General features: G+C 42.7%; 1 protein-coding gene across 1 annotated transcript; it reads right to left on the minus strand.

Annotated features, from left to right (window-relative positions):
• Positions 1–7479: 7479 nt before the first annotated feature.
• tspan13a (tetraspanin 13a) lies at positions 7480–69410 on the minus strand. Its single transcript, XM_068003817.1, has 6 exons — positions 69154–69410; positions 37490–37657; positions 31368–31448; positions 19948–20061; positions 11103–11210; positions 7480–9011 (listed from the first exon to the last, which is right to left on the minus strand). The coding sequence occupies exons 1-6, from the start codon at positions 69214–69216 to the stop codon at positions 8937–8939; spliced, it is 609 nt and encodes a 202-aa protein (XP_067859918.1). The 5' UTR covers positions 69217–69410; the 3' UTR covers positions 7480–8936.
• Positions 69411–101674: the final 32264 nt, after the last annotated feature.

Below are 101674 nucleotides of genomic sequence, written 5' to 3' on the forward strand. Positions count from 1 at the left end.
CGGCTCAGTGATTTCTTTGCAGGCCAACATATTGAGATGAGCAAGTCCTTTTATGCCGGGCTGTGTGACATGAAGTCCACAGAGAGAAGGGTCTCCCAGTCCTTCCTGTCCTCTATCACAGAGGTCTTAGAGGACAGCGAGCAGGAGAGCATGGATCGGCCACTGACTTTGGACAAGCTGATAAAGGCCGTCCGGTCCTTCAAGAAGAGTAGAACTCCCGGAAGCGATGGCTTGCCAGTCGAGCTATACTCGGCTCTGTGGGACTGGATAGGCTCAAACCTACTGGAAGTGTATGGGGGTATGCTTCTGGCAGGCAGCATGTTAGGGTCCATGAAGTCCATCATCATCCTCATCTACAAGCGGAAGGGGGAGAGAGAAGATATCATAAATTGGCAACCAATTTCCTTGCTAAATGTTGACAAGATTCCGTCTAAGGCCATCGCCAACTGGATCAAGTCTTCTCTGGTGTTGGTGATACACCCGGATCAGACCTTGCGCTGTTCAGGGATACGAACGCCTACGTACAGAAGACGGGGTGAACACCAATGTTTCATCTAATTTTTTTCGGCCATGTGCGGAACGAACTTGGGTTTGTGCACTAATATAAAGGCTGTGTGCGCCACCGTAAAAAAAAAATCACAACCTTGCATAGAACATCTTTTTTGAAAAACATTATTCAGAGTATTATAGAAAACTGAACAAATGTACAAAATAATGAATAATTTTAACAATTTAATGTTATATTGGCTGATAAATTTATATAATTTATGAAATGGGTTTCTTAAGTTGCAGTGGGATTGAGCAGATCAGTCTCATTATATTTTATTAAAGATGATCTGATGGGAATGATTCTAATCAGCTTTTTGTTGAATCAGCTTAATGACTCTGATTCAAACATAAATAAATCGTGTGCAATCAGAATTTTTAAATTGAGTCAAATACAAAACAGCTGTCAAATCAGTCAGTGTGAATTTGGGAATAGGGAACAGTTTAATTAAAGCTCTCCACCCCCTCCCCCCTCCAGTGAATCCTCAACAGGGTTTAAAAAATTGCATTACAATTGTACATCTTGCAGGTCTCATTAGTTTTGCTGCCTCTATGTAAGGCAGGGTGCAGTTTGGTCATGCACACTGTTTCCCCATTTGTTTCCAAAGTTTGAAGTTATATACTTAAGGAAAGGAAATGTAAGGACTTGTATTTATACAATGCCTTTCATGACCTCTAGACGTGCCAAAGCGCTTTACAGCCTATTAAGTACTTTTGAAATGTGGTCACTGTTGTGTTGTAGGAAATGCGGCAGCCAATTTGCGCACAACAAGCTCCCACAAACAGCAATGAGATAATGACCAGATAAGCTGTTTCAATGATGTTGGTTGAGGGATAAATATTGGCCAGGACACCAGGGAGAACTCTGCTGCTCTTCAAAAAGCGTCATAGGATTTTTTTTTTCTGTTTATCCGAGAGGATGAAGACGGGCCTTGGTTTAACAACTCATCCGAAAGACGGCACCTCCGACAGTGCAGCACTCTCTCAGTAGGCGGGCAGGGGGTTATGGAAGCTGAACACGAGACTGTTGACCCTGGAGAACAGAGGAATTACACTTTGATTCCACGTGCACTGGTGGGAAGCAATCAAGGCCAACATCAAGAGGTTCTTCATCCTCAAAAGGCGTTCAGAAGGCAAGAGAGACAGAGGGAAGTGTCGCAGCTCCAGAAAAGCATGCAGGATCTGCTCCAGCTGCAGTCGATGGGGGTTGGTGTCGGGGAGGAACTCAGCAAGGGCCAGCAAGCCTCACTCTTCGCCTCCGTGGCCTCGAAGAACATCTTCTGAACTAGAGTCCACTACATGGAGCAGGGCGAGAAGTGCTTGCGCTTCTTCTTCCAGAAGGTGCACAGAGAGACCTCTGTGATCTGCAGCCTGAAGGAGGAAGACGGCTCGGTGACGTCTTCGCAGGCTGACATATTGAGGATCAGCAAGTCGTGAAGCCCACAGAGAGCACGGTCTCCCAGTCCTTCCTGTCCTCTATCACAGAGTCTTAGAGGACAGCGAGCAGGAGAGCATGGATCGGCCGCTGATTTTGGACCGGCTGACAAAGGCCATCCGGTCCTTCGAGAAGCGTTTTAACTCCCTTCCCCCTCATTAGCTCATCTGTGTCCCTAGAAAATCACACATGGTTGTCCACGGTCACCCACCCTATTTGCTGTCATCAATGATATGTTGAATGGCATAAGAGGTGGTATTAGACTGTCCATTCTAGAAATTTCTGAGAGAACGGTTACACTCCTTTTCGCAAACCATTATTGGTAGACTTAGCTGGGGATCTAGTGCACTGTACTCACCATCTTAAGCAGTGAGTTGACCAGTGTGATATGATGAATATCCCTAAGCGCAGTATTATGGCTTTGCCTGGCTCAATGGGGATATCAACGGCACTGATTGGAAAATACAAGAGGCATCTAACCTAGTCACTGATGCATATCAGTAGTTGTTGAATGCCAACTTTAGCCTGGACACAATACTTCAGGACTGTGATGAGTAGGAGCAAAGTGCAACTTTGTGATTTTGTTGCAATTGAAACAGTGAAAAAGACAACCATGGATTAGGCCTGTGATATGTAAGTTATATACCCAAGCAGTTCTGCTTCATTTTTCTGAATGCCTAGGTATGCAATGGAGAGGTTTCCTTCAGCCCAAGTGCAGAATTCTGTATAAAGCTGTGAGCTAGATTAGTAGCAAAAAGAGGAAACAGATAGAGGGATGGTTCCAGGCGACACGTCACTGAGCATGCTGGAGGGAAAATCAGCCTCATGGCAGGCACATCTCTTTTTCAAAGACCCTTAGATGAGGACCTGGATTGAACACTCAGTGACAAGTAAGCCTGATGCATGGTACTGGTCTTGGAACATAAGATAGTTGACATGTCACAAGCTGTCCTGGGTAGATTCTTCCAGAATACTGAAAGTAGATGTCCAACATACAATTAATGAAGGAAACCCCTTACTTAGGACAACAGCTCTGGGAAAGCATTATCTGTAGATCAGAACTGAGAATCGAGATCCAGTTATCTATCCATGGTTTGGAATCTACCGCGATTGGGTTGCAGAGACCAGGAGCTGCTGCTGAACCTCTGCACCTCCAGCTGTTGGAATTTTATCTGTTAGGATATAGCATGTGTCCATACCGTGCTCAAGGAAATGGTGACAAAGCATTCACACATTTTATGGCGAGTTAGGTTGCTACTCGTCATGCCACTTCTGAGGAGTTTCAGGTACCTGGGGCTCGAATTTAGCAGGCCTGCGGGTTCCCAGCGGGTGGTCCTCCGGGAGCGTCGAAAACGCGAACGGCGAAATTAGTGGGTTGCCCACGCGATCGTAGCAGGCAATCCACTAATAGGATCCAATTACCTGCTCCTCCGGGGTCCACGGCGCTGGCCTGCGCGTCGGGCGGGCTGCGCATGCGCAGTACGATCTGTCAGCTGGAGGCTCTCGAGTTAAAGGGGCAGTCCTCCACTGACAGATGCTGCAACCAATGGGACAAATTGCAGCATGGAGCAGCCCAGGGGGAAGGCTGCTCCCAGTTTAATGATGCCTCACCCCAGATATCATCAGATGGGGTGAGGAGGAGGGGGAGGACACAGATCTTCCCCCCGGCGGGCGGGAGGAAGCGGCCTGCCTCTGCCACCAAGAAGGCCTGGCTCGAGGTGGCAGAGGGGGGTCACCTGCACCACCAACATATCGCCCACCTGCATACAGTGCAGGAGGCGCTGCAATGACCGCAGTAGGTCAGCCACAGTGAGAACACGAAGTCTTTCCCCTACACTCCGTCTGCCACAACACTGCCCCCACCCCAAATCTCCTTCAGCACCGCCAACACTATTCTGTCACATCACCCTTCATGCCCACTCACACCCCATCCTCATCTTACCTCCACCTACTCACCTCGCCAGTACTCATCCTGCCACTAACACGCGACCCAATCCTCATACAATCTCATGGCTCCATCCCATACTCACCCTCTCGTGCATCTCTCTCACGGCCAGCCTCACTCAACCTGCCACCACCTGTGCTGCAGCCACAGGGCATGCATCACATATGTGCAGTAGGCAGGGTAAGGCAAACGTCTCGTCAGCATGAAGGGGGTGCACAAGGGTGTCTGAGGGTTTGTCATGGGTGTTACCCATATTGAATTTCAGAGCCACAAACAGCACACATTATATTGACACCACCACTGCCATGTCTCCGCGAATCCTGTCCATTGTGTCCAATAATGCCCGCTCCTGGGTATCACTATGAGGACCCACCACTGATGCCACCCATCGTGTTACTGCAGAGTAGGTGCAGGTGTATTTGCAGGGCTCGTCCGCGCAGACAACTGAGAGACATCGGCGGTGTTGCCGGCTGCACCCTGGAAGGATGCGGAGGAGAAGGTGTGGAGGACAGTGGTGACTTTGCCAGCGACAGGTAAGCAGTTGGTGCTGGGGCCAGCCAGGAGCAGCTCGGCATGAAAGAGGCTGCAGATCTCCACGACTACATGCCGAGCGAATCTGCGCCTCCCTGTGCACTGCTGCTGGGAGAGGTCCGGGGAGCTGCGCCTCGGTCTGTGGACCCTGTGGCGAGGGTAGTGCCCTCTGCGACGCGTCTCTCTCTGCGGTAGCCCTCCCTCCTGCTGTGCAGGTGGGCGTGCAACCACACCGTGTTGGGGGGATCCACGTCTCTGCGGCGGACGGCGTGGACTGCGAGGCTGCTGGTGGTGGTCATGCTCTTCATCCTCCGAGGGTGTCCACACACCACCCAACTGGCAGGTGTTGGTCTGAGGGGTTGTGCAGGGTAGGTGTGTGGGTCCTCGGACTGGGGCTGCGGTTTCGTGTCGGTCTGTCCTCTGGCTTGGCCGGGGGGTGGTGGGGGGCAGGGGTTGCCCTATGTGACGCGGTGGCCTCCTGCGTGGGTGAGGGCGCTCCCCCGTGGAGCGCACCTTGGCACCTGCCACAGGCTGCTGGCTGCAACACGCCTGGTTTGAAGGGTCCTGTTTCCCCCAGTGTGGGAAACTGACTGCTTTGAACGTAAAATCCCACACTTCCTCTTTTGACAGCTGCTTCAGCTCATTAACTGACCACAACGAGCAAGTTAAGTGCTCTCAAGCGGAACCCCGCTGGCTTTAATTGCCTGCGGGATTCCCACCAGCGGGGCTTGCGCGCGCAGCCCCGCACGTCAGCGCGGTACCCGGAAGTGGCCGGGATTTCGTCCGAATCCGGTCACGTGATCGGAGATCGGGATTTTCGGGGCCCCCCCGCTGGAAACCCGCAGGTAACCCGACCCTAAAATCGAGCCCCTGGTGTCCGAGAGGCTCAAGCCTGCACTTAACGGTTGTCTAAAGATTAACCAGTGGCAATTCTCCTTGTGTGGGAAAGTTATTTCTTTTTGGATTGAGTTGGCTTCAAGATGGCATGCCCAACTATGTAAAATTGAAAATGATTCAACCCTCCTTAGCAGACTCTGTAAACAATGTCTAAATAGGGCAGGTCCCAGTAGTTTAGGGCACTGTTAATGAGTGACTAGCCAAACTGGTTCATTAAGGATAAGTCTATCGCCGGAGGCTATGATTCTTCCTGCTCGGCTCTAGATAACATTGTTTACCATTACCCTAAAAGGCACTGAACCTGGCTGTACCAGCTTACCAATGCTGGCAGGCTGTGTGGGTTCAATGGGCTAAATTCCAGCAATATTCTTGTGCATACTTTTGGGACCCATGCAACTCAAGCCATCTTAATTTAGGTAAAAGGGACATGTCCCTACTGAGGAAAAATATGTACTCCATATTTGACAAACAGAAGCTCTATCTGTGTGGATTTCATAGCACCTTGCTTTGGAGATTCTTAGGCACAATAAATGGCTCCATGAGTGTCAGAACCTACTGCACACAGCTTTATTAAATTTTGTAGAGAATATATGAAGTTAATATCCTCACCTATTATTTTGGCTCATAAACTTGCTGTCTGCCCTTCCATCATCTGTAACAATTTCACCCTGGATTGCATTTCATCAATTCATTCATCAACACAGCTTCATTTTGGCAACTGTTCTCCACACTGCCTTCAATTAACTAACTCATCCACCCACACAGCAGTCCAGTACCCTTAGATCGCTAGTCATCAGCACAGTGTATCATCAGCAGGAAATAAAGAAAATAGGATCTTGAGCTGTATAGTCTGAAGAATTGAGAGTTTGTGCAGAGCACTGATTGGTCCACCTGGAATACTTTGTGCAATTCTGATCACTGTAATGAAAAATACATCCAGGCATTGGGAAGGGGGGGGGGGGGATGAGGTCATGTACCTGAGCCATGAGGAGAGAATGCAGAAACTGGAATATTTACACTGGAAAAGAGATGGCTCGGGGTGACCTTGAAGAAGTATTCAAATCCTCAAGGGAATAGAAAAAGGTAAACGTCACAGTCACAGATTCCACAAGAAAGTAATGGTGGTGTATCTAAAGGACTTGCTGTCCCCAAGGTTTTTTTTTTAAAAGTGAGGGGATTTTAAAAATTCACCCAGTGTTCCTGCTCTTGGTTATTATCCAGTGATCCTTGCTGGACAGTGCACATGTGGTTACTGGGTAATTGATAAGATTAGTTTTAACTGTAATGCTTAAATCATTGACTAGCACATCACTGGTTAAGATCAAAAATGAATGGCCACTTCAGTGAGGCACTGAGAGTTAATGGTGTCCATGGAATCTTACCTGAACACAAAGCAGCACCTTGAGGAAAGGATCAAATAAAATGCAAGAATTTCATACACCTAGATCATGGAGTATATAAATGGAAAAATAATAGTCATGGAAAGAAGGTGGTAAAAGATTAATAATAGTACTTTATCTAGGACACTTCAAAGTGCCTCCCCCCCACCCCAATTATCATTGTGATTCTATGTTTAATGTAGAATAATGAAAATGTAAGTCAGTTCCTCTCAGTTTCTCCATTACCAAAATGTTACCTACTAGTTAATAAACTTTAAGATTTGCGAAACACCTATTAAGACGGTCACAGTAAAACCCCAGTTTTCAGTGGGAGGATCAATGGGGAGCTCACTTTTAGACCTACATCAATATACAGGTCATCAGTTATTCTCTAGCAGCAGGACGACAGAAGATATCTAACGGAGCATGATCTCCTTTTGAAGTAGAAAGCCTGACAGAGGTTGAAATGTTTCTTCCTGAGTACTGAATGACCTATGCAGCTTTTAGATGTACATGTATTATCTACCCATCCATTTAAACTATTACATACACTAAATTTCCACTGCTGATTAGTAAAGCAACATTAAAGAAATGTAATTAGCCACATTAAAAAAAAAACAACAAAAAGGTCAAGTGTTCATTATTTTGGTGCAAAAATACCCCAAAAAACCAAACTATAAAAATAAACTGCACCAAAACACCTAAAGAAAACAACAAGAAAAAAAAGAGAACATTCAATTCACCCATCCACATAAGTGAAACTTTAATGGATGGAGTCCACAATTTATCCAGGGTCTCTTAAATTTTACAAATCCCATAAATACAGCAATAACATTCTCCACATTAGCATTTTTCCCATAAGACATTTTAAATCACTTTGTTTCGCTCCAATGTTGTGTAATAAACGATCAATGCTTTGACCTGTACACACAAACATAGAGAGACCAAGCTCTCAAATATACTCGTAATTCTGAATAGTTATGCCATGAGCAAAATTGTACACAATATTAATCTTGCACAATGAGAAATATTTTAAATAACTAAATAAAAAGGAGTTTCACACATCTTATGCAATTTGTTTCCAGATTAGCTACATCTCTAACCAATTTTACTAATGCACTGAAAGCAAAACATAGGTCTTTTTAATCAAAACATCCTTTAAAATCAGCATTAATAGATTAAAGTATTACCACCAAACTTCAGAGGAAAAAAAATCACAAAAGTATATTAAATTTATCAATGATCATTAAGTGCTACAACAGAACTTCACATTAATCACACTAACAGGTGTAAAGGCAGGGTACAAGCATTTCCAAATAAGCTAGGCAAATAGTACAGTGAGAAGTGACCGCTTTATCGAGGAAATTAGCTTTTCATACATGTACGCACACGCAAACACACACAAAATCCTGCAAGTATTTTAGAACTCAAAGATCTTTAAGCAGAGAGAAATGCAATTCTTCAGGCTAGTATTGCTCACAGTGGATCAAGAGATCCATGTCTAAAAACTCCTTAAACTTCTCCATTTCTTTTGTCCAGGACAGAAAACAAATCTGGAAATGTCTCCTGAAAAATCCAAAGTACAGTATGTGAAAATGTTACAATAATGAACTGCTCCACCAAGCTGTTACATAAGAAGAAAGTGTTCCTATTTATTTATATTCTAACTTGTTCAACATTAGCTATGGTTCCCAATCAAACAAAATATCTTTAATCTTAGCTGACAATGCACTTGTGGAAAACTGAAAACCAAAAGCTAGAATTATGTCATTAGACACTGCAATACTCTAAGGGGCTGGGGTGTCAAATAATATTGTAAGTTAATTGCCTCATTTCCTTTGGAGGTAATTTTCAATGTCATCAGCACGGTGCTATTCTAGGAGTGTACAAGCAGACAGTTTTGAAAAACAACTGTCAAAGAAACCTTTTGTGCTGATCAAATGCCTGTGACAAGGATTAGGCTACAGGCAACAGTAATCAACAGTGCGTTCCTTGCAATTTTGAATGCTATTAGGGATCAACCAAGTTCAGTTCTCAGTTTCATTATAACAGAAAGCAACAACTGAAAGAAAACCCTTATCCCAGGTGAAAGACATGTCTTGCAAGCAGGTGGAGTCTTAGATATAGAAAGTCTCAACAAAAAAAAAACAGGAGACTTCAGTAGCGCAGTGTTTCAGTGGTGTGGCATTTCTGAAGTTTTCTCCTACAGGAAAGCACTTGGATTTGCTCGTGGATCTTTCTGGTTCCTGTATCTATGTGTTAACCATACTCCCAGGATCTGAAACAAATAACAACACCTGCAAGTTACAAAAGCAGGGCACGTGCTAGAACAAATTGTTAAATAAAGTTAAAATTAAATTATTCTTTTTAGAACTGAAGTTCTAGTTACAAGAGAAATGTTAAACTTTTTGCTATACAATTACATACATATATACAATCACACGGGGGGCAAATTTAACTTTTGTCAGATGAAAAATGGGTGATAGTGAATCAGTTGCCCATTTTGCACCTCAGCCAATTTTCTTTCCCAGTGGAGGTGTAAAACGGGCAGCCGATCCTCGTTTTTCACCCAGTGATAAAAACTTAAATTAACCCTACGATGTTTAGATAATTTTTACTCTGGACAGAAAAACATTGACTGAATTTGTGTACAAGTTGCACCCATGGGTGTGCACATTTTAAAATATACACCAAGAGTGCCTTTGCATAATGTGCGTATAGGCTCCAGTGCGGCATAATAGCAGCACACCTCACAAAGAGGAAGCAAGATTGAGTCTAGAAGACCTTGTGTAAATTGGCACTCCAGAACTGCAGCAGGCCCAAGAATAACTAACTTTTGCATCTCTTTGTACAGTGCACTTATGCTCTGCATTTTATGGGTTTTAAAAACACACAGAAATATATCTTTTAAGAAATATTAAATTGGTGAAGTAGTGATCAGATCAGTAGCATGTTACATTGCTCGGGTTAGTCAATCCCAAGTTGGTCTAATGTTGGCACATTCTGGTGATTATGGAATGTATGCTGGAGGGATTTCAAACTTTGGATGTTTTGAAAGGTGTGATATATTATGTACATTTATTATACCCTTGGACTGAAACTCTAAGTGGAAGTGGCTGAAGAGTAACCACATTAGAAGGAAAAAAATCCTAGTTCATGTGAGACAGTGGCTGAAGTTATTTCTTTCTTAAATTCATCTAATCATTGAATATAATAAATCCAATACTAATCTTGTTTTTCTGCTATTGCCTCTCAAGCTATATAGCTAAGTGAGCATAGAATAATGCACTTTGTAATATTTATATCAATTGTTTACACAGATATTCCTTAACTACAGTCAATATTTGTACTATATAATTTCAAACAATTTTAAATAAGGAGATTCTCTCTAACTTGGCATTTGAGTTTCGTACATCTGCTGACCGTAGTAAGCTGAAATTTGCTGTGGTGGTTACACTTCAATACACTGAGAAGGGAAAAAAGCATCTTGGATCAAAGGATCCTCAGTGTACAGAGTCTCAATATGGCTCATTCCTGTATAGTGTTGCCAAACATAATCATGGATTAATTAAGTCAAAGAGACTCTTAGAAGTTTTCCCTGTGGTTGTTCCTCTACCGTGGGAAATTAAACGAGCATTAACACAACTGAAAAAATATTCAAACCCTTTCCTTAATGTTTGTATATACATGGAGGAAAATTTTACAATTTAGTGCTTCTGGTGCAGTAGTGGATGAACAATCGGACAGGCTGTGCAGGTGTGTGACTTCCATGGAAGAATTCCCAATATATGCGACTGTCATACAAAGCTCTGTACCATAAGTGATCAATTTAAATTTATCTCATGATGCAACAACTTCTCCGTTACTTAGCATATCTCTGCTCAAAAAAACAAACACTGTGGCCCATAAAAGATGACATCATTAAGGTCCAAGCCACAGCAAATATTACAACTGCTACAATGCAAACTTCCCCTACAGTCAACAGAATAGCAGCAAAACAGAAATGTTGGTAACAACCCATTTCAACAACTGAGCTCATCAAAAAAATTTAAAAAGGGGGCAATAGTAACTTTTTAAATCATTTGCGGAAAGAGTTCATGACATTGCTTATTGTATGTGGTGTACTGGAAGAAGTATTTGATGTTTTTTCTCATACCATACTTAATGGTTTATATCACTTTATGAAATCTTCCTGAATATAGAAACTATATAAAATAGCTTTGTAACAATGGAAATATGAGCTTGGTCATTATTTTGTTAGAAGCGTATTAAAACTGTTTCAATTTTTCAAAACTTGTATGTTAATACCACTGTCCTTGTTGACTGAACTACTTGGTTTTTTTTTAAAGTTATTGAAAGTTTTACTGACCTCAGTGAAGCTGAAGAAAAGACCTATACCACCAACAAACCTCAGTACTTCTCCGGCATAGGTTTTTAGGATCGATCCACATGGCTGACACTTAGTAGCAACACAATGCTGGAACAAGAAAAAAAAACGGCAGAGATTATTTTTCTTTACAATTAACATCTTCAATAGCAAAGTACACATTTTCGTAAAGAACTTTTAGTGAAACTTGAAGGCTGCAACCGTCTAAGGCTTAATAACTCAAAGCAGTCGTGTGCAAATAATAGTGCATAAGGGGTTAATACGATGGATATTTTGCCTGCTTGCTTGCCAACAACTTTCCAAAAGGGGCAATGGTGACTCTTGCAATTATTTGGGAAGAGTTCACAACACTGGAATCATAGAAATTGCTGCACTGGAGATGACCATTTGGCCCATTTTGCCCATGCCAGTGCCAGCTCTCTGTACATACTTATCACAAAGAAAGCATAACAGGATTAATATTATGAGGACCCATGACTCCTACAGGGCCTCACACGTGCAGCTAATGCATATTGAGACATTCTAGGAAATTGAAATCAATGAATATAAAATTATGGGCAGTAGCCTTCGATTTCCAATATGCACTGGCTGCCGGCAAGCACAGCCTTCCAAAATTTATCCTTACATTTGACAAAAAGTCAAATTTGAAGTGGCCAAAATTTCAAACACTCTTGACTTTTTGTGTACATGAAACTTTCCCATTATGCTAACATACATCTACATCATGTATTACCAATAGCTTGTTAGTTCAATTGAATCCATTGGGGGGGCAATTTTAACTCCTACGGATGGTGGGTTGGGGGCGGGTGGGTAGGTAAAAGTTTATAATTCTCAAACCCGACCCCAACCCACCCATTTCCGGTTTTAACGGAGTCAGTCGGGGGGATGGACAATCAACACACTCTCAGGAGGCAGATTGCTCACTAAAATCTTTTAATTTTTATTTTTAATGCATCAAGGCTGGGATTCCCGGGCCCCGGGAATCCTGTCAGGTAAAAGGGGGTGAGAAGGGCCTGTTCCAAGAGGTAGGTGTGTTTATTGCATTGCTTGTGGGCCAGGAGGTGCTGAAGTGCTTCCCCCCAATCAGACCCCCATGAACGACCAAACCCCACCCCCCAACCTATGATGTCGAATTCACGCCAACCGCCCCCCCCCCCCCCCATGATATCCGTATCCCCCCACCCCCGCGATGTCCGATACCCCATTCCGATGTCCCCCTCCAGCCTGTCAATCTGGCTGGCTGTTGGGCAGGAAACCGGTTTAAAAAAATTTTTAAAAGACATCCTGCCCTTAATTTCAGCATTACGTGCAGGAAACCCTTAATTCCAGATTTCCCATCCCAAAATCGCCCCTCCCCCCAAGTAAATACTGGACTCATGTTTTATGTCCACAGACTACTGATGGTTCACAGAATCAAGGGTTTACCCAGTTTTCTGTCAATGAGGGTCATTAAATAACTCAGTAGGATCCAGCAACGGTGCCTCTTTAAAATAAATAAAACTATAAAAGGGAATTATGATAAACCAACATAGTTAGATTTGGTCTTTACTTGTATTGCCTGAACTGATTTTTTTTTAAACTTACAATATATCTGCAATGTTAAATTCAGCTGGTTATCTTAACATTAAGCCAGCAGGGTATGAAACCAGGCTGGCTACCATGGTGATCTGAAGTGTTAATTAGCTTCCCAGAGAGAATGTGCCAATTGAGATATGGCAACATTGGTGTTGTTTGCTTATGCAAGTTTCTGGGATTACGAAGCAATGGAAAGAACACAGGAGACCAGTCAGTTGAAATGGCCAGTTACTAACAAGCATCTTAGGCTATCAACAATGATTATTTTCAATGTTGATAGCTAGCTACTTTGGGCTAATTAAGCAACAAGATATGTTGTTTGCCCACAGTACTAAGGTTAGGCCAAATCTGGAGCCCTTAGAATTGACAGCTTCACAGGCCAAACCTCCATCCACGCAGATTTATGGCAGACAAGAAAGAAGTCACTCTCTTTCAGACAGTATGGGTGAGGACCTTAGCAGGGAATAACAGAATACCCAAGAAAAAAAATACCCAAGAAAAGCTAGCTTTGGAATAGTTTAGCTTGAAATGAGGTCTACATCTAGGGAGTCAGTAAGGTTGTACCTTCATTATTTTTCATACATAGGAAATTGTCTGTTCTCACTGTTAAAACTGTATTCTGTCAGTTCATGAATTTTATGTAAAATAAGCCAGGTTTGCTGGTTTGAAGTAATGCCTCGTCTCGATAAAAGTGCTTTTCTGTCTGCCTTCTGGACAGGGTGCTGTGTGCGCTGTGGAGCAGGAGTTCTATGTTACCATCCTAAAATCACGTTATTGTTTAACTGGATATTGGACAAAAGTACCTTCTAGATCGTTGGGCAAGCGACATCTGTTTATAAGAGTCATCGGGATGCTGAACCCGAGACACTATCTGTCACAAAACCCAAAAATTGTGACAACCAAATTTATGCTGAAGTTTGTAGCAAATTCGCACTGTGGTTTAGCAGAAGTCAGAGACTGTGGCCACCACCGATTTCCAGGCTACCTCCATGTACATTTTCTAACAAAATACAGAATAACCCAATGAATTCTTATAAATATGATCACTATCATTTATAAAACGATTACAAATATAGACATCTCAATTGCAATTCAGGTCAAAGATATCAACTGCCAACGTTTTGCAATTGCTTTTAATGGTCCTTTACCTCTTATCCATATTTCAATGTTGAGTACTTTTATAAATAGTGAAAAATGACCAACATTATTGAGATGCTTTGAATATTTAAAGAGTTAAAAAAAAGTTATTTTTTTTTAAAACACTGCAGCTTTCATATCTGGGCTCGCAAATAAAAATATCAAATCAAATTAGAAGCTGATAATATTTGTTCCATGGGAGCCACATGGAAATGCTCTGGACTGTCATTGGCCAAAGCCAATAGCACTTATGATGTTATTGCAGAATTGAAATAATTAAGTAAAACCGTGGAATTACTGAATAAACAATTTAAATTGACCCAAAATGATTACTCTATCAAAGTACAGAAATACGTAAATTGCCCATCTTCATTTGTCTAAGGTTTTTAAAATCAGTATTAATGAGAGAAACTATTCCGGAGAGTTATTGAGCCAGACCCTAGGGAGGCAACAGTATGTTACTTAAAATTCTTCAGCAAATCTGTAATTTCAATTTTGTTAATTCAGCTCCATCATGCTGCTGAATTCACTCACTTCACCAACCCAATTTCCTCAATTAGGTTATTAGTGTTCATTGATCAAACAAAATAATCAATAATAAGCAGACGGTAAAGACGTTGAATTGCTGTAGTCAGTCACATGAAATTCACAGTTTAATTCAGATTTCACCTGGAAATTCATATTTGTTACAGAACAGTGGTTTAAGAAAATATTGCAAAATAAATTATGTGAACTTGTTACTATGATTGTAGTTCAAAAGTAAAATCCTAGCTCCTTAATAGATTCGGAATAACCTAAATGTGTAGGGCATTGTAAATACGGCCATGAAAGAATGAACAAACCTGGATTTATATAGTACCTCATCATCAATGGGGGCATCACAAAGCACTTACAACCAACAGATTATTTCTGAACTGCAGTCAAATACAGAAGGTAAGAAGGACATCAGGAACTCCCTACTCCACTTCAGATAGTGCCACAGGATCTTTTACTTACAGCTGAAGAGGTAGATGGGACGTCAGTTTATCTGAAAGATGGCACCTGACACGGTAGCACTCCCTCACTGAAGTGTCAGACTATATTATGTACTCAAGTCTATAATGGGGCATAACCTTGGATCTTGAGTTAATAGTGAGAGTGCTTCCACTGAGCCAAGATTTCCTCTGTTCACTATTTCTAGTGAAACTGTAAACACCTTCTGAATTTATGATTTTGAATTTAAAATTCTGAATTGATGATTTTGCATGAAACTGACATCAACACAATTTAAAAAGTGTGTTAACATAACAACTTTAGCAATCATGCGAAGCAATTTCCTCCAAGGAATCATAGAAAGGTTACAGCACGGAAGGAGGCCATTCAGCCCATCGAGTCCACGTCGGCTCTATGCAAGAGCAATCCAGCTAGTCCCATTCCCCCACCCTTTCCCCGTAGCCCTGCATTTTTTTTTTCTTTCAAGTACTTATTCAGTGCCCCTTTGAAGGCCATGATTGAATCTGCTTCCACCACCCCCTCGGACAGTGCATTCCAGATCCTAACCACTCGCAGTGTAAAAAAAGCTTTTCCTCATGCCACCTTTGGTTCTTTTGCCAATCACCTTAAATCTATGTCCTCTGGTCCTTGACCCTTCCGCTAATGGGAACAGTGTCTCTCTATCTACTCTGTCTAGACCCTTCATGATTTTGAATACCTCTATCAAATTTCCTCGCAACTGTCTCAGTTCCAAGGAGAACAACCCCAGCTTCTCCAGTCTATCCACGTAACTGAAGTCCCTCATCCCTGGAATCATTCTAGTAAATCTCTTCTGCACCCTCTCCAAGGCCTTCACATCTTTCCTAAAGTGTGGTGCCCATAACTGGACACAATACTCCAGTTGTGGCTGAACCAGTGTTTTATAAAGGTTCATCATGACTTCCATACTTTTGTACTCTATGCCTCTATTTATAAAGCCCAGGATCCCATATGCTCTTTTAACCATCTTCTCAATCTGCCCTGCCACCTTCAACGATTTATGCACATATACCCCCGGATCTCTCTGTTCCTGTACCTCTTTTAGAGTTGTGTCCTCTAATTTATATTGCTTCTCCTCGTTCTTCCTACCGAAATATATCGCTTCGCATTTTTCTGCATTAAATTTCATCTGCCACGTGTCTGCCGATGCCACCAGCCTGTCTATATCCTCTTGAAGTCTATCACTATCCTCCTCACTGTTTACTGCTCTTCCAAGGTCTGTGTCATCTGCAAATTTTGAAATTGTGCCCTGTACACCCAAGTCCAAGTCCAAGTCCAAGTCATTAATAAATATCAAGAAAAGCAGTGGTCCCAGCGCTGACCCCTGGGAACATCACTGTACACCTCCCTCCAGTCCGAAAAACAACCATTCACCAATACTCTCTGTTTCCTGTTCCTTAGCCAATTCTGTATCCATGTTGCTACTGCCCCCTTTATTCCATGGGCCGCAATCTTGATGATAAACCTACCATGTGGCACTTTATCAAACGCTTTTTGAAAGTCCATATACACCACATCAATTGCATTGCCCTCATCTACTCTCTCTGTTACCTCATCAAAAAAGTTTCAAGTGAGTTAAACACGATTTTCCTTTAACAAATCCGTGCTGGCTTTTTCTAATTAATCCACCCTCTTCCAAGTGACTGTTAATTCCGTCCTGGATTATCGTTTCTAAAAGTTTCCTCACTACTGAGGTTAAACTGACTGGCCTGTAGTTGCTGGGTTTATCCTCACACCTTTTTTTGAACAAGGGTGTAACACTTGCAATTCTCCAGTCCTCTGGCACTATCCCCGTATCTATGGATGTTTGGAAGTTTACGGCCAGTACCTCTGCAATTTCCACCCTTACTTCCCTCAGCAACCTAGGATGCATCCCATCCGGACTGGGTGACTTATCTACTTTAAGTACATCTAGTCTTTCAAGTACCTCGTCTTTAGAGGGACTTGAAAAGGTAAAGTCCCACTCTACTCCATCCGGAATCATATCAGGCCCGAACTCTAGATTTATACTATAACTTTAGTACTGGTGCAAAACAAAATTGATTTGGACTGATGCTGCAGCTGGAGTGTGAATGAAGCCCTAGGTGCTGTTACATACAGGGAACAAATTAATTATTTCTCCTGAAATTCCAGCACACATGCATCCAGCTACTCACTTAATACCAGCCAGGTAACAGAATCAGAAAGCATTTTAAGTGAAAAGAATGCAATTCCTGATTACTAAAAACAAAACTGTAAGGATTTGCGCAGAAGGTTTTGTGAGGTTCGAGAACATCAGAGCCATATTTGCTTGATGACAAAGCAGAGAGTGTACCATGAAGTGAACTGGTAAGGAAGTGAGGTGGGAAGTAAGTGAAAACAGTACTACCATAGCAAGAATTTAGGAGCACAGGAGGAGGGAGGAGCTGAAATTTAAGTAGATGAGAATATAAACTTAATTATAACTTAACTAACATTTATAGTAAGAATGGTAGCACAGGAAGGGTCAGCGATGTACGGTTCCTGCATTATGTTTGGAGTAGCAGATACTAACTTGAACAAACACATCTGTGAGAAGTGTCTCCAACTGACATTACTTGAGCTCAAGATCTCAGAACATGAGGGAGGTTTGTGGAGGTTTTAAAGCTAGCAGTAGTAGAGGAAGGAGGAGTGACTATCTACAAGTTAGGGAAAGTAAGGAGGGACATTCTAAAGTACGATGGCCTAGAGCAAATTACCCCCTCCAAAATGTTTGAAACACTGGATTCCTGTGGAGAAGATGAGGACTCTGGGCAGGACCATCAAATGAATTACAATGGCATCAAAAAACTTGAGATGGTTCAAGGGGAAAGATTAGCAATTCAGTTAGGAATGCAGTAGCAGTAATAGACTCAATAGAGAGGTGGACACTATCTTTTGCAGTCTGGATCAATAGTCCCAGATGCTTTGTTGCTTCCTAAGTGCTCGAGTAAGGGACGTTTCGGAAAGACTGAAACAAATTATGGAAAGGGAGAGAGAGCAGCCACCACCGTGGTCCATGTGCGGGTCAACAATATTGGAAACAAAATGCTTGAAAGTCCTGCAAAAGGAGTGTAGGAGATTAGGAAGTAGATTTAGGAGCAGAACTTCAAGAGTGGTAATCTGTGGATTAAAACACCAGCCAATGGCTATAACAGGGAACGTTAGGTAGATTCGGACGGTTGACGTGTGGGCTAAAGGGGTAGTGTCAGGAAGAGGATTTCCATCTTATGGGGCATTGCCACCAGTTCTGAGGAAGATGGCAGCTAGTCTACAAGGATGGGCTTGTATTAGCTTCCTTCCTGTTCAGGAAGGAAGCTAATAAACTTACAAAACAAATAAAAAGGGAAGTGAAGAGTCATTTATACTAAGAAGAAAGGGTACAGGCGAAATAAAAGTAATCAGAAAGTGCAAGTCAGAGAAGATAGGAATAGATGAGGTAAATATGCAAATAAAGAATTTAGCGAAAAGCATGCAGAAGAAATAAAAGGGAGTAGAGAAGGAAAATCAAACCTCCAGATATAAGCCAGGAAAAGATTAAGGTGTTAGCTTGCACAAAGAAATCAAGGGAAAAGGAATAGCTTTAAATACGAACAAAAAAAAATTCATGTTAAAATGCTCAAAGTGTGGGAAATGAAATTGGGGAATTAGAAGCAATTATGCCACAAGATATATAATTAATAGCACCAACAGAAACTGGTCTGGAGTAGAAAATAAATATTAAGTTATATTATTTTTAGGACAGACTTAATATGCAAGAAAGGAGCAGTGGCAATATTGGTAAAGGAGGGAATACATGTTGTAGAGATGACTGATGTACACAAAAGGGAGGTTCAGAGAGTAAAGATAAACAAAGGGATTGTGGGTCATAAAATGGATCACATAATTGTGGAAGGGAAATGGAGGAGAAAATCTGTAGACAGATCGGGAGTAGGAATAACAAAATTATTGTTGTAGGAGATTTTAATTACCCACACATTAATTCATCCCTGTCCCAATCAAACACAGAAAAAGAAATGGAAGTCCTAAAGTGTGTGCAGGACTCCTTCCTTAACCAGTAAGTTTCTATGCCTACGAGGGGAAAGGCATTGTTTGATCTAGTTATAAGGAATGAGATAAATCGGGTAGATGAGTTAAATATGGGTAAGCACCTCAGGAGTAGTGACCACAATATGATAAGTTCTAAATTCCAAATGTACAGGCAAAAAGATAGTACAAAGATGAGAAGTGAGCTAGCTGAGGTGAGGTAGAAAAAGAAATTGTCACACAGATCTGTAAATCAACAATGGGATATTTTTAAAAAGGAGATTGCAAAATTGCAGATAAATACATACCAAATGAGATTACCAAAATTACAGTTACACTACAGGTACTGGTCTCAGGCTGACATCTATGGATTTCTATGAGCCTTGATTCTACTGACACACTTGATTGACCCCACTAAAGTCAGCAAAATAGGAGTTCTGTGAATGCGTGTTTGAACACACAAGTGCAGAGTTTTGCTCCCTGACTGGTAAGTTTTTTATATTGTAGAGTATGGGTACAAGCACCTGCTTTCTCCAAACATTAAAAAATAAGCTTATAAAGTGCATTTTTAAAATGCAGATTCCCACTGGGCTGGAACTATATTTGCAGCCAGTGTGAAATGGTAAGAAAAAATCTTGGAGGGGTGTCACAACATGGGGCTTTAGTGCTCTTGGTATATATTTATTCTGCAAATCTCCTTTTTAAAAATATCCCATTGTTGATTTACAGATCTGTGAGACAATTTCTTTTTCTACCTCACCTCAGCTAGCTCACTTCTCATCTTTGTACTATCTTTTTGCCTGTACATTTGGAATTTAGAACTTATCATATTGTGGTCACTACTCCTGAGGTGCTTACCCATATTTAACTCAGAGACCCGACTCTGAGTTATGCTGCCATTGATGCTCAGCTGGAACTGCTTCAGATTGGCCGAAGAGTTTGCAGTTTTGTACTGAATTAGTCTAGATTGAAACTGCCAGAAATGAATTTCCTGGATTCAAACACTTTTCTTCAAAAGGAAAGGACAGTTAATAAGATTGTCATCATACTTCCATGATCTAATATTCATTTGTGCACTTACAGCTTTGCAGGTTTCATTTAGGCCCACTTCATTAAATCCACAGCAGTTTAAATATCCCTCCACATCCCCTCTGGTTTCCACAGATTTGTTCCATCCCACTTCCAGAAAATGGTCCTAAAGGAAAACAGTAATGTTATTTTGCATTTCAATGCAGCAATTGGTAAAGAAAAAAGTTTACATTTATATAGTGCTTTATTAATCTTTCAGGACATTCCAAAGAACTTCACAGATTATGATAAAAACAGGCAGACAGTGCCTTAATTTAATGTCTCATCCAAAACCTCCTAAAATGTCAGCTTGTTCCTATCCCTACGTTATGCAGTGAAACATTCTGCTCATAAACAGAGAATAGGGATAAGACAATATGAGAGAGTCCAAAGTTAAAATCTGAGGTTCTGTGGTGGGATAAAGTTGACTTGTAGATAGGGAAGAGTTAGCTTGGACCAATGTCCAGGTTTGCAGTCAGTTGTGGAGAAGAAAATAATTGAGGGCAGAGTATCAGTGGGCGCACTGCTGGCGGTTATCCAGTGGAAAACAGAGGGCCAAGCATGAGAGCAGAGACAATCCAAACGTCCAGCGGAGGTGCGTACTGGCTTCAGGTGTTAGCAGTGTGCAGCAGCGGATCTGTTATAGCAGAAGAGGAGCGAGGAGCGGTGGGAATGAATCCTAAAGGACCAAAAGCAATAAAGTCCAGGAAGCCAGTGAAGGGTGAAAGGTAAATCCATGGGATCAGTATAGATGAGGGAGCTGGTCCAAGGAACAGCTGTAGGGAGCATAGGAACACACCAGATCAGAAGCAGCAGTAGGAGCTTGAAAAACTGGTCCAACTCAGTCTAGCAAAGGGTGGTTGAGGGGTGCTGAAGGATGAGTGAAGTCAGCAGCCATGGGAAGCAAGCGGAAAGCAGAAGTCAGAGATCAATAAGGAAGCAGAACCAAGAGTAGGATAACAACTAGCAGAAACAGATCAGAGCTATCTCAGCGTACAGTGAAAAATTCCCAGTGGTGGATCAGAAAACAGAGTCTGCAGAAACAAATCAGGTACTAGAATAGAGGCAATCCAGCTGAGAATACAGGATTACAGAAAGCAGCTGCGAAGGTTGAGGTCACTGTAATGCCTAGAAGCCAATAGAGAAATGGATTTCAGCCTAGAAACAGGTATCTGTCCAAGACCCAACACAGCAGCAGAGTAAAGCTGAGAAGCCGGCAGTGAACTGAAATACACTCCTGAAAGATGAGGCTTGAGGTGGTGTAGATTGCAGGAGGTGCCAAGCAGGCTGGGGCCAGCAAATGACAGGCAGCAGGCCTTTGTTCAATGCTGGGCCACCATGGCAGTTTGGGAGAGGAGCAGAAAAGTCAACAAGCTAGGAATGGCAAGTAGAAGGCAGCAGGCCCTGGCCTAATTATGGGGCCACAGCTTCATTAGGGAGGGGTGGGTGTGGAGGTGGGTAAGGGGCCAAATAAAAGGCAGTGAGGGAAATTACAACAATTTTTTTTTTAAATTGGGGGGGGGGGGGGGGGGAGGGGAATTAAAAAATTGAAGGTCTGCTTAAATGGTAAAATGCATGCAAAAAGAAAATAAATGGTGCAGACATGGCTACTTTGCATCACAGTGCCACCAGTGGTGGGAGGCTTGCATCTGCACTGTGGCAGGCATCTGTTAACGTAAGAATTTCCATTATAGATAGTTTCATAGTAATTTTACATTGTAAACGTTGACCAAAAGCATTCCTCAAAAATTCGGATAACGAGGAAGGAAAGTTTGTGGACAGGGAGTGCATGCCACGTGCAAGACTTTTAAAATACATATAAATAAATAAATATTAGCTGTCCGATGGGACTAAAATATTTTCTACAATCCATTGGAACCAAATACATTAAAGGAGAACATAGGAACATAGAGACAAGAGTAGGCCATGCAGCCACTCGAGCCTGTTCTGCCATTCAATGAGATCATCGTGGGAGGCCCGAGGAGCAGCGACATAAAAAGTGGCAACAGACAAGAAAAAACAATCAAAAAGTGACGTCACAATACAAGGCGGAGCAGCAGGGGTAAGTCAGTGTAAGTAGTTTATTGGTTAGTGTTTTTAGTGGTAGCTAAACAGTTAAATTGCCTTGAAGCTAGAAAACAGTTTAAATAACTGTTAGATAACATGGCAGGACTGCTGGGGCCCGTCACTCGCACATCCTGTGCCACTGAACACTTTGTGTGTCTTGAAAAACCACATATGCATGAAGTGCCACAAACTGCAAGAACTCAGAGTTTCTGAATTTGAGGGGTGGCCGGCGTCACTACAGCGCATACAGGAAGCTGAGAATTTCGTGGATTGCAGGAGGTGGTCATCCCGCAGCTACAGAGAATTCAGGAGGAGTGGGAATGGTAACTACCAGATAGACTAGGAGGAACAGGCAGGCAGTGCAGGAGTCCCCTGGGAGTGTGGCACTCACAAACACGGTATTTAGTGTTGAGTACCAGTGAGGGTGTTGATATCTCGAGGGAGTGCAGTCAGGAGCAAATCCACAGCACCGTGGGAGATTCGGTTGCACAGGGGGGCACAAGAAAGTGTAGAGAGGCAGTTGTTATAGGGGATTCGATAGTCAAGGGGATAGGCAAGCATTTCTGCAACCACAGACATGAGTCCCGAATGGTGTGTTGCCTCCCTGGTACCAGGGTTAAAGATATCACTGAACGGGTGCAGGACATTCTGCGAGGGGAAGGGCCAGAGGTTGTGGTTCATGTTGGAACCAATGACATAGGTTGGAACAGGGTTGAGATCCTACAGGCAGCGTTTCAGGAGCTAGGAAAAAGATTAAAGAACAGGACCTCGAAGGTGGCAACCTCTGGATTACTCCCTGTGTCACGTGCTAGTGAGTACAGAAACAGGAAGACAGTGCAGGTGAATGTGTGGCTGGAGAAATGGTGCAGGAGGGAGGGCTTCAGATTCCTGGGGCATTGGGACCAATTCTGGGGAAGGAGGGATCTGTACAATCCGGATGGTTTGCACCTGAACAGCACTGGGGCCAATGTCCTTGCAGGGAGGTTAACTAGTGCTGTGGGGGAGGGTTTAAACTAATTTGGCAGGGGGAGGGGAACCAAGAAGTAGCAACAGAGAGGAGAGACAAGGTGCATAGAAAACTAGCAGGGACAAATAGCAACAGAAGAAAGAACAGTGTAGAAAAAGCAGGAGTGAGATGGAGCAAAAAGCATGGTGTTATTTACAAATAAAGTTGATGAGTTGCAGGCACAAGTTGCCACATGGGGCTATGATATAGTAGTTATAACGGAGACCTAGCGTAACCATGGGCCGGAATGGGAACAAAACATTCCTGGCTACAGTGTATTCAGGAGGGATAGGGAAGGAAAAAAGACAGGCCGGAGGGGTGGTGGCAGTATTGATCAAGGATAATATTACAGCTCTACAGAGGGAAGATATACCAGAGGGTTCAAAAACTGAAACTATTTGTAAACAATTTTACAACACCAAGTTATAGTCCAGCAATTTTATTTTATTGCTGGACTATAACTTGGTGTTGTAAAATTGTTTACAATTGTCAACCCCAGTCCATCACCGGCATCTCCACATCATGAAACTATTTGGTTAGAGTTAAGGAACAGAAAAGGAGCTGTTACATTACTGGGTGTTTAATACAGACACCAAAATTGTGAGAAAGAGATAGAGAAGCAAATCTGTGAGCAAATTTAAGAGAAATGTAAAAATAACAGTAGGGGACCTGAATGACCCTAATATAGACAGGGGAAAAAACAGTTTAAAAGGACAAGAAGGGTGAAGAATTCCTAAAATGTGTACAGGAGAACTTTCTTAATCAGGTTGTTTCTAGCCCAACAAGGAAGGAAGCAGCGCTGGATCGAGTTCTGGGGGATGAAGTAGGGCAAATGCAGTGTGTTTCAGTGGGAGAACATCTGGGTAATAGTGATCATAATATAATTAGGTTTAAAGTAGTTATGGAAAGGGACAAAGAAAAATTAACAGTGAAAATACCCAACTGGAAGAGAGCCAATTTCAGTGATTTGAGAAGGGATCTAGCACAGGTGGACTGGAAACAAAGATCGGCCAAGAAAACACTAAATGAGCAATAGCAGGCCTTCAAGGCGGAAGTAGTTCTGGTACAAACCAAGCATATTCCCATAAGGAGGAAAGTTAGGGCATCCAAAGCTAGAGCTCCCTGGATGACAAAGGAAGTAGAGGTTAAAATAAAACAGAAAATGGAGGTTTATGTTAAATATCAGGTACAGAATACAGAAGAAAACCAGGCAGAAGTCAGACAGTGCAGGGGAAAATTGAAAAAGATATAAGAAGGGCAAAGAGAGAGTATGATAAAATATTAGCAGGTATCATAAAAGGAACCCAAAAATCTTTCATCGATGTATAAAAAGTAAAAGGATAGTTAAATGAATGGTGGGGGCGATTAGGGACAAAGAAGGAAATCTTCTTGTGGAGGCAGAGGTCATGGCTAAGGTACTGAATGAGTACTTAGCATCTGTCTTCACAAAAGAGGATGAAGTTAATGTCACAGTAGAGGAGGAGGGGGTAGAGATATTGGATAGAAAGGAGGTGCTAAATAGTTTGGCATCAAAGTTAACAAGTCACCCGTTCCAGATGGGATGCATCCTAGGTTACTGAGGGAAGCAAGAGTGGAGATAGCAGAAGCTCTGACCATAATCTTTGAATCTTCCTTGGATATGGGAGTGGTGCCAAAGGACTGGAGGTTGCAAATGTTACACCCCTATTCAAAAAACAGGAGAGGGATAAACCTGGTAACTACAGGCCATCAGTGGTGGGAAAACTTCGAGAGCATTGTCAAGGACAATATTAATTCTCACTTGGAGAAGCATGGGTTAATAAGGGACAGCCAGTACGAATGTCAGACGAAGAGTCATTGACCTGAAACGTTAACTCTGTTTCTTTCTCCACAGATGCTGCCTGACTTGCTGAGTATTTCCAGCCTATTCTGTTTTTATTTCAGATTTCCAGCATCTGCAGTATTTTGCTCTTGATTTAGCTCTTTCAAAGAGTTGGCAAAGGCATGATGGGCCGAATGGCCTCCTTCTATGAACATGGTTGATCTGTATCTTAATTCCATCCACCTGCTTTGGCTCCATATCCCTGAATACCCTTGGCCAGCAAAATTCTTATTGATCTCAGATTTAAAATTATTAATTGAACTAGCATCTACTGATTTTTGTGGGAGTGTCCACACTTCTACCACCCTTTGTGTGAAGAAGTGTTTCCTAACTTCTCTCCTGAATGGCCTGGCTCTGATTTTAAGGTTATGTCCTCTTGTCCTAGACTCCCCCAGGAGGCAGAAAAGAGTTTCTCTCTATCTACCCTATCAATTCCTTTCAAAATCCTAATAACCTCAATCTATATTCCAAGGAATATAAGTCTAGTTTATTTAATCTCTCTTCATAATTTAACCCTTGAAGCCCTAGTAACATTCTGCTGAATCTGCACTACACTCCTTTCAAGGTCAATATACCCTTTCTAAGGTGCTGTGCCCAGAAACGTACACAGTTCTCCAGGTGTGGTCTAACCAGGGCTTTGTAAAGCTGTATCAAAACTTCCTCCTCTTTATAATCTAGCCCTCTAGATACAAAGGCTAACATTCCATTAGCCTTTTTGATGATTTTTTGTTCCTGATCACTACATTTTAGTGATCTGTGTAAATGGACCCCTAAATCTCTTTGGACACCCTCTGTTCTTAGCTTTTCACCATTTAAAAACTTCTCGGAACTATCCTTTTTTGGTCCAAAATGTATGACCACGCACTTACCTGCGTTGAAGGGTTAATTTTGTGTTGATCAAGATGAAGGATGCTCCCATTGGAGAATGGATCACTTTCCCATTTCCAATCCCCAGTTTTAGCATTAACACTCTCAAATCAGTTACAGCACGGCCAACAGTAAAGCTCCCTCTACTGCGGCATTGTGACATTTCCATTTCCAACCCCAGCCATCCGTGTGGCCTCTGAATGAGACTGGAAATGTAGTGTCCAATTAGGGACAGTTTTGTATTGTGGGCACTTGCCTACCCAGGAGTAAGTAGAGACTGTTCCAACTCATTTCACACAGCAGAGAAAATCGGCATCCATCAGTCAATGTTGGATTTGAATAATTGAAGAGGTGAAAGGACAGCAAATGTAATTTCACCTAGTTGTTTGGAGATAGAAACTGCAAAAATAAGTATCACTAATGGTAGGTGCTTATTTTTTGACCAATCCCAGGCATTTAGATTTTTTATAAATTCAGAAATACAGGCATGAAACACTGGGTTAATTCATCAAGCAAAAATAGAGCAGATGTGAGACTTCATTCTTTCTCTAGAATCTCTCTGGTGACTAACAAATGACACACAATTAATGGAACCACATTGGCCACAAGTACACTACTCTCAGGGAATTCCCTTGGCTTACTTTGTCTGTGTGTATCCCATCCAGACAACCTGATAAGAGGCAAATATGGTTCCACAGGACAACCTAGTAAATGTAACTTTTAAAAAATAACTGATATATAAAATTTATGGCTGATCTGTAGGTTTTCCCTTTCCACACAAGGACTCACTCCACAGTTCAAAGGTTAACTGTCTCTGCCAACACCATGCCAGTCTATTACTGCAATCAAGATACAAGCAAGGAAATCTACCATGCGTGCTTTGGTTTCAGAAAGCTGCATCATCAGGCCTACATCGAGACGTTAGCATTTGATTTACAATTTCAGAAAATTTAGCTAATTCTAGATTTCATTAAACTGATTAATTCAGCATTTCATTCTTCTGCAAAACTCGACAAAATAATCTAAGTAAAAATTATTTTGGTTTGGATTTCCTTTGGCATAACCCCAAAGCATAACAAGAGACAGTGTCTCCAATATTAACACAAAGGCAGGTTCCGATTGGGGGACTGCATGTGCGAAACCCGGAACAAAATGCAGCCAGTCAGAATATCCGATTTTAATTTGATTGCCTAATTAAATTTTTCCTCCCGGCTTTCGCGTCTCCAAGCTGCAACAGTGGGTGTGATGCATGCCCGTATGATGCGATTTCAAATCGACTATTTAAAGGGCCAATGCAAAAATAGAATTTGGAGCAGTTAGGTGGTTTAGGAACGAGACGGTGAGATTTAGTGAACATGGATTCAGGATGAGCAAGGCCAGCAACCAGATTTAACGATGCTTCCCTTGACTTACTGCTGGGTGCAGTCAGGAGCAGGAGGGAGATAATCTTCCCCAGTAATGGCAGGAAGAAACCTGCTGCTCTCACCAAGAAGGTTGGAGGTGGCTGAGGAGGTGAGCAGCAGGAGCATTGTGTCCCGGTCTTGGATGTCGTGCAGGAAGTCAGGAAAAGTGAGTACAGTTGCTGATTCACCTATATCCTGTGGTGTACAACAACCCCCTCTCACTCTGTTTTGACAAGCGTTCTCCATCACATCACTCCTCACACCTACTTATGTTTCAACAGCAGTCAGCCTTCATTTTCTATGCACTTCCTCACTTCCCCATTGATCCATCTACCACTGCCACTCACCCCAATCCTTATGTAATGTGATGCATCTGTCTGATAATTACCCTCACCGAATGCACTGCATCCATCGGGTGAATAAGTGACCTTCAGGTCTGTTTTTTGTCCCTTGTGGAAAAGAGCATAAAATACAAGGGAGAGGGAGAACTGGAGGAGGCCCACTACAAATTGTGCAGCTGACAGAGGGAGGATGGCATAAAGAAAAGCAGCACATCTGCATCCCTGTCAATCGGAAATGGAGAGATTGGGAACTCGCAGTTGCCTGGTGACAGAATTAAAAATATCTCTAAAACACATGCTGACTTTATTTCATCAATGACTGTACTATGAGAAGTCTGGGTATGCTGATTGGCAAGATTGTTACTTTGCCATGACTAATTCACATCCGTTTCCTGTGTCTTCCAGGGCCTTCATGCATAGAGCAACAGTCTGCGGACATGCCTGATGACGAATGCTCAGAGGACCTCATTCCTTCTGACGGTGCACCGTCACAGGATGTACAGTCATGCACCAGCGCAAATGCGTGCACTTCGGTGGGTCCAGTCAAACAGATAGTTGGGTTTTCACTTGGTGATTCACAAGTCACAAGTGAGCACGAACAGACAGCTGTGGAGAATCCGCCTCGGAGGGTGTAGTCCTCTCCAAGCTCTACTCAGCTGGACACAGATGCTGAACCCTGGGACCATCACTGAGAATGAGAATGATTGAGGTACAGCAGTAATTATGCGAGGTACTGGCAGATTTGCCAAGCACACACTCCACAATAGCGGAGAGGATGGAGGAGTCCAGCTCCAATAGTAGTGGACTGGTGTCGCAGATAATTGCGAGAATGTGTGCCAAGGAGCAGCTGTCTCTGTGGAGCTTCAAGCACAGCTCTCAAATGAGTCTATGCAGGCCATGCAGGAGATGTCTGCCACCTGAAACATAGGAACAGGAGTAGGTCATTTAGCTGCTCAAGCCTGTTCCGCCATTCAGTGAGATCATGGCTGATCGGTGACCTAACTCCATATACCTGCCTTAGCCCCATATCCCTTAATACCTAAAATAAACAGAATGACAGATACCTTACAACGAGTCACTGATCTGCACCTAGCTGCTCCCCAGCAGAGTGACAGGAGTGATGTGGCGCTCACCCAGGAGGGGGATGATGGTGAAACGGAACATGGAAGTGGAAACTCCACTCAAAGCATTCACACTTCTCACCTGTTTACCCCCGTCCCCCCACCCCACCCCACCTCCAGCCAGTGCCAGACATGCTGCCTCATCTCCCGATGGCCGAGTCTGCCCCTACACAGGTGAAGCAGTCTTTGACGGGGCCCTGAGGGGCTCCAAAACCCAGAGGTCTTAGGCCAAGAGCATCTCAGCAGTTACAGCAGGGATCAGAGCAGCCTGCCACTACCTCTGCTGAAGCCACAGGGGATGCAACACGTTGAAGCGGTAGCAGTGTAAGACAAAGCAATTGTAATTCACCAAGGATACGAACATGGGTATTTGACAAAATGCTATGTTGTTAAGTTTCCTTTTTTAATGATTTGCACCACTTGCCCATTATTGCATCCCGAGTGCCAACTCGCCCTTTCAGTTGCTTCATGATGAATGTGAACAAACGACAGGACACAATGGGAGATGTGTAATGGGTGTATGCTTGCTTGAAGGACTGTTTTGTGCAAAGGGCATCCCGGGCAGCAAGGTACATGGCTAGTGTAGCGATGGGTGCCCCATTTTCATATTACTCGTCATCCTCGTCCTCCTCTTCTTCAAAGTCCTCATCATCAGAAACTGATTGAAGAGTGCCTTGGTTGTCCTCCACCTCTTATCCTCTCTGCTGCCCAATGTTGTGCAGGATGCAGCACACCATTACGATTCTGGACACCCTTGAGTACTGATGGGTGCCTAACCTGAAGCGCATCTTTAACATGCTGATGGATTGCTCATTGACACACCTGGTGGTCATATGGCTCTTGTTGTAGCACTCTTCCGCCTCTGAGCCAAGGGACTGCCTGCTCATTCCGGCTATTGTCGTCACAGGGAAAGTTGACATTAGTCGACACTTTGGCAAACAACCTATCCAGTTACCTGCCTTATACATTTACGTGCAGCTGAATGGGAGACCCTCAAAATGTCAGAGGCAAAGAAATTGAGAGCAATGGTAACTTTGACAGCGACTGGTAATGCTTGGCCACCAGGTCCAGCAGGGAGCAACTCTTCTTGAAGGAGGCTACAGATGTCTGCGATCACCTGCCGTGTCAACCGGAGCCTGTGGGAGCACTGCTCTTCAGATAGGTCAAGGAAGTTGAGCCTGCCTGTAGACCCATTCACGTGGATAGTGCCTCCTGCGATCTTGGTCACTCTGCTGCTCTCGCAGATCCCACCACAGCACAACCTTGCTGCCGTGGATGGCGATCGTCTTCCTCGTCCGGTGTCCTATCGAAAACATCCATGGCACCCCCCATCTGAAAACCTCCAAACTTCTGAAACATGTCTATGATCACAAGAACTCTCTGCAAAACATCCGCCAGAGGGAACTGAGAAAGCAGCCACAAGCACTGAGCCTTTATTCATATTGGGTAATCAGAACTTTAAACATCCCCATGAAGTGCCGCTCAATCTCGCCTCCGTTTTACTGGTGAGTTTCCTGAGCCCCGGGAAACCCGTGCTGGAGGCGTTAAATTCAGATCCCTGTTGAAAGCTCTTCAAATGCGACTCATTAGCATGTGATAATGATCGACCCGCCTCCGGCAAGGAAGTTACTTGCACGCAGCCAAACACACCACCGTTAAAATAGGCGGGTTGGACATTACTACTATATTTAATATCCATAGAATGCAAATAGGAACATAGTTGACTCATTCAGGTTTACATTTTGTATTTTTCTAAACAGTCATGTGTACCTCCATTGACATCATGTAAATTTATTATCAGCATTTGTCTGCCTATTTGGTGTTGACCACCTTGTTTGCCTTATTCCAACCTTCCAAATTTTGCTCCGTTTCAGTTTTACTTTCTTTTACTTCCTTTCCTCATTAGTTTGCGGGTCTGGACAATTGTTAAGCAGACAAGAGAATCTAATACAAGACATGAGATTCCTTGTTATGGGTGAGGTTTCAGATGAGAAAGATTAGGTTAATTTTTGTAGCTTTGCATTTACTAGGGTCTAAACTATATGCAATTACAATATTTGCTGCCAGTATGTTTAACGAAGTTTTAAAAAAACGGCACGTGGTGCTGAATGTGTTGCAGAACATGAACTGGAGGTCCTGAAAATAAATAGCTGGAGGTTGGAAGACAGAAGTTGAAAGTCAAAAGTGGCATCAGGTTACCTACCATAAGGGACAAATGGATAGTAAGAAAGATAAACAAAATATTAGTAAAATAAAAACGCAACAAGCCATACGAAATACACCACTAATGGTCAGACACCCATGTGTGTGTTCCTTCTTCTAGGATTTTTTTGATTGATCAGCCTTTGACCCTAATGTGATTGGCCAACCCAATGAACATGGCTTCAACACAGAAATGCTATTATGGAAAATTGGTACAATGGGTTTACACCCAAAACATTAAACTATCTTTTTTCTTTTCAAGTAGATGACGGGGTGCTTGGCATTTATGGGGTCTGAAGTCCGAAGAAGAAATACTTAGCTGATCTATTTTAGGGGTCAAGTCTTGGCCAGTACTGAAATTGTAAACCCCTCAATGGATCTGGGATTAATATTCAGAACTGAGAAGCTCAGTAGTCATGCTACTAAAATGCTTGCTGATAAATCCCATGCATACATCAGGTCAGCAGCAAAGAAGAAAAAAAAAAGGTTGGTACATATCAATGCAATGGAGAAATTAAGGAGCATTTCTGAACTTACAAAATAATGAAAAACTAAACTCTCTCACCTGTTGACTCTCATTGAGCGCGAGGCTTGCACAGGAGATTGAGAACTGGACTACAAACACCAAGAACAAAATGATCATATACTAATAGCAGTCAAGGAAAAAAATTAATAGCTTTGATTATTTTGCTGGTCTTATGGCATAGTGTAATATGGAACTAACATACCAGAATATTTTCCTGACATTAATAAAATCAGAAAACTTGTCATCATGTTTCAAGGTTTTTGTGCCATTTTTCCATTAAAAAGTTACTTATAATTTCATGTTTTTTAAGCAACATTTATTGTCAAGTTTAAAAAAGGTGGTTGCTATGCTAAATTCCTATTCCTATGCTGGAAGTGGTATTCAACCAGACTAATAGATAAAGAGGAAGTACTTAAAAGAATGGCACTGCTCAAAGTAGAAAAGTCACCCAGTCCAGATGGGATGCATCCTAGGCTACTGAGGGGTGTAAGGGTGGAAATTGCAGAGGCTCTGGCCACAATCTTCCAATCCTCCTTAGATATAGGGATGGTGCCGGAAGACTGGAGGACTGCAAAAGTTACACCCCTGTACAAAAAAGGGGAGAGAAATAAACCCAACAATTACAGGCCTGTCAGCCTAACATCGGTGGTGGGGAAACTTTGAGACAATAAACCGGAATAAAATTAATTGGCACTTGGGCTAAGAAATGAAAGTCAGCATGGATTTGTTACAGGAAAATGGTGTTTGACTAACTTGATTGAATTCTTTGATGAAGTATCGGAGAGGGTTGATGAGGAAAGTGCGGTTGATGTTGTGTCAATGGACTTTCAAAAGGCATATAAAGTATCATATAGTCAACTTGTTAACAAAATTTTTTGTTAAAAATTCATTCATGGGATGTGGGCGTCACTGGCAAGGCCAGCATTTATTGCCCATCCCTAATTGCCCTCGAGAAGGTGGTGGTGAGCCGCATTCTTGAACCGCTGCAGTCCGTCTGGTGAAGGGTCTCTTACAGTGCTATTAGGAAGGGAGTTCCAGGATTTTGACCCAGCGATGATGAAGGAACTGCAATATATTTCCAAGTCGGAATGGTGTGTGACTTGGAGGGGAACATGCAGGTGGTGTTGTTCCCATGTGCCTGCTGCCCTTGTCCTTCTAGGTGGTAGAGGTCGCGGGTTTGGGAGTTGCTGCAGTGTATCTGTGGATGGTACACACTGCAGCCATGGTGCACCGGTGGTGAAGGGAGTGAATGTTTAGGGTGGTGGATGGGGTGCCAATGAAAGGGCTGCTTTGTCCTGGATGGTGTCGAGCTTCTTGAGTGTTGTCGGAGCTGCACTCATCCAGGCAAGTGGAGAGTATTCCTGACTTGTGCCTTGTAGATGGTGGAAAGGCTTTGGGGAGTCAGGAGGTGAGTCACTTGCCACAGAATACCCAGCCTCTGACCTGCTCTTGTAGCCACAGTATTTATGTGCCTGGTCCATGCTGTTGAATGTTAAGGGGAAGTGGTTAGACTCTCTTATTGGAGATGGTCATTACCTGGCACTCGTCTGGCATGAATGTTACTTGCCACTTATCAGCCCAAGCCTGGATGTTCTCCAGGTCTTGCTACATGCGGGCACGAACTGCTTCATTATCTGAGGAGTTGCGAATGGAACTGAACACTGTGCAATCATCAGCAAACATCCCTCCATCATAAGGTCAGAAATGGGGAAGGTCACTGATGAAGCAGCTGAAGATGGTTGGGATGAGGTCACTGCCCTGAGGAACTCCTACAGCAACGTCCTGGGGCTGAGTTGATTGGCCTCCAACAACCACTACCATCTTCCTTTGTGCTAGGTATGACTCCAGCCACTGGAGAGTTTTCCCCCTGATTCCCATTGATTTCAATTTTACTAGGGCTCCTTGGTGCCACACTCAGTCAAATGTTGCCTTGATGTCAAGGGCAGTCACTCTTGCGGTGAACGGTAGTTCTTCAGACTGGATGGAAGTATACAGTTGTGTTCCCTGGGGTGAGTATTAGGATCACTGCTCTTTTTGATATATATTAATGACCTGGACTTGGATATAGAGGGCATAATTTCAAAGTGTTCAGATAACACGAAACTCGGAAAAGTAGTGAACAACGTGGAGGACAGCAGCAGACTTCGGGAGGACAGAGACAGATTGGTGAAATGGACAGACTCATGGCAGATAAAATTTAACAGAGGAAGTGTGAAGTGATGCATATTGGTAGGAAGAATGAGGAGAGGTAATATAAACTAAATGGTACAATTTTAAAGGGGGTGCAGGAACAGAAAGACCTGGGTGGTGCACATACACAAATCTTTGAAGGTGGCAGGACAAGTTGAGAAGGCTGTTAAAAAGGCATATGGGATAAGAACATAAGAAGTAAGAGCAGGAGTAGGCCCCTCGAGCCTGCTCCGCCATTCAATCAGATCATGGCTGCTCTTCGGCCTCAAGTCCACTTTCGAGCGAGAGAGCGCGCATCCGTCCGTCCATCTATCTCAGCCTTGAATATATTTAATGACTGAACATCCACAGCCCTCTGGGGTAGAGAATTTCAAAGATTCACAACCCTATGAGTTAAAAAATTCCTCATCTCATTCTTAAATGGCCGACCCCTTATCCTGCGACTATGCCCTCTAGTTCTAGACTCTCCAGCAAGGGGAAACGACCTCTCGGTATCTACCCTGTCAAGCTCCCTCAGGATCTTATATGTTTCAATGAGGTCACCTCTCATTCTTCTAAACTCCAGAGAGTACAAGACCATTCCACTGAACCACTCCTCATAGGAAAACCCTCTCATCCCAGGAATTAATCTAGTAAACCTTCGTTGCACCGCCTCGAAGGCAAGTATATCCTTCCTTAGATAATGAGACCAAAACGTACAATTGTAGCAAGACTTCCTTGTACTCCAACCCACGTGCCATAAAGGCCAACATGCCATTTGTTTTCCTAATCGCCTGCTGTACCTGCATGCTAACTTTTTGTGTTTCTTGCACCAGGACACCCAAGTCTCTCTGAACACCAACACTTACTTTTCCACCTAGCTTTGTATCGTCAGCAAATTTGGATACATTACACTCTGTCCCTTCATCTAAGTCATAAATATAGATTGCAAATAGCTGAGGCAAAAGCACCGATCCTTGCTGCACCCCACTAGTCACAGCCTGCCAACCTGAAAATGACCTGTTTATTCCTACTCTGTTTTCTGTCCATTAACCTGGGCTTTATTAATAGAGTATCATAGTGTCATAGAATAGTTATAGCACAGAAGGTGGCCATTCAGCCCGTCAAGCCCATGCTGGCTCTTTCTAAGAGCAATCCAGTTAGTCCCATTCCCCTGCTCCTTCCCTGTAGCCTTGCAAATTTTTTCCCTTCCTTTTTGAAAGCCACAATTGAATCTGCTACCACCACCCTTTCAGGCAGCGCATTCCAGATCAGAATTACTCGCTGCATAAAAAAGAATTTCCTCATGTCACTTTTGGTTCTTTTGCCAATCATCATAAATCTGTGTCCTCTGGCTCTTGACCCTATCGCCAATGGGCAGAGTTTCTTTTTATTTACTTTATCTAAATCCTTCACGATTTTGAACGCTTCTATCAAATCTCCTCTCAACCTTCTCTGCTCTAAGGAGGACAACCCAAGATTCTCCAGTCTATCCATGTAAATGAAGTCCCTCATCCCTGGAACATTCCAGTAAATCTATTATGCATCCTCTCCAAGGCCTTCACATCCTTCCTAAAATGCGGTGCCCAGAATTGGACATAATATGCCAGCTGTGGCCGAACCAATGTTTTATAAAGGTTCAACATGACTTGATTGCTTTTGTACTCCATGCCTCTATTTATAAAGGCCAGGATCCCGTATGCTTTGTTAACCGCTTTCTCAACCTGTCCTGCCACCTTACATAAGAACATAAGAAATAGGAGCAGGAGTAGGCCAATCGGCCCCTCGAGCCTGCTCCGCCATTCAATAAGATCATGGCTGATTTGATCCTAACCTCAAATCTAAATTCATGTCCAATTTCCTGCCTGCTCCCCGTAACCCCTAATTCCCTTTACTTCAAAGATTTGTGCAGATAAACCCCCAGGTCTCTCTGTTCCTGCACCCCCTTTAGAATTATACCATTTAGTTTATATTGCCTTTCCTCATTCTTCCTGCCAAAATGTATAACTTCGCACTTCTCAGTGTTAAATTTCATCTGCCACATGTTTGCCCTTTCCACCAGCCTGTCTATGTTCTCTTGAAGTCTATTACTGTCCTCCTCACTGTTTACTACACTCCCAAGTTTTGTGTCATCTGCAAATTTTGAAATTGTGCCCTGTACACCCAAAGTCAAAGTCATTGCCATATATTGAAAAAAGCAGTGGTCTTAGTACTGGCCCTTAGGGAACACCACTGGATACTTCCCTCCAGTCCGAAAAACAACAATTCACCACAAAATCAAGGAAGTTATGCTAAACCTTTATAAAATACTGGTTAGGCCTCAGCTGGAGTACTGTGTTCAATTCTGGGCACCACACTTTAGGAAAGATGTCAAGGCATTAGAGAAGATGCAGAAGGGATTTATTAGAATGGTGCCAGGGATGAGGGACTTCAGTTATGTGGAGAGACTGGAGAATCTGGGGTTGTTCTCTTTAGAACAGAAAAGGTTAAGGGAAGAATTGATAGAGGTGATCAAAATCATGAATTGTTTTGACAGAGTAAAAAACTGTTTCCAGTGGCAGAAGGGTCGGTAACCAGAGGACACAGATCGTAGGTGATCGGCAAAAGATCCAGAAGCGACACAAGGAAACAATTTTTTTTAAACACAGCAAGCTGTAATGGTCTGGAACGCACTGCCTGAAAGGAGTGGTGGAAGCAGATTCAATAGTAACTTTCAAAAGGGAATTGGATAAACACTTGAAGGGAAAAATTTAAAAGGGCTATGGGAAAAGAGCAGGGGGATGGCTTTCAAAAATTGGATAGCTTTCAAAAAGCTGGCAGAGGCACGATGGGCCAAATGGCCTCCTCTCATGCTGTACCTACTATGATAAGCAGTTTGTTAGTTTGTCTAAGGATTGTTATCTTTTATTATTGTCTAGGAATTGCTATCTTTTATTATTTTCCTTTCAAGGAACTAATGTAACTTCTACTGTAAATATTTTATTTGCTTGTTCATTTTCTTCAATAAATTTGCTTGATAATTTTAACTTAAAGTGAGGTCTGATGCTGTGATACTCATTTTGCACATACAGAAGACAGGAAAAGAATCCTGTGGAGGCACAGATAATTCCAGTAATTAAAATAATGAGAAATATATTTGTTTGTTCTCCTGGGCACATTACAAAGGCTTGCATGGATATCAAGGATAGTGAAGATACTTTCCACGTCACGGCCACCAGATATTTTGCATTTATTTGAAATAATTTTGATGCTTTGATGAGGACATTGCATAAAATGTTGAGTCGCTCTCTGGACTCAAAATAGGGCCTGGCTGCAAAATGCCAGCCTCTGCACTGGGCAAGAAACAGATCCCTGCAGGCATACCATGAGGAATTGGCCCCTATGGACTATGCATCATTTTCAGTGCATCCATAATATCTGCTTTAATATCTACTAGTAGATCTCCAGTGCCATTGCTCATGGCTAGTCCAGGACCTAGGTGACTTTCTTTAAAAATTGTTTACTGCAATTCCAATGTCTCTCAGCCTCAGAAGAGCGTCCATGAATTCAACCAGTATGATATTTTTCCATTTCCACACCAGCCGTTCTGTAGTTTCTGAAGATAGCATACAAGGGGCAGTTTTGTGCTGTGAAACCATTCCCACTAGGAACAGGATTGAAACCATATAAACTTAATATGTGACAGAATTTTACAACCAGTAGACTTTCATCCCATTAGTCTTAGCTGGAGACTTGAACTCAGGTTCCAAAGGTGAAAGTCCAGCATCTAACCCACCCCACAAGTCAATGTAAAGCCCAGTTGGCTCATGGTGTCATTGTCATCTCTTACACACAAGCATAACAAAATAAAAACCGAATTAGGCGTGCACTTCTATTTACATTGCACTATATGATTCTCTTTCATGCATCATTAAAAACCCATTTTTTGAACAATCTATGTCTCAATGATCACATTAAATAATTAGATATTTATTTTTCTGTTCAAAGGATACAAAAAACAGTAACACTTGGTGATGCTTAATGGCTCCCAGCAGTCCAATCAAAGCAATGAGGAAAAGAAAGATTCCCACTCCAATCACTCCCGCAACAACAGAGAAGCTTGTAACGAGTCCAAAGGTTTTACCCCATGCTGCAATTCCAATCAGCAACAGACTCACCAGCTGTGAAAAGAAAGGCATAAATTTAGAATTAGACACCCATCTTATAGTGCCGTAAGCAAGATACTGAAAAAGTTACTGCTCAGAACAATAGAAGTTTACAGGAAAAGGGAAGCCTTTCGGCCCAGTGTGTCTGTGGTGAATCTTTGCTAGAGCAATCCAAAACTAATCCCATTGCCCTGTTCTCTCCCTATTACCTTTTATCTTCCTCTGCTTCAAATATTTATCCAATTTTCCCTCAAAAGATACAATGGTCTCTGATTCAATCACTCCCCATGGCAAAGCATTCCATGTTCTAACAACCTTTTGTGTAAATAAACTTCTCCTAATCTCTCTCCTCACTCTCAGTGATAATTTTAATGATACCTCATCACTGACTCCCCAACCAGAGGAAACAGTCTTTCCCTATTCATTGTATCAAAACTCATTATTTTAAAACCCTCTATTAAATCTTCTCCAGTGGAAATAGTTCCATTATCTCAAGTCACACCTCCTAACTACAGTTTCCCCATCCCTGACACCCTCTTGGTGAATTCATGTTGTATGGTCTCTATGGTTTTATTGCCCTTTCTACAATGTAGTGCCCAAACCTGCACACAGTACTCTAATCTAACCAATATTTTGTATATATGCATCATTACTTCTTTACTCTTGAACTTTACGTCCCTATGTAAAAAAACTTAAAATGCTACTGGCCTTTTTAATGGCTCTATCTCTCTGCATTCACACGGTCACAGAATTATGTATTTGAACCACTAGGTGTCTGTTCATCCACAGCCTACAGAGTCTTCCATTAAGTGTATACTCCTATTTGTCGTTTTTCCTCCCAAAACGTAGGACCTCACACTTATCCACATTAAATTGCATCTTCTACCTGTCTGTCCATTCCACTAACCGGTCTACATCAAACGACTTACTTTTGTGCCATCAGCAAACTAAGATTGTGTCCAATTATCTACACACACACACAGCAAAAGTGGACCCAGCACTGATCCCTGGCTTACAGCATACCTTCTCAAGTCCAAGCAACACAATTTACACTTCATTTCTGCCAACCAACCTTCTATCTATGCAACTACATTTCATCTTACACCACACTCTTGAATTTTTCTAACAAGCCTCTTGAGACATCTTATTGAATGGCTTCAGATGACCCATAGACACACATGTTCTACTGCATTCCCTTTATTTATCCACTCGGTCATTTCTTCAAAAATTAAATGTGTCAAACACAACTTTCCTTTAACAAATCTGTGCTGCCTGTCCTTAATTAATTCAATTATTTCTAAATGCTTACAAATCTTATATCAAATTATGCATTTGAGAAAGTATGTTTTTATTAGCTGTACAATTGCATAATGATAATAAAAGGCTTTTCTTCCCTCCCAGTCATGCATAATACAGTGCTGAGCAGCTGAAGAATATCAAGATGCTGACAAACCTAATACTAAAAGCATATACTAAGAATGCTTCCACTCTGGCCACAGATAGTTTGTCTATAAAAACAAATGTACATATAATTATTGTGCGTCGCTGACACAAGAAAGTTATTAACGCGCTTAATATTCACATCATGTACAAGAATGCAGGATCAGAAAGGTAATATTCATAAGTTACCAGGTCATGTATCAATACTGCTGGGACTTTCCCAGCACTTCAATGCTTAATACATTAGTCCAATGTGCTTCAGCTCCAACACTCAGGACAGCACTCATTATTTCCCCATTGTGGCATTTACATTCCCTACACCAGCTTCTTTATAAGACCAGCAATTCATTCCAATATGTGCCCACTAGGAACTAGGTTTAGACTGTCCAAATTAAACTTCACTTGGGACCCTTGCAGTCAACAGACTGAGAAGACTTATTCAGTGTGAGCTGAATTTCAAGGCCAATGTCCCATGTGTTCACTAACATTAAATATAAATGCATGGTTATGATTTTTAATATAATTTAACTGATATATAGATTTGTTTGCTCCTAATTCTTCTAAAGATTTCAAGAATGGATAACAACTGGCTTTAGATCAGTACTGTTACTTTTAATGGAACAATAAACTACAGAGAAATTTTTCAAAGTCTCCAAGGAGAAGTCATTGATCAAACATTTTATTTGAAAATAATATTAGGAGAAGGAAGCTTAAAATCAAAACAAAACCTCTCAGTGGAAGCTTTCACAGAAAAAATTCCCATAGTTTGGATGCAGAAATAGTCACATTGTTTCCCTCAAAGCATTACTAACACTATTTACAGCAGTCTTGCTTTGACATTGTAAAAAGAGGTCATTGTTATCTTGTTTGCAACACTAGAAGTAGTACAAAAGGTACCAAGCAACACCATGTGATAATTCATCCGTAGACTGAGGGCTCAGATAACAATCTACTGTATTAAGTAAATTGCCAAGAATTCTAATGCATAATTACTGTTTTACATAGTTCTGTTGGTGAAATTTGTCATTATATTTTGTTTATTTAGAAAAAAGCTAGTAAATTCAAAGAAGTGTCTTCTGGTTAGTTTATCACTGCCAAAATGTTAAATGTTGTAATCTGAAATCTAACAATTTGTCAATGTTTGCTGCAAGAAAACTATTTTATTTGGCAATTATCTCTAAAAAAAGATATGGATTAATGCCTAGGTTCACTGGTTCTCCACAAACAATGAAGTTGGTGGGGGGGGGGGGGGGGGGGAAGGAGATTAGGTAGGCAAGTCATTTAGATTCCTTTTGCTCATTACTAGTGTAAGGAATCTTACAACACCAGGTTATAGTCCAACAATTTTATTTTAAAATCACAAGCTTTCGGAGATTATCTCCTTCGTCAGGTGAGTAGTGAATGAGAGCTTCTCAAATCGCATATCTTAAGATATCTAAGATATGCGATTTGAGAAGCTCTCATTCACTACTCACCTGACGAAGGAGATAATCTCCGAAAGCTTGTGATTTTAAAATAAAATTGTTGGACTATAACCTGGTGTTGTAAGATTCCTTACATTTGTCCACCCCAGTCCATCACCGGCATCTCCACATCATGGCCTCATTACTAGTGACCAACTAAAAGACAGCATTGGCAGAGCCCTAGAAACAGGTTGCCTTACCCATCATCTCATTTAACAAATGCACAACAGCGGGTGGACAGAGGGGAAATTAGACAGGAATTGTCTAATTTTTAAAATCAAAAGAGCTTTCAGTAAGAAACTGTCAACTAAGAATGAGAACTTCACCATCCAGCACAATGGTTTTGGTCAGTTTTTTGGAAGACATTAATAAACTTGCAGAATGGGCATGTAATTGCCAAGTGAATTTCAATATAGACAAGTGTGAGGTGGTACATTTTGGTAGGAAGAATAAGGAGGCCACATATTCCTTGGAAAATAAGAGACTAAAAGAGGTAGAGGAGCAGAGGGATCTCGGGACACAGATACACAAATCACAAAGCAGCAACAATGAGGCCATTAAAAAAAAAGGCAAACAAAGCACTGGGGTTCATTTCTAGAGGGATAGAATTGAAAAGCAGAGAAGTTATATTAAATGTCTATAGAAACTTGGTTACACCACACTTGGAATACTATGAACAGTTCTAGTCTCCATATTATAAAAAGCATATAGAGGCACTGGAGAAGGTGCAAAAAAGATTTGCTAGGGTGATATCAGAACAGAGAGGTTATACCTAACAGGAAAGACTGAACAGGCTGGGGCTCTTTTCTCCAGAAAAAAGTCTGATGGGTGACCCAATAGAGGTCTTTATGAAAGGGTTTGATAGGGTAGACGTAAAGAAGATGTTTCCACTAGCGGGGGTGACCAGAACTAAGGGCCATAAATATAAGATATTGACTAATAAATCCAATAGGGAATTGAGGCGAAACATTTTTACCCAGAAAGTGGTTAGAATGTGGAATTTGCTAGCACAAGTAGTTGAGGCAACTAGCATAGATGCATTTAAGGAGAAGCTAGATAAATATATGAGGGAGGAAAGGAATAGAAGGATATGTTGATGGGGTGAGAAGAAGGGTGGGAGGAGGCTCGTGTGGAGCATAAACAATGGCATGGACGAATGGCCTGTTTCTGTGCTGTGCATTCTATGTAATTCTATGTATCACCACAACAACAGCAGCATTTATACGGAAAGTTTAATATAGGGAAAAGTCTCAAGGTGCTTCAAAACAGGGAGGAGCACAGACACCAAGCAGGGATTGGGGAATCGCAGGCATGGTTCAAGAGGTAGGTTTGGAGGAGGCTTTTGAAGATAGGGAAAGATGCAGCACAGCAGAGGGGATTGGAAAGAGAATTCCATGGTACACAGGTGTGATTGCTGAAGGCTTTGCTACCTATGATGGAGCTATAGTAGCAACTATAACATTCATATAAACTCAGTCTAAGAAACAAAGTTTAGGACTTAATATGAACTTGGACACAGCATTGGGATTCTTCCCCCTGCCCCCTTCAGTTTTATGGCAAGAAATAATGCAGCAGCCTAACTTGTGAGGGGTTGCTGACTGTCCAACATACATGTAATAGTGTGTGTATATTATATATCTCACACACGAATTGGCACTACACAATGCCTGGTAATGTAGGTGCTTATCCACTTTCCTTACCAGTAGGGATTATGCATTTATTGGTTGTCGAAGAGAATGCACTTTTAATTGGAGTATGTTGTACTGTAATTCAAGTCACAGCCAAACAGGAATCCACCCTCAAACTACCAGAGATTTTAACTTAAATAAAGTATATTTTAAAATTTGTTTAAACAAACATTTGGGAGTGTATTTCAAACTGCATTTTACACTCTTCTATCATTTGTTTCGATATAACACAAATTAGGCAATGATTTGGTGCAGTGCAACAAACCACAATATATCCCACACATTTCAACACTTATCACACATATTCCAAGTAATGTGAGGAGGCTGAAAAAGAGGGGATATATACACTAAATGGAAAAACCTCCATGCTCTATTAACAAAGCCCAGGATCCCATATGCTTTTTTTTTTAAAAAACAGCTTTCTCAACTTGTCCTGCCACCTTCAAAGGTTTGTGTATGTGCACCCCCAGGTCTCTATGTACCTGCACCCCCTTTAAAATTGTACCATTTAGTTTATATTGCCCCTCCTCATTCTTCCTACCAAAATACATCACTTCACACTTCTCTGCGTTAAATTTTATCTGCCACGTGTCTGCCCATTTCACCAGTCCATGTCCTCCTGAAGTCTGTTACTATCCAAAACATTACTTACTACATTTCAGAGTTTTGTTTCATCTGCAAACTTTGAAATTATACCCTCTACACCCAAAACTAGGTCATTAATATGTATCAAAAAGAGCAGTGGTCCTAATACTGACCCCTGGGAACACCACTGTATATTTCCCACCAGTGTGAAAAACAACCGGTCACCAGTACCAGTGCTTTCTGTCCCCCAGCCAATTTTGTATCCACACTGCCACTGTTCCTCTAATCCCACTGGCTTTAATTTTGCTAACAAGTCGATTATGTGATACTTTATCAAATGTCGTGAAAGTCCATATACACAATATCAACTGCACTACCCTCATCAACCCTCTCCACTACTTCATCAAAGAAGTCAATCAAGTTAGTCAAACACTATTTTCCTTTAACAAATCCGTGCTGACTTTCATTTATTACCCCACACTTTTCCAAGTACCAATTTATTTTGTCCCAGATTATTGTCTCTAAAAGTTTCCCCACCACCGGCATTAAGCTGACTGGCCCATAATTGCCATTTATACCTCTCCCTTTTTTGAACAGGGATGTAACATTTGCAAATCTCCAGTCCTCTGGCACATCCCCATATCTAAGGAGGATTGGAAAATTGTACCCAGAGCATCTGCAATTTCCACCCATACTTCCCTCAGTAACCTAGGACGCATCCCATCTGGACTGGTTAACCTTTCTACTTTGAGTAATGCCTATCTTTTAAGTACCTCCTCTATCTATTTTCATCCTATCCAATATTGCTACTCCCTCCTTCTTTACTGCTTTAATGGCACAATCCTCTTCTCTAGTGAAGACGGATGCAAAGTATTTATTTAGTGCCTCAGCCATGCCGTCTACCCCCACAATCAGATCTCCTTCATTGTCTCTAATCGGTCCCACGCTTCCTTTGACTACACTTTTACTATTTATATGTTTACAAAAGACTTGTGGGTTCCCTTTTATGTTAACCGCTAGTCTATTCTCATATACTCTCTTTGCCCCTGTTAGTACAGAGGAGATCTTAAAAAATGGGACTTTCTGTATTCAGCTTGGTTCTCTACTGCATTATGAACCTTACATTCATCATAAGCCTCCTTTTTCAGTTTCATTTTAATCTCTATATCTTTAGTCATCCAGGGAGCTCTAGCTTTGGATGCCTTTCCTTTCCCACTTGTAGGGATGTTTCTACTCTGTACCCGAACCAACAACTCCTTGAAGGCCTCCCACTGTTCAATTATTGTTTTGCCTACCAATTTATGATTCCAATCTACTTGGGCAAGATCCGTTTTTAGCTCACTGAAGTTAGCCCTCCTGCAGTTAAGTATTTTTATGCTTGATCATTCCTTGTCCTTTTCCGTAACTATGCTAAACCTAATGATATTATGATCACTGTTACCCAAATATTCCCCATCTGAAACATGCTCCACTTGCCCCACTTCATTCCCCAGAACTAGATCTGGCACTGTTTTTCCTGGGTGGGCAGAAAGTTCTCAAACACATTTCAGGAATTCCTCCCCCTCTTCGCCCTTTACACTGTTACTATCCCAGTCTATATTGGGATAATTGAAGTCCCCCATTATCACTACTCTATATTTCTTGCTTCTTTTGGTAATTTGCCTGCAAATTTGCTCCTCTATCTCCTTCTCACTATTTGGTGGCCTATAGTATACACCCAGTACCATAATAGCTCCTCTATTGTTCCTTAATTTGAACCAAATAGTTTCTGTCTTTGGCCCCTCAACTACATCATCCCTTTCCAGTGCTTTAATAGTTTATTTGATCAATACTGCCAACACCCACCACCCCCCCCAACTTATTTCCTTCCCTATCTTTCCTGAATACCTTGCAGACGATCAATCAGGGATATCCGATTTACTCTTGGGTGGCAGAATAAGGAGATGCTAGTGTAAGGGGGCAGTTTCAGCAGGATATAAAAGCAATACTTCACTGAGAAAGTGGTCTGTTTTTGGTATAGTTAACCAAAGGAGGTTTTAGGAATTAGTAGCTTAGCTCTCAAGGTTAATAAAGAGAAACACAAGATACTTCTCTATATCTATGGCTACAACTGCTAGGACAGGACGACAACAAACTAGATCGATGTATGGCCTTTTGCAGCCTCGAGCTTTTCTAGGTTTCTAAACAGATGATGAGAACAACATACAATTTCAGTCAGAAGTGGGTACTGGGATGCAGTGTATTTTTTAATATTTTACAAGGTGAAATAATACATTCCATTTTCTACATTAATAAAAGAAAAAATGTACACAATGCATTTAGGCAACAACATTAAGGGGAAGAATTACTCTAAATACTATTTGTAGTGACATTGTAAATACATGTATAATAAACCATGAATTTTCACACATTATGTAGGAAATTCAAATATACCTATTTCAGACAAAACTGAACATGACCTGTATCAGAAAAGAAACTGAACTGGGTACCAGAGCAACAGGGAGAACAGTTAACTAGCGCCAATTTTGACTCCAAGCTGCACAGTATGCCATGGAAATAAAGATCATGGGTCTTGAGGCCAGCCCGAAATAGGTATTTAAATATGTTAAAACAAATTTAACAAGCCGCTACACAACTGTGGGGCAAGGCATCTGCTAGAAGACAGATTTGTTCTAGTCAAACAGCTATAACAACTTCCTTGATTTAGGCTCTGTTGAGTGACATTGTCATGCCAATAACATACCCTTGACTTTTGTTATTCTGTTAGAGGTATTTCCTATTTTATGAATAGTAAAGAAACAGTTGCAGTAATTTGCACAGTGGCATTGTGTAAAATGAGTTTGAAAAATTTTAGTACAATAGCTGTTCGATTTACTGTGTTTTATGTTGCAGAAAGGAGTTGTTTTTTCCAAAATGGAGCGGTGTGGTACATAAAAATGTCATGTGTGGCAAGTTGTACAGATAGAAGAAGAAAAATAGATGCCATTTGCAACGAATCATTACAGCTGAATTGTTACAGAATGAAGGCTCAGCACATTTAGCTTGTTAACCCTCATTTCCAAATTTGGAAAATTACATAAACTGACTTATCAGTCTTCTTTGAAAGCACGTGCATCATTCTGCTTTTTGGCAAAAGACATATGGCACATATTCAATAACATTCGCATCATGGAAAATTATGGAGCGAAAGGAAAAAGAAAAAAAATATCATGAATACCTGTCAACAGAACGATAAAAGATGTGACAAGTCATCATATACTGTATGTACCTACTATAGGTCATGACAGATATACCAATCACAGAAAGGGAGTTATTGGGTTAAATGACATGCCAGGTACGTAATGGAAAACGGATTTAAATGATCAATGAGATGAGAGGTCCACGCAAAAAGCATGGCAAAATAAGGGAAAATAAAGAGGGGGAAAGAAACTATGTGCAAATGTAGCCAATACGTACTTAAAATAAAACAGGGGCTTTGCTAGTCACAAGAAGCAAAAACAAAAAGGTCCAAACTACAGACACAGAACCCCTCCCGCTCACCCCCCCCCCCATACTGCTGTGCTTCAAACCAAGTGATAGCCCACCTCTCCTCCCAAGACGGTGACAAACGTTTTGTACATCACAAGCACCCACCTGCAGTGAAGAAAATGGAGGGTTTAACTAAAGTCTGAAGTTGCTAATGTTCAAACCAAAGGGTTGCAGAGTGCCAAACAGAAAGATGAGGTAAGGTTCTTGAAGCTTGCATTGAGCTTCAGTGCAACACTGTAGGAGACTAAAGATGGAGAGCTCAGAGTAGAAATAGGAGGGGGAGTTTAAAAAAAGTCACAGGGAAGTCAGAGACACCTCTGTGGATAGAAGTGGGATGTTCTGCGAAGTGGTTATGTAATCTGCATCTGGGCTCCCCAGTGTTGGGGAAACAGCAATATCAACACAAATTTTATCAGCAAGCTTGACTGGCACTTTCCTTGGTGAACATGAGTATCTTGCTTTAGTCATATGCTCTGCTTCCTTACGATGCATCCTATGCCTTTAAATAGATCAGCATACATCTGTCACTTAAGCATTTATTGTTAATGACTGCATTAATTTTTCAGATCAATCTTAACTGTTGGTATACTCAAAATCCAAGAACTGGCTATACTTGCTGCTCTAGAATTTGAAATTCGAGATTTTGGTATTTGTCTTTATATTCATACACCACTATACACACTTCTATCGAATTGATGAGGAGGTCAGAGTACATAAATTGTGCATTAAACTTCCTCAATTTTGTTTCTTGAGAATTGCTTGTTGCATGACATTACATTGGGCTTCCATAGCTAGGTTACGACGAAGAGTGAAGTCATTCATCAGCTGTCCATTTCATAAATGTTATAGCTGTGTTTTGCTGCTCAAATATCAACTGTTTTCTGTAGTTGTAGATTCTTTTCTCTTAGTAATCTGGCTCAGACTTGATCATCTATTAAAATAAATCCAATGCAGGCTTTAATGAGGCTACGTACTAGGGATTTGTATTCACTAGACCTGGCCGCCTACGGCAAATCTAGTTCCTTCCTCAGCCCACGTCTCATTCATGCCTTTATCACCTCCAGACTCAAATACCCCAATGCTCTCCCAGCCAGCCTCCTTTCTTAACCCTCTATAAAAGAATTACCTCATCCAAAACTCATCTGCCATATCCTAACAGACATCAGGAAGAGCATGCCAGGAGCAGCACCAGGTGTACCTAAAAATGAGGTGCCAACCTGGTGAAGCTACAACTCAAGACTACATGCATGCTAAATAACGGAAGCAACATGCTATAGACAGAGCTAAGCGATTCCACAACCAACAGATCAGATCAAAGCTCTGCAGTCCTGCCATATCTAGTCGTGAATGGTGGTGAACAATTAAACAACTAACGGGAGGAGGAAGCTCTGTAAACATCCCCATCCTCAATGATGGCGGAGTCCAGCACATCAGCATTCACAATAAGCTAGATGAATTAACAGCGCAGATAGATATTAACGGTTATGATATAGTTGCGATTACGGAGACATGGCTGCAGGGTGACCAAGGATGGGAACTGAACATCCAGGGGTATTCAATATTTAGGAAGGACAGGCAAAAAGGCAAAAAGGGAAAGGAGGTGGGGTAGCATTGTTAGTAAACGAGAAAATTAATGCAATAGTGAGGAAGGATATTGGCTCAGAAAATCACGATGTGGAATCTGTATGGGTGGAGCTAAGATACACCAAGGGGCAGAAAACGTTGGTGGGGGTTGTCTATAGGCCCCCAAACAGTAGTGGAGATGTAGGGGAGGCATTAAACAGGAAATTAGAGACGCATGCAAGAAGGGTACAACTATAATCGTGGTGACTTTAATCTACATATAGATTGGTCAAACCAAATTAGCAATAATACTGTGGGGGAGGAACTCCTGGAGTGTGTACGTGATGGTTTTCTAGACCAATACGTTGAGGAACCAACTAGAGAACAGGTGATCCTAGACTGGGTATTGTGCAATGAGAAAGGATTAATTAACAATCTTGTTGTGCGACGTCCCTTAGGGAAGAGCGACCATAACATGACAGAATTCCTCATTAAGATGGAGAGTGAACTAGTTGAATCTGAAACTAGGGTCCTGAATCTAAATAAAGGAAATTACGAAAGTATGAGGTGCGAGTTGGCTATGATAGATTGGGAAACTTTATTAAAAGGGATGATGGTGGATAGGCAGTGGCTAATATTTAAAAACGTGTGCAGGAATTACAACAATTATTCATTCCTGTCTGGAGCAAAAATAAAACAGGAAAGGTGGCTCAACCGTGGTTTACAAAAGAAATTAGGGATAGTATTAGATCCAAAGAGGAGACATATAAAATTGCCAGAAAAAGCAGCAAGCCTGAGGAATGGGAGCAGTTCAGAATTCAGCAAAGGAGGACAAAGAGATTGAATAAGAGGGGTAAAATAAAGTATGAGATTAAACTAGCAGGGAACATAAAAACTGACTGTAAAAGCTTCTATAAATATGTCAAGAGAAAAAGATTAGTGAAGACAAATGTAGGTCCCGTAGAGTCAGAAATGGGGGAAATTATAATGGGGAACAAAGAAATGGCAGAACAATGAAACACATACTTTGGTTCTGTCTTCACAAAGGAGGACACAAATAACCTCCCGGAAATGTTAGGGAACCAAGGGTCTCGTGAGAGGGAGGAACTGAAGGAAACCAGTATTAGTAAAAAAAAGTGCTAGGGAAATTAATGGAACTAAAGGCTGATAAATCCCCAGGGCCTGATAATCTCCATCCCAGAGTACTTAAGGAAGTGGCCCTGGAAATAGTGGATGTATTGATGATCATCTTCCAAAATTCAATAGAATCTGGAACAGTTCCTAAAGATTGGAGGGTGGCAAATGTAACCCCACTATTTAAAAAAGGAGGGAGGAAAAAAAACAGGGAATTACAGACCAGTTAGCCCAATATCAGTAGTGGGGAAAATGCTAGAGTCCATTATAAAAGATGTGATATCAGAACACTTGGAGAGCATTAATGGGATTGGACAAAGTCAGCATGGGTTTATGAAAGGGAAATCATGCTTAACAAATCTACTGGAGTTTTTTGAGGATGTAACTAGTAGGATAGGGGAGAACTAGTGGATGTGGTGCACTTGGATTTTCAGAAGGCCTTTGATAAGGTCCCACACAAGAGGTTAGTGTGCAAAATTAAAGCACATGGGATTGGGGGAATATACTGGCATGGATTGAGAACTGGTTAACAGACAGGAAACAGAGAGTAGGAATAAACGGGTCTTTTTCCGGGTGGAAGGCAGTGACTAGTGGGGTACCGCAGGGATCAGTGCTTGGGCCCCAGCTATTCACAATATAGATCAATGATTTGGATGAGGGAACTAAATGTAACATTTCCAAGTTTGCAGACGACACAAAGCTGGGGTGGAATGTGAGCTGTGAGGAGGAAGCAAAGAAGCTCCAATGTGATTTAGACAAGTTGTGTGAATGGGCAAGAACATGGCAGATGCAGTATAATGTGGATAAATGTGAGGTTATCCACTTTGGTTGTAGAAACAGAAAGACAGATTATCATCTGAACGGTGATAGATTGGGAAAAGGGCAGGTGCAATGAGACCTGGGTGTCCTTGTACACCAGTCGCTGAAAGTGAGTATTCAGTTGCAACAAGCAGTTAGGAAGGCCTTCTTTGCAAGAGAATTTGAGTACAGGAGCAGGGATGTCTTACTGCAGTTATACAGGGCCTTGGTGAGACCACATCTAGAGTATTGTGTGCAATTTTGATCTCCTTATCTGAGGAAGGATGTCCTTGCCATGGAGGGAGTGCAACGAAGGTTTACCAGACTGATTCCTGGCTGGCAGGACTGACATATGAGGAGAGATTGGGTTGACTAGGCCTATATTCACTAGAGTTTCGAAGAATGAGAGGTGATCTCATTGAAACATATAAAATTCTAACAGGACTAGACAGACTAGATGCAGGGAGAATGTTCCCAATGGCTGGGGAGTCCAGAACCAGGGGTCACAGTCTCAGGATTCGGGGTATGCCATTTAGAACAAAGATGAGGAGAAATTTCTTCACTCAGAGGGTGGTAAACCTGTGGAATTCTCTACCACAGAAGGCAGAGGAGGCCAAGTCATTAGATGTATTCAAGAAGGAGATAGATATATTTCTTAATGCTAAAGAGATCAAGGGACGTGGGGAAAAAGCAGGAACAGGGTACTGAGTTAGACAATCAGCCATGATCATTTTGAATGGCGCAGCAGGCCCAAAGAGCTGAATGGCCTACTCTTGCTTCTATTTTTTATGTTTCCACATGAGTGCAAAAGACAAGGCTGAATCGTTTGTAACCATCTTCAGCCAGAAGTGCCGAGTGGATGATCCATCTTGGCCTCCTCCCGATATCCCCACCATCACACAAGCCAGTCTTCAGCCATTTCGATTCAGTCTATGTGATATCAAGAAACGGCTGAGTGCACTGGATACAACAAAGGCTATGGGTCCCGACAACATCCCGGCTATAGTGCTGAAGACTTATGTTCCAGAACTAGCCGCGCCTCTAGCCAAACTGTTCCAGTACAGCTACAACAATGGCATCTACCCAACAATGTGGAAAATTGCCCAGGTATATCCTGTTCACAAAAAGCAGGACAAATCTAATCTGGCCAATTACCGCCCTATCAGTCTACTCTCAATCATCAGCAAAGTGATGGAAGGTGTCGTCGACAGCGCTATCAAGCGGCACTTACTCACCAATAACCTGCTCACCGATGCTCAGTTTGGGTTCCACCAGGGCCACTCGGCTCCAGACCTCATTACAGCCTTGGTCCAAACATGGACAAAAGAGCTGAATTCCAGAGGTGAGGTGAGAGTGACTGCCCTTGACATCAAGGCAGCCTTTGACCGAGTGTGGCACCAAGGAGCCCAAGTAAAATTGAAGTCAATGGGAATCAGGGGGGGAAGCTTTCCAGTGGCTGGAGTCATACCTAGCACAAAGGAAGATGGTAGTGGTTGTTTGGGGCCAATCATCTCAGCCCCAGGACATTGCTGCAGGAGTTCCTCAGGGCAGTGTCCTCGGCCCAACCATCTTCAGCTGCTTCATCAATGACCTTCCCTCCATCATAAAGGTCAGAAATGGGGATGTTCGCTGATGATTGCATAGTGTTCAGTTCCAGTCGCAACCCCTCAGATAATGAAGCAGTCCGTGCCCATGTGCAGCAAGATGTGGACAACATCCAGGCTTGGGCTGATAGGTGGCAAGTAACATTTGTGCCAGACAAGTGCCAGGCAATGACCATCTCAAACAAGAGTCTAACCAACTCCCCTTGACATTCAACGGCATTAACATCACCAAATCCCCACCATCAACATCCTGGGGGTCACCATTGACCAGAAACTTAACTGGACCAGCCATATAAATACTGTAGCTACAAGAGCAGGTCAGAGGCTGGGCATTCTGCGGCGAGTGACTCACCTCCTGACTCCCCAAAGACTTTCCATCATCTACAAGGCACAAGTCAGGAGTGTGATGGAATACTCTCCACTTGCCTGGATGAGTGCAGCTCGACACCATCCAGGATAAAGCAGCCCGCTTGATTGGCACCCCATCTACCAATCTAAACATTCACTCCCTTCACCACCGGCGCACTGTGGCTGCAGTGTGTATCATCCACAGGATGCACTGCAGCAACTCGCCAAGCCTTCTTTGCCAGCACCTTCCAAACCCGCGACCTCTACCACCTAGAAGGACAAGGGCTGCAGGCACATGGGAACACATGTTCCCCTCCAAGTCACACACCATCCCCACTTGTAAATATATCATTGTTCCTTCATCGTCGCGGGGTCAAAATCCTGGAACTCCCCATCTAACAGCACTGTGGGAGAACCTTCACCACATGGACTGCAGCGGTTCAAGAAGGTGGCTCACCACCATCTTCTCAAGAGCAATTAGGGATGGGCAATAAATGCTGGCCTTGCTCGCGACGCCCACATCCCATGAACGAATAAAAAAGTCCCGCTCACCCACGACCCCTGCCCTCGCTGACCTACGCTGGCTCCTGGTCCCTCAAAGACTCAAATTTAAAATTCTCATCCTCATATTTAAATCCCTTCTGGCCTTGCTTTTCCCCATGTCTTAAGATTTTCCAGTCCTACAAAGCTACCAAGAACACCCCAAACTCTCCACTTCTGAGTCCAGCACTTTGTGCATCGGCCCTCTCTTTGCCACTCCTGTGCCTTCAGATGTCTAGGTTCCACTCTCTGGAATTCCCTCCATAAACCACTCCACCACTTGCCTGCTTACAACCTATGTCTTTGACTAAGCTTCTGGTCACCTCTAATAGCTCCTTCTTTGGTTTGATGTCCATTTTTTTTTCTTGCACCTCTGAAGTGGCTCAGGATGTTTTTCTATGTTAAAGGCATTATATAAATGCAAGTTTTGTTGTTCTATTACACACTTACTTTTTGTTTGTAATATTCTTCTGAGGAGTCAAATGTTCCTCAAACTTGTCCATTTAGTACCTCCAGGTTCCATTTATCTTCGTCCTCACCACATGGAGACATATTTTATACCTGTATCACTTCTTCACCTATTGCATACAGGCCTGTATTTTGCTTTTTCCTCCTAGGCCCTTTGCTGTTGCTTTTCCCCATGCTTCCAAAACATTTTTTCTAGTCTCGAATGATCTTGGAGCTTTAAACCTTCAATTTCTATTCCAATTCTGTCTCCATGTAAGGGTGTTTTGCCTATTTAATCAACTCTTACGAGACTGCAACACACCTCAAGCTTTATTTTGAATTGTCTGCCTCTTTCTCTGAGCACACGATGCTTATATATCAAACTCAGTTCTGGCCAATTGGCGTTTCTATTCAACCTTTAACATCGCATTACACTTCCTCCTTCCCCTCCCTCTCCACCCCACAACTAAAGCACAGCATCAGTGGATAAAATAAACAATAGTCTACCAACGTGTCTGCAATCAGTACCAAAGTAAGGCTGCTTCTGACAGTAGTTGCCATTTATAACTAGTCCAAATAGGGCTCAACAAGCCCAGTGGTTAATACAGGAATGTGATAAAAATTTTAATAGACTGCAATTATGAGGACATTCCATTCCTTAATTATTGGTTAAATTGTATCTTAGCTATTTCATCAGTAACTGTTACTGCCCACGATTAGGTTTCAATGCAAGATGTACAGCATGCAGTGAATCCAAGCAAATTTTAATTATGTGCTAACATGATGTTTTGCATCAATTAGAAGATCTGTTCAAACACAACTTCACTTTTCAAAAACTAGTTCAACTTGAATGCTTCAACAATCATGTAATTTCAACTGGGTATATGACATGCAGATGAGGAAGAGGAGGGCGTCAAGGATGGATCCTTGAGGGCCTCGCAAGATGACTGCGCTGGGATGCAAAGAGAAGCCATTTCTGGAGATGTACTGACTACAGTCAAATAGGCAAGAGTGAAAACAACCAAGAGCAGCCCCATGGAGCTGAACAATGGAGGAGGACTGTGTCAATGACACAGAGTTCAAGGAGGATGAAGAGAGAAGGATAATGTACCACAATCACAGTCAAAGAGAATGACACTCATTAGGGACGTTTTGATGCTGTGAGAGGCAAAAAATCTGATTGGAGGGAGTCAACCAGGGAGTTATCAGAGGTGGGCATGAATCTGGAAGGTGACAACACAATCATGGACCTTGGAGAGGAAAGGGAGGTTATCGAAAGGTCAGAAGTTAGGGAGGGGTCGAGGATGGATTTTTTGTGGAAGGGAATGATGATGGTTGTTTTGAAAAGTAGAGGACCAGTGGGGCAGTTCTGGACTTAGTTTTAGGGAATGAAGCTGGGCAGGTGGAAGGAGCATCAGTGGGAGAGCATTTTGGTGCTAGTGATCATAATTCAGTTAGATATAGCATTGTTATGGAAAAGGACAAAGATAGAACAGGAGTAAAAGTTCTCAATTAGGGAAAGACCCCAATTTTACTAAGCTGAGATGTGATTTGGCAAAAGTGGACTGGAAACAGCTACTTGAAAGTAAATCAGTGTCAGACCAGTGGGTGGCATTCAAGGAGGGGATAGTGAGGGTTCAGAGCAAGTATGTTCCCACAAAGAAAAATGGTGAGACTCCCAAATCTAGAGCACCCTGGATGTCAAGGAGCATACAGGGTAAGATAAGGCAGAAAAGGAAAGCTTATTTCAGATTCTGCTCAATGATGCAGAAAGCCTAGAGGAGTATAGAAAGTGCAGGGTAGAAATTGAAAAGGAAAGTAGGAAAGCAACGAGAGGGCACGAAAAAATATTGGAAAGTAAAATCAAGGAAAACAAAGATGTTTTATAAATACATAAAGAGCAAGAGGATAACCAAGGAAAGAGTAGGGCGTATTAGAGACCAAAAAGGTAACCTATTTATGGAGGCAGAAGATGTGGGTATGGTTATTAATGAATACATTGCGTCCATCTTCAAAAAAAGAGAGGGACGATGCAGACATTGTAGTTAAGGAGGAGGAGTGTGAACTACTGGATGGGATAAGCATAATGAGGGAGGAAGTATTAAGGGGATTAGCATCTTTGAAAGTAGATAAATCACCAGGCCCAGATGAAATGTATCCCAGGCTGCTTAGAGAAGCAAGAAAGGAAATAGCGGAGGCTCTGACCATCATTTTCCAATCCTCTCTGGCTACAGGCGTGAGGTCAGAGGGTTGGAGGACTGCTAACGTTGTAACATTGTTTAAAAAAAGAGAAAGGGATAAACCGAGTAATTACAAGCCAGTCAGCCTAACCTCTGTGGTGAGCAAATTATTGGAAACAATTCTGAGGGACAGTATTAATCATCATTTAGAAAAGCTACAGATTAATCTAAAACAGTCAGCATGGATTTGTTAAGAGAAGGTCATGTCTGACTAACCTGATTGAATTTTGAGGAGATAACAAGGAGGGTCGATGAGGGTAAGAATGAGAGGAGATCTTATTGAAACATACAAGATTCTGAGGGGACTCGATAGGGTAGATGCTGAGAGGATGTTACCCCTCATGGGGGAATCTAAAACTAGGGGGCATAGTCTCAGAATAAGGGGTCGCCCATTTAACACGGAAATGAGGAGGAATTTCTTCTCCCAGAGGGTCGTGAATCTTTGGAATTCTTTACCCCAAAAAGCTGTGGAGGCTGAGTCATTGAATACATTCAAGGCTGAGTTAGACACATTTCTGATCAGCAAGGGAGTCAAAGGATATGGGGAAAAGGCGGGAAAGTGGAGTTGAGGTAAAAATCAGATCAACCATGATCTCCTTGAATGGCGGAGCAGGCTCGAGGGGCCGAATGGCCTACTCCTGCTCCTATCTTTTATGGTCTTATGGGTAGTGCATTTATTGTAGTCTACATGGATTTTAGCAAGGCTTTTGACAAGGTCCCACATAGCAGACTGGTCAAGAAAGTAGAAGCCCATGGGATCCAAAGGAAAGTGGCAAGTTGGATCCAAAATTGGCTCAGTGGCAGAAGCAAAGGGTAATGGTCGACGGGTGTTTTTGTGACTGGAAGGCTGTTTCCAGTGGGGTTCTGCAGGGCTAAGTACTAGGTCCTTTGCTTTTTATGGTATATATCAATGAAAGGGTGGTACAGGCAGAAACCCTCAACTCATTTAAAAAAGTACTTGGATGTGCACTTGAAGTGCCGTTACCTACAAGGCTACAGACCAAGAGCTAGAAAGTGGGATTAGGCTGGATAGTTCTTTTTCGGCCGGCACAGACACGATGGGCCAAATGGCCTCCTGCTGTGCCGTAAATTTCTATGATTCTATGACCAATGCCTGGAACAAGGCATTTACGATATCTGCTGAAATGGGGTCCAGGAAGGGAAGTTGGGTAATCAGGTGTTTACTGGAAATTGGGTCAAGGGAGCAGGAACGAGGTCTCACAAATGAGATGAGCTTGGAGAGGGTAAGAGGAGGGAAGTGTCTAGAGAGAGAGAAGGGTTCAGGCCCAGTGTGCATATGGGAGTGAGGGTAGGTTTGGCTTAGTGGGCAAAGGGAAGTTGCAGAGGCACCTGAACAGATGGTCTCCATCTTGGAGACAAACAAATCCATGAGCTCCTCACACTTGTTAGAGGTGAGCGCAGAGGGAGCAGGGGAGAATGGCTTGAGGGGGTGGTCAGCAATAGAGAATAGGAGCCTACGGTTATCTTTGCCCTTCAGGATAATCCTAGAGCAGTAGACAGTTTTTGACAGAACAAAGTGAGACTCAGTAGAGCTTGATGTGGTCAAGCACAGGTATGCTCCAGTTTGCACACCTTGGACTTGACAGACCGAAGATGGGAGCCATACCAGGGAAATGATCATGATCAGAAATGGTTACGGTTTTGCTGCGGACATGGGCATCAAAGATGGAGGCAAGAGTATAAGCAAATCAACAGTTGCAGAGGTATCATGGTGAATGGAAGGCCAAAGGGCCAGCACTTCAGAGTTTGTGGTTGTAATTGACTTGGGAAAGAGTCTGTGTTTTGAGGATCCTATACAGAAGGAAGTGGGGTTGAAGGAGGTTAAGTGGATGTGGGTAGTGATGCATACAAGGAAGTGGTTGGAAATGGCCGGAAATGGCCTTTTCAGTGATCGTGATCACAGCAGTAGAGAGGCCATGGAAGATGGTGTCGTCAAGGAGATGGCCATTTATATGGGTGTGGAGAATTTACATGGATGGAGTGGTTTCGATGACAGAAGGGCCGTGAATTCAGAGGAGAGGGCAAGAGGATCAGAGATGGAGATTGAAATTACCTAGATTAAGGCGTTGCTTAGCGCAGAAGATGAAATGGGGATCATGCCAATGATCTGTATCTGACTCCATGGGGCAAAGCATCAGCAAATGCCACAAGGAACTGTTATTACTAGTATACAACCAAGTTATTTTATAATTGGAGCCTGTATGGAATTTATTTAAATTTGGAAGGTATGCCTTTGTATGTAAATCCTATTAGCAGATTTATTAACTGAAGGAGGAGGAATGGGTAGGGAAAGTCAGGGATTTTTACTGATCCATGGACTGGAGATGCCATGCATGAACATGTACCCAATTTCAATCACTCCACCTAGTATCATAGTATGTTACAGCATACAAGGAGGCCATTCGGCCCATCGTGCCTTTGCTGGCTCTTTGAAAGGGCTATCCAATTAGTCCTACTACCCTGCTCTTTCTCCATAGCCCTGTACATTTTTTCCCCATCAAGTGTTTATCCAATTCTCTTTTGAAAGTTACTATTGAATCTGCTTCCACCATCCTGTCAGGCAGTGCATTCCAGATCATCACAACTCGCTGCATTAAAAAAATGTTTCCTCATATCGCCTCTGATTCTTTTGCCAATCACCTTAAACCTGTGTCCTCTGGTTACCAACCTTTCTACCACTGGAAACAGAGTCTCCTTATTTACTCAATCAAAATCGTTCATGATTTTGAACAACTCTATCAAATCTCCCCATAACCTTCTCTGCTCTAAGGAGAATAACCCCAGCTTCTCCAGTCTCTCCACATAACTGAAGTCCCTCAGCCCTGGTATCATTCTAGTAAATCTCTTCTGCACCCTCTCCAAGGCCTTGACATCCTTCCTAAAGTGAGGTGCCCAGAACTGAACACAATACTCCAGCTGAGGCCTAACCAATATTTTATAAAGGTTTAGCATAACTTCCTTGCTTTTGTACTCTTATGCCTCCATTAACAAAGCCAAATGCTTTTTTAACAGCCTTCTCAACTTGACCTGCCACCTTCAAAGATTTGTGTACATACACCCACAGGTGTCTCTGTTCCTGTAACCCTTTTAATATTGTATAATTTAGTTTAAATTGCCTCTCCTCATTCTTCTTACCAAAAATGTATAACTGTGTTAGTCATAAGATTAAACTGCTATGAATCAACAAGGTGGAAGTAGAGAAACCAGATGCAAAGAATAACTCACAGGTTACATGTGGGGGAATCAACTACAATCAATAGTTCCCTTTTAAATTCTTGGATCATGCCAAAATAATGCATCCTGCAGGCAGCAATTCAAGTAATATCAGTAGTTAATTTTGTCAAATCTCAATCTGAAGATATAACAATACTCTTGTACACTGTTCACAAAATATTTTCTACCTCTCCCCTACGTGCTAAATAGTCGAGTGTGATATAGCTGTTGAAAATTCTGGATCACTAAATAAGAAATAGGAGCAGGAGTAGGCCGTATGGCCCCTCAAGCCTGCTCCGCCATTCGATCAGATCATGGCTGATCTTCAACCTCAACTCCACTTTCCTGCCCGTTCCCCCATTCCCTTGATTCCCCTATTGTCCAAATATCTATCTATCTATCTCAGCCTTGAATATATTCAATGACTCAGCATCCACAGCCCACTGGGGTAGAGAATTCCAAAGATTCACAACCCCCTGCATGAAGAATTGCACTTAACAGAACATCCAGTACTATAAACATGGATGGATCAATTCATGGTTTGCCTCTAACAAGCAGTAATTATTACTCAGTTGATTACAGTAAAAAAAACATTTAGTTTTTAAAATCTCAACAGCATTTCGGGCATTGTTTGATGTAAAGCTCCAAAGGGTAGCAAGTTATTAAAATGACTCGATTATAGTCAGAAAGAAAAACAAAACACAAATTTCAAGAAATGAGGGCACAATCTGAATGTGAGACTAGAGGTGGGAAAAGAGAACAAGGCCTGGCACTTCCTCAAAGGCTCAACAAGTTTATTTAGTGTGCAACTGAACCATTCTTACTGTGAAGTCCAAGTCTGTACTGAGTTAGCTGATCTCAGCCAGCACAGCGGAAGAATGCTACAATTGGCCTCAGCAGTCTGGAGTTAGGTAGGGGGAAAAATGGCCAGAATTCCCACTTGTGTTCGCTATCCAGCAGCTTCTGCTGGAAGTGCATGCATGGATATTGGGTGAGGACAGCTTCAAGCTTGGCTGTGGTTGAATAGCCTGCTGAGACTTACCATCAAGGCTCAGACATGAATTATGTGGCCACTTATACTAGGTGAGGCAGTGCCTTCAGGACAGGCGAGGAGAAAATTGGGGAAACAAAAAGCAGACCTCATGTTCTCTTTCATTCAAGCAAGCAATTGCTTTTTTCTTCCAATAATATGAACATATTTTTAAATTAGATACCTACACATCTTTCCCTGCAATACATTCATTTAAGTTTACGTACGCTGATTCGAAATAAAGATATGGGGGCTGATTGGCTGGCAAGAATCGCATTAAGTGCAGCTGTGCTTCAGGCTCCTGGACCCCACATTATTGGGTGCCAAAGCTGGAGGCACGTTCAATGGTCAATATGCTGAATGCTCCAGAATGCACGGCGACTATGTAGTTGGTGCATAACCCCGCGCAAGACTTGATAGAGCCCTCTTTTTAAAGTAAATAAGGTCTGCTCCCTATAATACAGTTGAAGTGACTGAGAAGCCCTTCAGCTGCTCCAAGCGGGGGCTGCAGGATACAGTTTAATTTTTTTTTTGAGCGGCCATGGCCTTCTAATAGAGCCACCTATTAACATATCTGCTGTTGATTTTAGCTTCAAAAGGCCAGTTTGCTGCTGGCTCTGTCCTCCACAACACCATTCCCCCCCTCAAAAATGAATGACATCTTCAATGAGCCAGCGGCCCTTTATAAGCTGCTGGTGTTGGAAATTCTACCCCCCATAACATCAGCGTTCTCTCAGCACAAATTGCATTATCTACCCCACTGCATCATTTTTTGTAGGCGTCCAAGTTTTGCTTATTGCAGCAATTATTGTTCACTATGAAATTAAAGGCATATGAATGAACTTACAGATTAAACATTGTCATCACTTGTACAAAAATGTATAAGATTTGTTCAAGTACCATTTCTCAAACCTACACGCTTTTTAAACATGCAGGAGTGCTAAAGAGTTTTAGAATCAAGAACATTTATGTGGTTCTAATGAAGAGTCATTTTTGAAATGATGCACAACTGCTACCTGTGACACTTCAACAATAACAAATTTCATTTATATAGCGCCTTTAACATAGTAAAACATCCCAAGATGCTTCAAAGGAGTGATCAACAAAATTTAACACCAAGCCACATAAGGAGGTTTTAGGACAGATGACCAAAAACTTGGTCAAAGATGTAGGTTTTAAGGAGCGTCTTAAAGAAGGAGAGAGGGGTAGAGAGGTTTAGGGAGGGAATTCCAGAGTTTAGGGCCTAGGCAGCTGAAGGCGCCGCAGCCAATAGTGGAGCGATTAAAAATCGGGGATGCACAAGAAGCCATAATTGGAGGAGTGCAGAGATCTCGGAGCGTTGTCGAGCTGGAGGAGGTTACAGAGATGGAGAGGTGAGGCTATGTGGGGGGGATTTGAAAGCAAGGATAAGAATTTTAAAATTGAGGCGTTCCAGTGTTAAAATTGGATAGCCATGTGGTGAAGGATAGAATACTAGAGCCTGGTCTTTAGTTACTTACAAGCCTTTATTCTCATAGATTCTCCTTACACATACCCCAGACCCTAGCTGAGCTCTCCTACAAAAAGGATACAAGAGAGTCCCCAATTGATACCCACCACCTAAATACAATTAACACTAATTTATATAAATTGTACAATTAACACCCAGACCAGGAACCAAAGTAGGTCAGCGAGCACAGGAGGATGGGAGAACGGGACTTATTGTGAGTTAGGATGCAGTCTGCAGAGTATTGGATGAGCTCAAGTTTATTCACAATGGTTGGAAGATGGGAGGTCAGCCAGGAGAGCATTGGAATAGTCAAGTTTGGAGGTAACAAAGGCATGGATGAGGAATTCAGCAGCAGATGAACTGAGGCAGGGGCGGAGACGGGGGTGGAAGTAGGCAGTCTTGGTGATGGAGCGGATGTGTGATCAGAAACTCATCTCAGGGTCAAATAGGATACCAAGGTTGCAAACGGTCTGGTTCAGCCTCAGACAGCGGCCAGGGAGAGGGATGGAGTCGGTGGCTAGGGAACAGAGTTTGTGGTGGGGACCAAAGACAATGGCTTCGGTCTTCCCAATGTTTAACTGGAGGAAATTTTTGGCCATCCAGTCAGACAAGCAATGTGACATATGAGAGATAGTGGAGGGGTCGAGGGAGGTAGTTGTGAGGTACAGCTGGGTGTCGTCAGTGTACATGTGGAATCTAACATTGTGTTTTCAGATGACGTTGCCGAGGGGTAGCGTGTAAATGAGAAATAGGAGGGGGCCAAGGATAGATCCTTGGGGGACTCCAGAGGTAACGGTGTGGGAGTGGGAAGAGAAGCTATTGCAGGTGATGCTCTGGCTACGACTGGATAAATAAGAATGGAACCAGGCGAACACAGTCCCACCCAGCTGGATGACAGAGGAGAAGCGTTGGAGGAGCACGGTGTAGTTAACTGTGTCATAGGCTGCAGACAGGTAGAGAAGGATGAGGAGGGATAGTTTACCATCGTCACAGTCTCATAGGATGTCATTTGTGACATTGATAAGGGCCATTTCAGTGCAGTGGCAGGGGCAGAAACCTGATTGGAGGGATTCAAATATGGAGTTGCGGGAAAGATGGGTGCGGATTTGGGAGGCGACAACATGTTCAAGGTGTTGATGGCAGCTTTGAAGGAGAGGGGGACAGTACCTGAGGAGAGGGACCCGTTAACAATATTAGCTAACATGGGGGCCAGGAGGGAAGTTGGGTGATCAGCAGTTGTGTGGGAGCAGGTGGGTGTCATGGTCAAGATGAGCACGGAGAGGGCATGAGGGGAGATAGGAGCAAAACTAGAGAAAGATGCGAGTTCAGGGCTAGGACATGGGGGAACCGTGGGAGAACTGTGGCTTGGTGGGCTAGAGGAAGGGAGGGAAGCAGCAGAGACAGCTGAACGGATGGTCTCAATCTTAGTGACGAAGACCATGAGCTCCTCGCACTTTTCTTTGGAGGTGAGGGTGGAGGATGCAAGGGAGAGGGATTTAAGAAGACGGTTTGTAGTGAAGAAGAGAAGCTGGGGGTTATTTTTGCATTCCAGGATGATCCTGGAATAGTGAGCAGTTTTGGCAGAGGAGAGCAGGACCAGATAGTGTTTTATATGATTCAGCCAGATCTGCCGATGAATGGCTAAACCAGTTGTCCACAATAAACATTCAAGTCTATGTCACCTTGGACTTAAGGGAGCGGAGACGAAGGTCATACCGGGGGGAACGACCAGGGTGAGAGAGAGAGAGTAATGGTACTAATGAGGACACGGATATCAAAGGTGGAAGTGATGGGATGATTGAGCAGACCGGTAGCTGCAGAAATGTCATTGTGAATGGAGAGCCAAAAGCTAGACAGTTGGGAATTTGAAAGTGCCGTTGCAAGTGACTTGGGGGAGGAAGAGTTTTTTCCAGGGGCGGACACAGAAGGAAGTGGGGTTGGAAGGGGGGAGGGGGGGGGGGGGGGGAGAAAGAATGTAGGTGGAGAGGGATACAAGGAAGTGGGGTTGGGGGTTGGGAGGGGAGGGGAGGGGAGGGGAGGGGGGAAGACTGTAGGTGGAGAGGGATACAAGGAAGTGATCAGAGATGGCCTTATCCGTGATTGACATGATGGGAGTAGAGAGAGGTCACGTGAGATGACAAGGTCGAGGGGGTGGCTGTGAATATGGGTGGGGGAGTTTATATGGAGGGAAAGTTTATATGGAGGGGAAGATTAAGGGAGGATAGGAGGGCAGTGAACTCAGAGGAGAGAGAGCATGATGAGGCAAATGTCGTTTAGTGTAAGTTATAATATACTTCCCTAATCATTTTTTCCAATGATGAAAGAATTGATTATAGTTCATAAATAGTTGCCAGTAACAAGCACTCTATGGTAAATCCAACCATAATTAAAAATCTAAACTAAAAAACTTCAACTCTATATTCCTGTGTTAATGTTAACAATTATCTATTATAAAATGTACTTTGTAGTCATGATTTATAATACAACTTCTTTATTGGCTTGAAATGTCCCCTCCCACTGCAAATGCAATACATTCTGATTACTAAAAACTCCATTACCCCACAGTGTTTTACTTCAGGAGTACTTATTAAAACAAGGTTCAATATATTAAACTGCATGGTTTTGAAGATGTAGCATATTAATATAAAACATGATTGGATACAAGAACAACACTGGGTAGTGAGTAGCAGCTTTTCTTTGAAATCAGCACAGTGCACAACTCTTCAGGTGCGTTGAGAAACAAAAATCAGACCCAATTTGCACGTGACTCACATCATGTGAGCAGCACCTGACTGAACAGGGGAATAAAATCATCAGCAAGGATTCCTACTCTTGAGCTCCACTCAGTGACCTATGCTGGAAATCACTGCTGAGGACGAGATACAGTCCTCATGGTAAAACAGCTCCTAGATAGCCACAACCAATTTTTCCTTTTCTGTTTCAGTGTTTGTAACTTCATTCTTATCCACAAACATCTCAAAGTACACAGTTATTTTCTGGCAATCAACTGCACACTATCCGGCAATCCTACAGTAATTACATCACAAAACCTCAGTAAGGATAGCATCACTATTCCAACTGCATAAAGTATCCTGGCTGATGTATACCACAAAATCTATTACTGTGAAACAAACATTTCATAGAAATTTAGGTTATGGCAGAGCTGCTAAATGACTATTTTGCATTAGTGTATACTCCTGTAGATGATGCTTATGGTTCCTTTTGGAAGTCAAAATACAGCATGTCACAGAGCTTACCACAGTCCACTTGCGATATCACTTCCTCAAAAGAAATCAAGGAGGTTGGTCAAGCAGAATCTTCCTCATCTAAATCCATGCTAACTGCAGTTAACTAAATTATTGTTGCACAGATGATCAAGTTTATTCCTAATAATCAATTCCATTATTTTACAGCTGTCCGTGTCTGTTTTGTCACTCTTTTTAAACATGGGCATCACATTAGCCCATTTCCAATCTATTGATACCTCCACAGTGCACAAGCATAACGAAGGCCAATGCCTCAAATCTCCTCCCTATTTCCTCTCAAAACTCGGATATCCCTAGGTATATATTTGCTTTGAACCCATTCACCCCAAGACTTCCATCTCATTTGTAACAAAGTAATTGATTATACTCGATATCTTATATGCTCATATCTTCTCATGAATACTTAAAGTAGTCAATCAGAATATGTACTATTTTGTGCACATCCTCAGCTTCAAGCTTATTTGAATATTTCACGGGTTTCACCTCTTTTCTGATTGCCCTTTTACTATTGTGGAACTGAACATTTTTTACTGTTATGCTTAGTTTCAACTGCTATGCTTTTGACCAGTTCTCTTTCCCTTTTAACATGTTCTACATATTATTGTATTAATTTCAGTAAGCCCCTTCTCCATGCAAGATTTGTACAGCCTGTTTTTCTTCTTTATCTCGCTCTTAAATTTGTTTATGAATCCATTTAGGATCAAGTTTGTTTCATCTGAGCTTGTTGGTTTTGGGATTGTATTTTATTGGGATATCCTGCATGAGTAGCATTATATCTTTAAAAGGCATTCCACTTGTCTTCTACTGAAGAGTTGTTGAGCAACCTCTCCCAATTTGCTTTAGGTATTCCTTCATCTCAGCGAATTTAACTCTTAAAATTATGTTCTTGGCTCCTGTGGTCTTTGGAGTTTCTGATTCCTAGATCATGTTAAACTTTATCATTCTATGGACTCCATCCCCCAGAGGTGCTATGACTTCCATTTCCTGTACATTTTCAGGATGATTTATAAATAAAACATCAGATGAGCATTGCTTCCTTGATGCACTGGATCAAAAATCAGTCATGCATTACATTTACCAACTTGACTCCATACCACTTGGGTTTCCCCAGTTTAAATTAGGTTGATTTCACTCGCCCATCAAGATAATTCCTTATCTCTTCATAGAGAAAATTGTCCTCCTTCTTATGCTAACCTGGTGGCCAATAGCTTACCCCTAGTGTTAGCTTTTTTTTGCATTAGAAATATCTATCCAGATTGGTTCATTTTGTAGCTTTCTACATCCCACACAATCAACTTTTTACCTCCCAGGTTCCCTAACATATAGGGCTACACCAACTCCTGTTTTGTCCACTGTCTTTTCCAAACACACTATATCCCTTAGAGTTATATTCATGTCCATCCTCTGGATTAATCCACGTTTTTGACAACCACCAGTTCCAGTATCTAATTTCTAATGCTCAGTGAGAGTGAGATATACATTTTATATATATATATATATATATATATATATATATATATATATTACTGTTAATTTTCCTCCACTTGCATTCACTAGTGTCTGCCTATTCCTGGTTTCTAGTTCAATTGTTTCCCTCGGGGTCTCGGGGTATCTGTGTCCATATCTATCTGTTGACTGCCTTCTATCCCACAATCTATCTCGTTTGCGATTCTGTTTCCTACCTGCCACTGCCCCCACTTCCATCCCCAACTTGTCCAGTTCAAATGATTTTCTATTGCTTCCTCAACGTTCCTGATAAGTCTTTGTCCCTACTTGGGTTTATGTGTAGCCTCCTGTGCTAGTCCTTTTTATTCTAGGAGGATTCCCAGTTATTCATAAATGTAGCACTACTGTCACACCATGCTGCCAGCCACTCATTTATCTCCTCAATTTTTCTGGTGAACTCCCTGCTTTTCCCAAATACTGGAATTATGCCAGAGAACATTGCTTTGCATTCTCTATCAATGAGTTTTGAACCATTCCTCATATGTGGCTTTTAAGGCCAATATATTATTTCTCCCCATGTCATTTACCCCTATGTGGACAACTACCACTGGGTCCCTACCTGTCCCCTTCAGTGTCCCTTCCAACCTTTCTTCAATATGCACTGCTCTAGCTCCAAGTAGACAACTCATCATTCTGTATATATTTTCCCTGGAATACACAGTGGCTATTCACTTTCCTGAACAAAGAATCATCTATAACTGTAATCTATCTGTGACCTGCAAAATGGGTCTTTGTCCAGACTGCCCTCTCTGGTTTTCTAACCACCTTTTCTTCTGGGTGATTATCTTTTACAATGTTGGATGGTGCTTGGAATCTGTCAATAATATAACCTTAAGGGCTCCTGTGATGCGCCTTGGGACGCTTTATTACATTAAAAGGTGCTATATAAATGCAAGTTATTGTTATAGTAACTATGCAAGGTTTTATACCAGTCTTGCTTCTTTTACCAATGTTAATCCATCCAGTGCCCCTAATTACTTGGCTTCCTTCAGCACTTGTCCCTCTGTCATGACAACACTGTTCCTGATTGTACTGGTCTCCAGCTCCAATGCCTGATTGTTCATTCATGGTCTGATTCTAGCCTGGCCATAGCATTTACCCGAGATGACTCACATTGAATCTAATACAAATGCTCACCCTTAAAAAAAATCCCCTCCCTTCTGTCTGCCCTTGCAAGTCCTTGTACCTTGCTCTCTAAGGATATGAGAGAGAGAGAGAGAGAGAGAAAATACAGTCAACAAAATTACCCAACAGTAATATAATTTCATTGCAGATTTCTGTACCTTTATTGGAATTTTCAACCACATCCAAAGCATGTTGCACCATGTTTATATTACCCGGGGGTCTTTTCTCTCGAAAAAAAGGCTGATGGGTAACCTAATAAAGGTCTTTAAAATTATGAAAGGGTTTGATTGGGTAGACATGGAGAAGATATTTCCACTTGTGGGGGAGAGCAAAACGAGGAGTCATAAATATAACTGTCACCAACAAATCCAATGGGGAATTCAGGAGAAACTTTTTTTTAACGCAAAGAGTGGTTAGAATGTGGAACTCACTACCACAAGGAGTAGTTGACGTGAATAGCATAGATGCATTGAAGGGGAAGCTAGATAAGCACTAAGGGAGACAGGAATAAAAGGATATGTTGATAGGGTTAGAAGATGATGGGTGGGAGGAGGCTCGTGTGGGGCATAAACACCGGCATAGACCAGTTGGGCCAAATGACCTGCTTCTGAGCTGTAAATTCTATGTAATCTATGTAGTTGGGCTAGTAACAAGTCAGTTCACTGATTTAATTTACCATCACTTGCCATTTTAAAAATTCAATAATTGACAGTCCTATTTTACAATAATTACTTTTCACTGTTTACCTGAGGAAGGAGGAAGCCTCCGAAAGCTTGTGAATTTAAAATAAAATTGCTGGACTATAACTTGGTGTTGTAAAATTGTTTACTTTTCACTGAACAGTGGTGTGCACTGTTTTTATATCGCAATTTCAAAACTAGATAGCACAGTTGCTTTCAGCTGTAGGCATCTTGCTAAAGGAAAGGTGACATTGGAAACAAAACAGAAGTTTTTAAACAAACTGCACATAGAAGAAAGTCAAAAGAGGTGGCAAATTCTAATGCCTGATTTCCCATCTGTCTTCAGAATTAAAGTCACTGAAACCTTTGCAGGAAATGCTCAATTTAAATGGTGGATTTCCCTTTCCTGAAGTAAAAAAAAAATGAGGATGTTAATCCTTTCCTTGAATAACGCTGTACAATAGTTACATAAACTGATAAACATGCAGTCCTAACCAATTTCCTTGTATAATAAATCACACAGTGCACTACGGATAAAAATTCTGGTTCAAATGTGTTTCAGTTACTACAATGGGAACTGAAATGACAAATATAGAGAAAAGAGAAAGAGAAAATGAAAGTCATTTCAAAATTAAATTTGTTTTTAAATCTGGTAATTGTTCAATTCACAAAACCCAAAAGTTCAAACTAAGTTAAGAAATAATGAGAAGGTGTACAATATACACCTTCTCAGTAAGCAATTAGGAATTTGTTCCAACTAAATCTGGAGTTGTAATGAAAATAATTAATTCTGATATGAAATCATCACTCAATAAGAACATAGAGTGCACGGACTATGGACCGTGCCACAAAACAAAATGAAATCCTTTGTGCACAAGATTCAGACAGTATACCAGATTCCGAAGAGTGATTTCAAGACCGTAAATGAACCACTAGCTTCACACAAGACAATTACAAGCTGTGCTACTGGCTTTTGACGTTTATCTGGACCCAGGTTATTTTATTCTCTATATAGGTCACTTGTAATGGATTAAACATCGTAATCCAGAATATGCTGCCAAAAATCAGGGGATAAAATTTCTCATCTGCGTTAATTATTCATAAAATAGATCATCATTAATGACATGGGATATGGTGTTGTTTCTACTCTTTAATCCTACTAGCATTCTGACAGCTGTCCGATACGTGTACAATGAATTATAGCCTTACCAAATGTCAACGCTTAATGCAACATACATGAAACAAAAATATCCCTCAAAAAGGTGAAACTAGCTGGTACAGTACTGTAAGTGCTGAATCGTAAAGATACACGCCCAACCACAGAGCTTCCTGAATGATATACGCTGTTCATGCAAATTTACTCCTATACGGTGTCGGTAATGCAACACGTACGTTTACCAGTAAAAAAAAATGGTCTAGCAGCGTATTTAGAACAGGTTTTCAAAAACCACAGAGGATATGCAGTACAGAACAAAACAGATCCTCGGTAACGTAAAGCGTTTGGTAGATCGGTGGGCGAAAGATAGAGCGGGCAGTGAATGCACCTTCGACATTGGAAGCAAGATCGCAAAAACCTTCCATGTAACGAATGCATTTAATATATAAATGCGTTCTGTAAACAAATCGAGCACCACTTCAAACGTTATCATTTGCAAATCAAAACAATCATAAAAAGAATTATATTTCTGGGTGGGGGTGGTTAATGATATTGTCAATCATTTCCGTCATCTCCAAACCCTGCATGATTGCTGCCATATGTCTCCCTCCCTCCCTCCCTCCCTTGCCCACTTGTCAGGTACTCACGATGTACAGCAGGTTGAGGACACACAAGGAGTTCTTGGAACAGGTGAACCCGCCGCAAACCATCGTCACAATGAAACTCCGCGCCCCAGCCACTCGAGACAGCTGTCGGTCGAACCCGCGAGCTCCAGGGGGAAATCACGGGCGCTTTCACGGTGTTATTTTCTAAGTATTTTAGAAGCAAATACTATTGGCTTGAAAATGACGCACAACCACCTGCCACTTCCTCCACCAAAATGCAGGATCCCGATTTAAAAAAAAGAATAGCAGGAACCGCGATTAGTGCGCAGGCGCTGCCGCCTGCAATCAGCTGACGTTTTTGTCTCTCTCTCTCTCTCTCTCTCACACACACACACACAATCTGCTATGAATGAGCTGATAAATATGCATGTAGGGTGAAGTCCTAGAGGGAAATCATCCGTGTCGGGGAAATGTGTGGGGTTACAGTTGTGATCAGCAAAAGCGGCAGTAGGTTGCAAACCTATTTAAAATGTATAGGATTTTGTATCATTTTAAGATTGACATGCATCGAAATACATTACATTTTTCATTCAAAAATGATTGATCCTTAATACTGCAAATGGATAATGCTTGTAAAATTTTAATTTTTGCTTAACACTTGGAAGATATGCAGACAGCTATTTCACTAGCTTGCACGTTGAACAAAGTTAATCTAGGTCTGTGAATCCAGTGTTGCTTATTTTCAATATGTTACAGTTTGGTTCTGTAGGGAAAAAGTGACCTACTTTTTGTGTGTCCTTGTTCTTTAAATAAAATTGTTCATTCCAAAGGGTTTAGAATCACTGCCAGTCTACCAATTAAAACATCATCACTTACAATGATTTGACCTTGCCAACACTGTGAATGCTGAAGTTTTCAACCATTATCACTTTTGTAAAGTTTTTGATTTTGTTTTGTAAGTGTTAATGTTTGTATTTATCAAAATGGGAATAGTTATGATGTGGAACTTTCATTATCCACCAATCCTAGGTATGGTTTGGTGAGGTAATATCTGCAGTAATAGTTCATGCCTCTGGACCAGCAGTGTGCTCTAATTCCCACACTCAGAAGAGCATAGTGTTGCTCCCTATTTGGAATAGTCTGATTTTTGAATGGGTGTAGGAAATTTCTGAAATTTAAACTGGATCCCAAATATTATTTAAAATAAAACATTTTTTCTTCCATGTCTTATTATTTGCTTGCATTGGTTATTAAAGTTTTGGCCCACTAAGAACTGGGCTAAGGATGCTCAAATTAATTTCACTTTGGAGCCAGACACAGGAATCATTTATCTTGTCAGTCTGGGTTGCATTCACACCCAGTTATAGGTGTGGAAACCAGGTGTGCTGGTAATCTACTAACCACTGGGCCCTCCTTCGACAAACTATTCTCAGAACAAAAATAGGTTTTAAATTTTAGAGGTAAAATTGAAAGGAGATAAGATTGGTTAAATAACATTCTCGTAGTCAAAACAACGAAATTGCAGATTTTTTAAAAAAGTTATCATTATAAGACTGCAACCAATGAGTTTCCAAATCACAACCTAAAATTAGTTTATAAATGTAAAAAGAAAAAGAAAACAATTGCTAATTGCTTTTACATGCCCTTTTGCTTGGTTGTGACTCTCGACGCCTTAGCTATTTGCATGTTTTTTATTTTGTCTTTAATTCCCTCACAATCTAACAATTTCCTGTTTTTTTTCTGCAGTTTCCAGGTCATTTAACACATTAAATTCCACTCTGTGATTGAAGTATTTGTTTTTGTTGTTTTCCTCCTTTTTTCCTAATTGTACCAAAATAATAGTTCATCATTCAGTTTGAAGTTGTGAGGAAGAGTTGTACTCAAAACTTGTGTACATGAAACAGAAAATCCTATTCACCAGTCTCAGAAGAGGCAGCTCCAAAGCAACTAAGCGGTTGCTGGCTCTGTTCTCCAAGTGTCTCTTGCCTCATCTACATCAGCAGTGAAATGCTGATAGTTTCCACATATGTATCACTTCCTCAATTGTACATTTCACATCACTGTCTCAAGTATATTTTACATCAATTTCTACTCAATATCTCCCCATGACTCATTTTACATCACTTTGTACCATTTACATGAGTAATCTCCACAGTATATGGCAAATCCACAAACCTGCACTTCCAGCAGAAATCCACGCTAGCTGGGACATGTCAAATAATCAGGGCTACAGTGTTGTAACCCTACCTCCAACCTGTGCTCCCTAGAAGTTTGCCTTCCTCGGTGGGAGCACAAGATCATGGAATCACCCTTTATATCTCTCCCTAAAGGCTTGAATTACTTGGATGCCACTGGGTGCCACTTCATCAGAAGTTAGCATGAAAACCACCTATTCGAATTGCCACATGTGCAGACATATTCTGCACATACACAGATGACGTTCCTACAGCATTCTAGGGCAACTTCAGGACAGCGACCAGGCAGTATTGCCAACGCTGATTTTGTCTGCAGGTGCAGACATGTGGACGTGATGCAAGAAATGCTGATGATTGGCGTGTATTTAACAGTTTAACAAACTGCAAAACAAAAATTCCCTTAAGGTCCTTAAAAAGAGAGCAACTTTCCATCTGTATCGCAGTTTAAAATAAACATGTTTGGGAGAAAGTGATAATCTTTAAATATATTTATTTTTGTCGAATGTTGTTGATGTCATAACTTAAGTAGATAACTGGATCAGAGAGTTTCTGAGCCTGTCAATATGAAGGGAACTTGGATTAAATTGCCTTTGAACAGAGTTTGATTAGAATGTTAGACCTACAATTTGCTTTACTTATTTGCTAGTGAGAGACCAATAATAAACCAGCAAGGGAGTTACCTCATCACCCAGCTGTGTGTGCGGAAAACATTTCAAGACCATTCTGGGGCAATCAAAGAAGAAAGGACAGGCAACATGGTAACTTCAAATTATGCATTCATTTTTATCAGCAAATGTTCAAAAGTAAGTATCTATCTTCTTCTTAAAGACTTCAATTAACTCCACATCTAAGTCCTCCTGCTGCAGTACGTTCAACATTTTCACAACCCTTTGTGTGAAGAAACTGTTTTTCTGAATTCACTACTCAAGAATCAAACTGTTGAGGATATATGGGCCTGCAGAACATGTACATTCCTAAGTGGAGCAGGGCAAAATAAATAAAATTGCTCTGAAATAGATCAACAAGGAAATTCAAATAAATTTAAGAAAAAAAAAGAAAAATTTATAATGATTGTAGGGAGGATGAGAGTGACCTTGGACTGAGTACAAGGCTCTACAGAGGCAGATCAAAAAGAGATTGGTGATGCCATAAGACAAATGGAAAGGATTGTAGTAGCAAATGCAAAACATAATGCCAAAATATTCTTCCAATGCTATAACAGCAAGAGGTGGTCAAGGAAAAAAATGACCCTAAGTGACCCACATGAAGTTGATCAAGGAGAGAACTAGCAATGTATCATCTAAGCTGGAGTCCATGTCCCTGGTTACTGGCAATCTCAAACAAATGATCTGGTCTCAATTTATCGATTCCTTTAATGTGAAAATAATTCAAGTGGCACCAGAAGACCTAATGGTGAATTGTCATGTCAAAAGCTGAATTATTTTCATATATCAAACTATTTTAGATTTTTATCACATTTATCTATATCTCAGAATAATACACAGTCATCAATAAATAAGAGAACGTATTCTGTCAGGGCTTGAGGTCATATTTCATCATCATACTACCAGGCAGTCAACTGACTCGACCCATCACTTAGGAGATCATGTGAGCTGTAACCAAATCCGTGTGAATCCGTGATTTAATCATTTGTTCCGATTTTTCCATTGTGCCAAGCCAAAAATGATTACAAATAACGTTTTTGAATTGTTTGTCACGTTGAAAATAATGCAAAACCTTATTGAATGATAATTGGATCTGCAGAGAGGTCAGCTTATCAGGATTTAAGATGAACTGTAGCTGTCTGGTCACCCATCACCCCTGTGCTCCCACTCCTGAATGTCTTGATTTTAAAATTCTCATCCTTGTGTTCAAATCCCTCCATGGCCTCATCCTATCCTATCTCTGTAACCTCCTCCAAGATTCTGGCCTCTTGCCGATCCCCAATTTCCTTCACCCCACCATTGAGTGAAGTGTCCCCAGGGTTCTGTGTTGGTATACACAAAAGACCTGGATTAATAGTCTCAGTACAAGGTAGTTAATTGAACAAGCTGGGGAGGACTGTGAAGTCAGGATAGGGAGTTGTGATAGTACAAAGAGACCATGACAGGCCATGCACCTGGGTTGATCAGTAAGAAATGAAATTCAATACAGACAAATGCAAGGTAATGCACATTAGAAATAAGAACAGAAAATTCTGGAACCACTCAGCAAATTATGCTGCTTCTATGGAGAAAGAAAAAGAGTTAACGTTTCAGGCCGATGACCTTTCGTCAGAACTGGGAGGGCTGACTCAGGAAAGCAGACCCTGTCCTTCTTTCTGACCTGCAATTTCGCATTGTTGTATTTTTAATCAGCTGAAGTGCTTGCTCCCAATTCCTATTCAAGCCTCATTAAGGCCCAAGGTTTGACGCAAAAATATTTAAATGCACATTCAGCACAATTCAGTAACATTTGTGTTGAGATTGCTCCTTTTTCTTTGTGTGCCCATTTGGAATGGGAGCAAGAGAAGTTCCATAGGCACCGAAGCTCTTAAATAGCCTATGGAAGGTTTTCTTTTGTAATGTTAACAGTATGTTTATAATGCACTGTTTTTTTGTTACACATTTATAATCGTTTTATTAATATGTTATTTTAAAAAATTCCTCCCTTTATCCCAGTATTTCATGGTTAACATGATACAAGATGAAAGGAGTTGTGACAGGGAGATCAGCAGCCCCAAAACCATTCTGCAGACTTTGGCAAATCCATTTGGCAATGACCCAGGACAACGAGTACATGCAAGCACTTAATCCTATAGGAAGAATAGATTGATTAAGTAAAGAAAAGTAACCCCATTGAACAAGAAATTAAAGGTCCAATGAGCCTGAATTAAATGCCATTTTTTAAGAGCACTGTTGCTGGTCTGGAGAGCTTGCTTGAAGGCTAAGTTCCAAGGACAGTTTGTTGTTGTATCTACTGAAGTGTAAAATATTTAATTTTTTGTTTGTCAAACATTAAGATTTTAGCTATTTTTGGAGCATCTACAAATGTCTGGAAATGGTTGGATATGTACGGTTTAAAAAAAATCTCCCACAACTGCTAAAAGCAGAAATTTCTTAAAGCCAACTCCATGCGTACAGCTCAAAAACAATCAATTGCTTAATTTATTATTACATGCATTCATGAGCTCAGTCAAAATCTCAACCAAGTGGAAAAGCTTTACATTTACACAGGTGGAAGCTGTGCTCAGGCAACTATAATAAACTAATCTGATGCTTTCAAATAGAATGTTAATATAGGGGTGAATTATAGATACAAATTTGGTCCCGAGCTAGTTGGACTTTGTCAAACGAATGTGTATGAGTGCTAACAGACCATTAACCTGTAATCTATCTCTTTGTCATATGTTATTGCTATCCAAGCTACAATTTTACTACCTTTCATTCTTGAAATACACCAGGCTATAAATTGGGCGGCGTAGCGCCCATTTTGTAGGTGCTACACAGCCTGCTAAGGACCTAAAAAAGCATCCGGAATGTGCGTGCACACTTCTAGCGTGATGTGCACTGGACGCCATCTTGGTAAAGGCGTTTGCGCGTATGCAGGTAATGAACACCGGCAGCATGTAAAGTAGGGAGATTATGCGGCATATCAGTGTGTAACTCTGATTTAAAGGGTCAGATGTGATTTTGGAACTCGACACTGCAGCCAACGCACAGCTGAACAGGTGATAAACAGCATGGAGGAAACCCCACCAGCGCTAGTTAAAGGGATCATGCAGCAGTTACAGGTTAGTTGATGGACTGTTGCTTTTGGCTGCTGATGCATTTGTACCTGTTTTTGGAGGTCTCCTATACTTCAATACCAGACTGAGGGGACGTAGCCTAAAAATTAGAGCCAGGACTTTCAGGAGTGAAGTTAGGAAACTCTTCTACACGCAGAGGGTGGTAGAAGTTTGGAACTCTCTTCCGCAAACGGAAGTTGACACTAGCTCAATTGTTAATTTTAAATTTGAGATTATTAGAATTTAGTTAACCAAAGGTATTAAGCGATGTAGGGCTAAGGCGGGTATATAGAGTTAGGTCACAGATCAACCATGATCTCATTGAATGGCGGAACAGGCTCAAGGGGCTAAATGGCCTATTCCTGTCCAATTTTCCCAAGTTCCTATAATAAAGTTTCAATACTCTAAAGGGAGTGGGCTGGCTAGCTGACAGACAACAGCAAGGGTACTGGCAGAGAGGCAGGGGTAGGCCAGGAATGCTGTCATCCTGAGAGAGGACAGCAGGTTCATGTTCCATGGAGCCACTGCCACTTGCTGCCTCCTGTTATGGGCCACCTTCTCCTGCAAGAAAGTGGTGAGTGTCCTCCAAGATGTCATGGTTGAATAGCTGCCAGTGTGTGTGACCTGTGAGTTGTGGGTGTGCGGCTTGCAACTGTGGTAATGTGTGAGGGTGAGAGGAAGCATCTGATTGGAAGAGTTGAGTACTGATTGAAAGAGTTTGTTGGTATGTGGATGATGGGGGGTGTAGTGTGTGGAGCAGTGGATGCGGCTAGTGGTGCAGTTGGTAGGAGATCGACTTGACAGTTGACCTCACTCACCTTGACCACTCCTGTCAAAGCATTGAAATACTTCCTGCACTGCATCTATGTTCATGGTGCTTTGCACCTAGCATTGACTTTGTCCCCTACTGCCTCCCACTGCCTCAGGAGCATATGTCTGGAGGGCCTCTTGCCCCCCTGCAGATATAGGATGTCCCTTCTTCTCTCCACCTCTTGCACCAAGACCTCTAGCGCATCATCAGAGAACCTTGGTGCACGTTCTCTCGCAGGCCTGGTATACACTCAGATCGGCAGATTGGTGAGGTCCGCCTTGCAGATTGGAGGATGTGGGATTTAGTAGTGCGCGACCTTTATTCGATGTTTTAACAGAACACAACAGTTGTAAACATGGGGATGGGACCTGCATCTGTGTTTTACATGTGCGATATCTGATTTCCGTTCACGCCCCGTGCGGACCTGTATCTTATATTTTGCAAATAAGAGGTGCAGGCTGCCTTTGAGAGGTACAGGCTGCCTTTAAGTGGTGCTGGCCACTCGCGATATCGGGGCCCCCTGCTGGTGAGCAGCCATTCAACAGCACAGATAGGCTTGGCTGCTCGTAGCAATCAGGTAAATCACCAGGCAGCACGAATGTTACATGCTGCCTGCATCTCAACAACCGGGCGTGGGTTAATCACACACCGTGACCCCTGTGCCCGGTTTCGGGGATTATCCAATATAACCCCCTCTCAGTGTTAACTCAGGAGGAACTAATCATGCAGATAAGGAGACTGCCGCTAATCAAAAAAGTGTGTGCAAGTGGGTGTGTCAGTAAATGGGTGCTTGCATGTAATGGTGTTTGTTTATGTATGTATGTGCATAATATTGGAGGAAGCAATTCACAGAAATTTACCTCTAGTAATGACTTCTCTTGCAAGGTAGGGCAACCAAAGCCCCCTGGATGACGAAAGAGATAGAGAGTGAGAAGAAGCAGAAAAAGGGGTCATGTTGATAATACAAGTGAGAACCAGGCTGAATATAGAAAGTTCAAAGGGGAAGTGAAAAAGGAAATAAGAGGGGAAAAGAGAGAGTACGAGAATAGACTGGAAACTAACATGAAAAGGAATCCAAAAGTCTTACATAGGCATATAAATCGTAAATGGGTAGAAAAAGGAGAGGTGGGACCGATTAGGGACCAAAAAGGAGACCTACTCATGGAGGCAGAGGGCATAGCCGAGGGACTAAATGAGTACTTTGCATCTGTCTTTACCAAGGAAGAAGATGCTGCCAAAGTCACAGTAAAAGAGGAGGTAGTTGAGATACTGCATGGGTTAAAAATTGATAAAGAGATGGTACTAGAAAGGCTGGCTGTACTTAAAGTAGATAAGTCACCCAGTCCGGATGGGATGCATCCTAGGTTGCTGAGGGAAGTAAGGGTGGAAATTGCAGAGGTTCTGGCCACAATCTTCCAATCCTTTATAGATACGGAAGTGGTGCCAGAGGACTGGAAAATTGAGTAGGTCTCCTTGTTCAAAAAAGGGTGTAAGGATAAACCCAGGAACTACAGGCCAGTCAGTTTAACCTCGGTGGTGGGGAAGCTTTTAAAAACGATAATCCGGGACAAAATTAACAGTCACTTGGACAAGTGTGGATTAATTAAGGAAAGCCAGCATGGATTTGTTAAAGGCAAATTGTGTTTAACTAACTTGATAGAGTTTTTTAATGAGGTAACAGAGAGGATAGATGAGGGCAATGCGCATTTGATAAAGTGCCACTTAATAGGCTTGTCAGCAAAGTTAAAGCCCATAGAATAAAAGGGGCAGTGGCAGCATGGAAATGAAATTGGCTAAGAGACAGGAAACTGAGATTAGTGGTGAATGGTTGTTTTTCTGACTGGAGTTAGGTTTACAGTGGAGTTCCCCAGGGGTCGGTACTAGGACCACTGCTTTTCTTGATATATATTAATGACTTGGACTTGGACTTGGGTGTACGGGGCACAATTTCAAAATTTGCAGTTGACACAAAACTTGGAAGTGTAGTGAACAGTGAGGAGGATAGTAATAGATTTCAGGAGGATGTAGACAGGCTGGTGGAATGGCGGACACGTGACAGATGAAATTTAACGCAGAGAATTGCGAAGTGATACATTTTGGTAGGAAGAACAAGCAGAGGCAATATAAACTAAAGGGTACAATCCTAAATGGGGTGTAGGAACAGAGAGACCTGGGGGTATATGGGCACAGGTCGTTGAAGGTGGCAGGGCAGGTTAAGAAAGCGGTTAAAAAAATACGGGATCCTGGGCTTTATAAATAGAGGCATAGAGTACAAAAGCAAGGTGGTTATGATGAACCTTTATAAAACATTGGTTCGGCCACAACTGTAGAATTCTGGGCACCACACTTTAGGAAGGATGTCAAGGCCTTGGAGAGGGTGCAGAAAAGATTTACTGGAATGCTTCCAGGGATGAGAGACTTCAGTTGCGTGGTTAGGCTGGAGAAGCTGGGGTTATTCTCTTTAGAGCAGAGAAGGTTGAGAGGAGATTTGATAGCGGTATTCAAAATCATGAAGGGTCTGGGCAGAGTAGATAGAGAGAAACTGTTCCCATTGGTGGAAGGGTCAAGAACCAGAGGACACAGATTACGGTGATTGGCAAAAGAACCAAAGGCGACAGGAGGAAAAACGTTTTTACACAGTGAGTGGTTATGATCTGGAATGCACTACCTGAAAGGGAATTGGATAAGTACTTGAAGGGAAAAAATTTGCAGGGCTATGGGGAATAGGTGAGGGAGTGGGACTAACTGGATTGCTCTTGCAGTGACCCGGCACAGGCTCGACGGGCCACATGGCCTCCTTCTGTGCTGTAACCATCCTATGATTCTATGATTCTATGAACCTTCCCGCCCCTGTAGCGTTACCTCCGGAGTCCCCAAAGGATCTGACCTTGGCCTCTTCCTCTTCCTCATCTACATTCTGTCCCATGGCAACATTATCCGCATACATGGGGTCAGCTTCCACATGTACACTGAAAACCTCCACTGCCTCCATGCTGTCAAACTGCTTGTTCAATATTCAGTCTTGGATGAGCAATTTTCTCCAGTTAAATACTGGGAACACTGAAGCCATTGTCTTCAGCCCCCACCATAAACTTCATACCCTCACCACAGATTCTATCCCTCTCCCCAGCCATTGTCTCAGGCTGAATTAGATTGCTCGCAATCTAGACATCCTATTCGACCCCGAGCTGAGCTTCTGACTCCATATCCGTTTCATCAGAAAGACTGCCTATTTCCTCCATGTGGGTTGTTGTCTAAGTACAAAGTTAATGAGAGATGAATATGGAGGATTGCATTGAGTTAAGTTATTAAGCTTGTTTGTGTTCCTGCAGTGTGTTGTCACAGAGGTCATGGGCTCCCCTGATTGTCTAAATGGTAAATTTTCAGTTTGGGGTGCATCATCCAGAGGCCAGGTGTATCCCTTTAGGAAAAGCTAGAAAATAGGCAGATGAGTTGCTGTGAGCCACTCTGGCGATTCTCCTAGCAGTTAGTAGATACACAGAAATATGACAAGCTGTACAAAAGCTTCATTTGAAAAAAGAAAGTTATTTTCAAAAATAAAATTATTTTAAAAAACACTTATTCGAATGATCAAAATCTGAAGGTAAAATTTGCAGAATTGCACTGACAGCTGAGTTTCACTACTGTAACTTTCTTTCTTGCTGCCATAATGTGTGGTTGCAAAACTGTTCTGGATAAACCTTAGATGACTGCATCATCATCTGAGGCAGGAATGGTACCTGCAGTGGGAAGAAAAAGAACTGTAAAAATTGGAAGAAATTTTCAAAACATAAGTTTTATTTAAACCAAGTGATGTGTTATATCACATTGTAAAATTTCAGATTTTGGTGGCAAAATGAAGATTGACTGTAATCATTATAATATTATCAAGATACATCCAATCCATTTGTATTTTCAAATTTACTAATTGTTCATCATTAATTTCAATGGAAATGAAAATCCTGCTGGTCTATAATGGGTGAACGCTCTGCTCCATTAGTTTGTCACCCAAGGTGTGAAGGTGAAAATTAGCTCCCATGAGAAGTGCAATAGTATTTTGAAAATATTGCCAATCTCGTAAGAATCCTATTTATACCCCAAAAAATGTTCTTTTAAACAAGATATTCTAATAAGTCGGAAAGAAACCCCCATGGCAAACTTCCCCATTGGTTCAGAAGATTGGTTGGTGTATGGCAATACAGACTTGAAAGAGTGCAAGCTTTATCCTTGTTTTTCCTGAGTTTGCTGATCTTAGACAGGATGATAATGGGATGGAGATGCTACAGTTGACTTTAAGATCCCCAGGATAAGGAGGGGGAAATCAGCCAGGGTTCCTGCTCCTGATTGCTATCTAAGGAGCTCTGCTTGAAAGTGTGTGTGCAGATGCTGGATGCGGACAGGATTTAACTTGTTTATGATACCCTCTCCCCTCATGGTCAAATACCCTATCAATACACATTATCGAGATTCATACGCGAAGAGCAAACACTTGGCTGAGGAGAGACACTGTTGGACCCTATGAAACTGCGCCCTAGTATTAGTCACCACCACCAGGAATGGCTGGGTGAAAAATAAAGGAGTCTCCTGAGATTGTCCTTCATTTAAAAACAAAAACAGACTATCATACACAAAGTAAAGGTAGAGATGAAGAGAATAAAACTGCAAATGCTGGAAATCTGAAATAAAAACAGTAAAACTAAGAAAACTCAGCAGGTTCATCAACATCTGAAAAAAGAAAAAAATACGTTAATATTTTAGGTGTAAACAATTCATCAAAGCTGGATGAGTCTACAACCACTCTTACACTGTATGGAGTTTCTGCTGACCTAATGGCCAGCAATTTCCTTCAACCTGCTCCCATTCCTGCTCCACTGCTGCAACTTTGCCAGAAATAGGTGGATACCCTGTTTACAGGCTTAAAAGAGGTTTCTGCCGCATATCCGGTGAAGTTACAGCAGCGGAGCGGGAGCAGCTCCGAGGAAATTCACTCCCAATGTCTGTGTGGGTTCACAATTAGTTTAAATATGCTATCAACGCCCGCTGGAGAGAGCACTTCGAGGACCTCCTTAACCAAGACGCAGTCCTCAACGCAAGTGCCCTCGACACCATCCCACAACATGCTACCCACCACCATCTCAGCACAACCCCAGCCCACTGTAAGGTCGAAAAAGCCATTCGACAGCTGAAAAACAACAAGGCCCCCAGCGCAGATGGAATCCCCGCTGAAGTACTAAAATACAGCGGAGAGGCACGCTTGATACGAATACATGACCTTATCACCCTTGTCTGGAAGGAAGAGAGCATGCTGGGCAATCTCAGACTCGTTGCAATTGTGACAATCTTCAAGAAAGGAGATAGGTCCGATTGCGGAAATTACAGAGGGATGTACCTACTGTCCTCCACGGGAAAAATCATCGCGAGAATCCTTCTCAACCGCCTCCTTCCAGTGGCCAAAGAGCTCCTCCCTGAGTCTCAATGCGGCTTCCGCCCGTCAAGAGGCACAATGGACATGATCTTTAGCACGCAACAAGTCCAGGAAAAGTGCAGGGAGCAGCATCAACCTCTATAATTGGCCGCCTTCGATCTCACAAAGGCCTCGACTCTGTCAACCGTGAGAAATTGTGGAGCATCCTCCTCAAATTCGGCTGCCCGCAGAAATTCGTCACCATTCTCCACCTGCTCCACGATGACATGCAAGCCGTGATCCTCACCAACGGATCCACCACAGACCCAATACGGGTGCAAACTGGGGTCAAGCCGGGCTGCGTTATTGCACCAACGCTCTTCTCCATCTTCCTCGCTGCAACACTCCATCCCATCACCATGAAGCTTCCCACCAGAGTGGAGCTAACCTATAGGACAAGGGGGAAACTGTTCAACCTTCGACGCCTCCAGGCCAGAACCAAGACCACCACAACTTCTGTCATCGAGCTGCAGTACACAGATGACACCTGCGTGTGCGCACACTCAGAGGCCGAGCTACAAACCATCGTCGACACATTCACCGAGGCGGATGAGAGAATGGGCCTCAGGCTAAACATCCGGAAAACAAAGTCCTCTACCAGCCCGCTCCTGTCACACAACACAGCCCCCCGACCATCAAGATCCAAGGTGAGCCTCTGGACAGTGTGGATCATTTCCCAAACCTTGGGAGCCTCCTCTCGGCGCGAGCAGATATCGACGATGAAATTCAACATCGACTCCAATGCGCCAGTGTAGCCTTCGGATGCCTGAGGAACAGAGTTTTCGAAGACCGAGACTCAAATCCAGCACCAAGCTCATGGTCTACAGAACAGCCGTGGTCCCCGCCCTCCTGTACACATCAGAAACATGGACAATGTACAGCAGACACCTCAAATCCCTGGAGAGATATCACCAACGTTGCCTCCGCAAAATCCTGCAAATCCACTGGCAGGATCGGCGTACTAACATGAGCCTTCTCTCCCAGGCTAACATCCCCAGTCTCAAGGCACTGGTCATGCTTAACCAGTTGCGACACATGATTCCCTAAACAAGTGCTCTACTCCGAGCTCCGCAATGGCAGGCGATCACTAGGAGGGCAGAGGAAACGCTATAAGGGCACTCTCAAAGCCGCGCTAAAAAAATGCAATATCCCCACCGACACATGGGAATCACTTGCCCTAGAACGCCCAAACTAGAGAAGAAGCACCCGCAAAGGCGCCAATCACCTCGAGCGTCACCGTGTGGAGCATGTGAAGGCCAAGCGTAAGCAGCGGAAAGAGTGCGCAGAATCCAGAGCGTCTCACCCACCCGCCTTATTAAACACTACCTGCCCCACCCGTGGCAGAGTCTGCGGCTTCAGGATTGGACTGTTCAGCCACCACAGAACCCACCCTCCCGGAGTGGAAGCAAGTCATCCTCGACCCTGAAGGACTGCCAAAGAAGAAGAAGAAATATGCTATCATACTAGGGTCCATGTGGTATTCTGTTTCTATAATAGGTAATTATGGTTTTTCATTTTTTAACACCAGTAATAAATAAATAGCAGGTTTCTGTTATATTGTGCATAGCACCAAAGAGGAATACCATAACTGTGTTTAATGACTCAACCATTCTACCTATAATTGGCACTGGGCCTTTATGCGGTACAGACATTGTAGAGACTGCAGAAGAGCGTTGCCCTATATCCTGGACATTATTGGACAACACAATAATTCAATTCTTATAATAATATATGAATAAATAATAATTTTAAGAAGTACATTTGTTTGTTTTAACTTAAATCTTTGCTGGAGGGTTGTGGATTTTTATCACTGGAAGTTAGGAAGAGAATGTACACAATGAAATGTATGTGTGTTGATGTTGCACAATGTTTAATTTTAATCTCTTTATTAAAAAAGATGTTTTATAACTTATTCCCTTGTGAAAAATAGTTTGCAACAAATTTTGAAACAAGATGCTTGTGATCTTTTGCAACTGATTTTGACCAGTCCTGAATCATTTAGCAATGTGATTAATAATTGATTTGTTTTCCTAAGTGTTGAGTAACAAATTAAATTTACCTGGGCAGCTGAGATTACAGAAACAGATTCTTGTCTGTAGAAAAGGATTGCTTTTATGCTCAGCTTAGCGAGCCCAATGGCTCAGCAAGTTTATTCAGTAAGTAGCTAAGCCACACAGATCACAAAGTTTTTAGATTCGGTACCAGTTTTCACTGAGTTATCTAACTGCAGCCAACGGGGAAGTAAGGGACTACAGTTGGCCTCACTGTCCTTGGTTGAGGAGAGGAGAATCAGCCAGGTTCTCCCCTGATTGCTATCCAGTGACCCCTGTGGATGAGGACAGGATGGGATTAAGTTATGGCATTCCCCATAGTTAGGTAGCTCGGCCTCATTCATTGCTATGACTCATTAGTAAATAATGACCAAGATACCAGGGACTGACTGCACCCATGAAACTGTACCTCAGCAAGGAATCAACATCTTGAGAAGCATAGGGGAGGTACGGAAAATTTATAAAGGAAATTGGTGAAGAAAAAAAAATTGTCATGCTACGGTATCCTATACAACTGGAAAAATCAAAATTATGTCCTTTAATTACTGGCTTCCCAGTAAGTCTCTGCAGAGCCTGAATATTGTATTTTTCTGTGTTCCTGACGTATTCCACTAGTTACATCTTCCCAATTAATAACTACCATTACAACTACCCCATGCTTTCTGCTGTCCATGCAATTTACAGCTTCCTTATCCCAGGAACTTTTCATGATAGCTGTATCTTTTTATAGAATTAGAGAAATGCCAGCACAATCCGCTTGTAGTGCCTGTGTTGATGTTAATCCCATTTCTCTGCCTTTTCCCTTATCCTTAAATATTTCTTTTCAAGTGTTTATCTAAATCACTTTTAAATGTTCTGATTGACTCAGCTTCAGTAGCCACTTATGGTAATGCATTCCATACACTAATAACCCTTTGCATGAAGACATTTCTTCCAATCTCTCCAATTACTACTGCTAATCCTTAATTTATGCCCTTTCTTCATGAGGGATCACATCAAAAATACGTTTTAAATGTCAGTCGTTATTTGAACTAAATTATCATCATCCATGAATTCAGTTATATTCTCAAAGGATTTCAATACATTTGAACCATTTGATAAATTCATATTAACTTGGTATTATTGTTGAATGCAATTCAATTACATTTTTATATAACAGATTGCTTTATATATCCCTGCTATAACTACAAGTCTACGTATTCAGAATCATGGTCCAGAGAATTTTTCATAATTCAAATAACCCTATTTCAGTATTTCAGGAGTTTTTGTTGCCTGTACTATTTGTATTAAATGCAGAAAATATGTTCTTGACCTTCATTGCTCCCTGCAGAATGTTTTCAGACTTCTTGGAACTTTCCATCCTGCCCATAGCAGGCAGAGCAGACATCCTTTCCTGGAAACAATAGTTTTCAGGCAGTTTTTGAATGATTGTCAGATAATTGGGTTGGGTAGCATTATTTCCTTCTCCATCTCCCCCAAGGCTCACTGATATGATGATGACCTGCAGCAAATTGGCCTCTCAGAATACATGCTATGAGTAAAAGATTTGCTCTGTGGTGCAACGATTGGGGTAAGGACTCTATTGTATGCATTGTTATTTAAGTATTATGGGCTATAAATTGAGCCGCGTAGCGCCATTTTGTAGGCGCTACGTGGCCTCCTAAGGACCCAAAATGGCGTCCAGAATGCGCACAAACTTCTAGCGTGATGTACGCCGGACACCATCTTGGTAAAGGTGTTTGCACACGCACAGATAACGAACGCCGGTAGCACACAAAGTAGGGAGACTATGCAGTAGATCAGTGTGTAACGCTGATTTAAAGAGACATATGCAATTTTGGAACTCAATGCTCCTGCCGATGCACTGTCTTAACCTTGCACAGCTGAACAGGTCGTAAACAGCATGGAGGACCCCCCACCAGCGCTATTTGAAGGGAACACGCAGGAGTTAAGGTTAATTGCTGGATTAATGTTTCTGGCTGATGATGAATTTGTACCTGTTTCTGGAGGTCTCCTATACCTGAATACTAGGATTAGAGGACATAGCCTAAGAATTAGAGTATGGATTTGCAGGAGTGAATTTAGGAAACGCTTCTACATGCAAAGGGTGGTAGAAGTTTGGAACTCTCTTCCGCAAACAGCAGTTGATGCTAGCTCAATTGTTAATTTTAAATCTGAGATTGATAGATTTTTGTTAACCAAAAACGATCAATCTCAGATTTAAAATTAACAATTGAACTAGCATCAACTGCTGTTTGCGGAAGGGAGTTCCAAACTTCTACCACCTTTTGCATGTAGAAGTGTTTCCTAACTTCACTCCCGAAAGTCCTGGCTCTAATTTTTAGGCTATGTCCCCTAGTCCAGGTATAGGAAACCACCAGAAAAAGGTACAAATACATCAACAGCCAGAAGCAATAATCCAGCAACTAACCTGTAAATCCTGCATGATCCCTTTAAATAGCGCTGGTGGGGGGTCCTCCATGCTGTTTACGACCTGTTCAGCTGTGTGAGGTTAAGACAGTGCATTGGCTGGAGCGTTGAGTTCCAAAATTGCATCTGTCCTTTTAAATCAGCGTTACACACTGATCTACCGCATAGCCACCCTACTTTACATGCTGCCAGCATTCGTTATCTGCGCGTGCGCAAACGCCTTTACCAAGTTGGCGCCCAGTGCACGTCATGCTAGAAGTGTTTGTGCGCATTCCAGACGCCATTTTGGGTCCTTAGGAGGCCGCGAAGCGCCTACAAAGCAGACGCTACATGGCCCCCAATTTATAACCAAATGTGTTTTATATCTGTCAGTGTTAAATTTAATTTACCTATCCTATTCTGAAACATGTATATAACAAACTGTGCATAAGATGGCACTGCACTACTTCAAATTATTCCATGATAATTATTTTGGTAACATTGTTTCCATTTGATATATGGGTTTTATTCTGTTAAATTTCTGTGCTGATGGCAGCCCTGCCAATTGTCCTTGAAGCATGATGGCATGCTGAGGATCAATGATGTATTATTGATGGTTATTACTGCAAGTTTATCAAGAATTGTAGTGGTTTACTGTAAAGTATTTGACTATACGTAACAAAGCTCTCCCTACGGGTCAGTTGGTAAATGTGCACATGTGGAACTCAGCCAAGGAGACAACAGGAAGTCGGAGCACCACAATTGGTTTCAGTATCCCTGGGCTAATTAGAGGAAAGGTCAGCCATTCCTGATTGGTATTCTGTGATCCCTTGCTGGAAAGTGTACATACAGGAATTGGTGAGGACAGCATCAGATTTGGTTGTGATGCCATGCAGAGTTGAATAGCCTGGCTCCACTGGCTGTGCAGACTCACACATGAAGAATGGCCAATTGAGCAAGGCAGCCAACATCCATAGATCCATACACTAGCATGGGTCAATGCCTTCAGAAGAGGGAAATAATTTGTATTTAATAAATGTTTAATAGGCACATGAAACACAGAAAGAGTAACCAAGAGATTTTTGAATAATGAGTATACTGAAAAACAGTTGGAAAATCTATAAAGATTGTATGATCCAGGCTCCTCCCGATGGCCTGGGAGGTAAGTGGTTCGCCTGTTATGGCCATACGCAACGCAGACTATTAAGGTTCCATATTCAGTCCTTGCTTTGTGGTGAGTTAGCTGCACACAGCAGGACCAGGAAAGAGGGTGCTACCATCGGCATCAGCATGACCAAGCTAGAAAGTAGGATTATCAACAAAAGTTCCTGTTCATGATCATTACTGTGATGAAAACTAATTGAATATGTACGGTCAAAGCATTAATAGATATGTGAGATCTGGATGAAATGGGAACATCTGCTTCGTAAGTCAGTCAATACACAGTATACTCTATTGATGTTGAATCTGGTTGACTGACAGCTGTCAGTATGAAGTGGGCACCAATAAGGGAGACATTCAAGCCCAGGAGGTAGTGAAGGGAAGAATCACGAGACTGATCTCTAAAATCAAAAAACTGAGTTATGAAGAAATAGTGGAGAAATTTTCGCCTTTCAGCCTTTGACAGGATGCAACTAAGAAGGGAACTCACAGAGATAAGTAACATGTTTAATGGTATTAGGTGGTACAAGTTCAAACTGACAAAAGGCAAGTTTAGGACAGATGTCCAGAAGTTCTTCAAATATTGAAATGGACTTACAGGTAAAAACTTGGAATCATTTAGGAAAGAGTTGTATGTGTGGTGGGAGCACTGTAAGTTTTTTCTGAACAGTTGAGCTAGTAAGGACCAAATGGCATTCTTCACTTTGCTGGAAAGTGTTTTTTGTGTCAACATTGGGTTCAATTGTATTGCACCCACAGTTAAATAATCTGCCAACACTCACTCTCTAGGCTAACATGAGGATTGACCACTTTAACAAGGTACCAGAAGCCAGCTATTGCCCATAGAACTATCTATTCCCCTCTTCCCAAGAGCCACCACCTTCAGGGAAGAAAGTGAGAAAAGACTGTATGACTCACAACCTTGTGATGTTCCCCTTTATATCTTAAAACTGTACTAGTAACACTTGTTTCTTCTGAAATCACTATTAAATACTGGAGAAAAGAATTTGTAAATAGCCAGAAATCCAATTTATACAGGAATAAAGTTTGTTTTGCACCTGCTCTTTAAGTTCCCGTTGTAGCCATTTAGTGTCAGCTACAGGTGACACAAGGAATGCAGAATGTGTAACTTGTATTACTAGGTCAGTTGTCTTACTGCTTACTGCTGGAAACTATGGAGATTGGTTCGACTCCTGAGTGTGATGTGCAATGATGTCTTTTTTGAATGAGTGAACTGTAAGCAGAAAGGAAATTAAAAAGGGATTATATTAAATCAATCCAGCAAACACTGCATTTTTAAACTGCATCACTTGAGATTGAATTTTAAGGAGCTGCTTATTTTGATAACTAAACTTGTGAGAATGTGTTTCAAAGTAGATTCTTTCATATCCAGAAAAGTGCACAAGTTAACAGACAGGCCCTGAATTTCCATGGTAGTTGTCCCGACTTCCCGCCATTAACTTTGATGGGAGATCAGCAAAACCCCAGACTGTTATTGCATTCCTCCAGGGATTCCACCAAAGTTATGACAGAAGTGCTCCTCCAGGCTCCAAAAGGATAGCGTGGGCCATTGCTATCCCAGGCTCCCCACACCCCGAGATCACAAGCTTTTGCCCAGACCTATCTTTTTCTCAGCAAGATCAGCTTGCAGGTGGCCCAATATTGCGCTGGCCTGGTGACCACGAGCTGCATCAGAATGCCTGTTCGGGCCATTCAGCTTGCAGCATATATCTTAACAAGGCCCGGCCCTCAAAATGGACAGGCCCTCCAGCTGGACTATCGGGCGGTCGGCCGGCATTCCACCTGATCATTAAAATCTATCCACTGTTTCAACACTGTATGAATTTTTCAGCATCAAAGACTTTTGAGATGCCATCCATTTTTATGATCAGGATTCACTGTATTTATTAATGACTTCGATGACAGGATAGAGAGTCACATATTCAAGTTTGCCGGTGATACAAAGATCGGCAGCATTGTTAGCAGTGTAGATGGAAGCATCAAAATTACAGAGAGATATTAATAGATTAAGTGAATGGGCAAAACTGTGGCAAATGGATTTCAATGTAGGCAAGTGTGAGGTCATCCACTTTGGACCTAAAAAGGAAAGATCAGAGTACTTTCTAAATGGTGAAAAGCTCGAAACAATGGAGGTCTAAAGAGACTTAGAAATCCATGTACATAAATCATTAATATGTCATGGACCGATACAGAAAATAATCAAAAAGGCTAACGGAATGCTGGCCTTTATATCTAGAGGACTAGAATACAAGGGGGTAGAAGTTATGCTGCAGCTATACTAAGCCCTAATTAGACCATACCTGGAGTACTGTGTTCAGTTCTGGGCACTGCACCTTAGGAAGGATATATTGGCCTTGGAGGGAATGTAGCATAGATTTACTAGAATGATACCTGGACACCAAGGGTTAAATTACGAGGCGAGATTATACAAGCTAGGTTTGTATTCCCTGGAACATAGAAGATTAAGGGGTGATTTGATTGAAGTTTTCAAGATATTAATAGGAACTGATAGGGTAGATAGAGAGAAACTATTTCCGCTGGTTGGGGAGTCTAGGACTAGGGGACATAGTCTAAAAATTAGAGCCAGGACTTTCAGTAGTGAAGATAGGGAACACTTCTACACGCAAAGGGTGGTAGAAGTTTGGAACTCTCTTCTACAAATGGCAGTTGATGCTAGCTCAATTGTTAATTTTATATCTGCGATTGATAGATTTTTGTAAACCAAAGCTTTAAGGGATATGGAGCTAAGGCGGGTATATGGCGTTAGGTCACAGATCAGGCGTGATCTCACTGAATGGGAACAGGATTGAGGAGCTAAATGGCCTACTCCTGTTGCTATGTAAGATACAGCGTCCTTTTATAATATTACTGCATCTTGCATTTTCTTTTATTTGTTCATGGGATGTGGGCGTCGCTGGCGAGGCCGGCATTTATTGCCCATCCCTAATTGCCCTCGAGAAGGTGGTGGTGAGCCGCCTTCTTGAACCGCTGCAGTCCGTGTGGTGACGGTTCTCCCACAGTGCTGTTAGGAAGGGAGTTCCAGGATTTTGACCCAGCGACGATGACGGAACGGCGATATATTTCCAAGTCGAGATGGTGTGTGACTTGGAGGGGAACGTGCAGGTGGTGTTGTTCCCATGTGCCTGCTGCTCTTGTCCTTCTAGGTGGTAGAGGTCGCGGGTTCAGGAGGAGCTGTCGAAGAATCCTTGGCGAGTTGCTGCAGTGCATCCTGTGGATGGTACACACTGCAGCCACAGTGCGCCGGTGGTGAAGGGAGTGAATGTTTTGGGTGGTGGATGGGGTGCCAATCAAGCGGGCTGCTTTGTCTTGGATGGTGTCGGGCTTCTTGAGTGTTGTTGGAGCTGCACTCATCCAAGCAAGTGGAGAGTATTCCATCACACTCCTGACGTGTGTCTTATAGATGGTGGAAAGGCTTTGGGGAGTCAGTAGGTGAGTCACTCGCTGCAGAATACCCAGCCTCTGACCTGCTCTTGTAGCCACAGTATTTATATGGCTGGTCCAGTTAAGTTTCTGGTCAATGGTGACCCGCAGGATGTTGATGGTGGGGGATTCGGCGATGGTAATGCCGTTGAATGTCAAGGGGAGGTGGTTAGACTCTCTCTTGTTGGAGATGGTCATTGCCTGGCGCTTATCTGGCGCGAATGTTACTTGCCACTTATGAGCCCAAGCCTGGATGTTGTCCAGGTCTTGCTGCATGCGGGCTCGGACTGCTTCATTATTTGAGGAGTTGCGAATGGAACTGAACACTGTGCAATCATCAGCGAACATCCCCATTTCTGACCTTTTGATGGAGGGAAGGTCATTGATGAAGCAGCTGAAGATGGTTGGGCCTAGGACACTGCCCTGAGGAACTCCTGCAGCAATGCCCTGGGGCTGAGATGATTGGCCTTCAACAACCACTACCATCTTCCTTTGTGCTAGGTATGACTCCAGGCACTGGAGAGTTTTCCCCCTGATTCCCATGGAATTGCTCAATGATTGGAGTGGAGGTCAGGCTATGTGCCTGGTAGGACCAGATGTGGATCAGACAGGCCCTCGTAGAATTTGGAAGGTTATGGTGAGATTTGGAAACTGTTGACTGTTGGGAAGGCAGATTTTTAAAAAAATGTTTCTTGGAATATGGGTGACACAGACAAAGTCACATTTATAGCCCATTCCGAGTTGCTCTTAAAAAGTGGTAATGGGTATTATGTAGAGAATTGCAAGATATGGACCCAGCAATGATGAAGCAATGGTAATATATGTCCAGGTCAGGATGTTGTATACCTTGGAGGGAGTTTGGAACTAACAGTATCCCTATGACATTCCTGCTCTTTTTCCTTCTTGGCAGTTAATGTTGCAGGGCTGGGAGGTGCTGTCAAAACAAGCTTCCTGAGATGTTGCAGTGCATCCTGTAGATAATACACACTACAATCACAGTACGCCAATGATGTAGAAGGCAGATATTGAGTCCGGTGGCAGGAGTGCCAATCAAGTGGACTGTTCTATGCAGGAGGGTTGAGCTTCTTGTATGCTGTTGCAGCTGCATTGTACTTCTGGTTTGAGCCTTGTAGATGGTGGAAAGTCTTTGAGAGTCAATAGATGAGCTATGTCATAGAGTACCCAACCTCTGCCCTGGTCTTGTAGCCACATTGTTAATAGGGCTAGTCTAGTTAAGCTTCCGGTTGATAATAAGCCCCAGGATGTTGATGGTGGAGGACATGATGATGGTAGTGCTATTGAAGGTCAGGTGGCTGTGCCTTTTCTTGTTGGAAATGGTCTTTGCCTGCTATTTATGTGGCATGAATGTTACCTGCCACTTGTCAGCCTAAATCTGGGTGTTGTCCAAGTCCTGCTGTATAACTGGTATCATTATTGGACCCCTTGTGAATGGAACTGAACACTATTGTCAGTGAACAGCCCTGCTCCTGACCTTCTGATGGAGGGAAGGGTCATTGATGAAACAGGCTGGGCATAGGATGCTGCCCTGAGGAACTCCTGGGGCTGTGATGATTGGTTACCAGCAACCATGACAAACGTCCTTTGTGTCAGGTTGGACTCCAGCAACTGGAAGATAGTTCCCTTGACCCGTTTTGCTAGCGCTCCTTGCTGCTATGCTCGGTTGATATCAAGGACAGTTACTCTCATCTCTCCTCTGGCATTCAGCTCATGTCCACTCCTGGATTAAGTCTGTGACTAACCCAAACTAAGCACCAGTGAGCAGGTTATTGGTGAGTAGGTGTCGCTTGATGGCACTTTAATCACTCTGACGCCGACAGGACGTTAATCGGTGAGGTTAGATTTATCCTGCTTTTTTAAAAAATTATTTGCATAACTGATCAAGTAAGTGGAGAGAGAAGCAACAAACTGGTTGGCATTGTGTGGTTCAGTAAGCAGCTCGTCAGCAGAAATTGAAAGACAGGACAAATTAGACAGGGCATCAATTGGATTGAATGTTTGGATAGAGGAAAGAGAAAGGGAAAATGGGGTTGAGCCAGGGATATCTCATTAAAGTGGAGGAAGAAGGCTCCTTTGATGGTGAGTGAGTTTATTGCAGACTAGAAAGATTCCAGGTTCAAACCCTGGTCTGTGTCGGGTTAGCTGATCTCAGCAATAGGCCGCTTCAATTACCTTCACCGCCTCTGAATTAGGGAGAGGAAAATCTGTCTGGGTTCCCAACCCTGATCACGATCCAATGGAAGTGTGCGTGTATGGATATTCAGTGAGGACAACTGTAATGTCACAAGGATGAAAAGCCTGTCAATATTCACAGACAAATCTCACAAATGAATAATGGCCACTACACGATAGTATAACAGGTTAACAGCTTGGCATAGGTAAAGGGCATCATGGGATGGTTAGCATAAATTGGAAATATATCACCGTTCCTTCATCGTCACTGGGTCAAAATCCTGGAACTCCCTTCCTAACAGCACTGTGGGAGAACCTTCACCACACAGACTGCAGCGGTTCAAGAAGGTGGTTCACCATTACTTTCTCAAGGGCAATTTGGGATGGGCAATAAATGCTGGCCTTGCCAGTGACGCCCACATCCCATGAACGAATTTTAAAAATGGCTACAGTAAAAGAGGAAGGGCGCTAAATTGGGCCGTGTAGCGCCCGTTGTTTCAGTGCTACACGGCCTCTCCGACATCCAAGATAGGGTCTTGGACATGCATGCACGTTTCCTGCGTGACGTGCGCCAGATGCCATTTTGGTATAGGTGTTTGCGCAGGTGCAGATAAGAAACGCTGGAATCATGTAAAGTAGGGAGAAAATCGCTTCAATCAGTGTGCAACGCTGATTTAAAGTGATAGACACCATTTTGGGACTTAACGCTCAATTTGACACACAGTCTTAACACCAACTATCTGAATATGTCTTAGAGTGCCTGGAGGAGCCCCCACAGCACTATTTAAAGGGACCATGCAGGATTTACAGGTTAGTGGCTGGATTATTGCCTCTGGCTGCCGAGACATTTGTAACTGTTTTTGGAGGTCTCCTAGACTTCAATACTAGGATGCGGGGACATAGCCTAACATTTAGAGCCAGGATGTGCAGGAGTGAAGTTAGGAAATGCTTCTGCACGCAAAGGGTGGGAGACATTTGGAACGCTCTTCTACAGACGGCAGTTAATGCTAGTTCACTTGTGAATGTTAAATCTGAGATTGATAGATTTCTGTGAACCAAGGGTGTTAAGGCATATGGCAGGTATATGGGGTTAGGTCACAGGTCCACCATAATCTCACTGAATGGTGGAACAGGCTCGAGGGGCTGAATGCCACTGTCACTTGCTGCCTCTTGCTATGCGCCACCTTCTCCTGCAAGAAAGCGAGGCGTGTGCCTGTCATGGTTGAATAGCTGCCAGTGTGTGTGGCCTGTGAGTTGTGGATGGGCGGCTTGAAACAGTGGTAATGTGTAAGGGTGAGAGGAAGTATCTGATTGGAAGAGTTGAGTACTGATGGAAAGAGTTTATTGGTATATGGGGGATGGGGGGTGTAGTGTGTGGTGCAGTTGGTAGGAGACGCCACTTGACAGTTGACCTCACTCACCTTGCCCACTCATATCAAAGCATTGAACTTCTTCCTGCACAGCATCCACGTTCATGCTGCTGTGCACCTGGCATTGACTTCGTCCCCCGCTACCTCCCACTGTCTTCTGAGTATATGTCTGGAGGGCCTCTTTCCTCCCCCCACCAACTCCGGATGTAGGATGCCCCTCCTTCTGGCCACCTCTTGCACCCAAGGTCTCTAGTGCATCAGCAGAGAACCTTGGTGCATGCACTCTCGCAGGCCTGGTACCAACTCAGATCAGCAGATTGGTGAGGTCTGGTGTGCAGATTGGAGGATGTCAGATTTAGTAATGTGCAACCTTTATTCAATATTTCAACATAACTCATCAGTGTGTAAACATAGAGATGGGATCTGCATCTGTGTTTTACGTGTGCGATGTCTGATCTCTGTTCAGACTCCATGCAGACAGTAGACTGTTATTTTCCGCAAATAACAGGTACCAGCTACCTTTAAGAGATTTCTAAGAAACATCTTTCCTTTAAGAGATGGAGCTCCCTCTGGTGGTGGAAAGTGCGAATTGCATTCATGCCACATGCAAGGCCTGGAATGGAACACTGATTGCAGGTAAGTGCTTCCTTGGGACCAAACTTGTGTCTTGCCTGCCCAGGGTCCATCGGTCGCGGGGTGTTAACATCACCCAGAAAGGACCTTTCACCAATTTTTTCCCCGAAGTGTAGAAACCGCAGACATACATTGGCCGTGATTTGGTAGAAGTTTTAGAACATCTGGTGAAAATTAGCATAACAATACAGAAGTCAGTATTAATATGTTTATATGTTATGAATTTATTTTGTGCGATAAAGGCTGACGTGGTTTAGATAAGGTTGTTCTGATTCTGCAGGATGTGTTGTCAGTTTAAGTCAACTTAAGAAGCATCAAAGGATCTGTGCAAAGAATTATGGCATAGTGTGAAGACAACATATCTGGGTTAGCTTACTATTATCCTGGAAAGAGTGTGATGTTTATACCCGTGCAAAATTATCATGGGCACAATTTTAACATTGAAAAACGGTGGGTTGGGGGCGGGGGCATTCGAAATCGCAACCATTTCAGACCCGCCCCCAACCCGCCCATTTCCGGTTTTCAGTGGGGCGGGTGACCAACCCACTCCCAGGAGGCGGGCTGGTGACTTAAAATCTTTCAAGGAGGCTGCGGGCCTCCATTTTTGCAGATTTTGCAATTTCAACCCCTGGGGGCCGGGATTCCTGGGCCTTCTCCTTCACGCCACATGAAAGGTAGCGAGAAGGTGTGGAAATGCATAAAGAGATACCTGACCATATTAACTCTCTCTAATACACTTAACTCACGAATGTAGAAATGCATGATGGATATTTGACCATATTAACTGACCAGCTAATTCAATTTAAAGCTCACATAATAATTTCTCACGAAAACACAATTGTGTAATTACATTTAAGCCTTGGTATGTTGATAATTAAGTTAGCTGAACAGGTGCTTAGTACCGTCTGGCTCCCCTAGCAGATAAGGGTATTGCTGACTACAAAAAATACAATGAGAATACAGTTTCTTGAATGGCCATGTGGCCTTGAGACTGACTTCAGCCCTACTGATAACCAGGACAGAAACGTGGGGAGGATGAGAATGCTCAGGCCGACGTGCCAAAGTAATAAAGGGGTATGGACGTTCGGGGGGGGGCAGGCTCACTACTTGATTGACTAACTACCTGAACCAATAAAGAATGTATGTGTACGCCCATATTCTATGACAGGTGGGCGTCGTTACTGAACTGTATAAACGTGAGCTGTTTCTTGAACTCAGCGAAGACGTAGCCTCAACCATTGTTTGAGGCACTCTTCCACTTGTACAAGTTTCTTAATAAATTCTCGCTTGTCTGAATTAAGTGTTTGGGTGTTAATGCATTGTATAGAGGAAGGAGGCATTGCTGGATCTCGTTCTGGGGAATGCAGTGGAGCAAGTGTCAGTGGGGGAACTTTAGGAACAGTGCTCATAGTATCATAAGGTTTAGATTAGTTATAGAAAAGGACAAGGAGCAATCTCGAGTAAAAATACTTAATTGGAGGAGAGCCAACTTCATTGGGTTGAGCGGAGGGAGCGTCCGATAAAAGGCGGGATTTCAGAGCGCTGAGAGGAGCCGAGCCGAGCGGAGGGAGCGTCCGATAAAAGGCGGGATTTCAGAGCGCTGAGAACAGCTGAGAGGAGCCGAGCGGAGGGAGCGTCCGATAAAAGGCGGGATTTCAGAGCGCTGAGAGGAGCCGAGCCGAGCGGAGGGAGCGTCCGATAAAAGGCGGGATTTCAGAGCGCTGAGAACAGCTGAGAGGAGCCGAGCCGAGCGGAGGGAGCGTCCGATAAAAGGCGGGATTTCAGAGCGCTGAGAGGAGCCGAGCCGAGCGGAGGGAGCGTCCGATAAAAGGCGGGATTTCAGAGCGCTGAGAGGAGCCGAGCCGAGCGGAGGGAGCGTCCGATAAAAGGCGGGATTTCAGAGCGCTGAGAACAGCTGAGAGGAGCCGAGCCGAGCGGAGGGAGCGTCCGATAAAAGGCAGGATTTCAGAGCGCTGAGAGGAGCCGAGCGGAGCTGCGACCGAGTTCGAAGTGACGTCAGGAATCAGATCGGGACGCGACACAGGGGAGGCACCTGATTGGTGAGTAGGTTCAGGTGAGTATTTCTCCTTATCTACAGTAACTGAAGTAAAAGGAAAGGGAAGGTCTGCAGGTCTTATAGGAAGTAGCGTTTATTTTTTAGTGAATCAAGGTCCCCAGTGTAGTTAACATTCTCTAAATTGAGAACAATTTAAAGGAGTAAACTCCTTAAAGGGAGTGGTAAGTAGTTTTTCTTTCCTTTTTTTTTCTCTTGACATTGTAGTTGTTCTTAAGCTAATTTAAGGGTTAAGTCATGGCAGGAGATCCCAGCGCCGTGTCATGTTCCTCTTGTGGGATGTGGGAATTCAGGGCTCCTTCCTGTATCCCTGATTCCTTCACCTGCGGGAAGTGTGTCCAGCTGCAGCTATTGTTTGACCGCTTGACGGCTCTGGAGCTGCGGATGGACTCACTTTGGAGCATCCGCGATGCTGAGAAAGTCGTGGATAGCACGTTCAGTGAGTTGGTCACACCGCAGATAAAAATTACTGAGGGAGATAGTGAATGGGTGACCAACAGACAGAGGAAGAGTAGGAAGGCAGTGCAGGGGTCCCCTGCGGTCATCTCCCTCCAAAACAGGTATACCGTTTTGGATACTGTTGGCGGAGATGGCTCACCAGGGGAAGGTGGCAGTGGCCAGGTTCATGGCACCGTGGCTGGCTCTGCTGCACAGGAGGGCAGGAAAAAGAGTGGCAGAGCTATAGTGATAGGGGACTCGATTGTAAGGGGAATAGACAGGCGTTTCTGCGGACGCAACCGAGACTCCAGGATGGTATGTTGCCTCCCTGGTGCAAGGGTCAAGGATGTCTCGGAGCGGCTGCAGGACATTCTGGAGGGGGAGGGTGAACAGCCAGTTGTCGTGGTGCATATAGGCACCAACGATATAGGTAAAAAACAGGATGAGGTCCTACAAGCTGAATTTAGGGAGTTAGGAGTTAAACTAAAGAGTAGGACCTCAAAGGTAGTAATCTCAGGATTGCTACCAGTGCCACGGGTTAGTCAGAGTAGGAATGACAGGATAGCTAAGATGAATACGTGGCTTGAGAGATGGTGCAAGCTGGAGGGATTCAAATTCCTGGGCCATTGGAACCGGTTCTGGGGGAGGTGGGACCAGTACAAATTGGACGGTCTGCATCTGGGCAGGACTGGAACCAATGTCCTAGGGGGAGTGTTTGCCAGTGCTGTTGGGGAGGGTTTAAACTAATGTGGCAGGGGGATGGGAACCGATGCAGGAAGTCAGTGGGAAATAAAGTGGTGACAGAAACAAAAGGCAGTAAGGGAGAGTGTACAGAACATGACCGGACAGATGGTCTGAGAAAGCAGGGCAAAGACCAAGGGAAGTCTAGATTAAACTGCATTTATTTCAATGCAAGAAGTCTGATGGGCAAGGCAGATGAACTCAGGGCATGGATGGGTACATGGGACTGGGATGTTATAGCTATTACTGAAACATGGCTAAGGGAGGGGCAGGACTGGCAGCTCAATGTTCCAGGGTACAGATGCTATAGGAAAGATAGAGCAGGAGGTAAGAGAGGAGGGGGAGTTGCGTTCTTGATTAGGGAGAACATCACGGCAGTAGTGAGAGGGGATATATCCGAGGGTTCGCCCACTGAGTCCATATGGGTAGAACTGAAAAATAAGAAGGGAGAGATCACTTTGATAGGATTGTACTACAGACCCCCAAATAGTCAACGGGAAATTGAGGAGCAAATATGTAAGGAGATTACAGACAGCTGCAAGAAAAATAGGGTGGTAATAGTAGGGGACTTTAACTTTCCCAACATTGACTGGGACAGCCATAGCATTAGGGGCTTGGATGGAGAGAAATTTGTTGAGTGTATTCAGGAGGAATTTCTCATTCAGTATGTGGATGGCCCGACTAGAGAGGGGGCAAAACTTGACCTCCTCTTGGGAAATAAGGAAGGGCAGGTGACAGAAGTGTTAGTGAGGGATCACTTTGGGACCAGTGATCATAATTCCATTAGTTTTAAGATAGCTATGGAGAAGGATAGGTCTGGCCCAAAAGTTAAAATTCTAAATTGGGGAAAGGCCAATTTTGATGGTATTAGACAGGAACTTTCAGAAGTTGATTGGGAGAGTCTGTTGGCAGGCAAAGGGACGTCTGGTAAGTGGGAGGCTTTCAAAAGTGTGTTAACCAGGGTTCAGGGTAAGCACATTCCTTATAAAGTGAAGGGCAAGGCTGGTAGAAGTAGGGAACCTTGGATGACTCGGGAGATTGAGGCACTAGTCAAAAATAAGAAGGAGGCATATGACATGCATAGGCAGCTGGGATCAAGTGGATCCCTTGAAGAGTATAGAGATTGCCGGAGTAGAGTTAAGAGAGAAATCAGGAGGGCAAAAAGGGGATATGAGATTGCTTTGGCAGATCAGGCAAAGGTGAATCCAAAGAGCTTCTACAAATACATAAAGGGCAAAAGGGTAACTAGGGAGAGAGTAGGGCCTCTTAAGGATCAACAAGGTCATCTATGTGCGGAACCACAAGAGATGGGTGAGATCCTGAATGAATATTTCACATCGGTATTTACGGTTGAGAAAGGCATGGATGTTAGGGAACTTGGGGAAATAAATAGTGATGTCTTGAGGAGTGTACATATTACAGAGAGGGAGGTGCTGGAAGTCTTAACGCGCATCAAGGTAGATAAATCTCCGGGACCTGATGAAATGTATCCCAGGACGTTATGGGAGGTTAGGGAGGAAATTGCGGGTCCCCTAGCAGAGATATTTGAATCATCCACCGCTACAGGTGAGGTGCCTGAAGATTGGAGGGTAGCAAATGTTGTGCCTTTGTTTAAGAAGGGCGGCAGGGAAAAGCCTGGGAACTACAGACCAGTGAGCCTGACATCTGTAGTGGGTAAGTTGTTAGAGGGTATTCTGAGGGACAGGATCTACAGGCATTTGGAGAGGCAGGGACTAATTAGGAACAGTCAGCATGGTTTTGTGAGAGGAAAATCATGTCTCACGAATTTGATTGAGTTTTTTGAAGGGGTAACCAAGAAGATAGATGAGGGCTGTGCAGTAGACGTGGTCTACATGGACTTCAGCAAAGCATTTGACAAGGTACCGCATGGTAGGTTGTTACATAAGGTTAAATCTCATGGGATCCAAGGTGAGGTCGCCAATTGGATACAAAATTGGCTTGACGACAGAAGACAGAGGGTGGTTGTCGAGGGTTGTTTTTCAAACTGGATGCCTGTGTCCAGCGGTGTGCCTCAGGGATCGGTGCTGGGTCCGCTGTTATTTGTTATTTATATTAATGATTTGGATGAGAATTTAGGAGGCATGGTTAGTAAGTTTGCAGATGACACCAAGATTGGTGGCATTGTGGACAGTGAAGAAGGTTATCTAGGATTGCAACGGGATCTTGATAAATTGGGCCAGTGGGCCGATGAATGGCAGATGGAGTTTAATTTAGATAAATGTGAGGTGATGCATTTTGGTAGATCGAATCGGGCCAGGACCTACTCCGTTAATGGTAGGGCGTTGGGGAGAGTTATAGAACAAAGAGATCTAGGAGTACAGATTCATAGCTCCTTGAAAGTGGAGTCACAGGTGGATAGGGTGGTGAAGAAGGCATTCAGCATGCTTGGTTTCATTGGTCAGAACATTGAATGCAGGAGTTGGGATGTCTTGTTGAAGTTGTACAGGGCATTGGTGAGGCCACACTTGGAGTACTGTGTACAGTTCTGGTCACCCTATTATAGAAAGGATATTATTAAACTAGAAAGAGTGCAGAAAAGATTTACTAGGATGCTACCGGGACTTGATGGTTTGACTTACAGGGAGAGGTTAGACAGACTGGGACTTTATTCCCTGGAGAGTAGGAGGTTAAGGGGTGATCTTATAGAAGTCTATAAAATAATGAGGGGCATAGATAAGGTCGATAGTCAAAATCTTTTCCCAAAGGTAGGGGAGTCTATAACGAGGGGGCACAGATTTAAGGTGAGAGGGGAGAGATACAAAAGGATCCAGAGGGGCAATTTTTTCACTCAAAGGGTGGTGAGTGTCTGGAACGAGCTGCCAGAGGCAGTAGTAGAGGCGGGTACAATTTTGTCTTTTAAAAAGCATTTGGACAGTTACATGGGGAAGATGGGTATCGAGGGAAATGGGCCAAGTGCAGGCAATTGGGACTAGCTTAGTGGTATAAACTGGGCGACATGGACATGTTGGGCCGAAGGGCCTGTTTCCATGTTGTAACTTCTATGATTCTATGATTCTATAAGTAATATTAAGTTTAAGTTTTCGACAAAGGCCCCAAACTGCAGGTAAGTGCCTTTCTGGCACAGCTTGTGGGCCCGGAGGAGCAGGAGTGCTTCCCCCAGGCCCAACAACCCAGCTGCAACGACTCCCTAATGATCGCAGACCCCCCCCCCCCCGAACTCCGACACCCCTCAACGATCGCGGACCCCCATGATGACCCCTCCCCGTGACTGACCCCCAATCCTTCCCCCCATGACTGACTTGCCCCCCCCACATCCATACAAACTGAGACTTACCTGAAGACTAACCTGAACACGCCCTCTCCCTGGCTGCTCTCCCATCCGACTGAGACCAGCCTTCAATCAGGCCGGTCAGTCGGATGGTAAACCGACAAAAAAATAAAAGATGTCCTTACGTCAAACTCGTAAGGACGTCTGGGGAAACCCATACTTCTGGGATTCCCATCTGCAATTTGACCCCTGGCTCGGTGTCAAAATTAGGCCCCTTATCTTTTACTGATAAGAAAGTAAATGTCTTCCACATTCTAGTAAGAATGAGGTAGTGTGGTACAACATTGCCATCTATTTGTGCAGTAGCTTATGAGGCATAAGGATCACAAGCTGATAATCGCAGAATTGATAGGTCCAGAGCAAGTCATTTAACATTGCTTACAAACTGTTCCCCGAAATTTATAAATAGGATCACTTTGATATTTTGCACTGAGAACTTGCCTGGATTGGCTTGTGGTTTGAAGTCCTCAATGGATATCCTACTTGTA

Source organism: Heptranchias perlo, chromosome 2, assembly GCF_035084215.1.
Source record: "Heptranchias perlo isolate sHepPer1 chromosome 2, sHepPer1.hap1, whole genome shotgun sequence".
In the NCBI taxonomy this organism is placed as follows: Eukaryota; Metazoa; Chordata; class Chondrichthyes; order Hexanchiformes; family Hexanchidae; genus Heptranchias; species Heptranchias perlo.

Coding starts and splice junctions, on each gene's coding strand:
- tspan13a (XM_068003817.1), bottom strand. CDS start 69,216: ATGGTTTGCGGCGGGTTCACCTGTTCCAAGAACTCCTTGTGTGTCCTC. Junction 31,449..37,489: donor ACCAAGTGTTACTGTTTTTT/GTATCCTTTGAA, acceptor GACTGCTATTAG/TATATGATCATTTTGTTCTT. Junction 11,211..19,947: donor TAAATGAAACCTGCAAAGCT/GTAAGTGCACAA, acceptor TTCTTGTTCCAG/CATTGTGTTGCTACTAAGTG.